This window comes from Barbus barbus, assembly GCF_936440315.1.
Source record: "Barbus barbus genome assembly, chromosome: 3".
Classification (NCBI taxonomy): Eukaryota; Metazoa; Chordata; class Actinopteri; order Cypriniformes; family Cyprinidae; genus Barbus; species Barbus barbus.
Window position 1 is genome coordinate 26,232,061 of NC_136731.1, and position 115,289 is coordinate 26,347,349.

The 115,289-nt window shown below is 37.2% G+C and overlaps 13 protein-coding genes across 21 annotated transcripts; 6 read left to right on the top strand and 7 right to left on the bottom strand.

The window, feature by feature from the left end:
- Window positions 1-404: 404 nt before the first annotated feature.
- LOC306852027 (developmentally-regulated GTP-binding protein 2-like) lies at window positions 405-9,541 on the bottom strand. 2 transcript variants are annotated; one of them, XM_079388612.1, is made up of 13 exons: window positions 9,467-9,541; window positions 9,134-9,229; window positions 8,864-9,024; window positions 8,046-8,135; window positions 7,845-7,905; window positions 7,662-7,752; window positions 7,517-7,589; window positions 7,152-7,242; window positions 6,968-7,065; window positions 6,700-6,865; window positions 5,568-5,626; window positions 1,406-1,459; window positions 405-1,319 (listed from the first exon to the last, which is right to left on the bottom strand). In XM_079388612.1, the coding sequence occupies exons 2-13, from the start codon at window positions 9,195-9,197 to the stop codon at window positions 1,233-1,235; spliced, it is 1,095 nt and encodes a 364-aa protein (XP_079244738.1). In that variant the 5' UTR covers window positions 9,198-9,229; window positions 9,467-9,541; the 3' UTR covers window positions 405-1,232. The 2 variants fall into 2 exon arrangements, with proteins under 2 accessions (XP_079244738.1, XP_079244739.1); XM_079388613.1 differs by having other exon boundaries at window positions 9,443-9,522.
- Window positions 9,542-10,308: 767 nt separating this feature from the next.
- Window positions 10,309-13,306, top strand: LOC306852040 (FAD-linked sulfhydryl oxidase ALR-like). The gene is made up of 3 exons (XM_079388633.1): window positions 10,309-10,435; window positions 12,680-12,891; window positions 13,002-13,306. Exons 1-3 carry the CDS (start codon window positions 10,325-10,327, stop codon window positions 13,162-13,164), a joined length of 486 nt encoding a protein of 161 aa, XP_079244759.1. The 5' UTR covers window positions 10,309-10,324; the 3' UTR covers window positions 13,165-13,306.
- A 3,383-nt stretch (window positions 13,307-16,689) lies between these two features.
- LOC306851162 (synaptogyrin-3-like) lies at window positions 16,690-20,951 on the top strand. The gene is made up of 4 exons (XM_079387292.1): window positions 16,690-16,802; window positions 17,980-18,214; window positions 18,454-18,599; window positions 18,967-20,951. Exons 1-4 carry the CDS (start codon window positions 16,701-16,703, stop codon window positions 19,168-19,170), a joined length of 687 nt encoding a protein of 228 aa, XP_079243418.1. The 5' UTR covers window positions 16,690-16,700; the 3' UTR covers window positions 19,171-20,951.
- An 831-nt stretch (window positions 20,952-21,782) lies between these two features.
- Window positions 21,783-31,186, bottom strand: LOC306851154 (E3 ubiquitin-protein ligase ZNF598-like). Its single transcript, XM_079387280.1, has 12 exons — window positions 30,904-31,186; window positions 29,553-29,665; window positions 28,849-28,978; window positions 28,556-28,767; window positions 28,068-28,285; window positions 27,864-27,981; window positions 27,633-27,790; window positions 27,368-27,452; window positions 25,484-26,319; window positions 25,256-25,409; window positions 23,934-24,078; window positions 21,783-23,593 (listed from the first exon to the last, which is right to left on the bottom strand). The coding sequence occupies exons 1-12, from the start codon at window positions 31,180-31,182 to the stop codon at window positions 23,234-23,236; spliced, it is 2,808 nt and encodes a 935-aa protein (XP_079243406.1). The 5' UTR covers window positions 31,183-31,186; the 3' UTR covers window positions 21,783-23,233.
- A 3,478-nt stretch (window positions 31,187-34,664) lies between these two features.
- LOC306851071 (protein flightless-1 homolog) lies at window positions 34,665-48,073 on the bottom strand. The gene is made up of 30 exons (XM_079387132.1): window positions 47,660-48,073; window positions 46,573-46,683; window positions 46,402-46,473; window positions 45,593-45,673; window positions 45,303-45,388; window positions 44,515-44,676; window positions 44,273-44,376; window positions 43,998-44,173; window positions 43,637-43,794; window positions 43,457-43,541; window positions 42,134-42,281; window positions 41,821-41,954; window positions 41,520-41,732; window positions 41,205-41,384; window positions 41,036-41,118; window positions 40,870-40,944; window positions 40,691-40,774; window positions 40,444-40,615; window positions 40,256-40,360; window positions 39,982-40,173; window positions 39,663-39,851; window positions 39,426-39,565; window positions 37,939-38,137; window positions 37,635-37,789; window positions 37,488-37,548; window positions 37,236-37,364; window positions 37,027-37,133; window positions 36,322-36,427; window positions 36,175-36,240; window positions 34,665-36,061 (listed from the first exon to the last, which is right to left on the bottom strand). The coding sequence occupies exons 1-30, from the start codon at window positions 47,720-47,722 to the stop codon at window positions 35,927-35,929; spliced, it is 3,771 nt and encodes a 1,256-aa protein (XP_079243258.1). The 5' UTR covers window positions 47,723-48,073; the 3' UTR covers window positions 34,665-35,926.
- A 258-nt stretch (window positions 48,074-48,331) lies between these two features.
- Window positions 48,332-56,912, bottom strand: LOC306859699 (DNA topoisomerase 3-alpha-like). Of its 3 annotated transcripts, none has more exons than XM_079400892.1 (19): window positions 56,597-56,912; window positions 55,782-55,841; window positions 55,629-55,702; window positions 55,470-55,545; window positions 55,274-55,382; window positions 55,039-55,182; window positions 54,782-54,952; window positions 54,556-54,659; window positions 54,375-54,449; window positions 53,792-53,874; window positions 53,494-53,701; window positions 53,225-53,410; window positions 52,200-52,329; window positions 52,001-52,114; window positions 51,745-51,910; window positions 51,472-51,618; window positions 51,243-51,365; window positions 49,243-49,943; window positions 48,332-48,607 (listed from the first exon to the last, which is right to left on the bottom strand). In XM_079400892.1, exons 3-19 carry the CDS (start codon window positions 55,685-55,687, stop codon window positions 48,453-48,455), a joined length of 2,751 nt encoding a protein of 916 aa, XP_079257018.1. In that variant the 5' UTR covers window positions 55,688-55,702; window positions 55,782-55,841; window positions 56,597-56,912; the 3' UTR covers window positions 48,332-48,452. The 3 variants fall into 3 exon arrangements, with proteins under 3 accessions (XP_079257018.1, XP_079257017.1, XP_079257016.1); XM_079400891.1 differs by lacking the exon at window positions 56,597-56,912 and adding an exon at window positions 55,985-56,375; XM_079400890.1 differs by lacking the exon at window positions 56,597-56,912 and adding an exon at window positions 55,985-56,258 and having other exon boundaries at window positions 51,745-52,114.
- On the top strand, window positions 56,893-60,898 carry LOC306859715 (guanine nucleotide exchange protein smcr8a). The gene is made up of 2 exons (XM_079400922.1): window positions 56,893-59,198; window positions 59,358-60,898. The coding sequence occupies exons 1-2, from the start codon at window positions 57,070-57,072 to the stop codon at window positions 59,803-59,805; spliced, it is 2,577 nt and encodes an 858-aa protein (XP_079257048.1). The 5' UTR covers window positions 56,893-57,069; the 3' UTR covers window positions 59,806-60,898.
- A 614-nt stretch (window positions 60,899-61,512) lies between these two features.
- Window positions 61,513-67,443, bottom strand: LOC306859721 (serine hydroxymethyltransferase, cytosolic-like). Of its 2 annotated transcripts, none has more exons than XM_079400934.1 (12): window positions 67,290-67,439; window positions 66,527-66,625; window positions 66,137-66,282; window positions 65,862-65,977; window positions 65,593-65,753; window positions 65,034-65,115; window positions 64,412-64,624; window positions 64,216-64,332; window positions 63,371-63,493; window positions 63,142-63,258; window positions 62,272-62,382; window positions 61,513-62,191 (listed from the first exon to the last, which is right to left on the bottom strand). In XM_079400934.1, exons 2-12 carry the CDS (start codon window positions 66,611-66,613, stop codon window positions 62,019-62,021), a joined length of 1,446 nt encoding a protein of 481 aa, XP_079257060.1. In that variant the 5' UTR covers window positions 66,614-66,625; window positions 67,290-67,439; the 3' UTR covers window positions 61,513-62,018. The 2 variants fall into 2 exon arrangements, with proteins under 2 accessions (XP_079257060.1, XP_079257061.1); XM_079400935.1 differs by having other exon boundaries at window positions 61,522-62,191; window positions 67,360-67,443.
- A 1,269-nt stretch (window positions 67,444-68,712) lies between these two features.
- LOC306859734 (28 kDa heat- and acid-stable phosphoprotein-like) lies at window positions 68,713-73,367 on the bottom strand. The gene is made up of 6 exons (XM_079400957.1): window positions 73,068-73,367; window positions 72,782-72,873; window positions 72,039-72,134; window positions 69,787-69,905; window positions 69,475-69,626; window positions 68,713-69,377 (listed from the first exon to the last, which is right to left on the bottom strand). The coding sequence occupies exons 1-6, from the start codon at window positions 73,078-73,080 to the stop codon at window positions 69,313-69,315; spliced, it is 537 nt and encodes a 178-aa protein (XP_079257083.1). The 5' UTR covers window positions 73,081-73,367; the 3' UTR covers window positions 68,713-69,312.
- LOC306859742 (protein BUD31 homolog) lies at window positions 73,364-74,795 on the top strand. The gene is made up of 4 exons (XM_079400969.1): window positions 73,364-73,763; window positions 73,969-74,091; window positions 74,167-74,333; window positions 74,455-74,795. The coding sequence occupies exons 1-4, from the start codon at window positions 73,670-73,672 to the stop codon at window positions 74,503-74,505; spliced, it is 435 nt and encodes a 144-aa protein (XP_079257095.1). The 5' UTR covers window positions 73,364-73,669; the 3' UTR covers window positions 74,506-74,795.
- Window positions 74,796-76,033: 1,238 nt separating this feature from the next.
- On the top strand, window positions 76,034-78,857 carry LOC306854226 (cleavage and polyadenylation specificity factor subunit 4-like). Of its 4 annotated transcripts, none has more exons than XR_013782808.1 (9): window positions 76,034-76,454; window positions 76,606-76,656; window positions 76,734-76,886; window positions 76,968-77,063; window positions 77,221-77,314; window positions 77,424-77,496; window positions 77,575-77,754; window positions 77,867-78,116; window positions 78,404-78,857. XR_013782808.1 is itself a non-coding variant. In XM_079392062.1 (8 exons), exons 1-8 carry the CDS (start codon window positions 76,352-76,354, stop codon window positions 77,933-77,935), a joined length of 819 nt encoding a protein of 272 aa, XP_079248188.1. In that variant the 5' UTR covers window positions 76,034-76,351; the 3' UTR covers window positions 77,936-78,857. The 4 variants fall into 4 exon arrangements, 2 of the variants coding, with proteins under 2 accessions (XP_079248188.1, XP_079248189.1); XR_013782809.1 differs by having other exon boundaries at window positions 76,038-76,454; window positions 77,587-77,754; window positions 78,404-78,854; XM_079392062.1 differs by having other exon boundaries at window positions 77,867-78,857.
- On the bottom strand, window positions 78,764-80,631 carry LOC306854244 (ATP synthase subunit f, mitochondrial-like). The gene is made up of 4 exons (XM_079392091.1): window positions 80,550-80,631; window positions 79,672-79,779; window positions 79,443-79,559; window positions 78,764-79,337 (listed from the first exon to the last, which is right to left on the bottom strand). The coding sequence occupies exons 1-4, from the start codon at window positions 80,563-80,565 to the stop codon at window positions 79,309-79,311; spliced, it is 270 nt and encodes an 89-aa protein (XP_079248217.1). The 5' UTR covers window positions 80,566-80,631; the 3' UTR covers window positions 78,764-79,308.
- An 11,896-nt stretch (window positions 80,632-92,527) lies between these two features.
- Window positions 92,528-103,644, top strand: LOC306848689 (equilibrative nucleoside transporter 4-like). 2 transcript variants are annotated; one of them, XM_079383391.1, is made up of 11 exons: window positions 92,528-92,734; window positions 94,871-95,094; window positions 95,732-95,863; window positions 96,944-97,057; window positions 98,751-98,879; window positions 99,017-99,091; window positions 99,196-99,452; window positions 101,138-101,261; window positions 102,242-102,429; window positions 102,527-102,767; window positions 102,933-103,644. In XM_079383391.1, the coding sequence occupies exons 2-11, from the start codon at window positions 94,932-94,934 to the stop codon at window positions 103,064-103,066; spliced, it is 1,557 nt and encodes a 518-aa protein (XP_079239517.1). In that variant the 5' UTR covers window positions 92,528-92,734; window positions 94,871-94,931; the 3' UTR covers window positions 103,067-103,644. The 2 variants fall into 2 exon arrangements, with proteins under 2 accessions (XP_079239517.1, XP_079239516.1); XM_079383390.1 differs by having other exon boundaries at window positions 92,547-92,734; window positions 99,196-99,461.
- The last annotated feature ends 11,645 nt before the right edge of the window (window positions 103,645-115,289 follow it).

The window sequence follows — 115,289 nt, forward strand, 5'->3', positions numbered from 1 at the left end:
TGCTCCACCACAGCAAGTGAGAGCAGAGAGAGAAGAAAAGCATGTAAACATCCGAAATGGGTCTTTATTATGCAGCACCAGGTATGCAATACAATTTTAAAATGTGTTTTATAAACGGATATTGCATATAATTATATAAAAATATAGTGCGTATTTTCCTATAACTAGGAGATTTAAATATTCAAATAATGAATAGGATTATACATAATAATAAATGCTTGGAATAATAAGAATACAATTTACTTAAGTATTTTTAAATACATTTTCCACAATAATAAGAATAAATTTGTAAATAATAAAATTAATTTTATTTACAGCAATCATATGATGATCCGCGTTCTTCCTAGGATCACAGAGCTCGCTCCTCCACTGTGAATAAATCACTGTCCGAATCCATGAGTTTTATCACTGAGGTGATATGTACATTTATTTTTACAGACGTCCATATGAGAAACAATTACCGTCCGAATTGGGCTTATAACACCATAAAAGAAGAAAAATAAAATAACTAACATACCTAGTGAGAAGTGTTTAAATTCAACAAGCTGCAGCTCCTTAGAGGAACATGATGTATCTTCTTGAACTATCCTCAACTGGTATAGATCAACTGGACAAGAGCTCTTGTCTAAGTGCTTCAAGTAAGAGTGAACTCTGATCATTTCAGTCTATGACATGTTGGTTTTAAAGACTTGTAAAATACGGCAAACCCAGGATTGGTGGAACCTATCTGCAAATGCTCAGTTTTGATCTTTATGATGGTCATTTTATATACATTCGCTGTTTCTAATGTATCTTAATCTATCTAATTATGCTTCATCTGAACGTCTGCACAAGAGTTCACAAATTTGGTTAGCACCCTATAAAATAGCAGAATATTAAATATCTAAAATATAATGTTTAAGATTTTTGAGACAAATCCTCACTTTCAGTTTATTAAACTACAATTAAAATTTTAATTTAGTCTCAAACACTGTACATGACCAATTCAGTTTATTAAGAAAGAACAGTTTTTCGTATTACAAAAGACACAAATAAAACAAATATCTGAATATTATTTATTAGAATGAATTTTGCCAGGTAGATGATTTTCATAAAGAAAATAATCACTTGTTAATTGTTGATCACAGGTTTTTCCATGAAGTTCTATGAAACTGCAGCTGTAAACAAAAAATATTCGGTTATGCATGTATGAAATGTTCTGTTGATACTGTAGTGGTTCTGAAGTCTGGATTTTATTTCTTCACAATCTGAATGACATCCTCATGTTCCATGATGTGTGTCAGTCCTACTCTCTGAGGACTGTACTTTGTGCTTGTTCCCTGTAATCCAAAAAGACAGCAGTAGTACTCAAAAACATGGAACAAAAGCAAGAGTATATTTCTCTTCAGGTGAAGGGGGATCTTACCCAGACAAGTGCGTACTTGAACTGGCTAGCTAATGTCCTGTGGATTCTGTGACACTGGAAGAAATAAGAAGCACAATCATATCTGATTGGTACACTAAAAAATATATATGATTTAGTTAGATAGCACATAAAATAGAAATACACGTTCAGGTATACATATATTTTTAGATAACAGTTCAGCATTTACTGTTTAGCTTTCTAAATAAATATATATATATATATATATGAATATACAGTATCTCACAGAAGTGAGTACACCCCTCACATTTTTGTACTTTTTTTTATATCTTTTCATGCGACAACACTGAAGGAATGATACTTTGCTACAATGTAAAGTAGTGAGTGTACAGCTTGTATAACAGTGTAAATTTGCTGTTGGACTCGTAATCCAAAGGTTGCGGGTTCGAGTCTCGGGCCGGCAGGAATTGTAGATGGGGGGAGTGAATGGACAGCGCTCTCTCCACCCTCAATACCACAACTGAGGTGCCCTTGAGCAAGGCACCGAACCCCCAACCGCCAACTGCGCCGCAGCATAAATGGCTGCCCACTGCTCCGGGTGTGTTCACAGTGTGTGTTTGTTCACTGCTGTGTGTGTGCACGTTAGATGGGTTAAATGCGTTGGATGGGTTAAATGAGTTAAATGTCATTTCACTTCACTTAATGTCTAAACCGCTGGCCACAAAAGTAAGTACTAAGTGAAAATGTCCAAATTGGGCCCAACGTGTCAATATTTTGTGTGGCCACCATTATTTTCCAGCACTCTTGGGCATGGAGTTCACCAGAGCTTCACAGGTTGCCACTGGAGTCCTCTTCCACTCCTCCATGACGACATCACGGAGCTGGTGGATGTTAGAGACTTTGCGCTCCTCCACCTTCCGTTTGAGGATGCCCCACAGATGCTCAATAGGGTTTAGATCTGGAGACATGCTTGGCCAGTCCATCAGCTTCTTTAGCAAGGCAGTGGTCGTCTTAGAGGTGTGTTTGGGGTCGTTATGTTGGAATACTGCCCTGCGGCCCAGTCTCTGCTTCAGTAGGTCAAAGTACATGTTGGCATTCATGGTTCCCTCAATGAACTGTAGCTCCCCAGTGCCGGCAGCACACATGCAGCCCCAGACCATGACACTCCCACCACCATGCTTGACTGTATGCAAGACACACTTGTCTTTGTACTCCTCACCTTGTTGCACTACATGCTTGACACCATCTGCATATGCATACATGCTTGACACCCTCTGAACCAAATAAGTTAATCTTGGTCTCATCAGACCACAGGACATGGTTCCACTAATCCATGTCCTTAGTCTGCTTGCCTTCAGCAAACTGTTTACGGGCTTTCTTGTGCATCATCTTTAGAAGAGGCTTCCTTCTGGGACGACAGCCATGCAGATCAATTTGATGCAGTGTGCTGCGTATGGTCTGAGCACCGACAGGCTGACCCTCCACCCCTTCAACCTCTGCAGCAATGCTGGCAGCACTCATATGTCTATTTCCCAAACACAACCTCTGGATATGACGCTGAGCACGTGCACTCAACTTCTTTGGTCGACCATGGCGAGGCCTGTTCTGTGTGGAACCTGTCCTGTTAAACCGCTGTATGGTCTTGGCCACCGTGCTGCAGCTCAGTTTCAGGGTCTTGGCAATCTTTTTATAGCCTACGCCATCTTTATGTAGAGCAACAATTCTTTTTTTCAGATCCTCAGAGAGTTCTTTGCCATGAGGTGCCATGTTGAACTTCCAGTGACCAGTATGAGAGAGTGAGAGCGATAACACCAAATTTAACACACCTGCTCCCCATTCACACCTGAGACCTTGTAACACTAACGAGTCGCATGACACCGGGGAGAGAAATGGCTAATTTTCTAACAACTAAAAATCAAGTCAGAAATCTTGGGGTGATTCTGGAGACAGATCTTAGTTTCAGTAGTCATGTCAAAGCAGTAACTAAATCAGCATACTATCACCTCAAAAACATTGCAAGAATTAGATGTTTTGTTTCCAGTCAAGACTTGGAGAAACTTGTTCATGCCTTTATCACCAGCAGGGTGGATTACTGTAATGGTCTCCTCACCGGCCTTCCCAAGAAGACCATTAGACAACTGCAGCTCATCCAGAACGCTGCTGCCAGGATTCTGACTAGAACCAGAAAATCTGAGCATATCCCACCAGTCCTCAGGTCCTTACACTGGCTTCCAGTTACATTTAGGATTGACTTTAAAGTACTTTTACTTGTTTATAAGTCACTCAATGGCCCAGGACCTAAATATATTGCTGATATGCTCACTGAATATAAACCGAACAGACCACTCAGATCATTAGGATCGAGTCAGTTAGAAATACCAAGGGTTCACACAAAACAAGGGGAGTCTGCATTTAGCTATTATGCGGCTCGCAGTTGGAACCAGCTTCCAGAAGAGATCAGATGTGCTAAAACATTAGCCACATTTAAATCAAGACTCAAAACTCATCTGTTTAACTGTGCATTTGTTGAATGAGCACTGTGCTATATGTCCGAACTGACTGCAATAAATTTTATGTATAATAATTTTCTTTAAATTTATTTTAAATCAATTTCTATATCATTTTAAAATTCCTTGTTTTTATTATTTTTATTCCCATGTTTTTATTGATTTTTAATGTCTATTTCATTTTCTTTTATGTAAAGCACTTTGAATTACCGCTGTGTATGAAACGTGCTATATAAATAAACTTGCCTTGCCTAATTGGGCCCAATTTGGACATTTTTAATTAGGGGTGTACTCACTTTTGTGGCCAGCGGTTTAGACATTAATGGCTGTGTGTTGAGTTATTTTGAGGGGACAGCAAATTTACACTGTTATACAAGCTGTACACTCACTAATTTACATTGTAGCAAAGTAGGGGTGTGCGATATATATTGTCTGCGATAATATCGTAATTGTTGTTTTAACGATGTGCAATTTGACAATATCAAGTATTTTGCAAAAACCAAACAAAACACCTACGGAGTGCATGCATACATTAGCCTACGTGGTGATGAAGCGGGTTAAACAGTATGTGCGCATTTAGAGTGTGTTCTTTCACTGCATGATTCAGTCTATTAAAATTCATAATGAATGATCACAAAATTCAAGATATGGGGGCAGAAAATTTCATATAGTTAAAATCACACGAAGAGTGCCGTTTTTTCTTCAAGAATAAGCATGATTACAAATGTGATATTGATACAACAGTTCAATAAACAATAAGTTAATATTAAGAGACTTACATTTTAGACACATATTGCCTGTTTTTGCACCATTTCGCAGACACAAAATTATTCCAAACAGCTACAGCACTGTTTTGAGTCTCTGAGCAACATGACAATGATTCGTTCCTGAATGAATCAAAACGTTTAAATGATTCGGTGCAGTCGCAATGACTCACTTACTACCAGTGACTTTCTGCTACCTACTGGCGGTTTTAATTTCACATTTAAAGTATATTTTAATTTTTTAAATAATTCTAAATATCAGTATTCAATGTTGTATTTTTAAAATGTTAAAAGATTATGCATTTGTAAATGGTTAAAGCACTCCATGTCCCTCTGAGCTGCATTAAATAGTGTGTAAATACATCTAAATGCCACTTCAGATGCAACTTCTGCAAAGATTAATTTTGATGATACTGGTTTCATTTGTTTGGTAACAGCCTAAATGTGTATTATCTTAATTGACTGATTAAATGTAACAATTTGACTCAAAAGATGTACACTTTTAGAAAAAAAATTGCTTTAAATGTAAAAATCAATTTAAACTTAAATGAAAAGATTAATCACTGATGTGAACTGACCACACAGAATATGAAGAATATCAAAAACTGCAGCTCTCCACAGTAGTCAGATATCAGCACAGTAACACATTCTACAAAATATCGTCTTTATCGTTATTGAAAAAAAAAAAAAAATATTGAGATATCGTTTTTTTTTTAATATCGCACACCCCTATAGCAAAGTGTAATTTCTTCAGTGTTGTCGCATGTAAAGATATAATAAAATATTTACAAAAATGTGAGCAGTGTACTCATTTCTGTGAGATACTGTATATCCGGAGTATGTTTTACCACAGGCTGACCACTGCATAATACATATACAAAGTACACATAAACAAAGCTGCTGGTATCACAGGACAACAAAACAGAGACATACCACATGTTCAACTGATGCTCCTCGTCTCATGATTATAGGGTCACCGAAATCTGGGCGTTCTTAATAAAAATAATAATAAATAAATAAATAAAAAGAGTAAGAACGGGGGAATAAAAACACTAATTACAACAATTCAATGCAGGTTTTTTATTATTTATTTATTTTTCCAGTTTTTAAGACAATCGCTGAAAGGAAATTCCACAAATTAAATTATGATTTAAATTTAAAATGGATTAAAATGTGAACCTTATGCCAGACCCCCTTTTCAAGAAGATGAAAACTAAAATGAACCAACATCTGTTTGACGCCAAACAGACATGGTTTATACTAAAAGTTCTAATAAATAATTAAATTCAAATACTCTCTCAATTAAAATGATTTTTAAAAAAAAAACATGATTAATTAATTGAATGGGTTCATACAAAACAAGCAGCTTTGTCATAAAGCAGAAATCTCGTAAATATATTAAAGGTTCACCAAGCGATTTTTGAAAAAAGCTTTTGACCACAGCGTCAGACCGTGTCCCAAAACACACTTGTAGCCAATCAGCAGTAAGGGGGCGTGTCTTGTAATGACAAGGAGAAAACAGTGCTCAATTTGAATGCACAGGATGGATATTATAGATAGAGAGATGGCAGATAAAAAAAAGATGAAAATATCAGAGAAACAAAACATTAAAAAGAAGGGTTACGATCAGGCAAGAGGTAGAACCCGCGCAAATATCGGAGCAGCTTTCCAGCGGTGGAGAGAACTCAAGGAGCAGGAAACTAGGGCATGTCGCGGACGCCGAGGTTGCGTTGTTTCTTTTTGATAGGTGAGTAACATTGATTTTGCTTCATTTCACACAACTTATCCGTGTTGGCTTTTGTTTGAATATGCTTGTGTGTCATCTTCACTTGTTTCCGTGATCGCCGTTGTCATGGTTGTGTACGTACGTGTGGGGTGGAGATTGGGGTATGGGCGTGTTTGTTTTGGTGCTTTCAAATATCAACATCGTATGGCAAAAATCGCTTAGTGATCACCTTTAACCTATATTGTGTTGGACAACAGGAGGCCAAAAAGGTTGAGAACCAGTGTTTTAGGGTGAAAGGACCTTAAATTACTATAAATTGAGGACCAAAAAAAAGCTTACCTCCTCTTTTCTTGGTGTATATGCAGATCAGAGCCAGGTACTCCCATAACTGCTCAAGGAGATAATCTAGATTCAGCTTCATGCCGCAGCTGATCACTACACTGTTAGGTCTATGAGCAAGACGATCCACTTCCTCTATAGAAATCTGATCCACTTTGTTGTACACCTGTAATAAGACATTCATTACATCATTTTAAATTTACTGACATATCCTTAAAACTGAGAAGATTTGCATCAGGCTGATGCTTGAAGTTAAATATATACTCACATATAAGCAAGGCATGTACACTCTGTTTCCCACGATGACATCAATGAATTCATCAGGAGTGCAGTCCTCTCTGAACAAAACCTCAGCATTGAAGATTTCTGCAGCCAAGTTAAGGCTGACGTATTGCTCAGTATTGGAGAAAAAGAAACTACGCTTAATGTGAATAAACAACGCTAAAGGATACTGTACTCATGAAGAATGAGCTGAACAAGTCTCTCAGAGCAGTGTGTGAGGGGAACCGTTGAATTGTACGATAGGCCACCACCTTTTTTAGGCTGAAAAACAGATATTTTACAAGTAAGGTACAAAAAAAAAAAAAAAACTTATTACCTTTAAATTTTGGAACAGTGGCGCACATTTTTTTAAATCAAATTTTTTTTTTTTGTCATTTGCATATTATTGTCAACTAAACTGTTATTTTTATTGACAAAAATGTTATTTTGATGAGAGTAAAATGACTCAAATTAATGAATGACACTTAAAATATAAACTTAAAAGGCATTTTAGTCAATAGGCAAACTATGACAATGAAAAAACTGAAACACTGACTTTAAAATAGATGTTTGGTTTGGGGCAGTTGAGTCTGATGCCAACAGATTCAAGTTCTTTTTCCAGAAGTTCCCTAAAAAATAAAACAACAATTGTCAAACAAACAGTGCAAACGGTGCAAACATTCTCCGCTGCTCCAACTCACCTTTGAACATCTCCTTTAGTCGCATCCAGCATCATGATGACCACATCTGCAGTTCTGGCCACAGCAATGACCTGTCTACCTCTGCCCTTACCTTTAAAACAAACACACAGAAAAAGGACACATTTAATATGCCAAAATGCACTTTCAAATGTACATTACTCTTTAAAACGCAAATGAGCATACCTTGTGCAGCCCCCTCAATGATACCAGGCAAATCCAGCAGCTGTATGTTGGCACCTTTGTACTAGAATTGAATTTTTTTAAATTAAACCAATATCATGTTGGTTATTATAATTATTATAATAACAACATCAATGACATAAATAGAAATAAGATATACACAAAAACAGAGAGAAAAGAAAAAGATTTTGGAATAAATAATACCTCAATGACACCAGGAATGCAGGTCAAGGTGGTGAATTCATATGAAGCTGCTTCACTTTCTGTTGATGTCATTAAACTGAGAAATGTAGACTACAAAAACACCAGAAATTAGAGCATGTCTCTTTTTTAGTGCAAAAAATACAGTACTGACATATTAATAATAGAAAATGTTTGTGTATATTACACAAAATTGAACAACAATACACCAATTGTCAACAGAATACAGACGAAAAAAAAGAGTTAATAATTTGCTTAAGATAGAAAAAGACAAATAGGAGGAGAAAGAAAAAACATGAACGCAAGACATTTATTTATACATTAAGTATACAAATTTAAAGGCATTCAAGTCATGCTATTTGCTTTCTTATTTACTGAAGATGTAATGGTGTTAAAAATCCTTTTTAAATTCTTTCCAAAAAAACAAACAAAACAAGACAATTTGGTTTGCTGCTGATGAACTTGTATCTGTGGATATAACATTAGTAAAGAAGGTAGATTTATAACAGCTATCATTGTCTTTAGTGAAGTCATGTGCATAGTGTCCTAAAATAATGTTAATAGTAAACGACTTGCAGGATATTATCATTTGTGACAATACTTTTCCAATGTTGTTCAGTACAGTGACAGGCCCAAAATAAATGAAAGACAGTTTCTGTGTGAATTCAGCTGTATATTTCTTCATGATATGTTTGACAGGGTAAAATACATTAGTTTGAAAGGTACGTTACTCATGAAAAAATATGTCTGTATCAAAGACCAAATCTTTTGCCATTTCAATTCTAGATAAGAGCATGTTGTGCAGATGTTGTAGCTTTTACCTTGCCAACTGAAGGGAATCCGATCAGAGCCACTCGAGCATCCCCAGATTTCATAACATCAAAGCCTTCACCTTTGGCTCCAGATGACTTTGAGGGCTCCAGAAGCTGGGCTCTGTACTTGGCTAGCTTGGCTTTCAATAAACCCAGATGGTACTCAGTTGCTGCAAAACAAGTTTGTAAGTACTCAGGATTTAATTGATTCGGAGTAAACGGATAGAAAGCAACAAAAAGGCCCATGATGGGACATTTAAAGAAGAAATCTTGGCTTACCTTTATTCTTCTGTGTTCGAGAGATTTCTCTCTCTATCTCTGCTATCTTCTCCAGAATCCCCATTTTCACAGTGTGATGTACTGCTTCTGTGAAGCCTGTGAACAGTACAGCAGTGCGAAATAAAGCATGTCAGTCATATTGCACAGACCATCGTTGTCAATAGTTAGTAAGCTAAGCTAGCAGGCACTTCTATTAAACTTATCAAACACCAACGCAGATTGATCTGTCATTCACATATTACGCCATACAGCTACTTATGTAAATGTAACTCTACAGAAAGTGTTGGATCTTGTCATTCGTGTATTTACAGAGATGAATGTTTTGATCATTACAGTTTTAAGCAGCATGGACCGCTGCTGATGTCTCCTCCTCTGGCTGACAGTGCTGCGGAGAAAGTGCTCCGATGTGAAACCAATTCTTTAATATTTGATTCCTGAACATATATTTTAATATAGTGCTTAAATTTATTGTGAAGTGCTTAAATTTATTGTGAAATGCCAGTTATAATATGTTTACCCGTTGTTGGCATACTGTGGATAATTGACATAAGGTCAACACATGATCTACAGCAAACGTTCCTGAGATGCATAACAGTGGTTGGATTTCAGTTCTGACTCATTTATACAAACCGATTCAATCGAACAGTCGTTTCAAAGAATCATTTAAATGATTCTTTTAACTTTTCATTCATTCATTCATTCATTCATAACGATTCATTCACCTCGGAAATACACAGGGTTGCCAAGTCCGTGGTTTAACGGCATAATATGGTATCTTAAACTTGCTGGAATTAAAATATTTAACTCTCTACAATTCACATGACTGGCAAGGAGACTGTGTGCAGAAATATATGACAAAGATCAAGCAGCAGAGCGGCATCAGAAAAAAGATCTTAAAACCTCAAATAGTTATACATACAAATAGCTATTTTCAAGTAGTTAAAAAATAACAGATTGCCACCCCACCAAATAATTTTATTCATCAGCTATTAATATTAAGGTTTAACAGACTTTGTAAAATTGTTCGTTGTACATTGTAAAATGTGTTCAATATATTTTATTTTAGGTATGGGAGTGGCATGTTTTAAGTTTTGATATTAGGACTAGTTTTTAAGCTTGTATAGATCGTGCTGGATTTTTGCGGAAATCTGGCAACCCATGTAGTCGATAACACGCCGTGCGATTTTAAACATGGCAGCTCCTGCAGGGTACGGAGAGCCGAAAAAGAAACCGTGCCGAGCGTGTACGGACTTTAAATCATGGATGAAGTTGCAGAAACAGACGTCCTCTGCTTCAGTGCAGGTGAACAGACTCTGATCTGACCGTCTCTCCGTGGCCCCTGAGACATCAAATATCTGTGAAAACTAAATAGATTGAACGAAATGAAACCTGTCTTTGCTTTTACTTGTTTTGAAAAAAGTATCTGCAAAGGTTTAGATTTTGTAGTTTACTGTGGTACGGTAGTAACTATGGAATATATATATATATATATATATATATATATATATAGGGGGGACCAGGGACAGTTGTAACACTTTGAATTACACTAATCAGAAACAACCTACAGTGATGTCACTCACTGTGCTCATGCTCCGTTAGTTTCCCTCCATTTTTGCTAAAAGGGAGCCACATCTGAAACTTCTGGACGGAGTTATATAAAAAAGGTTGATTTGAGGTAAAAAAAATAAAATACTTTTTTTTCTGATGTACTTTTTTGGATGCTGTTATAGGATCAAATGTCTATGAATTCAAACAAGTATTATTAGAATCACTGTTTTGTAAGCTACAAATAGAAATGGCTAACAAGTGTCAAACTAGCAGTCAAGCTAGCTCACATGAAAACATGGTTGGTGATACTGCGACGGTTGTAACGCCCCGTTACAACCGTCCCAGTATCACCAACCAAGTTTCATTTATATTGTAAAAACTAATCAAGCTAAAAAAAAATTATGCATTGCAATTAATGTGCAAATTAAAAGTAAAATGTGCACTGTGCATTTTAACACTGTGCAAATTAAATGTAAAATGTAATTATCTTTTTTTATATAAAGATAGTCAGTGGAAACGTGATTGCTTACAGCATGCCAAAAATCAGGAAGAGGAAGACAGACAGGGGAGTCCCATTTCCTGTGCTGGAAAGGGCTTCTGATGAAATAAGACAGGGAAAGTCAGTCAGGGGAGTGGCCAAAACATATGGCATTTGCCATGTGACCCTGCACCGATTCTACAAGAAGAGGAGCCAGGGATCAAAGACACTTCCCAGAGTTGGATACTGGACTCCGAAAAGGGTTTTCACACTAGAGCAGGAGCTCCTCTTAAAAGACTACCTAATGCAGGCAGCTGATTTATATTATGGGTTGAGTCCTCTCTCTGTTGTTGAGAATGTTTGAGTTCATGTTTAAACTTTTTTGAGGTGTTCTATCCAATTTCTTGTATTATAATTTGAGGGTTTCACCTCTTTTTTGTCATGTAGTATGAAAAAAAGGTAATCATTCCTTAAAAACATTAAATTAATAGTCACAATAACATGATTGATAAATAATATTTTCCATTTTGAGTATATGATTGATTAATTATGTATATTTTAGACATGTTACAACCGTCCCTGACATGTGTTACAACCGTCCCTGTACACTGGGACGGTTGTAACAGTGGAGAGACTGTATTAAAATCAATTTTGCAACCTGTACATAGCTCATAAAACCACTTAAATACATTGTTTCAGAAGTTGACAGATTGAAGTTTATAATATAACAAATTGGTTATTCCAGTATAAATGGTTTTTGATGTATTGCTAAAATGGCAAAAAGTGTTACAACTGTCCCTGGTCTCCCCTATATATATATATATATATATATATATATATTTTTTTTTTTTTTTTTTCTTTTCATAAAATCAAATTTTCAATTAAATTTATACTAAATAATCTATTTAGGTGAGTAAGGGAATCTATGTTTATTACAATTATGAGGGTTGTAGTTATAGGTCCTACTCTTTAAATATCATGGCTACTATAGTAAAATGCCATACTTGCAAGGGGGCCTCAGGATTCCTTTAAAGTAATCACCTTAATACATTATTAATATAATAAATGATTGCTATTATTATTATTATTAATATACATATGTATAATGTAATAAAATATTATATAATAATAAAATAATTAAGCTCTAACATACATTAAAATGCTAAACAAACACAATCAAGATGAAAACTGAAACCATATTTTTTTATTGTTTTTATTTAAATTAGGGATGTACACATCACAAAATTAATTGTGGTTAATTAATATCAATCAATACTCCTAGTTTCTGGTAAGAAAAATAGTTTGCAGATTATTATGTTTAAAACAGAGATGCCAATGATGGTTATGGTTACTTTTCAAGAGCTGTAGCTCAGCTGCCAGAGCATTGCATCAACCCAGAGTCACAGGTTTGATTCTTAGGAAACACATAGTCTGATTTAAATGTTATGTATAAATGTAAATGTCTCTTACACAATAATGGTGTGCTTTGACAATAAACAGGCATGTGATATTTTGAACAGGAGAGCAGGGCGGTGGTGGAGGAGGCTAAAACTGTTGAATGCCCTCTGGACAGAGAGGAGCTGGGCAGGAGCTCATGGTCTTTTCTTCACACTATAGCTGCATATTATCCAGATGCACCGACCACAGAACAACAGAGGGAGATGACACAGTTCATCAACCTCTTCTCAAAGGTTTTCCCATGTGATGAATGTGCAGAGGACCTGAGATCAAGGTTGTCGTCATTTACTGTTGTGGTTTTTATGTTTGTCCTTTAGCATTTCAGCAGAAGCATTGCAGTGTTAACATTTGTGTTTGGTTGCATATGATCTTGTCTCTTATCAGATTGAAAACAAATCAACCAGACACTAGCAATCGGCACAACCTCTCACAGTGGATGTGTCACCTCCATAATGATATCAATATCCGATTAGGCAAGCCAGAGTTTGACTGCAGCAAGGTGGATGAGCGATGGCGAGATGGCTGGAAAGATGGATCTTGTGACTGAAAACCTCCAACACAATCATGAACATGAGCAATATGCAGCCACACACTGATTCTGTGGACCTGTCCTTTTTGTTGCAAGTGCCATTCAGGAGTCATGCATAAACATGATACATGTTGACTTTGCACTAATTAATAGAGTGATTTATTCCTATATAGTTTTCTGTATTGTGCTTTTAATCAAGAGCATTGCTGTCTACAAGAGTATGGCTTTATGGCCCATAATGTTTTGTAATTATTGAGCTCTCAATGGATGTGAATAGCCCAGAGACAATTGGATGAACTTTGTAAAAATCTGTATGACAGCCAGAAACAAAAATGCTTTGTTTAGGGCAGTGGTTCTCAGTATTTTTAACTTCGAGATCCCTCATTGTAAAACAATAACTGAATATTCCCCAAGATATTTCGGATATTTCTGCTAGAATGACAAAGCTGCTCATTTTAAAATATTTTATTGATTAAAATGTGGAGTGGCAATTAAAGTAATAGTTTAAAAATTAAAATTAGCTTAAAATGTATGTACCATTATCCTATTCTAAAATGTAGATGAGTTTGCTTCTTCATTAGAAAAGATTTGGAGAAATTCTGAATTACATCACTTGCTCACCATGGATCCTCTACAGTGAATGGGTGCCGTCAGAATGAGAGCCCAAGCAGCTGTTAAATACAGTGCTGCTGGAAAGTTTGTGAACCCTTTAGAATTTTCTATATTTCTGCATAAATATGACCCAAAACATAATCAGATTTTCACACAAGTCCTGAAAGTAGACAAAGAGGACCCAATCAAACAAATCAGACAAAAATATTTTCTTTGTTATTTATTTATTCAGGAAAATGATCCAATATGGCATATATGTGAGTGGCAAAAGTATGTGAATCTCTTGAATAAGCAGTTAATTTAAAGGAGAAATTAGAGTCCATCTGTGCAGAGGTGTTTTCAGTCAGTGCAATGACTATCAAATATCAGTACATGACCTGTTTTATTCAAAGAACAGGAATCTATCAAAGTCTGATCATGTTTGTGGAAGTGAATCATGTCACGAACAAAGGAGATTACTGAGGACCTCGGAATAAGAGTTAATGTTGCTCATCAGGCTAGAAAAGGTTACAAAACCATCTCTAAAGAGTTTGGACTCCACAAATCCACAGTCAGACAGATTGTGGACAAATGGAGGAAATTCAAGACCACTGTTGCCTTCTCAAGAAGTGGTCTACCAACAAAGATCACTTCAAAGCAGAACGTGTTTGCGAGGTTGCAAAAGTTCCCAGGGTAACTTCTAAGCAACTAAAGGCCTTTCTCACATTGGCTAATGTTAATGTTCATGAGCCCACCATCAGGAGAACACTGAGCAACCCATCATGGTGTGCAAGACAGAGTTACAAGAAGAAAGCCACTGTTCTCCTAAAAGAAAATTGCTTGCTAAAGATCATGTGGACAAGCCAGAGGACTATTGGAGAAAGGTTTAATGGATGGATGAAACCAAAATAGAACTTAATGGTTTAAATGAGAAGCTATTATGTTGGGAGAAAAGAACACACTGCATTCCAGCTTAAGAATCTTATCCCATCTGTGAAACGTGGTGGTAGTATCATGGCGTGGGGCTGTTTTGCTGCATCTTGGCCAGGACAGCCTGCCATCATTGATGGAACAATGAATTTTGAATTATACCAGCGATTTCTAAAGGAAAACATCAGGACATCTGTTTAAGAACAGAGTCTCAAGAGAACGTGGGTCATGCAGCAAGACAACAACCCCAAGCACACAAGTCATTTTACCAAAAAATGGTTAAAGAAGAACAAAGTTAATGTTTTGCAATGGCTGAGTCAAAGTCCAGACCTTAATCCAATTAAAATGTTGTGGAAGGACCTAAGCAAGCAGTTCATAGGAGGAAACCCACCAACATCACAGAGTTTAAGTGTCTCTGCACTAAGGTATGGGCTAAAACTCCTACATGTTATTGTGCAGGACTGATCAGCATTTATAAGAAACTTTACCTTCAGTTACTGCAGCAAAAGGGGTCACACCAGATACTGAAAGCAAAGTTTCACATACTTTTGCAATGCACAGTAACACTGGATCATTTTTCTCAATAAATAAATGGCAAAGAAAATATTTTTCTCTCACTTGTTTGATTCGGTTCTCTTTGTCTACTTTCAGGACTTGTATGAAAATCTGATGATGTTTTGGGTTATATTTATGCAGAAATATAGACAATTCTAAAGGGTTCGCAAACTTCAAGCAGCACTGTATATCACAATAATCCACAAGTAATCCACATGTCTCCAGACTTTCAATAAATGTCTTGTGAAGTAAAAAGAGGTGTGTTTGCAATAAACAAATTCATCAAGAAATCCTTAATCCCGGATAAATAGTTCTCTATCCAGTGAAAAGTCATGTTGTTTGTGTTATTTTAAATAATTTTAAGCCATCTTGCGGTCTCCATGGAAGTGTGCTGTGGTTTCCTAGTTGAATACCAATGGTTTAGAGGTCTCAATAAATTATTCATATACAAGAAGGGGTAAAGACAATGAATTGTTGGTCACGTCCAATTGCATCAAGATTAGCCTTTTAAAATAAATCTCAATTTTGCAATTTTGCATGCTTATTTGCTATTTACAAATGTGGCATGGATAGGTTAAAGTATTAAATCCCCTAAATGCTGTAGTCTTCCCACATTGCTTTCCTTATCATGAAAAAGTCATTTTTTATTTATGCATTATTATTAATGCAGTAATGTATGAAATCTTAGAATTACACCCATTCATATGAAGTAGACATGTTGTGATAGTCAAAACAATGGTGCTCCAAATGTTGTTCTTCATCATTTTCTTTTGTGTCCCTATTGACTTTATATGCCATTTTTAAATATATTTTAAAATATACTTTATATATATAATATAAATTATACTGAAGAAAGAAAGTCATATAGATTTTTATGTGATACTGTTTTGGTTATGCAACCATTATCTTCAAATAGTACAATTTCCTTGACAAAATACTCTTCATACTTTCAAGTGTTTCATTTGTTGGTGAACTTGAAGCCCTGCTCTATGAAGTTGTCTCCCAGCTGAGGAAGAGATGTCGTCGGTAGATGTTGCTGTTGAGACAATGTTATGCACAGAATCACAGAGATTGCACACGCCTCTGACAGTGTGTGTGTGTGTGTGTGTGTGCATGTTTATGTGGTTTATGAGGACACAAATTTGTATAATGACATGGGTATGCCAGAGGTATTACAATATGAAGGTGGTTTATGAGGACACTGCCTATGTCCCCGTAATTCAAAAGGCTTAAAAAACATACTAAATTGTGTTTTTTTGAAAATCTAAAAATGCACAAAGTCTCTTGTGAGGGCTAAGTTTAGATGTAGGGTTGGTGTAGGGCAATAGCACACAGTTTGTTCAGTATAAAAACCATTACGCCTATGGAGAGTCCCCATAAACCACAAAAACCAACATATATGTGTGTGTGTGTGTGTGTGTGTGTGTGTGTGCCTACCTCGACCCACAGCCGAGAGCCTGAATAACAGTAGGAGGAAAATGGACGGAGTGGGTTCATTTGGCGCTGGGAGAGCCGGGGCTGCGTTCGACCCTATTGCCTTTATCCAACAGCCGCAGACCATCCTTAGAATATTATCATGGGTAAGACATTTATTTGCCTAAAAATAATCGTATCTGCCTAGAAGAGACAAATGTGGTCTGTGACAATAACCCAGAACATAACATTTTCACCGCGCGCTCATTTAATAATTAAATAAGGTCACTGGGAAATATGACGTTCATATAGATATATGTGTTAATTGTACAATCAAAGATTATTTTTTGTTTATATTGAAAATATTAATGTCACGAAGCGTATTTGCCTCTCATGTGATTCCTTTTAGAAGCATGCATATAAAAAACGCGCTCATTCTTGAATCTTTTTGTTGTTTGGTTTATTATGGTAGGGTGAATTCGTTTGTAATATCATTATATTATTATGTAGCCTATTATTTTTATCCGTTGGTCTATCACTAGGCGTGAATTCAGAACAAGAAATACAATTTTAAACATGGGGCTATTTAGCTACCTATTAATGCAAAACGAGTTAATATAATGTCATGGATGAACGTTTCTCTATTATGCAATAGGTTTTTCAGTAAGAACATCATTATAGCGTCTCAAAGCATAGTCAGTTGCCTCATTTTGAGCATCGCTTATGTTTGAGGATCATTCTGTATGTTGCTCAGAAATGCTCTCTACTTAGGCAGCTCACTAGGTTTTGAGCCGCAGCCACAGTCTGCCTCTATATGACCGGTGCCTCGATTCTGATTGGTTGATGCATTACTATACACGCATCTACTGTTACTTCCATTTGATGTTATTTGCGTCAGACAAACACATCACGTGGAGCATAGCTTTGTGCAATGCAATTATTTCAGTCGAAGGCTTTTGTTTCTTGTCCCCATGCATGTGACAGCTTGTACCCTTTTTCTGAAAGTGTACAGAACAATATTTGGCCTTACAAGTGGAAAATGTTGATTTAGAAGAGTTATTGTCTATTTATAATACATTATGTTTATTGAATAGCATTGTTTTGGTCATACAGCGGATCTTATCGGATCTGTGTAAGTTCATATTTCTCTTTCATTTTGTAATTGAAATATTTATTTCTTACAATCAGCACCAAAAGATCGTCACTTCATGTCAGCTGCCTGAACATAGAATAATATTATTTATTGTAATGGTATTTAATTATTTAATATCATTTATAATGGCTTTAACAGTGTTAACAGGAAAAAAAGAACGTCAATAAAACAGGTGTCTTTTTCCCCTGCAGATCTTCTCAATGGTAGTGTTTGGATCCATAATAAATGAAGGCTATGTCAACCATGGCAGTGAGAGGCTTTATTGTGTTTTCAACAAGAACAACAATGCCTGCAACTACGGAACCACCATCGGGCTCATAGCATTTCTAGCATGCATTTTCTTCATTATCCTTGACATGAAGTTCCAACAAATCAGCAGTATTAAAGACAGGAAGAAGGCAGTGATGTTGGACATTGGATTTTCAGGTAAACAATAAGAGCATGCCAAAACAGACTGAGACTCTCTCTGTGACTGCTATTTTTAAGCTGTGAATTGTTCAAGGGTTCTGGCAGTGAATCATGATCTCCACAGAACTGAACAGTAGCCTACTGTATTGCCTTTGGATGCTTTGTGTATTTATGTAAACATGGGGGCAGTATAATAAACTATATTGAATTTATGGCTATAATATATTCTTATTGTTGTGTTTTGTGCATGATTACAGGTTTCTGGGCATTTTTGTGGTTTGTTTGTTTCTGCTTCTTGGCCAACCAATGGCAGCGCACCACCCCAGATGAGCTGCCCTTAAATCAGGGAGCGGATGCTGCCAGAGCTGCCATTGCCTTCTCCTTCTTCTCCATCTTCACCTGGGTAAATGAGCATAACTATCTCTACACAGAAATGAAAACACATTTTATTGTCAATTTGTGTGACCGCCATTCCTTTTCAAATCTAAAAGTGAAATGGCAGGATATGCAGAACACAGTCCATTTCAGTTGTTATATCATGACCTATCTCATTGACATTAGCCTGCTCTACATACTGGTTTCAGCCCTCAGGGGATGTGGGAACATATAATAGAATTACTTCCTTTTCCCTTGCCGTCGTGAATGAGGATGAGAATAGTGTTTGGTGGCGTGGCCTGATGTGAAAGAAACCGAGGCTATTACTAGTTATTTTTAATGAGAGTTCGATACTAATGCGTGTGACTGTCATTTGCTTCCTCTCTGTATTTCAGGCTGGTTTGACTGTAAGGGCGGTGCAGAAGTACATGCTAGGGACCGACATGAGCCTCTTCACCAAAGAGCACGTGGACGGCAACCCTCCTGTCGAGCCCTACCCCACCGGCACGAGCACTGAGCCCAATGACACATACCAGAGCCCACCCTTCACTGAAAACCTGAACTCCAACGCCTCAACCTACCAGGTGCCAATTTACTGAAACGGTGCCTAGCAAAAGTCCACATGCGATGTCATTGGTGTATCAGAGTCAGTGTGGATGGCTGGCACTGGTCTTCAAACTGAAGTGGTGTGATAATGTTCATAGGTAGTTCCGTTCTGTGAACTTCTGTACAAGAATATGTTGATTGTGATGTCACTTTCGTTTGGAATATTACGTGTTAATTTATCAGCTGGAATGAAACCGTTAGAGGGTTATCAGTGTTGTTTAAAAATGAAAAAGGTTATGTTGCATGTGTTATATTTAGAGAGCTATGAAGTGCCATGCATCACAAACAATACCTTATATATTAAATTTCCATAATGCTGTTGGGTACTGTATATAAAGTGCAATATCTGAAACATGGAATCACCAAAACATTTATGACACATTTAAATGTTCTCCAACTGAAAGCTTACGAGAGGTGGTCTTCCTAAAAGAGGGTAAAGTTTCGCTGTAGATAAGGGTGTCTTATATATCAAAAGTGTGTAGAAAGGTGTTGATTCAGTGAAGCCACTAAACGTGTTAAGACATGAAGCCAGATTTTATTTTGGAAGGATTTTTGTAGTTTACAATGCGTGAATACTTCTGACTGTATCAAAATATAGAGGTTAAATGAAACCCACTAAAAAGACTTCAAACTAATAATGGTTTTTGTTATTATACATTTTTTTTATTAGAGACATTTGGCATTTTAAAATTGAGGAATACAAACATATAAACTGGCATTTAAAATGAATGCTTTATGAATATATTTACAAACTCGGACAATGACACCACTTGGTATGTTTTCAACATTAGAAATGGCTAGTAATAAGTCAAATGTGTCATTCTTAAAAGAAATTAATTCAGCAAGGAGACATTAAATTGATCAAAAGTGACAGTAAAGACATTTGTAATGTTACAAAAGATTTCCATTTCAAATCAGTGCTGTTCTTCAGAACTTTATATTCATCAGAGAATCCTGAAAAAAAATTCAGCAGCACAACTGTTTTCAACATTGATAATAATGAATGTTTCTAACAGGAATAAATCGCATTTTAAAATACTTTTAAAATAGAAAAGTTATTTTAAATTGTAATATTTCACAATATTACTATTTTTAGTGTATTTTTGATCAAATAAATGCAGCCTTGGTGAGCAGAAGAGACTTAAAAAACCTTACCAACCTCAAGCTTTTGAATGGCAGTGCATATGCCAGTGGTTTGCAAAGTCATTTGTTTGGGAAACCCTTCAGATATTCATCAGTTGGCTGTTGTTTTAAAAAAAACGCTGTTTGGTGACCATCATCAGTGCTTTGTCTGATATGTGGTAGATTTTGGTAATGTTTCTGTGTTCAGAGATAGGGCAACATACACAAATGATAGTGATTGTACTTCAATACTTGTAAATGGAGTATGTTTGTGAAAGTGGTCAGGGTCTTGTATTTCCTGTACTTAACTCTGCACTCCTGTTAAAATGCTTCATGGACCAATATTATGGGACAGTTTTGGAGTGATTCACTGAGGTATGTTTTGCTGGATCCAAATTTGCACCTCTAAAAAGTATTATAGATGATGAAGATGTGAAAATATAAGCCTTTAGTTTTTGTATTCGTACCCCATTGAAAGACGAAGTGCAAAATTTGCATCAGTAAAAATGCCTTGAGCTTGTCCATGACTCTTTTTAATATATATCCCATCTTGTGATTGAAAGATATCAAAAGATTTGTCGTTGTCAGTCGGAATGTCTTCAGACTGCAGTTGTCAGACATTATGAAAATAAAGACATGTTTTTCATGAGTGGATCACCTGTATTGTGCTCTTTTAATGACTTACATACTATTATGAGCTCATTCTGTTCTGAAAGCCAGACCCTGTAATATTTTGAACTTTCTACATTAGAAATAATTCACACAAAAACATTTGCTGAAAATTTACTCAACCTCCAACCAACCAAAAGAGTTTGTTTCTTCATCTGAACAGATTTGGAGAAATTTAGCATTCCATCACTTACCAATGGTTCCTCTGCAGTGAATGGGTGCCGTCAGAATAAGAGTCCAAACGGCTGATAAAAACATCACAATCCACAAGTAATTTACACTACTCGACTCATAAATTAATGACTCGTGAATCAAAAACTGTGTTTAAAGATGTTTTTAACTTAAAACACAAATCCATATCCATTATACTGCATTTCTTGAGTCTTCTCAATCTTACATGCACAAACAGTCCAAACCAGTTCTAAACAAACACGTTGGTGACTGATATGAGAGGACGAAGATAGACTAAACAGAGATAGACTTTTTCACAGGAAGAAGTGTTATTACGGATTATGTACTCATTATTTTGGCCAGAAACAATGGTTTAAAGTTAAAACACCTTAATGATGGATCTGCTTATTAAAAACACTGCTTTTCACTTTACAAGATGTTAATTGATGGACTGGAGTTATTGTGATGTTTTTATCAGCTGCTTGGGCTCTCATTCTGACGGCACCCATTCACTGCAGAGGATCCATTTGTGAGCAAGTGATATAATGCTAAATTTCTCCAAATCTGTTCTGATGAAGAAAGAAACATCTACATCTTGGATGGGCTGGGGGGAAAAGTAAATTTTCAGCATATTTTTATTTTTGGGAGACCTATTCCTTTAATTGCTTCAAATAGTTCACTGTACAGATATATCCCAATGTTTACGAAGTTTTAAAAATTTTAAAAAGAAAACGAGTTTGTGAAAAGTAATATACCTTAAGACCCAATCTAATAATCAAATTCGAAACGTGTCAAATACGACCGCCGTAGCTCACTCCAAATTGACCCTCATGTTGTTCAAACCTGTATGAATTTCTTTCTCCTGTGGAACAAAAGGAGATGTTTGACAGAAAGTCTCTTTCACTTTTGCTGAATGGAAAGATGAAAGTGAATGTTCAATAACGTCCTCAGCCCCTAACAGCCTAATATCTTCTTTTGAATCTCATGTAATAAAAGGTTTCTTAAAATTACAGATTTTTTTTCATTTTTCAATCATTTTTGTGTGAACACTTCCTTCAGGTATCTCTGTAGTTAACATTTTCGAGTATGTTGCACAAAACAAACAGATGAAATACACAAACTGGAGCTTGAATAACAATCTAAATGTTGATAATGTTTGACCAGCATTTATTCTGCAGATATGTCCTGACACATCGCAAACTGTTGACCACAAGGCCGTGGCACAAATAGCAGTTCCTGAAAGAGATATGAGGAAAGGTGGCCGCACTCAAGTCTGAACAGTCAATTCTGTGGGGGTGTGAAGAAATATTTAAGAGGCACAAGCACAATGGTATTTAACAAATCTAACAATTTTTTTTTTAAAGAATTATCCATCTGTACTAATGTGGTATTTTATACAAAACATTCTGTATTATGATCCCATCTGACAACCTTTTAAAAATGTCCCTCTGGTTTTTCCTGTATATTTTAAGGCAGGTGAAACTTCCTCACAATCACACGTGGCCTAAAGAGTGCCGAGCCGTGCATTTCGTTCCCTGGCTTGATTGTTTAATTGCAAATAATTTACACAATCATTCAGAAATGTCAATTTGTCAAAAGTCAGTAGACAGATCACTGTAGCTTACTGTAAGAAATGCTATATATTAACCATTTTATTTTTCTGTACTGTAGAAGTTTGTAAACAAATGAGAAATTAATCAATTTCAAATCAAACGGCAGGAGCATTCTGAAATAAATAGGTTATTTTTCAAAGGCAGCCAAAAAAACAAATGGCCATGCTAACAGCACTGGAAAACCTGATGAAAAAGATGAACTGGAGGAGTAATAAATGAATCAACATTACAACTCAAGCTTTCAAGTAGATTAAACCTGTTTCTCTTCCCAACAGTTATAGTTCCACTAGCACTTTTTAGGGTTGATCTTTCCCCTTTGAAAAAGGTGTCATCAAAACTTTCAGAATCTGAAAGTAAACATCCGAGTAAACATTACCACTGCAGCTCAGAAACCCCTCATCCTTTCAAGCATCTCACCATTATCCTGGTGCAGCACCAGGTCCTGCGTCATAGAGAGCCGTGGATGTGCGTCTGCTGACAGCTAGCTGATGATCTTGCTTATGGCCTGTAAAGAGGGGAAGTCATCATCGCCGATGTGTAGGGTTTTATGGGTGTTGAAGTCTTTTAGAGCCAGCACCTGCTTACAGGTGGGACACACTTGGCAGTCCAGCTCCAGGCTGTTGCTGGTGGTGCCTGTCTGCCAGGCTTTCTTTTTGTTTTTTTTGGGCTTGGAGCCTTGCTGCTGTTTCTCGAGAGCCTTAAAGTCTCCGTGGGCAGTGAGAAGCTCCTGTTGCTTGCGAGTGTCTGGAAGGAGAACCAGCAGCTCATTGAAGACCCTGTTGAAATTCTCTCCCAGCAGCTCCTGGCAGCTTTTGTAGTACTCGACAGCAGGTATTATACCCTGCTCAAGATGAAAATTAGAGATCAATGAAAATATTAATGGGTAAGACAATGTATGTGTGAGGCAGTGTGTATCATAGGTTCTATAATGGGTCACCAGTTTCCACTATTTTTAAACATTTTTCTTCACTAGTTCATTTTAAAGGGTCCTGCAAGATGCGACAAGTGTATGTTGGAAATAATATATTTAAAAATACTCCATGTTGTCTCAATTAACAAGCTCACAGAACTACATAATTATAAAGGAATTAGTACAGTTTGCTTAAACTAGCAGACCTAATATATAATAATATGTGAGACTAATATTAACTGAATTTAAATGGTCTTGGTTTGATAGTTACCTGTCTAAATTGGCCTGAATAGTTTTTGAACTCATTGAACTTGGTTTCATCATTTTGAAGATAATTCTTAATAGACTGAATAAGGTCCATGTTTCTTTGCTGGAAATTGTCAGGTATGAGGTAGGATCCAACAGCAGGTGTCACTCTGAAAGAAAACACAATACCTAATGAGATAAAACACTTATATCGCTTTTCTATTTTAACATTAATTAATGATAAATTATTAAATTAGAATTTGTGAATTTTTAACCCATTATCTGTTGTCAAATCTGAATACATTTTAAAATGGGATTCATTTATGTGGTGGAAAGTAGAATTTTCAGCATCATTACTCCAGTCTTCAGTGTCACATGATCTTTCAGAAATCATTCTGATATGCAGATATTTCTGATTATCATCTTGTAATATCTTGTATTATTATTCTTATTTAATGGAAGTGTAAGGTAAAATAAAATGTACATCAAACGTTTAATTTCAAACACAAAAAGTGTAATTAAAGAAAAGAATAAGAGTAATTAACAGTATTTGGACATCATCTGGTTGTCAAAGAAAGTTCCTAATAAGATGAACCTCATAAGTCCCTGATAAGGTGAACTGTAACTGTGGCTACACTGATATGACACTTCAGGAAAAACGCAAAAAACAAAAACAAAAAGCTCAGAAAAGTTCATTTTGTCCAGTGGACAAAAAAAAAAAAAAACACCACTTTTTTCCATCAATTTTAACACATTGTCAAAAAAAGTATTAAGGAATATTAAGGCATTATATCAACATTCTCTCAGATACTGGCTTTATAACATTAGCCCTCAGTTTCAAAGCCAAGCCATGCTTGGTCCTGGAGGGCCTGCAGAGTTTAGCTCCAACTTGCCTCAACACACCTGCCTTGAAGTTTCAAGGACACAAAGCAAGACCTTGATTAGCTGGTTCAGGTGTGTTTGATTAGGGTTGGAGCTAAACTCAGCAGGACACCGGCCCTCCAGGAACAAGTCTGGTGTCTCAGACTAAAATGCATGTCTGAGCTGGTTTAACTGAAAGAAACTTGCACTGACTGATCTTCAAATATGTCAGTTTCATTGTTTTGTCTTAAGATGCACACCAGTAGTGTTTTTTATCAAAGGCACGTATATAACCTTAAATGTCCTAATTGAACTATGGCCTAATCCTGACTTAACCTAAGCCTTGACTGTAATACCAGGCCTAAGACTAATTAAAAACATTGCTTGCAATCAATAAATGGTCAACTTTCATGTACTCAAAATACAACAGTGACTCAAAGCGGAATATAACAGCACAGTATAACAGCACAAATCACAGTCTCTAACCTGTTAACAGCCGGCATTGACGATTCCACCACATTACTGTTGAGCGGGATGCCGGTGAATCCTGGAGGAGGTTTGCTGACAACAGGCCCAAGGCCAGGAGGAGGAGGTGGCAGCACACTCTGAGTGCTCTTCAACGGAAATGCACTTTTAAAGCCTGAAAACACAAGTACACACTTAGAAACAATGTCATTTTGGGCACTGCCTCTTTAAGGAAAGGAACAGGATTACCAGGTGGAGGTTTTCTGGACATAAGTGCTGGAAATTCCTCTTCTTTGGGTGGAGGAGGTTGGTCGGTTACCGGCTGCTTTAAAGGGGAAGGAATATTTTCAGGAAATGATGTAGGGGACAATGCTTCTGCCGGTTTCTCTGAGAGTCCATTTATAAAAGAGTTTGTTCTGGAGGGGAGACTGTTGTCTGGTGGCTTCGTCTCGGGAACGTTCTCTTTGTGAGCCATTTTGGACACGGACTCAGGAGTGTGTGAGGGGGAATCCAGAGATGAAGTTATGGCTTGCTTCTTTTTCTTGTTGGTTTTAGGGTTGGGCTGAGATGAGCCACCTTTTACCGTCAGCAAAGTGGAAATATCAAGCATAGTCGGTACAGTGCGGATCTCCTGAGCCGTTCTGCCGGTTTGGGGGTCCTCGTCATCCGATGAGGACGGACATTTGACTTTAGGTGGAGCTTTGTGGGTTTCAGCAGAGGTGAGCTTCTTTTTGCGGCGAGATGAGGAGGCAGTGAGAGGCTGAGGCACACTTCCACTGGGCGGCGGGTCACTGGCGGACAGTATGGATGAAGAGACTGTAGGGGCTGTTTTGATGGGCAGAACCACAGGTTTATTGGAAACCACCACAGGTTTGCTTCCAGCTTGAGACCAGGCTGATGTTGTGTTTGATTGGGGCTTCAGTGGTTTGATCTTGGAGACCAGTGCAGGAAAGTCCTCCTCCTGGAAGGATGAATGTTTCTTGGGTTGATTTGTGTATGCAGGCGTCATTGGAGCAGAAACTACTGAGCCAGACAAGCTTGGAAAATCATCTTCCTTCAGAGAGACAGAAGTTTGTTTGATCTTGCTGAAATGATAGGAAGACAGACATTGTCAAATACTGATCGGATTAAATTAAACTCAATGTTTAAGAGCACATTTTCAAGTGGTGCTTGCCCAAAATGCTAGCACTTTTCTTGCTGTTACTGTTGCATATACCCACAACTATGAGCCCACTCAAACTCTCAAATTGATAATCTGACCTGCAGAAATGGCTTGGGTCCTCTCTGACATCATTTCCTGTTTTGCTCTGCATATTTGTTGGTTGCACCATATGATTATGATTTGGTGGACATAAAAGATTACACCAAAGTACTTAAGGGTTCCTTTTCAAGAATTCAGAGGCCCCTTTCTTTTATTATGATTTCAGGACGGCTGTATCAGCCTGACATTTTTTAATTTATGCCCATTTAAAAAAAATTAAATCAAAACAAAACAAGAGACATTAAAAAAAAGAAAGCGGTGTATGTTTTGCATGTCGGTTGCACCACGTGACTATGGAGGACTAAAGTCATTTTTATTAAATAATGATTTCAGGTAGAGTGTTAATTTAGCATTAATTATATACTATTATAAAATGTATTAATTTTTGAATTGGCACTTATTTTTATATTTGTAGTTTTCATTTTACTTTAGACTTTAGTCATTTTGTTATGTGATTGTCATTTTACTAGGTTTTGTGTTTTTTTTATACTTTTATTTAGCTATAATTTAATTAACTTAAACTTGTTTTGTTTCAGTTTTCTGCCAAGGCAACATTTCTAATTTTAATTTAGGCTTAAGTGTTTCCAATATTTCCATTTTATTTCAGCTTCATTTAAATTAACGATTGCAGGACAGTTATATCAGCCTGATGTTTTTGACTTTATGTCCCCCAAAAATCTGAATTTCAATACAGACATGAAAAAGATCACAAAAAGGGGTATATTTATGTCATTGAACAAATTTGAATTCATTAATATATATGAACAAAATAATCAAAAAAGCAAGCCCCTCTAAAAAAGAAATGATCTTCGTATTCCTACATGGGAAAAATACATAAGTGACCCATCTTACTAAAAACAGAACAAGCATACCTTTGAATTGGGGCTGGAGGTGCAGCAGCCCCTAAAACTGGGAAGTCCTGACCAGCCAAAGGAGCACTGTTCTTCACTGATCGAGCTGAAATATATTCATACATGCAATTTTATCAACTTCCAAATTAAAGATAGATAGATAGATAGATAGATAGATAGATAGATAGATAGATAGATAGATAGATAGATAGATAGATAGATAGATAGATAGATAGATAGATAGATAGATAGATAGATAGATAGATAGATAGATAGATTGCCATACCTTGCATTTCGTTCGTCTGTTTGGCAGTGCCTCTGATGTTTCTCATGTCATCAGGCTCCACCTTTTCTTCTTTGCGTGGCTTCTGACTGCTTCTCTCTTGCAGGTGGCTGGCCATCGAAGCTCGCAAAGCAGCAGCGATCTCTTTGTCCTCTTCCTCTCTGAGGACAACAACTCTCTCAGTCTTCCATAAGTGCTGTTACATGACAGAATGCAGCGCTGATGAAGACCTACCGATTATATCTCCAGCTCCTGACATTCTGCTGTCCTCCTGGGGCTCGTCCTCTTCCTGATCTTCCCTGTCTGTTGAAGCGATCCAATTCCTCATAGTCATCGCCACCAACTGTCAGACCTAAAACAAACAATCAGATGAGCTTGATTAAGGCATGCGACCCCAAAGTTATATCCAACTCACAGAAAGTGCAAATTCAGCTTTACCGTCATTTCTTCGTTGCTGTCTGGGTGCATAGTTGAACTGAATGTCGATTTGGCGATTCTGCCGTGCCTCAGCCCGGTTTTTGCTGTGGGCAGCAGCTTTGTGAGCCTTATAGTCAATCTCTGTGCGGAAAGCGTGAGTGAACTGCTCTGTACTGCAGCGGCCCTCCTCGCAGAGATAATGGCTCTCTCTGAAGTGCTCGCTGAGGTACTGGTAGTCACTATAGGACAAAAATAATACTTCAGTTAAGCGAATTATCTTTTAAATTCTGTGAAAATTTTATTTTAGACTGAAATTTTATTCAAAATTATATCAATTAGATCGATTGAGGGTTTATATGAAAGGTTTTTCAGTTCAACTGAGGCATCATTTGGGTGCATGTAAACATAGCTACAGTGATTTGCATCTGGAAATAAACCAATTTAACATAACCATATTTACAAGTTAAAAAAAAGAAAAAAAAAAAAGTGAACCAGAACTGGTCTTTTACCTGTAATACTCCTGAGCTCCATCTGCATCACAGAAATGGCAGAAGTAATGATCTCGCCGCAGGTGCTTCAACAGTTCATCGTTGTCCAGGTATCGATCATCACAGAATTTACAAAGCGGATGCCCACGATGTGAGGTATCATCCGGGTCCCCCTGCGTTCGATGTCGAGCCAGGTCTTTCCGATTGTACCACTTCCGCTCGTATGAGAATACCTAAACACAGGGCAAACTATTCATTGAAGGAATAAGGTGTGTGCAAAAAAATATATAATTAATTAAAATGCAATACTCTACCTTCAGGTGCTTTGCACATAACTTGCAGCAGAAGAGTTCATGTTGTTTCCGCATATGCTGTTCTAATTCTTCAAATTTGGAGAACACTTTTGGTTCTGGGCATTGTGGACATTCATTTAACAAAATCTTCCTGCATTTGTTATAAAAGATAAAAAGAGCTAGTAAGGAACCAATTTCAAATATTGTTGATTTTAAGCTGAAAAATGGGACTGGCAATGATGTGATATGGTCAAGACTTAAATGCACTTTTTATTTGGCAAGTAAACTGCCAAAAGGGACGCCAGAGTTGTTTACATTGTCCATTTCAAAACTAGTTAAACTCATGTCACGCCAAATTCAAAAATATCAAAGTCTGCCACTTTTTTTATAGATTTAAGTATTCGCACAACAATTTTAATTAAATATTGCAGTTTATTATTGTGCGTTGTTACATTACTGTTTTAATACAATATGTTTTGGTACAAACAAGCATAGTTTTTAAATACATTTTCCTTTGTGGTTCTTCAGAAAAAAAAATGTAGGAATCCTGCATTGATTATTTTCAACAGAATGCATCTCAACCATTTTATTCTTACATTAAAACTTTCCAATCATATATTGAATGAATGTGTAGTTGAAACAATTACTGAGCAAATACATACACGTATAGAATATTGTCAAAAGGATAGCTTTTCTCATCCCTGCTGAAAAAAAAAGGTTCATACCTGAACTGAGCATATATCTTTCCATCTGCAAAATATATGTCATATTTCTTCTCACACTGATATTGATGAATGTTCAGAGCGGCAAAGGGTTCAAGTTTCTTTAAGAAGACCACCTGGAAAATCAGAAAAATAATAAAGAAATATATTTTTTTAATTACAGAAGAGAAAAAACATCAAGTATTTTTTTTTTTTAAAGAATGAAACGCTTCTTCTAAAGCACGAACAACGTTGTCAATTAAACAAAAAGGACTGAACACTAAATGTTTTCAATTTCAGACTTGCTGATTACGCTGTACCTCGCGTACTGTATACTTTGGTCTTAATGTAACTTGTGCTTAACAGGCAAATTAAGAGAGGCGTTCTTGAGTGATTGTCACGCGAGTCACGCAGAGTCAACATGACGTCGCACGTTGACAGGCTGTCAGAGAAAGCACATGTTGTCTAGTACAGAGGTCTTCAACGCTGTTCCTGGGGACCCACTATCCCACTAGTTATCTGAAGCCGATTACACAACAGCAACATCCAGCAGAGCTGTCTGTCTAATTATATATAAAAAAAAAAAAAACTTTTTGAACTTTGTTCATGATATATCCTTGCCTCTCATATTTGTGACCCTGGAGCACAAAACCAGTCTTAAGTCGCTGGGGTATATTTGTAGCAATAGCCAAAAATATATTGTATGGGTCAAAATTATCCATTTTTCTTTTATGCCAAAACTCATGAATATTAAGTAAAGATCATGTTCCATGAAGATATTTTGACAATTTCCTACCGTAAACATCAAACAATAATTTGATTAGTAATATGCATTGCTAAAGACTTGACTTTTTATTTGACTTTCTCAGTATTTTCTTTTTTTTTTTGCAGATTCCAGGTTTTCAAATAGCTGTATCTCGGCCAAATATTGTCCAATCCTAACAAACCATACATCAATTGAAAGCTTATTTATTTATGACAGGTTTTGTGGTTCAGGGTCACATCTGTTAACCCACATGAAGTGAACTACTACACCGTGAAGGACTCTAGCGAGCTGCTGGTTGTCGCGGGAAGCAATAAATCACCGCTGCTAAGATAAAACGGCTCACTTCTAAACTAAAAACACGTTTCCACATGCATCTACAAATCAAAAACAGAAATCATAACAACAATTAGTCAAACAACTGCCCTCAATTTCACTTGTGAGAGATGACAACTGAGCTAAACTTTCTTTTTCCTGACAACTCCTCGCTGCTAACGACGCGACAAACACGGCCGCTCCCATCATGTCGTGTGCTGTCTGTCTGTCTGTGTGTGTGTGTCTGTGTGTGTCGGCCGAGGCCTGCGCTCGCTGCTGGAGGAGAGGCGGCGGCACCTTGTCGAGCTGCTCCCGGCAGACGGCGCAGTACTTCTGGTCGCACAGCAGCCGCATCTTGGTGGAGCAGCGGTAACACACCGGGTGATCGCACTTCCCCACCGCGAACATGTCGATGTCCTGGCAGCACAGCACGCAGCTGATCTCCGCGTCTCTCTTAACGGTGGACTCCATTCTCGCTATAATCCGCTTGGATTCGGACGGCTTGTAAACGACGGTACGGGCAGTGAGGCCGGGTGAAGCGCGCTCCTGTGTGCGTAATCGTTCGGCGCAATGCATTGTGGGGAGCGGGCTAGCCGTAGACAGGAAGAGCTTTTATTATGACACACCGGACCTCTATACCGCACACCTTTGCGTGAATTACATGCAGTGCATCCCAATGTGCATACTATCCACCCTATAAGTCAATGCGTGTTACTAATCAAAAAATCAGTTTTGATTTTATTTACGGTAGAAAATTTACAAAATATCTTCATGGAACCAGATTTTTACTAAACCCTTTAAGACCTAAGGGTAAAATCATTTTCATATAATTTGTTTATTTGACTTTAAAATTCCAACAGAATGTGCTATTTCCATGTGCATGGTGTCATTTCTTTCAGAAAAGAAATGGCTTTAAAAAAAAGTACAGTTTTTAACATTAATGGTGAGTTTGTAAACAGAATTTAAACAGAAGTTTTTAAATTTTGATCCATACAATGTATTGTTGACTATTGCTACAAATACACCCGTGCTATTTATGACTGGTGCAGTGGTCCAGGGTCATATATTATACAGAATGATATAATTATATAAATACAATTTAATTAGATGAAATAATATAATAAACAAACAATATGATGCATTATTAATATATGTTTAATAATAATAGCAATAACAATATGTTCACTATACTAATCTTAAAATATGATAATTTTATTAATATACATTTATTAATATTTATTTAAATTATTTAATCAACAAAAACTATTTATCAAACAATATTATTTATTATACATATTACTTATAACACAATAATATAAGTTGGCTTTTGGCCCATTTCATCTGATAAAACAATGTAGAATTTTATTAAAATAATTTATTGACTTGTTATTTATTAAGTAGTAAAATTATTTATAATATAATTTATAATAATTACTAAAATAATATTTCATTGTAATATTCAGAGAAGCAAACAGGTAAGGGGGGAAAGTGTACAGACTGGGGACATGCTCCACACAGAATGTTTTTAAAGATTACTTTAAGGTATGATTTAAAATATTTTTTATTACCTATGGCCTGGTTTCACAGACGGGGTTTAGACTAAGTCGGGATTAGATCATAGTTCAATTAGGACATTTAAGACATTTTTATAAACATGCCTTAGAAAAAAACATTACTGGTGTGCATCTTGAGACAGAACAGAGGCACTGATATATGTTAAGACCAGTCAGTGCAAGTTTCTTTCAGTTGAAACAACTCAGAATTACATTTTAGTCTAGGACTAGGCTTAAGCCTTGTCTGTGAAACTGGGGGTAAATGTCCAAAACTGTAATTTTTCTTAAAAAAAAAAAAAAACCTTGTTGCAACATTTTACAGAAATCAAGATTGAACATATTTGGTCAAAATCCTATGTTATATAAAAGATGAAGTGATTAGATGGTAATGCTGACCTAAAATGCAAAATGTTTGCCCTCTCTCTCTTCACCGTTTCCACATCTCAGACCTCAAATACATACAATATTACTGTTTTTAGACATAGTTTTTTTTAAGTAAAGAGTGAAGAAAATACTATATAATACTTATAGAACAACCAGGGGCCAGTTGCGTAACCTTAGCCACCATGTTAAGACTGTGTCTTAAGAACTAGTTTGTTGCCAAGGGGTAAGCAGTCTTCCAATGCAAATAAGATCAATCTACCTTTTCATAACTTAATAAAAAAAAGTTATGGTCTTGAAGAAAAAAAAATTAGATGACTTTTTAAGACTAGTCTAAACAGTTTATGCAACCTGCCCCAGTTCTTTATTTACCCTTGTAAGATCACAAGTACCCTTGCAAGATCCAAGATCCTTGCATTTTTACACAAAAATGTATTATTGACTGCAGTCATCTGGCCCAACCACTTATTATTGAAATAAATCTTTGTTTTATCAATAACGACCCAAATGAATGTGCCCATACTTACAGGTACATCTAAAAAAATTTGAAAATCTTTTTTTTTTTGTAACTAATTTCAAAAAGTGAAACTTTCATATATTTTAGATTCATTGCATGTAAAGTAAAACATTTCAAAAGTTTTTTTGTTTAAATTTTGATGATTAGAGCTTACAGCTCATGAAAGTCAAAACCCAGTATCTCAAAATATTAGAATATTTACATTTGAGTTTCAGTTAATGACCATCCCTACAGTATAAAATTCCGGGTATCTCTTATTCTTTGAAACCCCAATAATGGGGAAGACTGCTGACTTGGCAATGATCCAGAAGACGAACATTGACGCCCTCCACAAAGAGGGTAAGTCACAGAGGGTCATTACTGAAAGGTGTGGCTGTTTACAGAGTGCTGTATCAAAGCATATTAAATGCAAAGTTGACTGGAAGGAAGAATTTGGGTAGGAAAAGGTGCACAAGAAGCAGGGATGACCGCAAGCTTGAGAATACTGTCAAGCAAAGCTGATTCAAACACTTGTGAGAGCTTCACAAGGAGTGGACTGAAGCTGGAGTCAGTGCATCAAGAGTCTCCACGCTCAGACGTCTTCAGGAAAAGGGCTACCAAGCCACTTCTGAACCAGAGACAACGTCAGAAGCGTCTTACCTGGGCTGTGGAGAAAAAGAACTGGACTGTTAATCAGTGGTCCAAAGTCCTCTTTTCAGATGAAAGTAAATTTTGCATTTCATTTGGAAATCAAGGTCCCAGAGTCTGGAGGAAGAGTGGAGAGGCAGAGAATCCATGTTGCTTGAAGTCCAGTGTGAAGTTTCCACAGTCTGTGATGATTTGGGCTGCCATGTCATCTGCTGGTGTTGGCCCACTGTGTTTTCTTAAGTCCACAGTCAACGCAGCCATCTACACTTCATGCTTCCCTCTGCTGACAAGCTTTATGGAGATGCTGATTTAATTTTCCAGCAGGACTTGGCACCTGCCCACACTGCCAAAGGTACCAAAAGCTGGTTCAATGACCATGGCGTTACTGTGCTTGATTGGCCAGCAAACTCGCCTGACCTGAACCCCATAGAGAATCTATGGGGTATTGTCAAGAGGAAGATGAGAGACACCAGACCCAACAATGCAGATGACCTGAAGGCCGCTATCAAAGCAACCTGGGCTTCCATTACACCTGAGCAGTGCCACAGACTGATTGTCTCCATGCCGCGCCGCATTGATGCAGTAATTCATTCATGCAAAAGAAGGCCCAACCAAGTCTTGAGTGCATAGAAATGAATATACTTTTCAGAAGTCAAACATTTCTGTTTAAAATATCCTTTTTTTTAATTGATCTTCTGTAATATTCTGATTTTCTGAGGCACTGAATTTTGGGTTTTCATTATCTGTAAGCCATAATCATAAAAATTTCAAGAAATAAAAGCATGAAATATTTCACTCTGTGTAATGAATCTATATATGGGTTTCACTTTCTGAAATGAGTGACAAAAAAAAATACTGACCTTTTTCATATTCTAATTTTTTGAGATGTACCTGCATATACACAGTACACGACACCACTAATAGTTTTCTAACACCATAAATGCATGCATACAACGGCAAATACTCCACAAGAGTAATACAGATGTGCAATGCAACTTTATTCAATACAAAATACATAAATAGAGCATCTGCAGGTGAAATCAGTGACAGAAAATATTTGTACACATAGAAATACATTTATATATGCAGACAAAAAAGCTGAGGTGACAAAAAGAAACAAAATAGGGCAACTCACCTTCAACTGCAAAAACTATTTTACCTCTACCAATCCCTTTTATGACAGCCATAAAAAATTTGATTAGCATAATTAAAATAAGAATATTTATTTCCTTGGCTAAACAAATTTCCCTGTCCAAGTTCAACAAATATTCAAAAAAAAACTATCAAGTAGTCCATACACAGGACCATAACTTTTTTTCTCTCTCTCTCTTTTCTTTTTTAAAAAAGCACAATCTGTTATTAATGAAACTGTCAGCTAAATAGCTCAAACAGCCTCCATATGTGAAGACCAAATCATGGTAACAGCTGTACTACTACCACTGGATTGCCAGTTACAGATTGCGTTTTTAATTAAAAATCACTGGGTTCCACTCAGTTAACTGCTGCATTGGTATAGATGTACGGGGCAGTTTAAGGGCATAAATTGTCATTCGAACATGTAAATAACTGAAAATACATCCCACAAAAACTGTGCAATTCGTTATTCCATCAGCATTGGCATCAGAGTCAACATCCCAAAAGTGAAGCAGTAAAACAGAGCAAGCTAAATGGAAAGAAACATTCAAAGGCAAAAAAAATAATCAGGTGTGAGTGGCACCAAATCAGCATATTGTTTAGGTGATATATGAAACAGACAGGTGTTGTGCTTTCAATAACTGAAAGTTTTGGCAGTGTGAGATATGAATCTACAGAATAAAACATGAAAAGTGTGACCAAGACAAATGATATAAGGAGTCGTCTTTAAAATAACTGCTGCAAAATTTAGAAAATGTAAGGAGGTGTGACAATTCACAACACTTGTGCAGCAAGATGGTTAAAAATATGAAGACTCTCCCTCAACTGATGTGTTCTTCTTAAAACATCCCTTAAGGAATACAGCATTTGATCCCTTGAGGTAACGATTACCCAAGTGCTGTATCATTTAGACTCTTCCTTTGATTTTACATCTATATAGAAATATAAAATTCAATAATATTGCTTCAGTTAGCAAATGTGAGTTTTTTTTTTAAAGAGAGTGGTGAAGTGCATATTAATAATGTATGGTCTGTATTGAGAGGTGTTGTTTTCTGAACCCTAATGCTCAAACTGTATTCAGACAGACTGTGTGAGGTGTGAGGCTGCTTTATGCAGGTGTGGTCTTGAAGGCGCTCCATGCATGGAAACAGCGGGTGAAACAGTGAGGCTCGTTGCCCTTGCGCACCAGGCGCAGTTTTCTGGGGTGTTCTGCATCCTTGGACCTCATGTGCTGAATATAGACCTGATTGAAGGGTGACACGAATGTTAAGCAGGCACAGGAAAGCCCTGAGGGCAAGCGTGTATGTGTGCAAAGTTAAAAACTAAGTGCCGGTGTACAATAAAACTACCACTGACCTGACAAGCCTTCAAGCTCAGTTTAATCTCCACCTGGCTTGTCTGTGTGCCAACCCACATGTAAACCTGCGAAACAAGCAAACAAACAGTTCAGCAATAGAAACCACTGCCAAGAGAATCTGTTTGACTGCAAACATGAAGCTCTACCTCTTTCCCATTGTCCAAAAGCATGATGTCGTCATCGGCCAGGTCATCTTGACAGAAGTCTGAGCACTTCTCTGATACAGCAAAGTAACCCTTCTCATTGGAGCACCTGAGACAAAAGGACAAATCTATTAATACCTCAGAAATAGGACGACTGTAATAGATATGACAAAATATAAAAACCAGTAAAATTACACTACTGTCTTAAAGCTTGAGTTTGGTAAGAATTTTATGCTAAGTTTCTTATGCTCACAATGGCTACATTTGATCAAAAATAAAGTAAAAGCCATAATGTTGCTAAAAATCATTACAATTAAAAAAAAAAAAAAAAAAAAAATTATATATGAATTTCTATTTTAAAAGTGTAATTTAGTCCAGTAATGTCAAAGCTGAAATGTCAGCATCATTACTCTAGTGTCACATTAATATGCCGATTTGCTGCTTAAGAAACATTTCTAATTATAATCAATGCTGAAATCAGATGTGCGGCTTAATATTTGTAGAAACCATGATACCTTTTATATTCTTTGATGAAAAGTTCAAAAGAACAGCATTTATTTGACAGATCTTTTGTAACATTATAAATGTCTTTGCAGTCACTTTTGATCAAATTCAATGCATCCTTGCTGAATAAAAAGGCATTCATTTCTGACTCCAAACTTCTGAACAGTAGTGCATTTAAATAAATTAAACAAATGAAATACTCACCTAAACAGTCTAGCGTATTTCATGTACTCTGCATCTTCATCGTATGGCTTCTGTGAGCCGATGCCAACCCAGAAGAAATTTTCTGGCTCTTCTCCTTCATTTATCACCTGGAGAAAAAGGGAAAAAGTAAATTGTACAATTTGTAAAATAAAGAAAAAAAGGTTGAGATGTAATGTGAATGTTTTGATTTTCATAAACACGGTATGAACCTGCTTGCTGTAGGTGTCATCAAACATGGTGTTCATGATGTCCTCTGCCAGTTTAGCTTCATCTGGGTCTGCTGCTCGGCCCACCCACGTGTAAACTATTCCCTGGTTGTCTGTACTTTCAAATGGCACCTACACAAATAATGTTTGAGTTATTAATTGTTTATAAACCACTGCAAATTATCTTTATTCCTTTATGATTATTTGATGATTTATAATACATTAACAATTTGTATAAAGTACATTAATGTTTACCTTCAGTATGAAGCAGAATTCAGAATTGAGGTTACTGGAATCTGTGGCTATTTGAATAGTCCTAAAAACACAACAGAAACGCCACATATGTAAATTATTTTATTTTAGACATAGCAGATGAAAATATGCTAGCTGGACGCAAGTTACCTGGTGCATAGCGCACTTCCATTTGTTCTGATGTGGTATAAGCTTGGCTGCACACCGTCCACTTTTAGCTTCCTCTTGCCTTTGTGGATGATGAACTTCCTCTTGAAATGTGACAAAAACTTAAGATTCTCCTGCTGCTGGGTCATCCTCACAACCTGAAATATACACAAGATGATTACGTCTTCTTAAAATAAAAGTCATAACATTTATGATACGTATGAGGATTACATAGTCAAGGCAACAGGATGAACACAATTAAGTCACATTTCATAACATGTACATTAATCATGCAAACATGTGGTACCTCCAGTTTGCCTGGGAACAAGCTCTCAAACTTCTTCTGCAGGCTGAAGGTGAAGGTCAGCCAGCCCATGTTGGAGGCCTCACGGCCCTGCCAAAAGTAAACCACACACTGGAAGTCTTCTTCAGGCTGTTTGTCCTCATCTGCCTCCTTCTCTTTGTCTTTCTCCTGATCATCCTCATACTCCACTGGCACCCAGTACCTAAAACACACACAAATATCCCATTATGTTAATGAAACATGAACGTTTTAAGTATTTAAACAGTGGTCTCAAACTCCAAAATCCCTCAAAATTCCTGGAGGGCCACAGCTCTGCAGAGTTTAGCTCCAACCAGCTTCTAATCACACCTGCTTGGAAGTTTCTAGTAATCTTGAAGACCTTGATTATCAGCATCATGTGTGTTTGATAAGGATTGGAGCTAAACTGTGCAGAGCTGTGGCCCTCCAGGAATTGCGTTTGAGACCAATGATCTAAGGCCCCTCCACACGGAAACGTGTTTAGCTGTATTTTGTATCGTATTGGTGTTTTGGGAACATGAATCTGCTATTTTTTTTTAAACCAGGTCCCATAGTGGATAAATCTGAAAATGACACCTTTGCGTTTTCGTATGTACAGCCAATCCGTATATTTTGTGAATCATCCCACAATGTCGCCCCTAGTTAGACACCGCTATGTCACGTAACAGCAACAACAACAACAACAACAACAACAAACACTGACCAACTGTCTTTTTATTAACGAACATTAACACATATTAATAAATGTATTGTTCCATGTTCGTTTGTATACAGGTTTAAGCCCATAGTCCAAGTTTTCGTCGCCGTTTTTAGTGTATCTCTGTGACAGAATTACAGCACCACATACTGGTCTGGCATGCATTCTACATTGTTTTGAGTCGGTTTCGTGTACGCAGATATTTCTTCAAACGAGGGAAAAAGACTATTGACTCGCACGCTACGACACACATTACTACAGAAGAATAAACATCATCAGCATGCGCTAGTGGTAAACAAAAAGAGCATGATAAATCACTTCAGCAGTTGTAACGTGTGTGCTGAGCTTGAGGTAAGCAGGTTTGTTTTAGCGCCATGTCGTGTTGATTTCATGTCACATTTTAATTGGCTGGTCAGTAAACGTGGATCGCACCAGCATTCATCATAGTGTGTATCATAGCATCTTTGGTCGCAAGACCGTGACACGGCCGTCTTTGAACCTTTCACTGTACGACACAAGACCACCAATTAGGAGCCACGATCACAGAAATCACCACGATTGTTTTATGATGCCCTTCTTTCGTCTGGGACAGCCGAAAATCATGCAGTGTGTTTAGGGCTTAACATGCATAAATTGATGCCAGCACACTGAGGAGGAGATTTAATGGAAGGGGTATGCTATGTCTTTTTTTAGCATTTCATCTACAATCATTATTCTGTCCATCTCAGAATTGATGGATTTTTGCAGCTAATTTTAGTGAAACCCCCTGACCAACCTGCAGAGAAATACGTAGCAATCCTGAGTATGAAAGTGACCAAACTCCTCCTCTGGTAAACGGGCAAACTTCTTCCCCTCCAGAACGAATCCCTCCATGCCATCCAAATCCTCGTTCCACTCCTCCATCATCTGTTCTGCCTGTCAGAGTTACAACAAACCCAAAAAGACAATGAATTTAACTGTAGCAGAAAATGAAAGGCTGGGCTGTTTAATAAGCTGTTAATTCAGGTCTCACCTCTGTGAGAGGCATTGCTGGCTGTCTAGGAAGGAACAGAGCTGTTAGGTCGGCTTTCATCTGATCCTTCTGCTCTGCATCCTTCTTCACCTTTCCACTCAAGCCCTCACTTTGCTTTACACTCTCTGCGTTCCTGGTATAATCCACCTTCAACACGTCATCCCAATTCTTGAATTTGGATTTGAAGACCTTTTGAGAGTAACATGGTAATATAACAGGAATTAGAACACTCTTTAAAAATGCGGTTTTGTTTCAAAGAATGACTGCAAACAAAAAAGGTCAAAGAGTTTTTTTGATTCTTTTATTTTGTAAATTTTACCTGGCACTCAGTGCCCTCCAGATTACGGATGACCACAGCATGTTTTGGCCGATGGAGCATACTGCACACCTCTTGGCCCAGCTTCAATGCAGCTGCCCTCACAAGTCGTGGGGACTTACGGCCAATCCAAATGAAGACATCGGACCAGCAATCTAAGATGTAGACACCTTTAGTGTCTAAAAGGCCTTGTACCTAAAACAAGATATTCCACCAATTAAGTGCTTTCAGGGCCAATTTAAAAAGACAAATCAAAGCAGTCTAAACTCTGCATTACCAGTCTTTGCTCTGGAACCACATCTAGCTTGAGCTTGTCCTTGTGCTCCACAGAGAGTTTGTAGTTGATCTGGGGAAGTTCAAGGTATCCCAAGCCCAAACCAACCTAACAGACCAAAAAAAGTACAATTATTTTAAAATAGTGGTTTTGGAAAGGAATATACAACAAATAATAGACCATTCCCTGACCTTATAAAGCTTGGGTCGAACAGGAGTGAAGTCATCTGGGACATGTTTCTTGATTTCCTCAGGCTGTCCCCCAAGAATTTCCCAGAATTCTGGAGGTTCGTGATTCTGCATCAGAGTTGTAATCTCTGCTTTGCTTTTTCGTTCATTTTTGTTGATCTTCTCAGCAAATAACCTATAAATAACATGGGCACTATTACAAATCTGAACCACAAGAGGGGGAGAAACTGCTTATTTGTTTGCATCTTACCTTGCTTTTGTAGTCCCACCAAGTGTTGCATTGCCTCCTCTCCAAACAAATATTTCAAGACCAGTTTCCAACAAAAAGACAAACCTTGAAATCAGAGAGAGAGAGAAAAAAAAAAAGATCATCAAGCTAAATCACTCCCATCAAAATACATAATACAGCAAACAGCACATTAAGCTCACCGGGGGTCGAGTGAGGATGCTTTCAGAGGCACAGATTCTAATCTGATGTTCTTTTTCCCATAAATCCTGTACAACCTGCCCAAAACACAAAACAAACAGGATTAGAGCGAGTCAGATCAGGGATGTACTGGATAGGTTGTCCCGGGAGCTGTTTTTGGTGGGGCACCTGGTTGGGTATTGAGTGTCCTCTACTGTGTAAAATCCGCTGGAAGTTCCACCCTCAATATAAGAAATCTCATTGTTGAACACCTAAAATGACACAGTACAGAACAAATATATGCTGAGAATGCAGAAATACATAATTTTGTGTAGAGAAGTGTGCTTGTTTTACTCACTGCAGTGAATTCTTCACTCTCGTCTCCCATTTCCTCTCTGATAGTCCTGCATTCAGCACCCAAATAATTACGGAGATTGACAGCATGGATGGCAGAGCCGGCTTTCTTATCAAGGGTAGCTACCTGCCCAATCCAGTAATATATCTCCCAGTTCAGGGCTCCATTGTCATCTAAGAACGTCTGTAAAAGTGCATTACAAAGCATTCATTGAAAGAAGGGTTGTAGATTGGATGCAGATCTCATAAAAAAAAAAAAAAACAATGTAAATTACAGTACATTTAAAATAATAATAAGAAAGAAAAATACAGGCCTGACCTTGAGAATAATGTAACAGTCTGCCTCATAGAACTTCCCATGGAAGGCCTCGTCCACCTGGATGGGTATAAAGTTTTCAATCTGCCAAACCACAACACCAGGGATCTGGCCCACATCCTCCATGAAGAACTCAGAGTAATCCAGCTGCGGTTTCTCCAGGTTCTTGTCCCATCGTTTGGTTTTCAGATCAGAGTATTTCAAGTCTCCATTCTCCTAAAAGATTGTAAGACACATGAAGACCAGGAATGTTTGGACATGCACCATTATAAAGGTTCCCCAATGAGCTCTTCTGTTCCCTTACCTCAATGGATTTGTTCTTCTCCTGAGCCACATCTGACATTCCCTTCAGCACCTGCTTAGCCTGATCATCCTGGGCTGAGTCCTTGCGTCTCCTTAGCCTCATTTTTCTGGCCATATGGTCTCTTGGGCTATTTCCTGCATAACACACAATGATTATGTTGCAATTTGGGTTGCATTACAGAGATATATTTTATGTTTTGTTACTTCAAATTCAGCAAATTGATCCGATAAGCGTTAGGTAGGTGCTCACCACCACCACAACAACAACAACAACAACAACTCTTAGAGGGCAGAAAAAAAAAGAAACATTGTACCTCCACCAGCTGCTGCCACAGTGGCTGGAGATGCACCAGCCAATCGCAGTTGGTTCTGCAATGAGAAGTCTATGTTGTACCACTCAGCTGTCCTGTCCACTGGTTTAGGGGGCATTACTAGATTTGGATTCTCACGGACATCCAAAACCTAAAAAAAAAAAAATCAGCATCACAATAACTTCAATCAGCATTTATTAACAGTTTTAACATAGGCATGAATGTTTGTTGCTTTACTCTTATAAAAAGGTGCAAAAAATCATTTATGCCCGCCAAGGCTTAATTTATTTAATCACAAAAACATTAAAAACAGTAATATTGTGAAATATTACTTTAATTTAAAAGTACGGTTTTCTATGTTCTTTGAAATCATTCTAATACGCTGATTTGGTGCTCAAGAAACATTTCTTCTTATTATCAATGTTGAAAACTTATTTAATTATTTCTATTTAATATTTTTGTGGAAACTGTGATCATTTAGGATTCTTTAGCCCTATTTGCACGGGATTAGTATTATCTGGGGACCATGTGTGATTTTGAAATTACTCCCCCCACATCTGAATTTCGTGTGGTGCATTCGCACGGGATAAGCGAAGCCTGTGATTTTACTTGAAATTACTGACTTATCTCCCGGATGTCAAGGCTTTAAAGTCCCGTTCTATGGTCCAATTAGATGGATTTAAAAAAAAAGAAAGAACTAATATACTAATATAGTTTTGTGCCCCGTGTCATTTACATTTCACCAGGTTAAAATAATATCTCAAGCTTTATGCTTGATTTATTTGTAACGCATTAAACCTTTTCAGCTTTCTCTTTCTGAAAATTGTATGGTGTAGTGATATGACAGCACCCAAAATACTATCAAACACTCCAATGCAGCTCCATTCTTTGTGAAAGATGGATAAAAAGGCGCACAGGAAACAAAAACCTTGAAAAATTATATACGACCCACCAAATGCTGGCCAAAACACAGAGATGCCGATTCGCACGGGACTAATATTATCAAAGGACCTCGGTGTTCGGCGAAATATGGTAGGTCATTTGCAGGAGAATTTTTACTTTACAAATTACAGAGTTGGCCGAGTCGCACAGGATTAAGATCATAGACAACCTCCACAATTATTACAAATGACTGGAGGTCACCAGGTAATACTAATCCCGTGCGAATAGGGCTTTTGATGAACAGAGTTCAAAAGAACTGTATAAAAAGGAATAATAAAATTATAAAACGAAAATAAATAAATAATCGAACTGGCTCCAAATGGTAGGTAATAATACGAAGAAGAAAATTATATATTTTTTTCTTTTACAATAAAGAGTTCTTACTTCCAGGTCAGTGAGGAAATGAATGGCCTCTGGTAATGTCACAAGCCGGTTCTTGTTCAAAACAAGCTTTTTCAATTTTCCACACCTGCGCAAATCAAAAAGCCACATAATATTATCAATATGATATACACTGGTTTTATAAATTATGTCTAACTACCAATAAACTGTGTCAGTTCTCACCTGCAAAGCCCCTCTGGAACAAGCTCCAAATTATTATTTGCAGCCATGAACTCAACCAGGTTAGACAATTTTCCCACACCAGATGGAAGCCCATCAAAATCAATTTTGTTTGAGTTCACATACAACTTCTTCAGCTTAGACATCTTGCAAATGGCAGACTGCATATCACATCAAACGGGGGAAAAAAAGAGACAGGATTAGCAACAAGTCATCAAATATATCAATGTAAGCTGAATGACCATACTATTAATGTGATGAAGCGTTATCTCCTGCACATGCACAAAAGCACTTTCAAGGCCAAACAACATCTGATAAGTGCTACGTTCCTCTGTTTTGCTTTATACGGCAATGAGGGACTTACGGGCAGGGATGTGAGCTGATTCCTAGAAAGGTTGAGTGTCTCGAGTTTGGTCCACTGATCTATGCACAGTGACAGTTCAGATATCTGATTGCTGCTCAGATTTAGCCGTTTGAGATTAGCCAGTGAATACAAGCATTCTGGTACCCGAGTCAGATCATTACAGGACAGGTCCACATCTATACAGAAACACACAAGATTCTTTATACGTGGAGCAACAGGAATTACTGATACAGATGATTGTTTTACAGAGCACAGTAACACCCCTGGATCTCTACCTGCTAGGTTGGTGAGGCCCTCCAGACTTGTGGGCATATTACTTTGAGTACGCTGAGTGTTCCTTAAATTAAGGGTTTGAAGGGCTACCATAGCAGGTAACTGCCTGTAACAACAAAGGCGCACAAGCGAAGAGTTTATCAGAGGCAATGCTGATAACACAATGAGGTCATCTGAAATGAATGTAGCCTTTCTCCTATATGTACATAGATGGAAATAAAACAAATCATAAAAACTGTCTTACCTCAGCTGTGCATGCATAAGCGGATTATTATTGAGTATGAGGGTTTGCAAATGGACCAAGCGTCTCATCTGAGGAGGCAGACTGTCTAAATTATTGTTGCTTAGGTCCAGGTACAGCAGATCAGTGAGGTTAATGAACAGCTGATTTGGTATGTTATCAATGCTGAGAGAAAAAGCAAACATCAGAGATGAGTATCAGATTACATTTGTGTTCACAGAAATCCACAGTTGAAATCATTATCAAGACAACCCCCCCCCCCACCCACACCCCACACATTTTGTCAAGTCAAGCTCTAATTTTTTTAATCAGGTAGAAATTGTGAGTAAAATATTTTCAAAAATAACTATCATTGATTCTGATCCAGTAAATCACAAACACTTAAGAAATGTCATGGGGCCTTCAAATACAGTTGTGGACAATGTTAGGGCTTTGGAGGTAAAAAGGTTGAGAACCACTGATATAGATGGATGCTCCATTGGTTCTTTGGGTTTTCAGCATCTTGTGCCATGTGCATAGCATTTCGAAGATGGTGTGTGAAGTTAAAAATAGTTAAACTTTTAAAAACATGTCTCAAGATCCCTGCATTATTTTCCTTTCCTTCAGTAGCACTCAGGCTAGCTATTACTGGGCACAAAAATGCATCCTTTGAGTAGGCCCCCCAAATCATCCACCTAAACTATCATGCAAAATACCTTGATATATATATATATATATATATGTGTGTGTTTCCATGAATGATCATTATTCCTCACTTCCAAAAACTTGGAAACAAAACAGACAGACCATACCTATTGTGACTGAGATTTAAGACCAACATGTTTCTGGAGTTCTCTAAATCCCGAGGGATTTCTGTTAGTTGGTTGTAGCTCAGATCCTGAACAGAAGAGGGAAGAACACATCTAAACGCACATATCTTTTACCATAATACAGCACATAATCCATGATAAATTCACATAGTTTCACTAATCAAGACAGACTTGTTTACATAAAATTAAATAATGCCTGTAATTTTGCACTTAACTGAGATATATACTTCATCCACCCAACAGAGAAATAAACAAAGTAATTATCTACATACCAGCACAGAAAGATCATCCAGCTGAAAAAGATCATCAGGAACACCAGAGTTCTTCAGGTTATTTGCTCTGGCCACAACCGCCTACAGCAAAACAACAAGGGCAGATTAATGCTGGTCTGAGCATTGAAAATAACAGTAAAATTGTTGAAAATAATACTATATTAATTCAAAATACAGTTCAAAAATTGGGGTCAGTAAGATTTTGTACCAATTTTGAAAGACATCTTATGCTCACCAAGGCTACATTTATTTGACCAGAAATTATTTAAATTTCACATTAGATGAAACATTTGATAAAATAAAAGATGTTTAATTTGTCATTCATTCCTGTGATTGCAAAATTGAATTGCTCCATTATTCCTGTCTTTAGAGTCATATGGTCCTTCAGAAATCATTCCAATATGTTGGTTTAGTGCTCAAGAACATTTTATTATTATCAGTAGTAACACTTAACCATGATATACTTTTCATGATACTTTAATGAATAGAAAGTCCAAAATAACAGCTTTTATTTGAAATATAATACTTTTAAACATTAAACAAATCATTCAGAGAAATATTTTGCAATTATAAATGCCCTTACTGGCACTTTTAATGCATCCTTGCTGAATAAAATTATTAACTTCTTTCAAAAAACAACAACAAAAACTTCTGACCCCAAACGTTTGAACTGTATTTTATCTCACACACATACACATATATACACATATATATACATACATATACACATACATATATATACACACACACACATATGTGCAAAAGTAGGCAGAGGAACATGTGATCGATTACGAAATATTTCACATTACCCTCAAGTTGGGAAGACTTGACAACTCTCCATGCAGCGTCGTCAGGCTGTTGTGACTCACGGACAAATGTTCCTGATTTCGCACAAGAGAGCAAAATAGACCCAAGAATGAGCATTGACAGTCTAATTGAAAAATATAAGACTGTGACTCAGCTTTGCAATTGACAATCACCAGTTTCTGTAGGGAGGCCAGTTCCTCTGGAAGATAGCAGAGCCCCGTTCTGTTGAGCTTCAGCCATCTCAAGCTGATCATAGACTTGACATGCTCAGGAAAATAACCCCCCTGCGTTCAACAGAAGAGAAACAAGCATTACAGTCTCAAATCTGACCATCATGGGTCATTGGAGTTTCTGTGTCAGTGATTTGGCAGTTTTTGATGGATCTGTTACACCAGGGATCCTCGAATCTGGCCTATTCCTGCAGAGTTTAGCTCTAACCCTAATCAAACACACCATGCTAATCAGAGTCTTCAAGATCATTAGAAAATCACAGGTAGGTGAGTTTGATCAGGGTTGGAGCTAAACTCTGCAGATTGGACCTCCAGGGTAAGATTTGAGGAACCCTGTGCTACACTGATGTCATTTTCCAAACAGTCCTCCTTGCTTCAGTCTGAAGCCTAAATTCAGTCTAAAACAAGCTAATGATGGTGCAATTATGTAATTTCAAAAACTCCAAGAGATTATGGGGTGTGTTTGCTATAGCAACAACATGAGACTGAGCTAGAAAACTTGCATGCTGTTCACAGTCATCTCAAGACGAGCAGATCTCACTGAAGTGGCATTATATAAGACAGAGACTCAGAACTGACACACTTGAGAGCTTGTCTAATACTGCTCAAGGAACTCATGTATTCTGTATTTAACATACTTAAAAAAATCTTGTTTTTCATATACACACTGATACCATATGTTGGACTCTCTAGTCTAAAAGAAGCTTCAACGTGTTTTGAAAGCCCATTTCAGCAGCGCAGTTCATTTATCGAGGCCAGACGCATTACAAAGCGCCAACCAACACATCTGACTCGCTAACAAACTTCTAGTTATTTTCTTTGTTGTCTCACAGTTTGACTGACCGCGACATATTTTGACAAGTCGCGAGCTAACGCCCAGTGTTCTTCAAAGCTAGCTGAGTTAGCACTGCTAGCTCACCATCTCAACCTGTTTTGACACGCTAACTAACCCACATCACTTTCCCCGCTTGAGCGAATGATTTATTTACAATACCCAGTACATATAGACTTACCAAAGCAGAACTCTTACCTTAAAGTCATTCCCACTTAGGTCTACTCCCCTGATAAAGGGGAGAACTCCGGTCGCGGCCATGTCTAATTCAGGAAATGGCAGCAGTCGCAGACTATTTCTGTTTGGCAGCGGCTGCTCCTAGTGGAGCAAACACACTCCCCTGCTCACATAGTACAGCCCACTAACTGCTCAGCGTTACCAGCCACTCACAAAAAAAGTTATTTCTGTTTCGGTAAAATAGGAACTGTCAGTTAAACCCGCCCGTGCTAAGCTACACCCTGCTGCAGTTGACTCAGAACGGATTCATTAATTAATCATTTGCAGTGCCACAAACACATTGACAGGGCCTGGGACAAAAATATGATGGGTTGGCTGCCTGCCTCTCCTGGCATAATGGACCCCCCTCGTGCCAGGGGTCATCATAACATTCCCAGTTGTGCAACATATTGTGCAATACATATTGTTCATTAGTTTTACTCACTGTAAAGTACTTACTGTAATGATACAATAATGTAAAAAGTGACCAATTATGGTATTTAGAATGCATTCTTAACTTTTTCTGATAAACCTTTTAGTTCAACATTTTACATGTAGTATACAGTAAATGTCAGACTGTGTAACACTACTGTAGGTCAGGCAATATGTGAACAATTTACTCATCATGAGAATAAATGATGACAGTCATGTTTTACTTAAAATAACTTTATTTTACACAATACAATTTGTTATACACATAAAAATAATTAAACATAAGATTAATTTCATTTACACATTTTTTATTTTACAACAACTGCAGGAACCATTTTTTTTTTCATCTGCCCTGTGGACAGGTGACCCGTGTGTGACCCGGCTCGTGACATATTCCACAGGTTCTCGCCCTTTTGGCAGTGGGAGGTTTGTCTGAGGAAGTGCTGGCCTTTTTGTTCCCAGGAGGTCTGGCACTATTTCCTCCTGAGAAAACTGTGGCTGAAAAGTAACAGAAAATGGAAATTATTAGCAAAAAATTAAATATTGAATAAATTGTTGGCAACTGAAATATTTACATTTCTTTGAAACCATATAAAACAATGCATAACTGTTGTTTTCTTCCTACACAAAATGTAGCACAATCACAGCCATTTGGAACATACTTAATGTTTAATATGTGGTCTAGACCTTGCAGCACAAACTGACAAACAGAAAACAAGCGACTGACAAACTGTCTCACAAAAATGTTGCACTTGATTTAAATTTATTTTAAAATGTAATTTATTCTTGTGATGGCAAACTGAATTATCAGCATAATTCAGTGTCACATGCTCCTTCAGAAATCATTCTAATATGCTAATTTGATGCTCAAGATCAATTTTCTTAAAAACACCATATATTTGAAACAGAAATCTTTTGTAACATTATGAATGTCTTTACTGTCAACCCTTTGGATCAATAAAATCCATGAATAATGATAAAATGGATGAATAAAAGTATTAATTTATTTATTTTAAAATAATCTCCAAACATTGAATTTGAGCTGTGTATGAATGATCCTATTCAACATATTCTGATCATATTTTGCCCATGTATATAACATTTTCAGTGCAAAACATCGACAGGCATTATACCTGGAGCCACATTTTCATTCGCCCACTGGAAGAACCCACACTGCTGATCACGTGGTTTCCCGCAGGTGTGGAACATTCGCCCCTTGTTTGGCCCATCTTTCATGACGGTCCTGGTCACTGCAGGCTCATTACAGTTACACATAGTCTCACCATCATCACCTCCAGATCCTCTGTTGTTTTGCCTCTGCTGAGGTACGTTCCCAAAGCCAATTGAGGGCCTGGGAGGTTGTGAATTCTGACTCATGGGTCCCCTACCCCCTCCGGGCGCTGCCTGCTCAGCCGGCTGATCAGCCCACAGGAAGAACTTACAGTCTCCTGTGTTACACTTGTAAAACTGACGGCCTTGATTGGGACCCTCTTTGCGAACAGTGAGAAGAATGGCATCCTGACCACAGTTACACACAATGGCACCGCCCTGGGCTGAAGCTGGTGGTTGTGCTGCCCGTGGAGGTGGCAGGCTGGCATTGGCTCTGGGTGCTGGAGGTGTAACCCTGGATGGAGGTACTGAGTTGCTTCTAGGTACATGATGCTGATTTGATCCAGAGCCGTTATGTGCCCGATAGCCAGAATCTGCTTCTACTCCTCGGATATATTTCAAGTTTAAGACCTCTCTGAGAGTCTCATCACATCCTCCAATGCATCCGACAAATTCAAGGGGAATCATAGGTGGCAAACTTCCCCTCTTGAATTTAAGCTTCAGCCTGTCAAGGATTTTATGAATAAAACCAAAACATTATTTAAAATGACCATATTTCCTTTGTTAATTCACTTATGGTCCAAGATTTTTTAGTGTCAGTTTGTTAACATTAGTTAATACAGTAGAAATCATGAACTAACAAATGTGACCTTGGACCACAAAACCAGTCATAAGGGTCAAATTTTTGAAATTTAGATTTATATATCATCTAAAAGCTGAATAAGTAAGCCGAATATTTGGCCGAAATACAACTATTTGAATATCTTGAATCTGAGGGTGCAAAAAAATTTAAATATTAAGAAAATCATTTAAAGTTGTCCAAATGAAGTTCTTGGCAATACATATTACTAATCAAAAATGAAGTTTTGATATTTACGGTAGGAAATTAACAAAATATCTTCATGGAACATGATCCTTACTTAATATCCTAATGATTTTTGGCATAAGAAAAAAATCAATAATTTTGACCCATACAATGTATTTTTGGCTATTGCTACAAATATACCCCAGCGACTTAAGACTGGTTTTGTGCTCCAGGGTCACAAATGAACAATATTTATTAATCTAGGCTAATGTTAATTTACAAATATATTGATGTATGTTGATAATTCATGTCCGTTCATAGTAACAAAAAAATTATTTAACAATTTAAGTTAATTTACACAATACAGATATAAATAAATAAATACTAAATGCCATAAAAGTATTATTCAATGTTTTTTTTCATATTAGCTACTGCATAAACTAATGCTAACATGTAAAAATGTTACCAAAAAAATTATACTGTTCAAAGTTTGGAGTCAGCATGATTTCTTTTGTTTTGAAAGAAGTCTCTCATGCACATCAAGGCTGTTTTTTTTATTGAAAATACAGTAAAAACAGTAATATTGTGAAATAATATTACTATTTAAAAGAACTGGTTTCTATTTTAATATATAATTAATTTATGTGATGACAAAGCAGATTTCAAATCAGCAAGACTTTCAGAAATTATTTTAATATACTGATTTGATGCTCAAGAAACATTTCTTATTATTAATTTTGAAAACAGTTTTTACTAGATACGATTTTTGTGGAAACAGTAAAACATCAGGATTCTCTGATAAATAAAAAGTTCAAAAGAACAGCATTTATTTAAAAAAAAAGATTACCAGATGTTTTTTGTAACATTGTGAATGTTTTTACTGTCACTTTTGATCAATTTAATGAATAAACCTTACTGGGTCCAAACTTTTGAACAGTACTGTAAATGCTTCACAATATTAAAATGACTACAAAGTAACGTGAGAAGCACAATCCTTACATATGCACTGGATGTGGACGGCAAGTTGGACAGATGTTCTCGTCTCTGCTGGCCTCCAGAACTGTGTCTGGAAACCACACGGCTGCTTTACAGGCTGGATATCCCATACATGAAAGAAACATTCTGCACAGAGTGACAAAAAAAGGTTGATCAGAAGAGGAGGCACAAAAAATGAATAGACTACAATCCATTTCCATTTCAGTTATATTAACACATGGTGTTGTCTCACTTTGTGCTGTCTTTCTTCTTCTTCAGTACCATGTCACGGTTACACTGGGGACACTTTCGCACTGGTAATGGTATCTCCATTTCTCCTTGCTCCTGTTCAGTAATCTCCTGAGCAGGGCCCAGATAATTTGACAAAGCCTCATCCAATCTGCAGAAAATATGAAAAGTTTCAAATTTGAATGTTAAATGTAATTGGCAACTGCACAGCGTACAGTTGGAACAAAAGTAGAGCTGTAGATCTCGTTGACCTTTGCAGTGCTACATTCAGACTCACTTCTTTGCCTTCCTCACGGACTCGATAAAAACAGCCTTGTATTTGGCCACATGATAACTGAGGACAGAAGCTTTGTCCTTTCGGCCCTCTGACACAAGTTTAAGGTCAGCCTCCAGCTCCGCTCTCAGGTCCGGTTTAGACATCTCATACCCCATTGAGTTATACCCTGAAACAATGTTACACTCAATTTCACACAAATCAGATATTAAACCATTCTTTAAAGACTTCAATACTAGCGATATGATGATCTTGCTACCTTCAACGAGACCCATGCCAAGTTCTCCAGGAAGGAACCTCTGGTCAGCCGTCAGCCCCACATACATGCGACTCTTTATGGTCTCAATGTGCTCAGCATGTGTTGCATCGGTACCTGCAGCAACAACTCAAATTGAGTGTCACATAACTCATGTTGTAAAATACTCAAGGTACAAAACTGGACTGACTGATTTCAGTACCAATGCCATGTTTCTCCATAAGCGATATCAAATCGGCCTCTGTCAGAAGCTGTGGTGGACTGGTCTGTCCTTCCACCATCTCAATCGCTGTGGGCTGGAATGTGGTGTTAGCCATATATAATGGAATAACCTGTGGAAAAAATACTTAAAGGGTTAGTTCACCCAAAAATTAAAATTCTCTCTTTACGTTCTTGGGTACTCTCCAAAATGGCAGAATATTGTAACTCGGAGAGAAGAATTGCTGAATAAATGATGTTATTATTGTTTTCTTTGTGCACAAAAAGTATTCTCGTAGCTTCGTAGAATTACAGTTGAACCACTGATGACATTATTTTCTCGATGTCCTTGCTACGTTTCTGGACCTGGGAACATTTCAGTTGCGTTGCTGTCTATGCAGGGTCAGAGAGATCTCAGATTTGATCAAAAATATCTTAATTTGTGTTCCAAAGATGAGCAAAGGTCTTACGGGTTTGGAACGACATGAGGGCGAGTAATTAATGACAGAATTTTCATTTTTGGGAGAACTAACCCTTTAAAGGGGTCATATGATGCATTATTTTGTGTATTTGGTGTAACCGAACATGCTGACATACTTTAATGTTCAAAAAACACATTATTTTTCAAATACTGTACATTATTGTAGTTCCTCGATGCAGCTTGTAACACTCCAAAGAGAAAGGAAAACTTGAAATTGCATCATATGACCCCTTTAAAGTGAAATCAAAGAACAAACTGATGTGACATAATTTGAAACAAAATGAGGCAAAAAAGAGTTTGTTTCAATAGTTTAAAACAGCTTTCCAAAGTGCATCAGTCAATTGTGGTCAGATGAATTCACCAGAGCTGCTTCATAGTAGAAATTGAAGTTGTAATTCTAAGAAACATTGCTGACACTTTTTACATGTTGAATGAAGTAAAGCTGCTTGCTTTACAATATAAGTGCAATATAAATATGATCAGATGGGTTATAACTAAGCAACAATATGCTTAGTTATAAAATGTGTTATGTTTTGAGCAGTATTCACCTTATTGTACCACTTGTCGTAAGGGTACACTTCCAGATAATTGCGAGCAATGATCGTCAATCCACTCGCTGAGAATCTCTCTTCAGCTATTTCAATTTCAACCGTCACCTCTTGTCCCTGAGCATCTTTGGAGCAACAAGCCAGGAAGTGACGTACAATGAACTCATATAGCCGCTTTTCATTTCCCTTTAAAAAAATAAAAATATTTAAACACTGTCGTTGTGCAAGTTGGTACCAGTTACGATGGTCCAAACAGGGAGGTTGCTTACCTGTAAACTGTTGGTGTATTTGGTGGGGTGAATGGGGGGATGGGCCTGATCAGATTTGTTTCCATTTCGAGGTGTGGGCCCACCGCTTTCCAAAATGCGCTGAGCAAAATTTCCCCATTCGTTGTCTTGTGTCTGTTGCTCAACCAGCATGGTTAGGTTCAGGTTCTGTGGAAACATGTTGGTCTCAGTACGAGGATAACTGATGAAGCTGGAAGGAAACAGACAGGCTGATCTGTGAAGGGACACAACAGACATGCTGCAGACCACAGACATGTGGATGAAATAACCTTTAACATACCCCTGAGTGTACAGCTTTTCTGCGATTTTCATGGTTTCTTTGGCACTTATCCTCAGTTTTCTTGAAGCCAGTTTTTCAAGTTCCTGGAGAAAGAAATTGAAACGTATTAACAAATATATTACATTATTTCTCACCGATTCAGTTGTTGATCACACTAAACTCATTCAGCAGCACTAGTACTAATTTTGGGGTCTTAATGGGTATAAGTCCCTCATAAATTTACAAGCTATTCTAACTTTAGCAGCTACTGACCCTTGTGTACACAAAACTGTCACATTTGTCCATATTCATCAGTTTGCGTGTAGTAGTATAACAAACTATATGACCAAAAGTACACTACCGTTCAAAAGTTTGGGGTCAGTAAGAATAAATTATGTATACTTTATTAATATAGTAATATTTAACAATAATCCTGTTTTTACTGTATTTTTGGCCAAATAAATGCATCCTGTACAAGCATAAGAGATTTCCTTCAAAAACATTCAAAAGATCTTACTAAACTCAAATTTTTGAATGGTAGTATATGTGTGTGATGTGTTACATTTTATAATGTATAAAATCTGTCAAGCTCTAAATTACTTACCACAGTGTCGAGGGGTAAAGGTCGCCATTTGCTTTTTGGTTTACTTGTTACAGATATCACTTTTGCCATCGGATCCTAAAAAAAGATGAAAACCAAACACGGAAAACTTATGATGACATAACAACGACAAAACTCATATGTTTTTAAAAAAGTTTTTAACAAGGTAAGTAGAAGCACACACCTCCATGCACATCTGATACAGTACAAGGCATGCCGTGTGATTGAAAAGACGATGTCTTTTCCAGCTGAATTCAACTGATTCCTCTTCATTAGGCTCATGGACAACTATCGAACAGAAATTTCACACAAAGAACATAAAGCACATGTGACGACACTGCAAAGCACATCTTGTATTTGGTTCAAAAATATTAAATTTGAAAGCATGTAAATTCAAATAAACAGAGTACCTTTGATTTTAAAGAAAGTTTCAGGGACGAAGGCTTGAATGGCTTTAAACCGCTCTACTACAAAGCCAAGGGTCGGGAACTGACAACTGCCGTAACTGATGAGCTGATCAGAGAGAGATTCTGGGAATATCTTCTGCAAGCGCAATGTCTGGAACCTGGTGAATGATGCCCCTGAAGGAACACAATGTACATACGCTAAACATTGCCTAAAATGCAGTAGTTTGTGTTTATGTTCTCTTTTATTTTGAACTGCCTACCGATGCGGAGGTCCAGCTCCTGTCTCACATCCACCGCATCACTGACGTTGATATCTGGCTCAATAAGGGTCTCACAGGCTCTCCTTATGGAGTTGGGGGTGATCTCAGAGAACCGTGCACGGAAGACCTGAACATTTGGCTTCACTTAATTAAAAGATATCCCATGTTAGAAGGGTGTTAGAAATATACAGCACAAGTAGAGTGAACAACTAGCACCATGATGCACTAAACTTACCTGCTTTGCAAACATCAATGATCTCAAAGCCGATATTTTCTCCTTCGCGGTCACAATCAGTCCAAATGACCAGAGCTTGACACTGTCTCACCTCTCTCTCCAAAGTCCTCTGGATAATGTAAAAATATATATTAAAATATGCAATACAAGCTCATATTCTAAAAACAAATCTAAGTGAATGAATGAAAATTAATACTTTGATGGGTATAAAGTTCTCAGGGCAGTACTTTTCCACTTCAGCATCAAACAACAGGACTGGATTACAACTATGCCTGTGAAACAGACCACATGACAAAGTTTAACTGAATATTTCAACTGTATTATCAAAGAGATATGAAGAAATATAACTTTTTACCATTTCTGAAAGGGAGCTTTGAATTCAAGACTCAAGAGATGTCCTGACACAGATGTCATGCTTACACTGACATTCTGTAAACAAATACACACTATGAACAAATAAAGACTGTATATACCACTTACAGGTAGTAATGAATAAAAAATCACTTACTTGGCCAAACAGGTGGTATTCGTACTCATATATTTTGTTGTAAACAGAGTAGCCTTCTCTCTGTCAAGAAAAAAAAAAAAAGATTCATTACCAGTGATGCTCATTATTACATACAAATAAAAACAACATTTTATAGACATAACATTAACAACTCATTTAATAACTATAAGGTCTGGCATTATGGATCAAAGTCACAAACTCACTCTTCTCGATCTCCCATTAGACATGATCTCTGCTATGCCCTTAGCTGCATCGTTTTTCTCAGCTACACAAAGCACTTTCTTAATCTGTGTGCGCCTTATCATGCTTACAGATATTTGTCTATAAAATCGGCTGTCAATTGTCACTCTTAGTGATCTAAACAAAACGTTCATAACTGTGATCTAGCAGCGCATGATCACACATTACACCAAAATAACCGCGCTTGATGAATAACATAAAACCCTGACAACCTATAAGTTAACTGAGGTAAAACATAACAGCGTAAACGAGTAAAAAAACTCTCTGTGAAAGTTTTTAATTAAGTGTGAACACAGCAGACGAACCAACTCTCTGTAACAACTTCCAATTCCGGCGCCTGACGAGAATTGTCGTAAAAATACCGTAAAGCAATGTGATAGAATATGAATAGAACGCTGTGTTGTGCATTCTCTCAACGAGATGTAATTAACTAAAACCAAATAATAATAATAAGTTACAACTGTGAATTTGCATATATGTGTAATAACGAGTCTTGTCATACATTGCGAATAATATAATTTCTCCCCTTGAACAACTAGACAACGCATCATAACAAATGCAACAGACCTACCTACCTAGGTAGCATGTTAAGAGCTTTCCGTCTAGCTTTGTCTAGCTAGTAGGCTCTTTAGGTTTTGAAACACAGCTACTTCCTCATCAGGATAGTCACATGGAAAGGCTACGATCGTTTAAATATGGCTGCTGTAAGAGGATGTCAGCTGGAGTACATTGTACCAGCGGTGTCTTCGTGTAGATGCCGGATTATAAATAGGTTTATGTAAGCGGCGACGATTGGTAGATGTATGAGATTTATGGCAGGAGACGTCAAAGGTCTGTCAGGCTGGAGAGCATCGTCTTCAAGCTCATCTATATCAGATCGTGATCTGGCTCAGTGGACTAAACCAGTCGTGCTGCAAAGACACAGAGTCCTCAGTGCACAGCCTATTTATGATTTGTGTTGTTAAAATGTGAAATATGTTATTTTCATCGATTTAGATACTGAGCACGGAAGGCTATTTCTGCTGATGTCTCTATATACTCAGAGAACATGATTGGCTCACCAGATGTGGTGGCTTTTACCAAAGAAGATGACTTTGGGGACCCTTTCACAGATCCATGCTCACTTCCAGAGGAGTTTTCTGTGCCTTTGTTTGCTCATGCTGCCAATGCAAATCCCTGGACGAAGACATCCTATGCGAAATTCTCAAAGGATTTCATACTCGTCTCTGAATTTTCAGAACAGGTCGGTCCACAGCCTTTACTCACCATTCCCAATGATCCCAAAGTGTGTGGGACATTTGACCTTAACTACTTCTCCCTTCGCATCATGTCTGTGGACTACCAGGCGTCCTTTGTTGGACATCCTCCTGGCAGTAACTACCCAAAGCTTAATTTTGTTGAGGACTCAAAAGTTGTCCTGGGTGATTCCAAGGAAGGGGCGTTCGCTTACGTCCATCATCTCACGCTGTATGACTTGGAGGCTCGTGGATTTGTGCGCCCCTTTTGCATGGCCTACATTACCGCAGACGAAAGGAAGATCATGCATCAGTTTCAAGAAATGTCATCAGAGTTTTCCAAGGCTTCCGAGTTTTTAAAATCAGGCAACAGGAAAGCTTTTGCAAATGAGCTGGAAAAGAAACTGAAAGACCTGGAGTACACCAGATCGGTGCTGCACAAAGAAACTGAGCTTCAGAAAATGAACAATGGCTGTTATTCCACACAAGCTATTGAGAAGGCGAATGAATTGGCCAGTGTGGAGAAGTCCATCTATGAACACAAAGATCTGCTGAGGCAAGTAACCTCTTATCCTTCCAGGAAAAAGAAAGATGTAGATTTTGTACAACACGAGACGGAGAAACCGGCTGACACAAGTGTAATAGACGATACACTAAATAGTAATCATTCTGATGTTGCAGATAAGACTATGGAAACCGAAAGTGAGAGTAGAAAGTCCTCTTACACACCTCAGCTCATAAAGGCCAAATCTGCAAAATGCTTTGATAAACGCTTGAAAACGATGGAAGAGCTCTGCGATGCCAGCTTTTTCCACCAAACTCTAGAGCAACTAAACATAATTGAGAAGTCATTCCGAGGAGATGTATGCCTTATTTACACTAGCCAGATCGACAGGGCTCTTCTGAGCAAACAGAGAGTTACTAGTTTCCTCTTCGAAGCTGAACGCGACTGGGAGTACGGAGGAACCTCAAAGAACTTCAGTATTTCTTCCAACAATCCAACTGTCCCCATTCTGAACTTATCTGGCGAGCCGCTGAGTCTCGACTCGTACACCACCTGCATAGATGTAGATCACATTAAGCCAGGTGTGGAGTCTATGGAAGGGCCTCCCGAGTCCAGTACATCTGACATTACGCAGGAGACCCCAGAGGCTGCCGACACGGAGACCAAAGGGAGTTTTAGTAGCGATAAGAGCATTGAGGCTTTTGGAGGTGTTAGTCCTTCCAGTTTACAGGCAAATTACTTTGATGGTCTTGAACGAAAGCGCAAGGTATCCATTGCATCACCATCTGAAATCGCATCCAGCTCTGTTGCTGTCCCACAAAAGACATCTGACGGGAATATAGTCCCGATGGATGCAGGCTGCTGTATTGGACAGGACGGTTTCATTTTTGAGGAACCTTTACCTGAGCTTGCTCAGGAGTGCTGTGGTGACACAGTGGTGAACCAAGAACCTATATCTCTTCTTCAGGGAGACCCTGCCTTACAGGTGGACTACATTTTGGAAGAGTCGGGCCTCGCAGAAAGCCCAAACATGGGACTGACTTTTTCTGATCTAAACACTGAGGAGGTGGCAAAAATTAATATCGAAGATGTCTCCGATAGTACGAGCTTCATGAGCGCCTCCACCAGTTCTGACCGAGCGATATCTCCGTTCACCTACGGCAGTGCGTTGACGCGAAAGCAGAAGAAGAAAGCTGGTCACAGCGCTCTTCGATTCATCAGGCAATATCCGTTTGCTCCGCAAGCCATTTTCTGCCTTCTGAGTGGCCGAACGCTCGTTATTTTAGGGGTGGACGAGGGCACGGTGAGGAAGCTAGTCAATGCTTTGTTCATTTTCGTTCCCGATCTCGGCAAGTACGGTGAAACCGTCCAACCGTGGCTTTCATCGCCATTTCAGCTTACCGACCTGCAGAGATGGAAACTTATTGGATTGCAGAGGTATGTTGTTGACCTGTAGTCAATAACTCAGTATCATAGTTTCAAAAGCGGCAAGTTGTTTTTCTTGCAATGCTTTAAATCAGTGACCAAAAGTGCAGTGTTTCATTATTTTTGGTATTTCCTCTTTTTTTTTTTTTTTTCCTCTCTCTCTTCTTCCAGAGCTGTCTCCCCGGCTGGATCCAGCATTCTCCACTCTTTGAATCGATACAGCCGTTACATAAGCATTTTGGACTGTGACAACAAGACCCTCCGGTGTCCGCCATACAAAGGAACACTAGTAAGCCATTTGGCAGACCACAGGACTCAGATCAAACATGGCAGTACCTACTTCCTCCATGTTCAGGGTATGTTGACTCAGCTTACAGCCAAGGCCTTCCTTTATACATTCTGCCATCACATTCACCTTCCCATGGACATCAATGACCAGGGCTCAGTAACGTTGCGCAGGACTAATTTCTTGTTGCAGCTCGGCTACACTGTGGAAGAGAGTAAAATCGTCCAGTACCTGAGTGAGCTCATCAAGCAGCATTACATTCAGGGGACCTCGAAGGGGGGCAACCAGTCTTTTTGTTTTAATTACACCACCAGCTATTTGTACAAAATCTGAATGTGTCCACTATCTGTTCCACATTAACCCTGATAAAATCAGGAGACCAAATGTATTGAATGTAATGCCCTTTTTTTTGTTCATGGCATTTCAGAAAGCAGTGGGTTGAACGTTTGAGGTTACAAAATGTGGTCTTGACTATTTGTTTAGTGTAGAGGTTGCGTACTTAAATCTATTGGCAAACTGTCTTCAGTAAATGGAGAAAATGGTTCCTCTTGCGGTCTGAAGACCTGACAAAAAGCTATGAAATAAAATGAAGATTCAGCAAAAGTTCACCGTCGTTCAAGCACAAGTAGTTGTTTTGAAAGAAGCCATATGAAATGGCTTATTTAAATGTGTAGTCACATGCTTGTTTTCATTGACAGCTATACGGGAACAGCAGCAGAGTCTCTAACCACCATTTAATTAATCTGGTCCTGGTATTCCATTTAATAATTAATGCTTTTTTTGTCTTCACAAGCAAAGCAACTGTTGCTGCATGAAAATCACAAGCATAATTTAATGGAACTAACTTGCGTGGCAACAGAACAGTATTTTATAATACACATTCTCCTCGATATGCAGCCTTTGAGATGCATTAGCATTATATGCACTTCAATTAGCAGATAACTTGATGTTAATTCATGGATTGGTCAGTAATAAGCTTTTTATACTTGCTTTCTGAGCTTAAATAATTAATACACTAAACTGATTAATAATATAGGGAAAACATGCAAATTTGCATTTATCCTTTTCTCTGCCCTTTCCAGTGGACATAAAATCTTAGGAGAAAACTGCATATTTTTTTATGATACAAAAACGAACAAAGGTTAAAGGCATTGTTAAACAAAAATGGAGCCAACTGCCCTTCGTGTTTTAACGCAATTGTGTGATAAGGTGAACGAATGTACTGCATGTAAGTTGACACATTGTGAAGAACTGTTACACAACTTTTCTGCATGTTTGAAGAACACAATGTAATGACTGCAAAATATGGTGGCAATTTATAAACGCTTCCATTGTATCTCATGTGTTGTGCTATTCAGCCTTTCTAGATATATTTAAAATGGATATAAATTGTTGTCTGTTGTGTGCAAGCAGCGTCAGCATGAGTATCTGTGTGGATGAAGTGGTACTTCATTCTAATGGCTGTTGCAGTTATGTAAAATGAATGATAATGGTGGTTGTTGCCAAAATTCATTGTCTGTAATTGTTATTCCCACTACTGCATGATAGCAGTTGTAGTCCAAAATTACAGATCTTGACTGCCACTGCGGTTTCATCGCAAGTGTGTCTTAATATCAAGTTGTTTTGGCTACCCAGTAATTATTGGCCTTTGTAACGATTTCTCAACATTTAATTGCAGTCTGTTGAATGTAAATTGAGAATAAGCCATACCATTATACGCACATTTACTTCTAAGGTTATTTCTTTTTGCGGTTTCTGAACAAATCTTGTTTGCTTAACTGTCTAACTCATGCATTTTTGTTGCTACTTCACACAAATCTATTTTAAGTCAGTATTGTGAGCTTGTCCAGGGTAAGGTGAGGTATATTCGTCATGCTAAAATATTTATGGATGTTAAGTCGAGTAAATTTTGAGGGTCATCTGTGTGCCGAGTTGCTGCCCACTATGAAATTTCTCTGCCTTCAATTTCATTATTTCTGATTTAGCTCTGTTTTGCATCATTATTAAATGGCAACATACCTACCCTATAACACCGTCTGCGTCTACAGAAAAAAAACACTTTCCTTTATTATATAGTAAAAGGCACATGATTTGTCTCATTCTGATTTTGTAATGACTTACACGTGTCATCTTATTAGAGTAAATAGTAACAGTTGGATGTAAATTTTACACAATCAGCAAGAAAAAGATCTAGTCATATATTCATATTCACATTTACAATATTTCAGGCTTTATTTGCAATGCATGTACAAAAATGATTGTGCCAGTTGGTTATTTTCTTCTCTGTTGATCCGTTTTCTGTATACAGTAAAACTTTTCATATATTACTTCAGCTTATTCCGCAATGGGTTTAACCACAGAAATGAGAGAAAACATGACTAGAACAGTAGAGAAACCAATTAAATGTGTAATCAAAAACAGATCATTTGATGATTTATATGAAAGGGAAGTCATCACATTGAGGTGCATGATGACTGCAGTGGTATTCAAGCCTTTGTGCCCATTAAATCAATAGAAATCTTAGCAAATGGTCAGAAAGACAGTAATTACAACTCTGGCAACCCAGGCATTGGGAACTTTCCAGCAAAGTCTTCTACTTCCTTTCGAATTTCATTTATTTTCAGTTGGTACTTCTCATTTTGGGCCAGTTCATCTTTAAACTCCTTCAAAGTTGCTTTAGGATTCATGTTTCTTTGGATCTCCAGTGTCAACTCTATGCCTAAGGGAAGATATACATACTATCAATTATCATATCAAGAACAATATCCTTTAAATGTTACATTATTGCATTTAACTCACCCTGGTGAATGAACTCGGCAACCTTATGGAAATCATCCTCCAATAGTCCTCGAGATGTAAGAGCCGGAGACCCTAAACGAAGGCCGCTGGGGCGCAAGGCACTTTTATCACCTTCATTACAAATTTTGGAAAAAGAATCAGTGGAATAAGGGCGTGTTCACACTTGGCGTCTTTTTTGACAAGAAAAAGTTGACAAGAGTGCTTTAATAAAATAAAAAGCTGGCAGCGTTTTGGTTACAAATAGCAGCCGAGGGCGTCTTTTGTTGCTATAACAACAGCTGCAACAGTAGCTTAGCGCTGTGTCCTGCAGAAATGTAGAGAAAGAGTAAAAAGTTGGCTCTTGCGTTGCCTTTTGAAGTTAACAGGGAGGAGAATGTCGGTTCACAACGATGTTTGTGGGTGCGCAACTTTATACGGGGAAGGAAACTATGGTGCTTACAACAATTTAGTCCAGGAGCTCCGGTTGGATGATGCATGGTTTACGGCATATTTTAGACTAAGTTAGATACAGTTTTGTGCTCACATTATACAACTACTTGTGCTCTGAAACTAGTACAAACTAATTTACCGAACAGCGTTTCCATTTTTCTTCTTGTTTTTGTTGTTATGGAAATGACTTGCCACTCGCTTGTCATTGGTCAGCTGTCAAAAAGGCGCTTGACGTAGGGCGTTTTTTTCAGAAAAGTTTAACTGTTTTCAACTTGAAAAGACGCTCTGAGCTGCAGAAAAAGATGCCGGCGGTGGCATTTTAAAAAGCGTTTCAAAAAAGACACCAAGTGTGAACATAGGCTAACTGGTTAGATTGTTGTAGTATAACATGCAAAAAGATGTCTAACATGATGTTATTAATTTTTGTAATTTTCAATGCACCTGGGCAGGTGTTCTTGTTGCAGGCAATGGCACAAGCCTCCAGTACTTTCTCTGCTCTTCCTCCATCAGTTCCATTTGAACGGAGATCAACCAAGATGAGATGATTATCTGAGCCACCTAGATATAAAAACAATAGATAAAGTGAATACAACTGCGACTGTCACCATCAGCCGACGGTTTCATTTACGTATAATTTATAAAATCCTTAATAAATCCTTAAAGAACTCACTTGTAACAACTTTGTAGCCCTTTTCCATTAGGGTGGCTGCTAAAGCCTTGCAATTTGCTAGAACTTGCAATTGATAGGTCTTGAACTCTGGAGTCTGAGTCTGCTTCAAAGCAACAGCAACCCCTGCACATCACATCCAACAAATAAAAGTTCAAATCAGTTTTTTAGCCGATAACAATTAATAAAATATAAATAATTTAATATAATTAATAAATATTTACTGTTTAATTTAAACAAGACATATTGGGTACAAAAAAAACTGCAATCAGTTTAAGGATGTCAACTGGCAGGAATATTAACAAATCAATTGTGATAAAATTGATTGTCATTTTTTAAAGTAAAAACACTAATAAATGTAAGTGATTTAACAAGTTAATAATACTTATCGTTTCATTTAAATAAAACACATATGGCGTGTGCTTTATACATACATAACATAACTCTAGACTAGTCATGATAAAATGACAGTGCACCTGACTGCTCTCCTGGCAAGCACTGACATGACTGTCAGGTTGATATAGGGCCAACAAACGAATGGTGGTGGTTGTTAAGCGTTTACAATGAAAGTAATCCTTACACACAGAGAAATGCTTGTGCGCTCTAACATCAGATGACTGTATAGACAGTTCTCAACATCTGATTGAATGGTTACTGAATTCAATTAAACAGCAAGCTTATTCAATTTACATGTCGATTAATAGATCATGGATTAATCATGAACATTTATAGTGTAAATGCAAAGTTGCCTAACCTTATATAACTTTATCTCAATTTATCTTCTCTCATGTCATCTCATCTCATCTCATCTCAGCTTATCTTAACACATAGAGGACATCCGCTCTTACCTGCAATGGCATGGTTGTGAGGGCCGCCCTGCAGTCCAGGAAACACTGCCTGGTTAATCAGACTCTCCAGGTTATACAGGGTCTCCTTGGCTGTCTTTGCATCAACACTACGAACTCCTGAAATTCAAGAGTGTATCATAACAGCGCTGTCAATGGCCTAGATTTACTATGACAGCTCAATTCACACTGAACTCACCCTTCCTGAAGAAAATGACTCCTGCCCTGCAGCCCCTCAAGGTCTTGTGGGTGGTGGTGGAAACAATGTCACAGTATTCAAACGGAGATGGAACGACTCCTGCTGCGACCAGACCACTGATGTGAGCCATGTCTGCCAGAAGATACGCTCCATTCTCATCTGCAATCTTCCTCAGGCGACTGTAGTCCAGGTTACGGGAATAACAGCTGGTGCCTTAACAATGGCACACAGAAACGTTAATGGTGATGTTGGTCAAGTTCTTTTTTTTTCTCCAACCAGCCCATCAGAGCAGCACTGACTCTTATTTTTGCAAAATCTCATAGGCATTAATTTGAAATAAATTTTTTCCCAAATAATTTATGAAGCACTATTAAAATAGAGCTGAACAAAGCACTGAATAAAAATGTAATTAAAGTAAAAATAAACAGAAAAACATTACACAAAAAGGATAAACAAATCTCAACTGCCCAACTGTAAAACAACAACAACAAGGAAAGAAAAAAGGGTTTTCAAGTAAGATTTAATTTGTTTAATTATTAATGATATGAATTAAATGATGAATGCTTTACACATTGCAGTTAAAAAAAAAAAATCCTCAGATTTTATTAGAATCAGCACTGACCTGCAATGATAAGTCTTGGGTGGAAAAGACGAGCATTTTCTTCAAGTCTGTCATAATCGATGTATCCAGTTTCTGGATTGACCTGAGAAAAAAAAAAAAAGGAATACAGGTTTAATATACCAGTGTTGTCTCAGCATTAGGGTTTTCTGTGCCATAGAATTTACTCTAAACATACTGCCAGGCAGGTTTATCAATTTGAAACTAGAATCGTCAATTAGAACGCACCATTCAAACTGTTGAATGGTAAAGGTGTCATTCACCCTGAAGAAGGCTCTTAGGCCGAAACGTGTCGGTATTACATTAAAGTCCCTTTTACCACAAGTAGTGCTGGAATCTTTTTCCACAAAGGCATCATTCACCAAATCAGTCGGTATGCTGCCCATTCTGCCCACTTGTCCGGTTACAGAAATTCAATTATAAATTTGCCTACAATTTGCCATTATGTAGAGAACTTAAGGTTTAACCCTCACTATGACCTTCTAGCCAAATTACAAAATGTCAATTTTTCCATTATTCAGTTTAGAGTTCACCACAATGTTGATTCTACTCGCAAGGTCACCTTATATGGCATAGACTCAAAGAAAATGGAAGTGGCTGAGATTTTCTTTTTGTCAGTCATGAAGCCGTGGGTGAGATGGCCACCATCAGGAAGATCAAGGCCCATAATGCGCCCATGAGGTTCCACTATGGCTGTATATACAGCAAAGTTTGCAGGTGACCCTGAGGAAAAAAAACAAGGATATTTCAAATAATGTGCACTTGAGTTAATGTTTCATATGTTACTTCATCTCTTACATCAACAGTCTAGTGACACAGAAACAAACCTACCAGAGTACGGCTGAACATTCACTCCCCATTTCTCCGGGTCGAGGCCGTACACCTTGAGTGCCCTTTCCTGACACAAACGCTCCAATTCATCTACATGCTCCGTGCCTCCATAATACCTAATAACATTAAACAAAGTCTGAAATTAAAAGAAGCATTTTTTAATGCATAAGCACAATGTCTAAGTGCAAAGTGTAAATTACACAATACTAATCTTATTGGCAAATGCAACAACATAAAATTGTAATATACATAAAATGTAATTGCACAATAGTCACCTCTGACCAGGATAACCTTCAGAGTACTTGTTGTTCATGCAGGAACCCAGAGCCTCCAAAACAGCCCGACTAGTGAAGTTCTCAGAGGCAATGAGCTCTAATCCATACGTCTGACGCTTCTTTTCCTTCTTTATTATGTTAAATACCTAGAGCATACAGATATATATTAATACCGTAAACAGACAATAAGCAAATGACAATGAAGTTTTGATATGAATCGTACTTCAGCTAGGCTAAATCTGCCTGTCACATGGCAGATCAGACCAGATATCATCATAACCCCCACAACTAGTCAAAACAAAAAAGGGTTTTTTTCCCCTCTTGCACAGCAGAATATCATTCATGGTTCACTGCATGGATGCAGGTTGTATAATATAATCACTGACTTACCTCAGGATCATTTGTGCTCAGAGGTTCCAGCATCATCTTGTTATGAGATTCCCATGTTTTATTGTTATGGCCGTTAATCTGTGCCATAGTTTATGATCTCTAGAGAAAAAAAAAATTTGTTATATTTAAATGTTAGAAGACCTCCATATGCAAAACATACTATATACACATACAAATAACATATATTGCATGAAAAACAAACGTTAAAGAAAGTTAACAAGTACTAAAATTACTAAAGCTAAAATAATTTGAAGGTATTTAAAATATTACTAAAACGCAAATTAAAAGTACACGAAAACTGAAAAAATAATTAAGAAAATGAATACTGTAATAGTATATAAATAACACTGGCCAGCTGTCAATCAAATGAAGCACGCGCTTACAAAACAAACTCCGAGGAGGTTTCGCTCAGTCTATCAGTGGTTTTTCCACGTCTTGTCGAGAACTTTAAAGGTACATTTAGATTCACAGCTGTAGTGACACAAAATAAACCGGAACTACAGCCTTTAGGGTTACATTTTTCCCGCGAAATAAATCCTGTAACTACTACATATCAAACGACGTAAATGCTTACTTTATAATAACGAAAACGATGTGATTCTCTTTCTCTGACATGCAGATGTTATATAGCAACGTGTACGTGCACTTTATGCACCGATTTGCACAACGGTAACAGATTGACACTCATCGGCCGAGAGAATGTGGAGCACAATGCAGACAGTCACAAGGTTTTGAAAAAAAACTCTGCTTAGCATTAACTTACCTGCGCTTTAAACAGTGTTTATCTATACAGATGTGATGATATAGAATGAAAACTACTTCTACTTGCTTACAAATGTGGTCAATGGTTCGCTCCGAATTGCTTTCTGTGAAAACTTTTTTTAGGTCTCCTCGTGTCAAAATCCGCGAAATTTGGAGACCAATCAGTGCGCTGCGGGGCGTGGCTAATCGATCTCCTGCCCCGCCCACAACGAAAGGCGTGTTACGAGGAGCAACTTTTCTCAATTTTCACCTTTTTTTGTTCTTTGTAGTCAGCTTTTTTTTTTACTTACCCTTTTTGTTAATATCTCAGATAACACATGCTACAGTCACCCTGGGCTTTTCTGGGACTTGGAGAACAAAGGTATGGAGGTATGGATTGTCCATTATGATAATACTAATACCTGTAACAATAATAATACAAAATATATATAAAAATAAAAAAAAACTTGATTAAATGTTTCTTATGCATTCTAAAAATTATCTAAAAATAAACTGCCAACTAATACATTTAACAATTTTTGAATAAAAAAAATGTTCAAGTAAAGTTACATTTATATAAAAAAATTTAGCAGACGCCTTTATCCAAAGCGACTTACAAATGAGGACAATAGACGCAATCAAAATCAACAAAAGAGCCACATGCAAGTGTTATGACAAGTCTCGGTTAGCCTAGTACACGTAGAAAGGTTTTTTTTTTTTTTTTTAAGAAAAAAAAGTAAAGTAAAGTCGTGACGTATTGTCAAGTATGGTGACCCATACTCGAAATTGGTGCTCTGCGTTTAACCCATCCAAGTGCACACACACAGCAGTGAGTAGCGAACAAATGCACACACACCGTGAACACACACCCGGAGCAGTGGGCAGCCATGCTGCAGCGCCCGGGGAGCAGTTGGGGGTTCGGTGCCTTGCTCAAGGGCACCTCAGTCGTGGTATTGAGGGTGGAGAGAGTGCTGTACATTCACTCCCCCCACCTACAATTCCTGCCGGCCCGAGACTCGAACCCGCAACCTTTCGATTACGAGTCCGACTCTCTAACCATTAGGCCACGACTTCCCCCCAAAAAAGCTAGCAGTTAGAGAATAAATATACAATTGATAGAGGGTCAAGTATGTGTGTGTGTTTTTTTTTTTTTTAAGACAGAATTAGAATAGAGAGTGCTAGAGTTAGAGGGTCAAATAAAGATGGAAGAGATGTGTTGTTAGCCGTTTCTTGAAGATGGGTAAGGATTCAGCTGCTTGGATTGAGTTGGGCAGGTCATTCCACCAGGAGGGAACAGTTAATGTAAAAGTCTGTGAAAGTGATTTTGTGCCTCTTTGGGATGGCACAATAATGCGTCGTTCACTTGCAGAACACAAGCTTCTAGAGGGAACACAGGTCTGAATAACTGAATTTAGGTAAAATGGCGCAGAGCCAGAGGTAGTTTTGTAGGCAAACATTAATGCCTTGAATTAAATCAAATAAAACACTACACATTAAAACAGTTTTTCAGGTTTACAAGAATACAAGTGCTATATACAAAGCAATTCACAATATAATACAAATAAATTTTCAAAAAACGTTCAGACATTTTATTGGTGTATGTGATTCTTTACATTAGTTGAAGGAGAATACCATCAGAACATCATTCTAAATGACACCAGGTCCTTTACAACTGAGGACATAATACGTTTTTATCCTTACAATAATCCTTTAAACTGAGACCGCAAAGCTGACTCAGTTACATGCGGCAATATGTTAATATATTAATAAATAGCTCTATATTCTTAATTTCACTGAGTGCAAGCAAGCATTAAGATTTAGCCACTTCAGTGAAGCATCAGGGCTCTCACAAAGTGTGATTGTCCAAATAAAATGCCTGCTTTCTGGGTTAATATACTCTGAAATATTCCTTTTCAATGGAACATTGTGTTATAGCATACCACATTATGTATCTATCTTTTGCTTTGTCTTCAAAAATAACATTGTCGATATCATCATATACTGTCCACAAATGCATCAAAACCTCTAAGAATCCACTATTTAGATTATTTGAGAGACAATGTATGTAGTCCTTTAGCCGCTGCTGCTGCCGCCTGCGCTGCTTCTTTTGCTACAATGACAAAGAAGAATACAATAATGAATCTCTGATTTCCAGTAAGACATTTTCAAAAGTTGCTCTACAACATTAACAAATGCTGCCAATTTACCTTTACGTTCTTCTTCTTTTTTCCGTATGGCCTCCTCACGTTGCTTTCTAATAATGGCAAGTCGAGCGAGGTCAGCTTTTGCTTGATCTGTCTTTCCTGCTAAATGCATTTTCATATACCTCTCCTTGGCCTTTTGCTTTTCAATCTCTTCTCTGAAATATGAAAATAAACTTATTGAAAGAGCTGAAAAGGAACAGGTTCACATGTCTAGATGTCTAGCAATAACAAAAAATGTGACATAAAATGAAGGTGAATAATGAGAGGGTATTAAGTAGCTCTAGGAAAAGCTTCACTCACCCCAGTGTTTCTTACCTTTCTCTTCTGGAAAGCTGTCTGGGACCCTCGAGTTCTATGTCTGTGACTTTCTTTGCTTTTTGGGCGATTCGATTGGGATTTTCAATCTCTATCAAGCCTTCAACACCCTTCCTTTTCTGCGACAAAATAGAGATCAGTGTTGTTATTGTTAACTCCAACTAAAACTTAAAGGGTCATGAACTGCCTTTTTAAAAATTTTGTACTGTTCTATGAGGGCCATTTATACTGTTATCAAAATGTTCTCATCAAAATACATTATTTAGAAGTAATAGGCTATTTTCTGTCCTGTTTTAACCCCCCTCATCAGAACACTCTGTTTGAATAGGCGTGGTGGATTGTAGACTCAGAATGAAACTGACATTACTAAGTCATTATAATCAGTAATTATGTCTCCACTGGATGTAACAAATGCCTCGTTTATAATGGGTTTTATTGTTTTTGTCTCGTCACGCCGGGACACGGCATCACAATACGGTGAGGGGTGTAACATTTCCATCTCACGCTTGAGGTATTCGGCCAATTACAACGCACTGGATAGCTGGCCAATCAGAGCACGCCTTGCTTCTCAGAACGAATTTGTAAAAATTGATGCGTTTCAGAAAGGCGGAGCATAGAGGAGCAACAATAATGTACAGTGTGTGATGCGTTTTTTGAATCTTAAACCGCATAAACACATTGTATTACACCAAATACACAAAATAATGCTCTTTTTAGCAACATCATATGATCCCTTTAATAATGAAGAGGAGCATATTGAGTTTTTGAGTCTTTATAATCTTAGTACGTTATGCCAAATTATGCCACGTTGTGTGGTATGGGAGGAAAACACTATATACATAGACATTATATTAATAAACTGTAATATTATATAAAATATTAAGTGTTCTACGGAAGGTTTAAGTGACTTCGTAATTTAGTTTTTTTTTTCTTGTCTTCACCACCGGTCTACTTGTGTAAAATTGAGAGATTAAATTTAAAAAATAATCACTAAATTAACTTCAAATGATTTGTAACGATCGCTTTGTTGCGTCCAGTGTAGACAGACTGTAGATATTGCTGTGCGACACGACACAACTGCCACGTCCGGTGTAGAAAACGATCAGTATAAATAATAACGATCAGTATACTAAACATCGCACATCCTGTGATGTGACTATTGCGGATACGCACATCGCGATATCGATGCTGAAGCGATATATCGTGCAGCCCTACAGCACAGCATCTTGTTGTATTCAGTCATCTTTATCGTTTGGTTTCTGTGAAGACCTGCGCATTCGCCTCTCTCATAAACACTACATGTGTGAATTGGTGGGCGGGGCTAAACAGGCAGCGATGTAGAAGCAGGCGTTGATCTTCTGTGGAGGCAGTGCTTATCCACACTATTACATCATAGAGTAGAACATTCCACAAGCTGTTATTTTGGCAGATTGGCTTCCATATAAGTTGTTTTTAGACTAATGAGAAGATTCTGAGTTCTAAAACCTACAGGATGTTTTTATAGTACTCTTATGTGTCAAAAGATCAAGAGAATTTTGATTTCTCAGTTTATGACCCCATTAAATATATTTTTTTAAATTGAAATAAAGCTGAAACAAAAATAACAAATATTAAACGAAAAGCCTAAACAAATGAGAAATGCTGCTTTTGCAACTAATTGAAATAAAATAAGTTTAAGCTGAAGTATTACAAGTACTAAAAACTAAAGTAAAAAAGCTAAATAGAAATATAAAAAACTAATAAATACAACAAAAACATACGCATGTACACAAATTTAAATATAAGAAGCTAATTCAAGACATTAATAAATACTATATAGACCTAAGTAAATAATAATATTGAAATTAAACTGATGGAGACAAGAGATCCGTTTGTTTTCATATAGGCATTTTGTGCATTCATACAAAAGCTCATGCTGCAACTGGACCAAAATGTCTGATACAACATCTGCTGAAGCATCGCCAGCCTACAGTATATTCATCCATTAGATGACAGTGTCTTTGACATTCCACATATATAATTCCTACATTCCAAACACAGTGACGAAGTGACTAATCAAAAAGCACCGCTCTGCTCCACCCAATAAGATTCCACATTAATTATACTGAGTAAGAGCGTGTCTGACACTTGGCTGAATGTCTAATATGTCCCGCCACAGTCGTCTCAGATGAATGAATCTGCAGGAGGATCTACAAGTAGGAGGACAGCTCTGCAGGAACATGGACTCGTCATCATTCTAAAAGAAAACTTACATCAGACTCCTCGTCGTCACTGTCCTCTGAACCTGATGCTGTCAGTTTGTCCTCGCTCTGGTTGTCATTCACTGCTGCACCTTCTTCTTCTTCCTTCTACAATGTAAAATAAACCATTACCACATGCAACAATGAATTTGTTTAGCCAATTTGACTTGCAGATGGGCACTGAATCAGAAAGTGGTTGTAGTGAGTGAAGCTCTTGAGAATCAATCACCTTCTGCTGTGCTTTAACTACTGTTACATAAAGTTGCGATGTAATGGAAGTAGCGACAGAGCTTTCTTGCCGTATTGTGATGCAATTTGAGTAAAACAAATTATTGGGGGGGAAAATAATTAGTGCCAGGACTTGGTTCTATGCATCAATTGTTAACTGGATGGAGACCGGTCTGAATGTGAGTGCAGCTGATTGTAACAAAGGGATGGGGTTTAATCAGGTGGACTAAATGATTGGAGACATCTGCCTTACGTCGCAAGAGTTACGAATAATCACTGTTATGATTATTTTGATTAAAAATGTCATTACAATTTTTAAAGAAATGAAACAAATGCATGCATTCGTTGTTGACAGTGGGATGAATAACAAATTTAAAAGAAGTGAATTTCCATTTCATCTCAACTGTATCATCTCTTTTTTAAAACGCTAACTTAAATGTTAATACTTGCTTTCAGTGTCAACCACATACTTATCCATGTTTCTTAATATTTTTCATATTTCTGTGTGAATTTGTAACACGACTTACCTTTTTCCGTTCTTTTTCTGCTTTCATTTGAGCATCTATTTCTTCAGGACTTGTGTAAGTTCTCATGCGACCTTTATGGCCACCTTTTTTCCCTAAAATAAACAAATTTAAAAAAGCAAATCTCTTTCTAACAATATCGTTCTCAATGAAAATACACTGATAACACAGAAGACTTAGTTTAAAAGTAACACATACAGACTGTATATAATGTCAATCACAAGAACAGGCTATGACAGCACGAGCTCATGAAGTGTGCTGCCACATACACAACAAAATGATCCCTTACCTCCTTTAGGCATGGTGAAGATTAAACTTTACTTGATATAAAAAAAAAGCTGTCGACTAAATCACTTCCAGTCCCAAACAAAGCGTGCTACAGTTATGATATCAGGTTGCCACACACTCTCGCGCATCCAACTCTGTAGATACTGAATGGCAGCAATTAATTATACGTGGTTTTATTTGGTTCGGGGGGTGATACAGTGAATAAAGCAAATACAAAATCCCACGATTAAGTAGGTACAGTAATCGATTAGCATATAGCCAGCTGGTCCATGTTCCTATATTTAAACTCAGGCACTCGATCAGACACCTAGCCTGATGCAATATGCTGGAAGAGAGAATAACACCACAGCTTCACCATAATAAAACCATTGCTGATATGTGAAATAGTCAGGATTTAGTGCAGTCCGTTTTAGCAATGGAAAACAAGACTGGAAATAAGTACAGTTCGTGTTTTATGTGTAAGGACAAAGACAGCTCGAGTCACACTAAAAGGACCTCTGGCGGGACGTCATCCGCTCGGCGACAGATATTTGGGAAGTCCTTCGTGCAGCAGCTCGCCGTTGATAAATAACTCAGAGGATCTTATACTATTAAAATAACATAATGCCCAAGGTGAAAAGGAGTAGGAAACCACCTCCAGATGGCTGGGAGCTCATAGAGCCGACTCTTGACGAGCTGGACCAGAAAATGCGCGAGGGTTCGTTCAGCTAGCTAAAAACTAGCCATAAAGCTAACGAGCCGATTGTTTTTTTGGGATGTTTAATCAGTCAGAATGGATGCTAGAGTAGTTGACATTAATATTCACACGTGTAATTCGTTTATTTAAAATGGAAGCATATCTATTGTCTGTAGACTCTTATGAATTTGCTAGGATGCCAATAACAGATGTTTTAATCTCACAGCTGAAACCGAGCCTCATGAGGGCAAACGTAAGGTTGAGTCTCTGTGGCCAATCTTCCGACTTCATCACCAGCGCAGCCGTTACATTTTCGACCTTTTCTACAAGAGGAAGGCCATCAGTCGAGGTATGGTGGTGGTGGGATGCGGTCTTGTACCGTTTGTTTCTATGTTGGTTGTTAAATTATGATTTTCATTCGCAGAGCTCTATGAATATTGCATCAGAGAGGGCTATGCAGACAAGAATCTGATTGCCAAATGGAAAAAACAGGGCTATGAAAACCTGTGCTGTCTGCGGTGCATTCAGACGCGCGACACAAACTTTGGAACAAATTGCATATGCAGAGTTCCCAAGGGCAAGCTTGAAGTGGTAAGTTATGCAAGTTGTATTATTTATTTGCTCGGAAGTTTTTGGGGTTTTTTTCATTAAAAAGCTGTCCCGTTACTTTAATGTATGCCCCTGTTTCTAATTTGTTCTTTTGTTTTCTTAGGGTCGTATCATTGAGTGCACTCACTGTGGATGCAGAGGATGTTCTGGATGAGTCAAGAGGGCAATTGCTTTTTGAACTTACTGAACTTTGATTTGTATTTTTAATACATTTATTGGGCTGTCATTACAATGTTGGATCTGTTGAAATTATATGATTGTATGTGTATGCTTTTGATTTTTTTTTTATTTTTATTATTTGTAATAAACTCTGTGTCTTGATTAATCTGTATTACTGTCCAATCTCGTGCTTTGATGAAGTATGTTGTATAAGCATGCTCTGGTAAAAGGAATATGGTAGAATATCTCATCCCCCTACAAATACAAATCAGAATTTGTGTATGTACTTTTTTTTTTTTGTTTTTTGGTATGCATCTTTAAATTATTTTATGTGCGTTGTTAACTGCCTATCCACTGCAGTGTGGCAACAAAGTCCTTAATATCAATGTAAAATCAGTTTTCAAATCAGTCCCTAGCAGGTTTAAGAATGATGTTTTAATGAAATTGATGATAGAAAAAGTTGGCGTTATCTTGGAAGGAATGAGGGTACATCTCCATATCCTGACCTTTTCAGAATTGCCACTTCCTTTTCGCAAACAAAGATAAAAACATGTCAGGGTCAAAGAGAAAATCGCACTGATTTTACAGCTATCTGCTATAGTTTCTTTAATAAAATGACAAATGCATGACTGAAACTCAGAATTTCACCATCTCTAGGTGGACTTCTGGGAAATAAATAATTGAAAATAGGATGAAAACTAAAAATATGTACTAGTTCAGGACAAGCTGGGCAAATCTGTGTGTATTCATTTTAAATGATCTAACACATCAGAACCAAATAACCAGAATATTAGTAAAGAAACATATTTAAAATAAATGCATTAATTCTGTTTTAATTGTTATGATTATGTTTTTAAGTATAAACAATATAATCTAGCCAGAGGTTTAAAAAAATAAGTAGAAAATACTTGTAGAAACACAAAAGGTTTTGTCATTTCACAGAAATATTCAATTTAGGTTTAATAAGTTAGTTTTATTAAGTTCTGGTATCCTGAACATGGTAGAATCGATATAGTTTTGGATTTCTTTAAGAACAACAGCTTCTGGTTGTTAGTTTACACCTATTCAATTTAAGGCTCATTCAATTTGATTATCCCTTGTTTGTTGTTTGTTTAGTACATTTTCGTAATCCCATGTCAGCTAGTCAATAGGTACGTCCCGACACATAGCCTGCGTCCCAATGTGCATACTATCCATCCTAAATTCGATGTGATATTAGTCATTTTCAATACTATTTGGGTGGATAGTATGCACATTGGGACCCAGGGCCGGTCAGCACTCGTCATAGGATCATTGTTATGAGAAACATGGCGCTGCTAGAACCTTTACAGCAGACATTTTAATCAACAACCAACACACTGATCAAGACCAGCCTGTCGGGTATTCTTTGTGTTGCCATCTAACGACAGATCATTAGAAGATCATTGACACACTTTTTTAATATTAATAGGGCGAAATTACTCATCTTAAGAAATACAATTAAAAACAGCATTCGCGCGGTCCCTGAAATTCGATGCTATTGTGATCGATTGTGTGTCCTGAAGTTCAGGGGTCACTCGTGAACAACGCTGTGGAAGTAGACGGTCCTAAAATCAACTGTTTATTTACAATATTTATATTTACCGATTTACTCATGAGCTACATTAAAAACCGTTTACCCAGTTAATAAATCTGTATTACCTTTTCGCTATTCTCTCTTTTTACGTCTAGAATTGAACCTGACCAACGGCTGATAAGTTGTTAACGTTAGCCATTAAGATTTCTTTTAGTTTTCTGATTAGGTGTTATAAAGAGAAGAGTTTCAACTGCTGGTTAAAAAATATACACAATATACTACCAAAATGCAGGAATTAATCGCGTGTGTCGATCATCTGAAGTTTGATCTAGAAATAGCTGTAGAACAACAACTAGGCGCCCAGCCTTTGCCATTTCCAGGAATGGATAGTAAGGGCGCATTGATTCATGTTTGTTTTAAATGTTCGATTACTGTTGTGTTTCTGATTTATTATTTTCAGCATCTAAGATCAATTTCTAGATAAGTATTATTTAGGACAGAAGGCCTTTAATAATGATACAAAATGTTCTTATTTTTCAGAATCTGGGGCGGCGGTATGCGAGATCTTCATGAGAGCTGCCTGTATGAAAGGCATGTGTTATAAAAACTTGTTTAAGGATTTCAGATGTATTGCTTTGATCAGACTGTACAGCTTTCTCTTTTGACAGGTGGAATGTGTCCTTTCAGACACATCAGTGGAGAAAAGTCTGTGGTGTGCAAGCACTGGCTTAGAGGTTTATGCAAGAAAGGAGACCAATGTGAATTTTTACATGAGTATGATATGACAAAGATGCCTGAATGCTATTTCTACTCTAAATTTGGTTAGTATTTCAAAATCTATCGATCTATCTATCGCTCTGTATGTGTGTAGTTAGTCTTAATCATTTCGTTTTGTTTTACAGGGGAGTGCAGTAATAAAGAGTGTCCATTTTTGCACATTGACCCAGAATCTAAGATTAAAGATTGCCCGTGGTATGATAGGGGGTTTTGTAAGCATGGTAAGTCTTTTGCAGTGTTTTTCAGATATTTGCATTTAAAAGTAGTTGTATGAATCAGCATTATTTTACATGGAATTTTGTTAAGTTACATTATTTTACAGATATTTGATTGTAATAGGAAGAAAACAAACACTTTTCCCCTTCACCTTCCCTTTAGGTCCGGATTGCAGGCACAGACACACAAGAAGAGTCATCTGTGTAAATTACCTTGTTGGCTTCTGCCCGGAGGGCAAGTCATGCAAATTTATGCAGTGAGTATCTATGATTGCAATTTATGCATATACATATTCATATGTTTGATTTAAATAAACATTTCTGCATTAATTCTAAGCATATGGATTTTTATTTTGTAATTCCTAGTCCAAGATTTGAACTCCCTATGGGTGCTACTGAACAGCCACCATTACAACAACAGGCACAGTCTCAGCAAAAGGTTTGTGAATTTTTTTATCTTTCTTTTTTTTCCAAAACATGTTTATTGTTTACCTTGATACTAATGTTTCATCTCAAGTTCAATCTCCAGCAGCAAAACATGCAGCCCATAAACCGGTCATCACAGTCACTCATCCAGTTAACCAACACCCATGTCAACAACAACCAGAGAATGCCAAATGCTGTTGGGATAATGCACTCTAACAACATGGGTGGACCTCGCGGTCCTCGTCCACTGGATCAAGTTACATGCTACAAGGTGGGACGTCATTTAATTTTATGCATAAATTATAATTTATGAATTTTTTTCACATACTACTATGATCCCCTCAAATGTACAATCCTATTCATTATCTCTTTGCTTTTTCCAGTGCGGTGAGAAGGGCCATTACGCAAACAAATGCTCAAAAGGACACCTGGCATTTTTGAGTGGACAGTAAAGTTTTCTACAAAAAGGATCTTCAATAAATGTGACTATAACTAGCAAAGTGACATTTCATTCCCAGTACATTAAAGAAAGAGTTCACCCCAAAATTAAAATTTGCTGAAAACTGACTCACCTTCAAGCCATCCAGGATGTACGAGTTTGTTTCTTCGTCAGAACAGATTTAGAGAAATTTAGCATTATATCACTTACTCACCAATGGATCCTATGCAGTGAATGGGTGCCGTCAGAATGAGAGTCAAAACAGCTGATAAAACATCACAATAATCCACGTGACTCCAATTTTCATATTGTGAGGTGAAAAACTGCATTTAAAAAAAAAAAAAAAATCTGTCATTAACATTAAATGCAGTTTTTCACCTCACAATATGAAAATTGGAGTCACGTGGATTGTGATGTTTTATCAGCTGTTTTGACTCTCATTCTGACGGCACCCATTCACTGCAGAGGATCCATTGGTGAGCAAGTGATGTTAAAACTTATACAAATCTGTTCCAATGAAGACACAAACTTATCTACATCTTGGATGGCCTGAGGGTGAGTACATTTAAATTTTTTGGTGAACCATTTCTTTAACTTTTCACTGGAAAAGCTATAGTTGAGGGACATAAACGTGGCTCTACCTCACTGTCCATGTGCCAAGTGCATCTCAGTTAGCACACAATGAAAACGTAGAATGATCAGTGACCAGTTTTCATAGATTTTTGTTTTACTCTCACATGAAACCTTATAGTCTTTTGTATTGGAGCAACAAGTATATGTTTTTAGAGAAAATGTTGTCAATTAACAACCAAAATTGGAGAGGCAGAAAGGACATCACTTTGTAGTCCATCAAGACACTTGTTTATATTAAATGAAACTGATTGTTGGGTTGTTTACTTATTACAATAAAGATTTACTGGATTTATGAAACCATTATCTTGGACATGTTTGTCTATATTTATAAACATTACAAGTAGCACATATCTATTCATGTGGTTTTAGCTTTTAAATGGCCTAAATAATGCCTAAATAAAGACTTCCCCTATTTCCCTTAGTAATCTGGGCTGCAGTGTTACGGACCACCTTGTTTGTCGTCTACTGAATCCGTTTTAAAACAAGTGAAACCATCCTAATGCTTGAGTACCGACATACAACAACTGTATTAAACCTGTATTAAATTGATTAGGGTTTAATTCATCACAAGAAATGTGAATAAAATTAATCAAGCTCTTATACATACAGCCAACATTTTGTATACTTTGAATAAAAGAGTCCAAATTAAATACATTTCATTTTATTCTTGGTCACAAACAGAGAAAGCTGAGAGGTGTGATGATCACACTGCTGCAGACAAAAGATTTGAGTGGCCTGATCGTCCAGTGGGTTTCAGTGGTACTTCCTCCACCTGTCGTGCTCTGGACAAGAGAAAACACTTCCTCAGTGACACTAAATTTAGACAACAGTACAACAGTGAAGGACACGCTACTACTGATTCTTTAATACACTGAGTTTGAACTTACTGATGTGATCGTATTCCCAGAGGTAGCTCAGGGCGATGTAACCAGCAAGGAACATGGCAACTCCACCAATACCACCTCTCTTCACATTGATGTATTTGTTGTAATACCTCTCATATCCTAAAAGAAGTTTTGATTGGGGAAAAGATTATACAACAGCTTAAATAAAAACAGAAATTACTACAATACTGATCGAAGATGCTTTTCTAATAGTAAACACACTGGTCGTTACCTCCACGAACACTACCAAGAAGTCCATTTGGGGTGAAGTCTCTTGTTCCCAGCCACGATGGCAGCTGTCCGAGCTTGACATCCATAAGCTTCTTCTGGGCCAGGGCCACTAGGGGAAAAATGCATTAAATAAACACACTTACAGATAAAAGACATTTCACTGGGTTTTATTTGAAAATCAGTAAGCCCGTTCTCCTGTGCATTCAAACTAAACTGAGAACTAACAAGTTTGTAAAAAACCCGAAATAATAGCTCAATGGTTAGAAAGGTAAAGAATGTCAAGCTTATGCAAAATGCACTTGTTTCAAATCAGTCCAAAAAGACACAAAATGCACCGTGGTATTATGTTCGTTTGCAGAATAATTTTCAGCACTACGACAGTATTATTTAATAATTATCGAGTAGCATGGTGTATACATACAGAAGAACTATTATTTTTGGAAGAACACTTCCACGGCATGTTTTTAAGGTTTACTATTTTTACGATGTAAGTTAGTTACTAAAATTACTCGGTCATATCCTGGGGGCTTACAGCTACAATATTGTTAAAAGAGTCGTGAATAAAAGCTATCAGGCAGGAGTTCACTACAGAGTGTAGTTTTGTGTCAACTAACCATCACGCTTCACTTAACGAACATCCCACAAAACACTACAGAGGATTTCGCATGTCCTGAATATTATATCCAGTCATGAATGTAGCCGGAAAGCCATGTTACTAAAAGTCCTTGACGTGACTCTCGTCTGGAGGCCTCGAGCGGCGCTGCGCACAAACCCCCACTGCATGCATGCCTCCAGATACATACAAGAGTGAGACTCATGCAACGCTTTCCTATCCGACAGTCACATATACTCAACTATGCATGTCCCATCCAACCATACCTGGTTTATCCGCCATCTTGCCTTGAACTTCAAGATGATGGGTGCAGCGGTGCACGCTGGGAGTGAAATGGAGTGACTTCAACGAGCAACGCGTGGGGCGGGGCTTATAGATCACGTGACCGCCGGCTTGCTATCAATGTAAAGAAACAGAACAACAACTGGTTTCATCTGATTAAAGTTTCATACAGGGCTACACGCAAGCAAATGCGCTAATAAAATACTACTACGTTTTCGTGCAATTGGCAATGAAACGATTTAGTATAAAAACGATCACTGCATCTAAAACACAACCAGAAAGTTTGCTTTTATCATTTGTTTATATATTTTATTTCTTAATCTTTTCAATTGCATACGCTGCTGGTACCACTGGGGGGAGACATTTACTGCATATGCACAGATGATTTTCTGGTAAAACAGGCATGCGGAAAATGCATGAGAAAACACTTACCCTGCGTCCCAATGTGCATCCTATCCATCCTAAAGTCTATGTGATAGTAGTCATTTTCAATACTATTTATAGCAAATAGGGTGGATAGTATGCACACTGGGACGGTCAATCTTTATGGTGGTGGTAAAGCATGTTCTCTGTGGCAAGTAATCAAAATAAAGACATTTTTTATAATGTGAACATTTGTAATTGTCTTTACATGATGCAGATCATAATGTTGTTTGTTGTTTTGTTTGCTAGAGAGAAAATGTTGATGGATTTTTATGTGGACATCACCTTCTCTGAGCAACAGACCAAAATCATTCTTTTAGTCATTGAATTGATTGTTGCAAAATTGGGTAACTGTTTTTGGGATGTCTATAGGCCAGTGCCTTTAGATAAAATTAATTTTGCAGCATTACAAAGTGTGATGATTCAGCTGCTGTCAGGGTTATTCTTTTTTCCAGAAGTTTTCAAAGTCATACAGCACAGACACAAGCTCTTTGCTTAATTGAAGGCCCAGAGTAAACCTTAATCCAAGTCTTTTCTACTGCCATTTGCATTTAGGTGCACATATATCTTTAATATGGCTGAAATCCAAAAGCTGTATTGGCAACTGAAAGCCTTTGAGTAGATAGGTAGATGTATTTACGGTGTATACACTATAAACTGCATATATTCCATATAACATACAGTGGTGGCCAAAATTATTAGAACAATAGTATTTTCACCAGCCAAAAATGTTTTTAAATAATTTATTTCTATCTTTTGCTGTAGTGTGTCAGTAATATCAGTTTACATTTCCAAACATTCATTTTGCCATTAATTGTAATAATCCAGTGAGCTTTTTGTTTGCACAAGGAGTCTGACAGCAGCCAGTGCTCCACACAGAGAGATGTGATCTGATCATCATCCAGTCTGTCTGGAATGACGCGAAGAAACAGAACAAACTGAGACAGACTCAATCCAGAAGAACTGTGGCAACGTCTCCAAGATGATTCAAGAAACCTCCCTTACCTTACCTTACCTTACCAAATGTTGATTTAATTTAGTTAATATAAGTTAATTGATAAAGAATATCTATCTATGACATTATTTTTGACAGCATCCTCATTTTACATCATTTTTACATTAGCAAAAGATATAAATAACTGTCTAAAAAACATTTTTTAGCTGGTGAAAATACTAGTGGTCTAATAATTTTGGCCACCACTGTAAATGTAAATGTAGACTGCATAACCAAAATGACTATATGAGCATTTATTAGGGGAAATCATTATAGGCTACAACAAATGAATGGTAGGTATTTATTTTACAGTCGAAATGCTGGTGCAAATGAAACTATTCTGTAACATTAAATAAATGAGAAAGAGAAGAGGCTGTCGTGGGGATCTCATTAGAATGTATGAGAGACACACAGCTGCCTGATTTACTGTGGTAGATGCATTAGACAGGAGGTCAAAGGCATAAGTGACATTCATTACTCCGCTCTGCCATAAAAATCCCAGGCAGAATTCTAATTTTGAGATTTTAATTAAGATGGTGCAGCAGTCACATCAAAGGAGACATCAGTTCATAGTCTTTCAGGAGTTATACTATACCGTCCAACGTGCAGTTACGTTATATTGATTTTCATTATTCACATATCTGCTCTGATTTTCACTGGCCATATGTTTACTACGCAAATATTATTCTTTCATTGCTGTAGGACATATGATAGTGGGGTTATCACATTTTATAATAATATTATTTCTAAACTACGTTTTCAGAGAACCAGGTTTATTAGTTCATCCGTAATGTCTGCTAACAGATGGAAGATCGGGCCAATCTCAATTCCACACTCTAATTGAATAAATTAATAATCCTGGTGATTAGGAGAAGGCTGTAATGGAAAGAATGTTATTGTTCTCGCTCATTTATCTGCCGTGTGAAGGATAGGGAATATTTCAATTCCCTGTGTGCCAGTGGATTCCATCTTTCCTTCCTTGACTTATGCATATTTTGTTCTTTTTTAATGCAATAAAACGGTTGCTTTTTTTATTTAATTAATATGCTTGTGTTCCATATTGAATACTACCATACTACTCATAATATTTCTGCATCATATAGTATGTATACTAGTATGTTTTCTATATGAATAGGATACCCAGATGATCTGTGCATTTGCCAAAACAAGCAGTATAATAATGTTGACCTTACTGCATGAAGTACTGTATCCCACAATGCAATGCATTTAACTTGACCTGCTATTTGATGGCTAACCCACAAGTAATATCCAGCATTATTTTGTATCATGGAGATACTATATTTTATGTTTTTATTTTTAGATATTCTATTTTAATTTAACATTAGTTACAGTTGTGCTAATTTTGTTGTGTGTTTCTGTCATTTATATTAGTTTTAGATTTTTTTTTTTTAGTATATAGTAGTTAAACAAAATCAAAATGAGAAATGTTGCTTTGGTAACTAGCTTAAAATATGTTTAGCTTTATAAAAATATTTTAATTTAGTTAAAAAGTTGTATGGTTTTAGTTTTAGTTAACTGTTATAATAATCATTTTTAACAATTCTTTCTTAAGAATTATTTAGACTTCCAAATGTAAATATAAATGTAAAGATATTTCTACACAATTTGTTTCTAAATGCACAATAACCCATTTTATTTTTAAGAACTCAACTTGCTTAAATGCAAAATGACAAACATTGGGAAATAATACTGTTCAGTTCACTATTTTTAAAAAAAGAAGCAAAATACAGTGCATAGAGTGCAGCATTCAGTGTGCTAGTATTGCATTCAGAACACAGCCCTTGTTTTTAATCTTATAAGAGCAGCCAAGGAATATCAGTTTGTATTAATAAAGTTAAAGCCTTGAAGTGTGTCCAAGAAATTCTTCATCATTGAATGTCTCACAAGCAAATTGCTTTTGACAATATATAAAAAATCTATCTGCCAGAGACGAGAGGCTATTATGTTTTGCATTATGCATTCATATCTGCAGTAGCTGTCATGATGGGAATTAGCATGTGTAGCATAAAGATTTTTAATTTGCAATATCCAATCTCATTACATATACAGAAAATAATTGTTATAAAGACTTATACTACAAATATTGCATGCACAAGGCCTACGATACAATAAACACCACCTCCTGTAAACTCTTCACCCTCCCACAATCTCACAAATCATATTATAGTACACAGACTAACTCTATTAGACTCTGAAACATTTTCCCTGAGGCTGTTAGACGCCTCAACACCCTCATGCCTAATTCCAGTTCTAGGGAAATGATTTAAATTCAACCAACGTTGTAATTCCCTGCAGTGTTTATGCTGTTCTGTTGAAGTCAGCTTCCTTCAAATCCAGGACAGATTATGGTCCTGCGAAGCCCTGGGGCACAGTTCTGTTTGGAGGCCACCTCCTGATATCAGAATGAGACTTAATGTTTAGATAATGAGACATAATAAAGCAAATATGAGTATAATTTCATGATATAATGTTTCAAAGTCATGAAATAAAGTTGTAGATACAAGCAGTTCAGAATACATTGCAAGACTATAAGATACTCAGAAGGCACTATCCCAGCTGACAAAAATATGTAAGAATGTTTTGGTAATTACATTATGAAAATGTTATTTCTGAACGTTCAAAATGTCCAGTATTTTAAATGTTTTAAATACATTTTTTATGTGAATGTTCATTCCTTTTTATCTTTTTGTATCCATTACAACAATTTTACTTTCATTCTAAAAGAAGTAGTAACATTTTAAAATGTTAGTCAAACATCCAACTACAATGCTTCAGAAAAAAAGAAAAAAGGGTTCCATGAATGATGTATAAATGGTGTTTTGTGCTAACATTATTAAAGATCAGATAACTTTGAACTAAATTTGAAAGAACTTGGCTAGAATGTCAGCCAAAGTTCTGAGAATGTTCCCTGTTAGTTATGCCAAGGAACAGATAATAATTCTAATTTCTTAATTTATTTCACTTTGTGTAAACTGTTACTCACACACATTCAAGCACTGTTTATATATCAGATTTACATCTGCATTTCAGCATAATTCATCCATTAAATTTGCACTATATTTGGGGTTTGTGTTTTGGATCTTTCTGAATAATGTTTGGAATAACAACTTGACTCTTTAAAACTTACTTTGATTTATTGGAGCAGTTGCTCCACAGCATGTTATGAGAACATTTCCTCCAGTTTGTCAAGGAAGTATGTAGCTGACGATATGCTTCAAACCCCAGCAGTAGACACGATTAATGATAGGCCAGTGTTTGAGCCATATCTCATTACTCTCCAGCAGATCTGGAACTTGTTCCTGCATGATTTGGTTCATCACTCGTCTCCCGCAGCAACATATGCTGAAACAGCAGCCCTAATAGTAGCACTTAACTGAATAAAAAGAGATCAACTCAAAACTCATCTGGAAGGCTCATAGATAATCTCAGGACCTTGTCAGCTAAAGCTTTTATGGTAGTCCTGTCTTTTTATTTAAAACCTTTTAATGAGGACAAAATATTGAGTGCACTTGTACATACTTGACATTACAGATAATTATGTCAGGAATTATAAACACTATATATATCTTTATGTCAATAATGCACTGACTGAATATGAGAATGTGGATCTGAATATGAATGACTTGTTTTAATATGATTTAAAGGCTTTAAAAGATTGTTATGCCAGGGATTTGATGGGGAAAAAACCTAAAATAGACGTCTTAAATATAATATGTAAAATATACACATAACATCCATCCTGTCAAATTACGCACACACATGGTAAAGACTGCTATTACCATTTGGCTCAAAATGTACGAAATGTCTTTGGGCAAATTACTTTGAGCCATTTTGTATCCGCACAGTATAGCAAAACAGAGCAGGTGAAACAGGAGGTAATGAAACAGCCCAGTCAGCTTTCTGAATACATAAGCACAGAGGCCTTCTGGGGAAATGACATTGGGAAGGAAATTAAATTCCCACTGGGTAAATAGAACATCCAGACTAAGAATGGACTCATTTAACTCATGTAAGAAGGATTCATTTAGCCAGTTCTTTGTGCTTAGAAATGCTGCTGCGAAAATAAATATATAGACTGATGATTCATCGATTTAATGATATTGATTTGCTTCTTCATCAGTATCAGCCAAACAGAACATTGGCCATACGTTAGTTTTTATTTATTTATTTTATTTTTTAGATACAACATATCCTAAATCAATCGTTCTGAACGGAAACAAGATAGCAACCCTAAATTCTTGAATGGCAAAGCTAGAAAAAAATTGTTGTATTGAAAACCAGTAGTTTCTTATTACACTAACCGGGACAGCAAAATATAAGTGGGAAGTGATCAGTCAAAAACTATGCTAATTGATGAACAAGTGCAAATAAAAGTGGAACATCATCAAGCGATTCATTACTAACACATGCACTCTAAAAAATGCTCGGTTAAATAAAACCCAGCGCTGGGTAAAATATGCACAGACCCAGCAATTGGGTTGTTTTCAACCAACAGTTGGGTTAAATGTTTAACTTAACCTTCTGGGCAGTAACCCAACCGCTGGGTTTGTCCATATTTTACCCAGCGCTGGGTTTTATTTAACCCAGCATTTTTTTAGAGTGTAAAAACACAATTTTCCAGTTCCAGTTTTTAAATTATTGGGATGAAATATTTCTGAGCTCAGCCATGCACACCGTTTATTTTTTCCACTGGTAAATAATAATAAATAATAAAGCATCCTGATGTCTATATTTGGTGACCTTTCTTAATATTGATTGAATTTAATGCTTTAAAATAAATGCATAAAGCTGACATTTTCTTTACAGAATGAGTGTGTGAAATGCTATTTATCATAAATAGGAAACAGAAAGTCCATTTCTCCTTCACACAGAGGACCCTTTATAGGGCATTGTTGCCTTGGCAGGTCATTTGACAGATGAACACTGTGTGTTCACTTTGTTTGTTTTTTTACCTCTCTATAAGTGATGCCAGATATATAGCAGCAGCATTATGTACATTCAAAATGCAAAGGTGTCCCGTTGATTTCTCTGAAATGCAAATAAAGCAATCTATCATATGCTCCTTCCTTATTGAGAGTCGCCATTGCGCTTTAATCTTTCCCAACAATGCTGTCTGGACATCTAATACAAAATCAAGTTCAAGTCTGAATGCTGCCCAACGATATTGTGGAGTACAACGCACTGATTATCCAAAAGATGTCAAGAAGTATTAATAATAACAAAATTAACCTACTTCTACAAATGTTTGCACTGGATTCCACTTGTTCCAATTTGTAGCCAATGTATTATTTTTTTTCCAAAGGGTATTGATTGAGACTAATGTAATAGACCAAATATCAGTGGTGCATGCAGTGCTTCTGTCACAGACCTGCCAGGCTCTACCTCCACCCAATCACAAAGGTCCCTCTCCCCTGAGTACTAATCATACGCACCTGTCCCTCATCAACCTCTCATCACCGATCCCCCATAAAGACACACACCGCCCAGCACCCGATGTCTGGTCTCGTTCATTCGAAGTTGGACTGCTGAAGCCTCCACAGCCTCAGTAAAACTTGACATTCTGTATACTTACCTGTTAACCTGCTTTCCGTGCTCCTAGGATACCTGCTCCGTCTGCTCCTGGAATCCCGAGTGTCTGCTCCAAGTCTGCGGTGTGTGTCTCCTCTGGTTTCCTATGGTCCCCGCTCCTCCTGTGAACGGAAAAGTTACAAGTTCAAGTTCCGAAGAGTAACTCTGAGATCGCTACAGTTATTGCACTCACCTGCCATCTCGTTCCTTGCTCACCTGTTGGTCAATAAATCACCTCTGCCTCCAGTCCTCTTCCGTAACAGCTTCGAGTTTATTCGAGTTCGACCATGTTGCCAATCACAAATCCCTAGATTTATGGGGTCAGTAAGATAGGCTACTTTTATGTTTTTTGACAGATGCCTCTTATTCTCACCGAAGCTGCATTTATTTGAATCAAAATAAAATCCGTAATATTGTGATATATTATTAAAATTTTAAATAACAGTTTTCTATTCTAGTGTAATTTATTCCTGTGATGGCAAAGCTGAATTTTCAGCAGTCATTACTCCAGTCTTCAGTGTCCTTCAGAAATCACTCTAATATGCTTATTTGCTGCTCAAGAAACATTTCTTATTATCAATGTTGAAAACAGTAATATTTTGTAGAAACCGTGATAAAACAAAAGTAACATGTGAATAGAGATATTCGTAACAATGTAAAAGCCTTTAGGCCACTTTTGTTAAACTTTATTAGGGTCCGAGCACCGATGGTGTGAGGACCCTATTGGAATTGCTCTGTTTATTCTTCTTCTTCTCCAAAGTGAATCACATTTTTGAGGGCCTAAACATACTCCAAAACTCATGAAACTTTGCACACGCGTCAAAACTGGCGAAAAATTACATCTGATATGGGTTTCAGACGTGGGTGTGGCAAATTGGCTCGATAACGCCACCTATAAAATTTAAAAAGAGTGCGCCTCGAGCTACGTTTTACGTACATGCACGAAAATCGGTACACACGTGTAACACACCATTACCTACACCCAACAGGAAGTACGTTATTTTGAATTTCCTGTACGATTTTTGAGCAGTTTTTGCAATTTCCAGGCCTCGTACTTTGACGAACTCCTACTACAATTTTAATCGGATCATCTTCAGATTTGCTGAGTGTAATCATAAGGCCTTTGCGATGCTAAATTTTCGTCAAGGGGTGTGTCCCTGACGGCCTGACAAAGTTTGATGTTTCGCCATGAAACAGGAAGTTGCTGTAACTCAGGCAAGCAATGTCTGATCTGCCCCAAACTTCACATGTTTGATAGGAGTTCAGTCCTGAACACATATTCATGCCCATATTCAGTTATAGTCATAGCGCCACCTGCTGGCAACAGGAAGTGACATGTTTGACACTGTTATGGACTCCTAGGAGCATATTAAAAAGTGTCAACAAGTGTTAAATTGGCTGGCAACATGCTACAAACAAACTAAAACATGCTAGCAACACTTAGCTAAGTGCTAAAGCATGCTATTAATGCAGTGAAACAGGAAGTTGCTGTAACTCAGGCATGCAGTGTTCAATCTGCCCCAAATTGAACAAGTTTGATGAGAGTCCTCTCCTGAACACATCTACATACCTGTATTTGGTTATAGTCAAAGTGCCACCTCCTGGCAACAGGAAGTGACATGTTTAACACTGTTATGGCCTCCTAGGTTTATATTAAAACGTGAGCAAGTGTTAAACAGGCTGGGAACATGCTACAAACTTCCTAAAACATTTCAGTAACACTTGGCTAAGTGCTAAATCACTAATGCAGTGAAACAGGAAGTTGATGTAACTCAGACATGCAGTGTCCAATCTGCCCGAATCGTAACATGTTTGATGAGAGTCCTGTCCTGAACACACCTACATGCTCATATTCAGTTATAGTTATAGCGCCACCTACTGGCAACAGGAAGTGACATGTTTAACACTGTGATGCACTATTAGCAACACATATGACATTGTGTGCTAAACATGTTAGAAACATGCTCAAACATGCTAGCAACACTTACTAAGCGTTAAAGCATGCTATTAATACTATGAAACAGGATCGTTGTTGTAACTCATGCATGCCCAATCTGCCCCAAACTTCACACGTTTTATAAGAGTCCTGGCCTGAGCACATCTGGCCAATATTCAGTTATAATTATAGCGCCACCTCCTGGCAACAGGAAATGACCCAGACAGCAAGCGGTGTTGGCCCAGATCCGGCCCACATCTGGCCCGTGTGAAATCCATGCAGGCCAGATGGGGGCTGGATCCGGGCCAACACTGCTTGCTGTCTGGGGACTTACAGTTTTTCTCCATTGGTTTGGCTCATTTCTTGAAACAGAAATTACATTCTCAAAATAACATGGACAAACCTCCAAACCTCTTGGCAAATGTTCACAACAGAATGGCATTTCTCATTCATTTTATCAAATGGCAAATGCCTTAGTACATGTCTCAATTGTCTCAGTGCATCTTTGCAAATGATTAAGTACAAGTAGCCTACAGTTATACAGTTAGACCACATTTAGCACATTTTCCAAATGAATAGATCTTGTAGATCTAAACTGATTAGTTGATTCTCAGTCTAATGATCATTCTCTCCAAAACATGTCAGCATGATTTCATTGTATAAGTACTCGCATGCACAACTGTCTGTTCAATTGTCAAAATTGGTCAAGAACATAATACCATGAATACCATATATGAATTTCTTTGAATATTTGATAAATTGATGACATACAGTGGAACGAAATGTCGTGTCTCGCAGGACCACGGTGCTACATAAATACAGTCATACAACAATGAAGTAAAAAAACACTATAAACCTATACACTACTAACAGATTTAACTATAAGTATACTATAGGTATTTACCCTATACAAACTAAAAGAATAAAGGATAAAAAATACAACTATACGAATGCTTCACATAAATATTAGCCTATACAAACTAAAAAATAGAAGATAAAAAATACAACTATACGAATGCTTCACATAAATATTAGCCTATACAAACTAAAAAATAGAAGATAAAAAATACAAACTATACGAATGCTTCACAAATACTGTACATGTGCAAAGAGACATTTGAGTCAGCAGCTGGTTGGGGAACAGTGCAGGATGATTTGTAGTGCATGAGCATGTAAACATACATATATTGCTGAGTCTTTTGTGGGATTGTGCACACGCAGCAGTGTGTGTAAGTGTCCATGGTGCAAATAGTGTAAAGTGTAAGTGTCCATAGTGCACATAGTGTAAAGTGTAAGTGTCCATAGTGTAAAGTGTCCATAGTGCACATAGAGGAGAGTGTCCATAGTGTAAAGAAAAATAAGAATAAAATAAATAAAAAAATAATTAAAGTTCCATACAGTTTTTCTTTGGTGTGGTAAGGTTTGGGGTGGGGGGTGGTCCATGTTCAGGAGGTAGGGGTTTGCATGGGGTTTCAGAGGGGGGCGGGGTGGTTTGAGTTCAGGGCTCTCACAGCCTGGGGGAAAAAGCTGTTGAGCAGTCTGGCGGAGCGGGCTCTGATGCTCCGGTACCGTCTTCCTGATGGTAGGAGCTGGAAGAGACTGTGGGAGGGATGGGTGGAGTCCTTTACGATGCTGTTGGTTTTGCTGGAGCATTGTGTAAGGAAAATGTCCAGGATGGAGGGGAGAGGGGCACCGATGATCTTTGCAGCTGTGTTCACTGTCCGCTGGAGGGTCTTGCGGTCAGCAGCACTGCAGTTCCCGTACCAGACAGTGATGCAGCTGGTCAGCACACTCTCAATGGTGCCTCTGTAGAATGTGGTGAGGATGGGTGGAGGGAGACTTGCTCTTTTCAGCCGACGGAGAAAGTGTAGGCGCTGTTGTGCCTTTTTGGAGAGTGACATGGTGTTGGTGGTCCAGGTGAGATCCTCTGTGATGTGCACCCCCAGGAATTTAGTGCTGCTGACAACGGAGTTTCTCCTGAAGTCCTGAAGTTTTACATATGAAACTTTCTTTGCGTGTGAATAAAAAATGGTTATAATTTCCTTGGTAGTGTGAGTGCAATCTGTGATGTCAAACCTTGGAGGCTACTCTTTTCTGTTGTATATTGTTGGTCCTCTGCCATAGTGACAAAACATCTAAACATTTTGTATGGCAGTACTCACACAATGCCAAAGGGACGATGCATTTTCTATTCAGATTAGAAAGAAATGTAGTTTTGACACATGAGTGAACTGTTTTAGGAGAGATATGAGCTTTTGCAGGTGAACCATGTTGTTGTGATCAACCATCCAGGTTTATTTTGACAAAAGCACCAAGAATGATGAGAATGTCCGATCTGTGTCGAGAAAGGAGCCAAAGCTATTGAGAAGGATCTTTGCCATTTTGGAGACACTGACTGTTTAAATGAGAAAGGGATTTAGATTGAAGCCTGAGTGAACAGTTTTGGAAGAGATATGAGCTTTTGCAGGTGAGCTATAGTGTTGTGCTAAACTGTAAGAGTGTTTTGCCAAATGATCTTAGAGTTTTGAGAATGTAATTTCTGTTTCAAGAAATGAGCCAAACCAATGGAGAAAAACTGTAACAGGAAATCACACTAACTTAAACATGCAATGTCCGATCTGCCCTAGACTTCACATGTTTGGTAGGAATCCTGGCTTGAAGACATCTACATGCCGATATTCAGTTATAATCATTATATTTACCACTTCAAAAGCATATTGCCCGCTGTTCCCTGTATATGGCCACGTGATGGCGGTGAGCCCGGGTGCGAGGGCCCTTTCATCGCTGCTTGCAGCTTTAATTTGATTTAATATTCCGAAATAATGAAAGCTGAATTGACCAATCAGAATTAAGTATCACATGTATAGACCTATTTGTTTTAGGTTTTTCAAAAATATTTAATGTGTGGCACTGTAATCATTGATTAGTTTTGCATTTATTATCCATTGTAGTATGGAAATAAGTGCGGTTCATGAAGTGCACTAATGCAGGTTTCCTTTAAAGCAACAATGAAAGCCTTGGCAGACAGCTGGAGGCTTCAGACCGCTGTGTGGGAGGGAGGACGGAAGAATGACAGCGGCTCTGTGCCTCTTCACCTTGTGCAGGAGGATATTTACACCCAAACAACACCGCACCTATGATGAAAATGCTTCATATGTAAAGAAGGGTTGTGGTTACCCGGAGTAACATGCGAATAAGAGAGGAAAGACACATTTAATTGTTCGGGGGTAAGATTTAACCTGTTGTGTTTCGGATGACTGTATCGCTTTTGTCTCTTTAAAATGATGCACGAGCGCTGCTAGATGAATAACATGTTGCGATTTGATCGTATAACAAGTCCTGTGAGAGCAACAATTAAAGCAGCCTACAGATAGCAGATAACATTATGAGAGATTTTCTCGCAGGGCTGGTGTGTTTTGAAAAGAAGAAAGTGATTAAATTCCCTCTAAAAAGCGTGTTGACATACAGCTGCTTTTTGGCTTACAGCTAATTAAACATATTAGTTTTGATCGCGAAGCGCATTATTAGTTTTCGCATATCGTTTGGAATTGGAATTGAAAACTTATGTTAAACACACAACTCAACAATAATCATCGCGAGCATCAGGTCCTCTTATTGTTCCTCTTACATGCTTCATCTGCATTCATCAGCCCTTTCTTCTGTATCATTGGATCTCTGCATCATTTTTAGCAAGCCTAAAAATACATGTTATTATATTTTATAATATATTTTTAAATATATTTACTTTTTTTCTAGTGCATATTATATAGAAAATGACAGTAATAAATAAGCAGAGTAATATGAGTGACACATCTCGACAGTTCATGGTTCAGCAGGTGTGTTCCATGTCTCAGCACTGTTTACACACAGTATCTTAGTTAATCAACATCAGCCACTATGATAATATGGGCTACATGACAGCTTTGTGAATATGTTGTTGTACAGTATGTCTATGTGTTTGTCTACAGGCAAATTAACTATTCCATTTGGTTTTAATCATCACAATGCAACACAGTTGAGGCACAAAATGTGCCCAACAGCTCTCTAGTCAGTGACGTAACACTGATATCAAAGATTGCTTTTCTTTTGAACCAGTCGTGCATTGCCAGCCCCAGCCTCTTCAAAGGATGCATTGGCAGATTTCCAAGATGAGGAAAATTTCAATAGCATGTCCAACAGTGGCATCTTGGCTAAGGCTCTTTTCGCCTGATTTGCATTAAGAATATAGATTTATTTTAGATTATCTGATTGTTTTTCCTAAAATAGATCACACAGGGATGCAATATATCCCTTGACAATACAATACTAATGATGCACACATATACATATGCAAATAAAGCCAAAAAGGACATTACTTGCACAAAGGCATAGAGCATATAGCCAAAAGTGAAAGGTCACATGGCACAGCTGATTTAACAGAAAGCTCTTCACATGCTTTGATTACACTTCACTGTTCAGTCACTAGAGCCAATTTGACATCACTGGCATCTCAGTGAACTAGAATAATATGAAAAACTCAAATTTTGGCATAATGCTTATAGTGAGTGTATTGAACTTTATGAACATCCGAGATACATGCAAATTAAAACATGGAAATATCTTTAGATGTCATTTAGTTGTTTAAGAATTATTAAGACTGGCATTATCTCTTGTGATTAAGGTAATTACTGGTGTTTTTATTGACTTGAAACTATATTAAGAAATGCTAAATGTAAATAATTCTGAATATATTTTAATAATATGAAATGTAAATGATATATATTTAAAATAAAAATTATTTTGGTAACACGTTATTTTACGGTGTCCTTGTTACACGTTACATGTACTTACTATTATAATACCAATAGATTGTGCATAATTACATGCAAGTAACCCTATACGCCAAACCCTAGCCATATAGTAAGTACATGGATAATTAATATTCCTCATGACTTAAATGTATAATTACACTGTAACAAAGACACCTTAAAATAAAGTGTAAGTATTATTTTTATGTAAATAAAATAATTGTATTTAAAACAATTCTTTTCAATTTTAGTGTTTAAAATGTAATTTGTTCCTGTGATCGCAAAGCTTCAGTGTCACGTGATCCTTCAGAAGTCATTCTAATTTGCTGATTTACTTCTATCAATGTTGAAAACAGTTTTGCTTGCTAATATTTTTGTGGAATGTATTTTGACTGGTAGTGTATATATTAGAATGTTTTTCTTCTGTGATGGCAACACTTAAAAATGAAACATCTTAACTATACCTTAAAGTTTGCGGTTGATTATTATATCAAGATATTTTAAATGTAATGTGTTGCATCTAATCTGTTTTGTAAGTTGCTTACACACATATTCTTCATTTTCATCCACTTACAGATAATATTTCTGACACTGTTAAAGAAGGCCTTTGCAGATATTCCAGCCCGAAAGAAGGACTATGGGCTCAAAAGGAGTCGAGAGACGTAAACAGGCCACCCCTGGCCAGACTCCCGAGGGCAATGTGGTGATGAGCTTCAGTTTCGAGAGCTATCAGCTGGAGGAAGAGGACTGTCAGGTGAAAGACATCTCAGATAAAGGAGTGCTGGCCCTTTCTGAACCTGGTGAGTCTCTGCTGCATATAATGTGCCTCAATGTAACTACAAAATGTAATTTGAGTCACTATTTCATATGTGTTGTACTCGAACAATGTGTAATAATACAGATTTTGGTTTGGCAAAGACTCACCTTGGTTTAAAAGGTTATAATACTTGGCGTGTACTAGCTATGTGTAATCATGTTAGCTGGAGAGTCTGCTGTCCCCTCACGTTGCCCGGTTACAAAGGTCATGCTTATTAAATCAGTGGAGCAGGAGAACATAAACATTGATCTTTAGAGTTTGCTAGGCTGTTAAGCATATAGATATATATTAAACTTTTGGTCAAATGTAAGTTTTAGATTTTTAGTAATGATTTCATTTCTTCCATCTCTTAAATTAGGCATGTAGTGTTAAAGTACTAAAGTTGTATAACCATTAGGAAGCCAGCAAGAGGAACAGAAGTGCATCCATCAATCAGTTCCTCATCCAGAAAGCGAGAGAGAGCAAAATGTCAAATGTCTCATACATATGCATAAATATACTTCAAAGAGACAAATATGTAAAACGCACATATTTTGAAATGTCATACAAATAAAACACAGACAGGACTTTATAACTCTCACTCGTTTGTGAATACAAATGTGTGTGATTTCTGTGCATAGCGTTTGAAGAACCTGTTCCAGATGACCGTTACCATGGGATCTATTTTGCAATGCTCCTGGCTGGAGTGGGCTTCCTGCTGCCTTACAATAGCTTCATTACAGATGTTGACTACCTGCATCATAAATTTGAAGGTACTGCATTATATTGATGGATCTACATCTTCAGTAGCATTTACATGAAACAAATTACGGTTGAAATTTCTGTTAATGATTGTGAGTTTTAAAAATTGTTATACTTGTGTTTTCATGGCGCTTGCCAGAATTGCTCATTATAATGTTGTATTTTGATATGTGCGTGTGTGTGTGTGTGTATATATATATATATATAGAGAGAGAGAGAGAGAGAAAGAGAGAGAGAGAGACAGACAGACAGACAGATAGATAGATAGATAGATAGATAGATAGATAGATAGATAGATAGATAGATAGATAGATAGATAGATAGATAGATAGATAGATAGATAGATAGAAAGAGAGATAATTCTTTTAAAGAAGTATCTTATGCTCATCAAGGCTGCATTTATTTGATCAAAAATTCAGTGTAAAAAATAATATTATTAAATATGATTAAATATTAGTACAATTTCTGTTAATGTTCGTGAGTTTTAAAATATTCTATACTTGTGTTTTCATGGTGAATTGCTCATAATGTTATTTTTTTATATGTATTATATATGTGTGTGTGTGTGTGTGTGTGTGTGTGTGTAAATAGATAAGATTTGTAAATGTTTTTAAAGATGTCTCATGCTCATCATGGCTGCATTTTTTATCAAAATCAAATATATATTGTATATATGTATAGCAAATAGTATTTTGAAATACTTTATATTTGCAAAAATTCAGAAACCATTCTTATTGGGTGACTTTCCACTCAAGAAACTTATTATTAGTGTTGAAAACACTTCTGTTGCTTAATATTTTTGTGGAAATTTTTACTGTCAGTTTTGATCAATTCAATGCATCATTTCTGAATTTTACATATGTACTACAACAACAATTTATATATATGCGTATATATATGTATATATATATATATGCCTTTTTTAAAGCAAACCTGAACTTGACCAGCGATCATCATGCATGTACTTTCATTGTATAAAGATAAGATGTCAAAAATCAGTTTGATTGAGCATTATTATGGTTCCTGTATGACAGTAAACAAAAAAATGCAATAAACTTGGTCATTTCCTCTTTGTCTTCTGTGTCTTTCAGGAACATCCATTGTGTTTGACATGGGTTTAACATATATACTCGTGGCCTTAGTGGCTGTGATCCTAAACAATATCCTGGTGGAGATGCTGAGCCTGCACACCAGGATCACTGTGGGTGAGTGTGTTTATTTAGAGCAGACAGACAGTAAAGCACAAAGGGATGGGGGAGGAGGCTGCTGATTGGCCTGAGGGGAGAGGAGGAGGTGTGACAGTCCAGTCTGACAGCTGCATCACTCATCTCAACCTGAGGAACAACACTCACCAAATACTGCTGAATACGCACTAAGAAGATGGCTTACATGTAACCCAAACAGCAGATGAACACAGGAAAATTACACCACGACAATACCAATTGACTGATGACACACGAAAAACACACACAACCCCAAACCCTTTACTAGCAACCATCAAGGACTGTGATGTGAAAAGCAGCAAACAGGGGAAAACATGTCAATTGAATGCTTTTAAAGGGATATTTCACCCAAAAATAACAATTCTGTCATCATTTACTCACCTTCAGGCTGACCTGTGTGACTTTCCTTCGTCTGTGGAAAAGATAGTCATTGAAAATATGTTTTCTGTACAATGTTAGTCAGTGGAGTCCTGTGTTGTTTTGGACCCCATTATGGGTTATATTATATGGACAAAAACACTGAGAGATTTGATAAAATAGCCTCTTTTATATCTCATAGAAGAAAATGTCACGAGGGTGAAAGACATGAGGGAGAGTAAATGATTTTAAGGAAAACTATACCTTCCAAAACCCTCTGAAACAGACCAAATTCTATAATATAATAAAATATTATATGATATTGTTTGCAAACACAAATTTTTTTTTTTTCAAAAGTAAATACTATTTCAGGCTTTAAAATGTCCATGTTAAATTTAGTGTTACTTTTAATATCTTTCTAATCACTTGTGAAATTTACTAGTAATTTCTGAGTGAAAATTGTTTCAAAGTAAATTCTACACCAATCCTGCAGACTTTCAATGCATCATTTTTTTTTCTTAAGGCTGGAATACACTACACAATTTTTGCCCTGATTTTCCTCCAAGTGAAGTTATTAACGTAATTTTGGGAGGAGTACGCCCATCTAATCTTCCAATTAATATCCAAGTATAAAAGACAGCCTCTTACCACTTCCGTCGTTAATTAGTTCTTTTGGCATCCCTCTTCCTCCCAATCTCCTCCATTTATGCATTTTTATTTATTTATTTATTTATCTTTCTGTTTATAGGGGCTATTGGAGTTCGAGTAGAATAGTCTCTCTGAGCCCTCCATTGCAGACATCAAGCCAAATCTGTTTACCACTAATGCTAAGATTATATGGGCACACAAAGTCGTGAATTTACAGTTTGGATAAGTACACGCTAGTTGCCAAAAGTCAGTGCCAGTCTGCAGATTAGTGTTGACAGATTTCATAGAAAATCAAGTAGTGTATGATAAAGTCACAGACTTCAGACTTCGATTCCATCCAGAAATGGAGGAGATCAAACATGTTTGATATTTGCAGCCGATTTTAGAAAACATATTGTTTTCATTTGTCAGTCGTCTTCTAGCAAGGTGCACATTTCTCTGTGTGTGTGTGTGTGTGTGTTGTGATCGGAACGACTTTAAAGTTTGGTAGTGTGTGATCCTCAGTCGTTTAATGATGGCCAGTTTTCCTCTATTTACTATTTACAAAGTCTGTACGTGTATGATGCCTAGGGTTTTAAAAATCTGTTCAGATTTGAAAAGTTGTGTAGTTAATTCCAGCCTTTAGTTGTGCTATGTCAAATTTGTTTACATCCAAGTTCATCTCTTGTAGGTTACCTCTTTGCACTTGGACCTCTGCTTTTTGTCACCATTTTTGATGTGTGGCTGGAGAGGTTCACCACAAAGCAGTCATACGTCATCAATCTGATGTCTATGGGTACTGTGGCCTTTGGATGTACAGGTACTTGTTCATACATTTCTTTCCAAAGCCATCATGACTGCAGAAGCATGTTGGGAGTGACTGTCCTTTTTTCAGGCTCACATTGTGTTGTCAACCATTTCCAGCCATAACAGATTCTCATTCTATTGCGTCTCCAGTGCAGCAGTCCAGTTTCTATGGATACATGGGGATGCTTCCCAAGCGCTACACACAGGGTGTGATGACCGGAGAGAGTAAGAGGCTTTTTGCTATCAGATGTGGTCATGCAAATCCATGATGTTTCGGTAAAATGCAAAAACTAGATTCTCATTCTTTGTTTTTGTTTTTTTCTGTATAGGCACGGCAGGAGTGATCATTTCACTCAGTCGTATTTTCACCAAACTACTGATCAAAAACGAGAGGAAGAACACCATCATCTTCTTCGTCATTTCCATCTGTATGGTGCTACTGTGTTTTGTACTGCACATCCTGGTGCGAAGGACACGCTTTGTCCAATACTACATGGGTCTGGCAAGACAGGGCCTGTCCCACGCCAAAGACCACTCACAAAATGGGACCCAGTACCAGGTCCACCATGATGTCATTACAGAAGAAGTAAGATTTGTAAGTTTTGCATGCCAAATTTGAGAGGGGCATATCATTATGAACCAATTTATGGCCTTTCTCCAATAGTGATTCCATTGTTTGACAAATATGACAAATGTCATATTCTCATCATTTCAAAAATGTCAACAATCTTCTAAAATATCTTGTGTGTAAAATGTGTTCGGCAGAAGAAAGTATTTTGTGAATTTTGATGCACACAGTTAAATAACAATTTCTCTCTTTTTGCATAATTTGACAAAATTACAGCTTGATCTGTAATGATGCACAATATAAATATAATTATAAAAATATTATTGTATTTATTAAACACTACTGTTATTATTAATTATATAATATAGAAATAGATCATCCATAATTAATGTAATTTAAAACAAATATAAAAATGCAATTATAAATATATAATACACAAGTAATATGTGGATATTTTATATAAATAGTAATACATTTCAGTGAATTTTCTTTTTAAGCATGCTCTTCCATGCCATTGTCTTGTAATCAAGTACACTAATTATTCTGGACCAAAGGTAAAACATTGAAATCTATACCTGAAAAATATCCAAAATAGAAATTCAACACACGTTTCCTAAAATGAGCTGTCCAAGAGTTACCGGTCACACTAAATTTTAAGTCCAATTCTCGCTATTAACAAACCATTAACTATGACTTTTGCCTCAATAAACCCCTAATTTGCTGCTTATTAATAGTTAGTAAGGAAGTTTTTAAGTTTAGTTATTGGGCAGGATTATGGATGTAGAATATAGTCATGCAGAATATAATCATTTGTGCTGGTCAGTGCTCTCCATGACTATGCTCTCAGCGGCCCTGAAAAGGACACAGGGAGAGCGTGATTTAAGTGCTCACTCAAACACAGACAGTTTGGGTGGAGTAATAAATGAAAGCACTTCAGATAAACCTCATGTTTTTCCTGTGGCTGACAGACTAAGCACTCAGCTGTTCCTCCTCTAAAGATTTCTTCATCTTTGTCCAGAAATTCAAAGGTTACCACAGTCATAGAAATTCTTGCATGGAAGAGGGTCCATTAGGGGTATATGTTCAGATTCAAGTTATGATGAAAAAAAATCCATCAGCAATCCAGTACAATTTGCTTGAAGATTTTTGGACTAAGGACTGGAATTTAATCTAGCAAAGACAAAATACCTCAGAATGAGAAATGTATGTATCATAAAGTTTCTTACTGTTCATTGTTGCCTGTTTATTTATTATTTATTGAATGCTAGTTTATGCTGGAGCTTATGTGTGGCTTACGATACTCTGAGGGTGTATTTCCCCTGAGCAGTTCCTCGTCTGTGCTTCCGTGAGACCCGAATGCTCGTTTTATTCTCAGCAAATTAAGGAGAGTGGTTTTACTAGCTCAGCCAGACACTTAATCAAGTAATGGCCCTCCTCAAGCAGGCCCTGCAGAAATGCTAGTTCATCAAGAAAAGCGTTACAATATCTGAATGCAAAGCACGCTTCTACAAAGTCACAGTGACCTGCTTGATATAGTCACTGCTTCTGATGTGGGTTTTTTTGTTACATCACAAAATGCAAGGTTTTTGCTGTATTGAACTAAAAAAAAAAAAAAAAAAAAAAATTGATAGTCACTTCACTGTCATAAACGGATATATAATGTATGGAGTATGAATTGTTCAGATGTCCTGTCTGTTTTCAAGGGTAATGGCGTAGTGGGCTCTTCCCCAGCTGAAGACGGCTGCACAGATTTTGCTGGAGAAAACACTTACGTAAGGTTTGATGTGCCCAAACCAAAGATTAAACAGAGCTGGCCAGGCATCAAAGGTGTGATCTCATTTATAATACAGTATTTTCTATATTATTCCTTATTAACAAAGAAATTATGGTTTAGCAGTGCATCAATATTACAATTCTAACTGATACCAATAAATCAATAATCATTTTCATGAATGATTTGGTTGATATTTTCAATACTAAAAATTTTATAAAATTTTGTCTAAAGATATTCATTATGAGATCTGCTAAATTATACATTAATAATGTTTTATCATGTGTGCTTTGTGTATTTTCAGATAATAATAAGTTACCATACATTTCTAATAATCAAGTATTTGTATTCAAATGTGTAAGGTTGAAAAAATATAATAAAAATATATATTTAAAAAATATACAAAATGCAACTATATACTGTATAAATATAAAAATATATAATACACAATTATATGAAAATGAAATCACACTATGAAATTAAATAAATGTATTATTATAAAATTATTGTGCTTTGCTTATTTTCCTAAGTTACCTTGCATTCCTAATAATCAAGTATTTGTATGAACATTGCCATTCAAATTTTGAGTTTGAAAATATTATTATTATTCATTAATTATATAATATACACATATAAAATATAATACATAATGCATATTTAATAAAAATATACAAAATGCAACTATATAATATGTAAATATGAAAAATGTATAATACACGATAATATGAGAGTGAAATCACACAATGAAAGCATTACTCCAGTCTTCAGTGTCACAGGATCCTTCAGAAATCATACTGATTTGCTGCTTAAGAAATACTTCTCATTCTCATTATGTTTGTGGAACCCAAGATACATCTTTTTCTTTGATGAATAGAAATTTCAAAAGAACACATTCATGTGAAATTGACTTTTTGTAACAGTATGAAAGTCTTTAATGTTTTTTTTTTTTTATGCATCCTTCCTAAAGTAAAGTATTGATTTCTTTAAAAAAAAGTCATGTTATTGGTTAATCAAGCAGTGACCCCTTCTGTTGCAGACATGGTCCTGCATCGATATGTGGTTGCCCGTGTGATCTGGACCTACATGTTGTCTATTGCCGTCACTTACTTCATCACCCTGTGTCTTTTTCCTGGACTGGAGTCGGAGATCAGGAATGTCACACTGGGGGAATGGCTGCCCATCCTGATCATGGCCATATTCAACATATCCGACTTTGTGGGCAAAGTATGTTCACTGACATTATGACATTACGGATTATATGTCATCTTCTACATTCTTTGAAGTAATTTGACACCTAACTTTGTCTCTCCTTTGTGTCTAGATCGTGGCAGCCGTGCCGTATGAATGGAACGGGACTCGTCTTCTCTTCTGCTCGTGTGTGCGAGTAGTTTTCATCCCTCTGTTCATCCTGTGTGTGTATCCGGCTCAGAAGCCCACCTTTAGCCACCCAGCATGGCCTTGCATCTTCTCTCTCCTCATGGGCATCACTAATGGCTATTTTGGCAGTGTTCCCATGATTCATGCCGCAGGCAAGGTGGCACCTGAGCAGAGGGAACTGGCAGGTAAATCTATCACCCCATTTAGATTCATAGAGTATAAATGCACAAGTCTATGAAGATGAACAGGTGCTTGTATGTAAGCCTAAACCTTCAGAAGGATGCATTTATAATCTCTTCTCTAGAGATGCAGTCATTAACTTGAGTTCATGTGATTTTTTTCCCCCACAGGGAACATAATGACTGTGTCCTACATGTCTGGACTGATGTTGGGCTCTGTGGTCGCCTATGCTGCCTACAGTTTTACTGCTTCAGGCTCCAGCCTCCACTCAGAGACCGGCTATAACTTTACCCAGGGGTACTAGTACCCTAGTCCAAGCCAAAAAAACATGTCTGTTCCTGTCATCAATCTCATCAGGTGGCACCTTTGCCACTCTGTGTAGCAACTCTGCAGTTCCCATAAATCAGACCTCTGCTGCAGGCTTCTTTTGGCCCACCTGCAATGCTGTGTGCCTGTGAATGTAGTCAAAAGGATGAAGAAACAAGCTTTGACAATGTAAAGAGTTATATGTGTGCTTAGTTGTGTTGCCTCTTCTTGTTCTCTGAGAGTGTTTTTTCATGTTGCCAAAAGTTCTTTGGTGCGTTCGTTAAGATGCCAAACGTTAGCTGTGTGGTGATAAAGCTGGAGTGAATAAGTCTGACTCCACATTCTGTTGTGCTGTATATGGTATGACAGATGAGCATGAACGTTTATGAGTAGGCCTACATTCTGAGAGGACCGATGAACTGTACTAGATAAAGGCTCATTTATGTCTAGATGCATGTAAAAGGGATTTGCCGAAAAGAAAACCTTAATCTTTTGAGTGCAATATGGATACTGGACCTTTTTGCTAAAGCTAACTCATTGTAAACGTCTCTAAATAAAGACTCTTTTGTAAAGGTTCCTGCCTTTTTCCTTTCACATTTTCAATTAAGTTATCTTTTTAGGGTGTATGACAGCTATTAGGTCTACTTCGCCTTCACAGAAACAGAAATCTATTTTCAATTGGGATCCTTACATGAGAGATTAGTTGTGATATTTAATAAACCTGATTGTCTCTTGCAACTGTAGATGGTTTTTTACATTATGAAAATGTTATGAAGAAAGCATATTTCCACACAATTTACATGCTGTAAAATCACCTGGCATAGGAATAGTTCATAATTAAGCTTCGAGTTTAACTTTTTAGCTCACAGATTTGTTTAAAACCAATCATTCTCATTGTTTTACATCCTAACTAGTGATTTCTAGTGCTATATTCCCCATCAAACGGAAATGTACACTCAAAGTACTCCCAACATTTATTAATAGTCCCAAACATAGATATAGACTGTTATATTATTATACAAAATTGGCAAATTTTGTGCACTGTTTTTTAAAGCCTTCTCCATGGTGTTAGGGAGAAGTAACATTGTCAAAACAGCAGATGGCGCTACTGCACAACGTTTTTTACTGTCCAGTGGTCTTGACAAACACTGCTTTTTACAGTATTTTTTTATTTGGGGTGGCTAGTGGCACAACAGAGATAGCGAGTCAGTTTATCTAAAAGCAGTGTACATGTACTACCTTAATATATTTACATCTAAAACTACAGTTCATATTATGCCAAATGTTGATCACGTCCTCGGACCAATGCAGAGAGAAGAAGATTCTGGAGATGCTCTGTACTGTGGGGATATGATATGCTGCTATGAGGGGGTAACACACGAGGATGGTGGGCTAATCAGCAAACACCAAAATCCATTAAAGCACCAGAATATTTACAGCTACTTTGTAAGAATAGCAATGCAATAGGCAATCAAATTCTAGGCAGTTGATCCCTTTCTGCCTGGATAGCAGGCACGGTACAGATTTCCTCCTAATTTATCTGACCTATTCTTAAATTAATATATTCATAGAAAAACTGCTGGGTTGGTATTAGCCCTCACCCAATTATTTTTTACTGAATATAATGACAGCAGTCACATTATTAGGTTTTAATTGCATGCAGCACGAAGGACTTATTTTCATACTTTTAAAACATTTTACTCAATAGATTTGCAGTACTTTTACTATATGGACAGTCACCCTGGGGCAACCCGAGGCTGCTCAAGGCCATGATGGTGATGGGAGATTTCAGTCCCTTTCCAGTTCATGATTTGACTCTATTGGGGTTTCAAACAGCAACCCTTAAAGGTGCCATAGAATGAAAAACTGTCTTTACCCTGGCATATTTAAATAATAACAGTTCTGTACATGGAAATGACATACAGTGAGCCTCAAACACCATAGTTTCCTCCTTCATATGTAAATCTCGTGATTAAAAAAGACCACTGAAAAACAGGCGAATCAGAACATAACACCGACTGTGACGCAACAGTCGGGATCACTACGCCCCCAACATTTGTATAAACCCGCCCTTGTTCTAAGCCGGCCGAACCATCAGAAGCTCTGCAGGTATTGTAAATAAACAAGCGCGGACAACAGCGAAAATAACAAAATAAATTTTATGTTCCAGGCCGTGCAGGGGGTGTGAAGTGCAGGGATGGGTTGGTGTCTGTATTCAGAAAGGCACAGAAAGCAAATAACGCGAACCACTAAAGGGACATGGTTAGCTCCTTGCTAGCGGTAGCCTGTTACAGTACATAAGATTTCACTCTCAGTAAGGAGAGATGAGGATGATGGCGAATGACTTACAGATCCTGAGCACCACTGACAAGCATCTGATCTTGTGAAATGTGTGGTAAGTACTGTTGCTCCATAATGTAAACATAGTTTGTGTGATCCCGTCTCTTGAAAGTGAAACTATAACGCGATCGATGGATCGTTCAAAAGCAGTTTCAATGCCTCGCATATTAATAACGGCCCCCTGATGCCCGCGTTTTATATACAGTATAATTACCCGACGATATAACTGGGAGAGAAAGTATTTAAATATATATTTTCCTCCCTGTGCTTCCTTCTTGCTGATGAGCCGTACTGTGAAACAGCCAATCAGAGCAGAGCTCATTATTATTCATGACCCTGCCAAATAAGCCAATAACAGACCGTTTCATTCTAGGGAGAAATCCTAGGGTTGTAAATGGACATGTAAAATCGTTTCTGGAGTTTTTTTGCACTTACCTAAGCCACATACCTTCTGTGTAGATATCAGAGAACAATTTAAAATACTGTATCAATGCATTCTATGCAGGGCCGTTGCTAGTGGGATGAAAGGTGGGGACAATTCTAGGGGCCCCCACCGCCCAGGGGGCCCCACAAAATCCAGGAATTATACTATAAAGGCCCATGTTCTGTGAATAATTCTAATATTTTAGTAGTTGTATAACTAAGATATTATGAAAACCACAAAAAAGCATGCAATTTGGTTAAAGAAATTGTCTACCCTCCCGAAAAATGGTTTTAGTCTGATACGAAGTATTCTCAGAAGTCCCACCCCATATAGTGAACAAGTCGACCAATCAGTGTTGAGACCGGTGGGCCGCTGTACAATGTGGACCGGCCCTTTGCGTAATATATATATATAAAAAATTGGATTGTAGTAAATGTACGTATATCCTTCCATCGGTCCAGACGAATGGCCCAGGGCATTCTAATTAATTCTAATTAATTTAGCATGCTCCAGCTCAGTGCAGCGGCTCAAAAGCGCTCGCCAATAGGCTTGTTTGAGATGAGCAAAATCTGCGCAGAACCGATCACCGGTGATCAGCGCGGGATGCATGCCGGTTAGAAATGTGTCCGAGTGCGGTCCGCCTAGCTCTGATGTCATGCTGACGTATGTCAAAAATCTCTCGCTAGCGCAAGGCGCACGTGTCGGATTCTGCAGTCGAGCGCAGTTGCTCTCCACCAACTGCGCTGATCAAAAGCATCATGGGAAACGACTTGCTGACGACACAGCTTAATGCTCATTGGCTGCGAATGTCATCTGATACTTTTTCCCCTTAATCCTAAGAAGTCCATTAGCTATAGCCTAATACTATTTACTTTTTCTATAGTAATTTATTAGTAATTAGGACATGTGCTTTATTAATTTACCCTTTTATTTTTATTTTCTTGGTTTGAAGTCCTGTTTGTTGTAATTTTCTCTTTATGTATTGTATGCTGGTATTAATTTTGTACATTTACATTTTTGTACAACATTATTACATTAAATAAATTAGTCAATCCATCCTACATGCATGCATAGGCTACATCTAATGTGACGGTTTTGCAATTAGGCCTCATGTTTGTGTGTTTTTATCTGAGATCTTTATCTGGGTATGTCTTATTTCAGGAGTGCAGTAAACAAAGCCCACACATGCATGCTAATTTCTTAATTTAAAATGTGTTTTTGTTTCATATTAATTTTGAATAATAATTTGCTGTACACACTTTTCCTAATCATTAAACATGAAATTCAAATTTACATTAAGGTGTCAAACAATTGTGTAATATATTTATATGGAATATGTTTCATGTAAAAAAGGGATAGTTCACCCAAAGATTTTTTTGGGTGTAAACTGTCCCTTAAGTAGGATACACATAATTAGGTTAATCAGCTGTGCCATATCCCACTCTGAAATGTTTAACCCATAATTAGGGATAACAGTGTAAATGTAGTGCAGCATCTGTGTGCTCCTCGTTTCTCATTATGGCTTTGATTATAAAAGGCATCCACAAAGTGCGATAAAGAACGCGAACGCGATCTCTTCCATTGCTGACGTTTGCAGTCCAACTACACAACGAGATTCAGGAAGTGTCCGGCTTGCCTGCACTTTTTTCACTCCTCCCCTCACTGCAGCCGCCTACTCTCGACTAAATTACAGGCGAGGCAAGGCGCATCTCAAACAAGCCTAATGTCAAAATGTTTGAAACAGCCAATCAAAGTGTAGAAGGCGGGATTTACTGTTCACAGATGCTGAGCTGCGCGCGACTTGAATGCCAGCTGAGGTAAGATGTTAGCAGCTAAACATGACAAGACAATTCAGCAATATTTGCCAACCGTTTAGTTAAATAACAGACATTAATTTTTAGGAATGCAAACTATTACTGGCCTTTTCAAATGTCTCATATTTTAATGCCATTATTTGAATTGTCACTATGTAGGCTATAATGCAGTTTTCAGTCGACACGAGATAAGAGTTCTTACAAATCTGCTTTGTTCCGTGATTTTACGTGTCTAAGAAAATGTTTAAATATCTATAAAAATCATTCTCAATCCTACTGTAGAACACTGTAAATGTGAAGACATTTGCTTTCGAGTGCTGTGCATAGGAAAGTGATTTATATTATAGGCCTAATAAAAATATAATTTGCTTAATAATTCACACCCATTAGCATATTTTATATACACACTGGTAGTTAAAAGTTTGAAATAATTAAGGTTTTTTATTTATTTATTTAGTTATTTGAAAGAATATTGAATTTATTTGATCAACAATACAGTAAAACAATAGCCAAATATAATGAATTATTACACTTAAAATAGTGGTTTTCTATTTAGGATGTTTTAAATGTAATTTATTGCTGTGATCAAAGTTGAATTTTCAGCATCATCCAGTCTTCAGTGTCCCTTCAGAAATAATTCTAATGATGCCTAATTTGCGGTTTAGTTATCAGTTATTAATAATGGTTTTATTATTGGTATAATGGTTCTCAGTTAAAGAACCACATTTATTTGAAATATAAGTACTTTGTAATAAATGTAAATATATTTACTGTCGCTTAAATCAATTTAAATCAAAGTCCCTTTTTGTATTCTGTAATCTTTGATTTAATGCAACATTGTTGAAGAAAATTCATTTATATTTTTAATCTTACCCAAGACTGAATGGTATCACATTTTCCACAAAAATATGAAGCAGCACAATAGTTTTCAACATTGATAATAATCAGAAATGTTTCTTGAGCAGTAAATCAGCATATTATAATGATTTCTGAAGATCATGTGACACTGAAGACTGGAGCAATGATGCTGAAAATTCAGGTGCAGATCACAGCAGTCAACTATATTTTACTATGTATTTGCATAGAAGACAGCTGTTTTAAATTGTAACATTATATATTTCACAGTACTGTTTAGTGTATTTTTCATCAAAATAATTTGTATACTCTTCTCCACAATTGGAGCTCTATTACTTATAATGATAGATGTCAAGCTCCTGCAAAAGGACAAATACTGTATATGACCAATAGAAAGGCCTATTAAAACAGTCCACATTCTGCACTATTTAAGTCTTCTGGACGATACCAGAGCATTGTGTCATTGTGTCATCTGATAATATTGGTATTTAACTTTAGTGATATTAGACTGTCCCTTGTAAAAATTCTTTACTATTTGCCATATACACCAGAAAAGACAAATTATAATGTCAAGATTATGCCACTCATTTATGGTGTGGTGTGTTGTGGATGGGGTTTGGTGGGTCGCTCTGTGCCAAAAAGTCCAGGGCCACTTTTTGGCCCCAGTCCGCCCCTGTATACATCTATATGTATTGATGTGGGGGTCAACATCAATATTTTTTCAGGGGGCCCCCAATCCTCTAGCTACGGCCCTGATTCTATGGCACCTTTAATGTTTTATTGTCAGGCATAGTAGAGAAAAGACAAGACATAATATGGACCAGACAAAATGAAACGTGCTCACACATATGACACCACAGTTCACTGTCAAAATATGCATTAACCATTAAACTGTTCATTATATAAAAATGTGCACAGACATATAAAATGATTTCTGTTCATATTATGGAATACATTTTATTTAGGGCCGGGACTCGATTAAAAAAATTAATCTAATTAATTAGAGGCTTTGTAATTAATTAATCGAAATTAATCGCATTTTAATCGCATATAAATATTTGACCTGAGAACAGTGAGAAGTAAGTTTTTTTATATGGATTTTTAAATTTCCCATCCACAGGGCCAACCAAAGCGGTCTCATCAGCTTCTTTGTCCATGTTCACTGTGGTTTGTCTTTGGCTGTTTCTCAATATGCGTTCTTCAGCGATCTTGCGTCCTTGTGTTCTCGTTCTACGTCATCATTAACCGTCGAAGTTCAGTTCCAATTCTCAAGAATGCAAGTATAGAGGATGCATGAAAGTGCCCGGATATGTTCTTGAAACTGAGGATGCATCGAGTGCAGACTTAAGAGAATCGAGCCGTTAGAAATCCCAGAAAACGCTGTGGGTGGCCGGTGTACGGAAGCCTGTAAGCTTTAAAGTCGCTTTCACAAATACTTAACGGCTCTTCAAGTTGAAAGTAAACATTTATTGTTTTGTTTTGGTTAATTTTAATAAAGTTATAAGAGCCGGAGAAAGTCTGCATTTTTATTGGCATATTAAAATTAATCTTAACAGTAAAACATATAACGCTGTAAAATAAAACACAATACAATTATATGAAAGTAATATCTATAATAGTATGAAATGTTTTAATAAGTTATGACATTTTGTAATATTGATTGTTCATTGGCCGTTTCTTATGCTGAGACTATGCGGTCAGTTAAGCAGGAACGCAGTAAGTTACATCTCAGTTCTCATAAGTGTGCGTTCTGTGTTCTTCCAAGGAAGCTCTCTCTCGCGCACTCTCCCCGTGTTCGCTTGACTTTTGTCCAGCCCGGCGCCTCATAGGCAAGACCGGCCTCCACGAGAACGCAAGTCCATTCTTTGCGTCTTTTGTCTGAACGCTAGTAGGTGCTCCAGTATAATCGGTCCGCCGAAACTCATCCAGTGAGAAACGTTCCGCGGTGCAAAAATAAGTGCGATTAAAATGCGTTAAAAAAATTGAACGCGTTATTTTTGTGTAATTAATTAATCTAAATTAACGCGTTAAAGTCCCGGCCCTAATTTTATTATATATACTGTAGCCTATATTATGTATTAACCACTAGGCTATAGCTTCCAGTTATTTAAGTACCACAATCTAGACAAAATAATAATTATAATGAAAAAAAAACATCTTATACAGACACATAATATATTTCTAAATATATATATAAATGCAGTTACCTCAGACTATGTGAAATATAAAATGTCTATATGCATAGAAAATTATTACACCGTGCTATTATGCTATTACTATTGTTACAATGCTATTACATCATAGTCTAACTTTCCCTCAAGTATAAAATAAGAATTTGTCGTATGTTAGGATTTATCTGCTATCATTTTCCCACACACCCCTGTTTTCACAAAGCCACTTGAGAAGGGTACTGTGGAGCAATTATGTATAGTAGTGTTGGAACCACGCTAGCCTAATTATCTCCATAGAGAATTAAAATAGGGTGTAGTCTCGGTCACAATGAGGCTTCTAATCTTGGTTTAGACGCTGGAGGGTTTCTGGTGTCTAATAGTGCAGTTCCTGAACATTTTTCACTCTGCTCTAGTTCTGTGGCGCTGTATTTTGAGCAGCCTCCAAAACTTGAGAGGAGATGGATCAACTCTGCTAAAGTTAAACGGGCTAGGATGTGCCAACTGACACCCAATTCATCACTGGGAATCATTGTTTATCTTTTGCTATAATCCCACTTTGTTCGCGGTCCTCTAAACTGGATATACTCCAATAGAACAATGTCAGACAGGTAACTTTATGGCTCTTTGGACTGACCTTTAGTGGTTATCCGGCTGTTACAGAAGTAGGACACAGACTGAGTGACAATGTGACCGGGTTTTATTGACAGACTTGAGGTGGTGGAATGAATCAGGTAGGTATATATTATATTATATATACGATGGTGAATATTATATATCTGACTGCCACAACTGACCAATCAGAATCAAGTATTCCAAAGCAGTGAATTAACTAATTTCTAAATGAAAAACTGCCGTCTGTCTCCTTGACTTATCATTGTTGTCATAGTTCTGTTATCACTGTTTTGACCAGCTATCTAGTTTACTATGTTTCTTAGCTGAAACTCAACAATCTCTAAATGTGCTTGTTAAGAGTTCTTCCCTTGGGAAAGTATGAGATTGTTCCCATGCTGGCTGTGCTGTAATATTCTTGTTCTTTGTAGCAAGCTTCTCAGCGAGTCAAGGGCATTGCCAGGATTGCATTCATACACTTTCTCTGACACACACATACTCACGGCTGCACAGTATCTGATAGCTGTTTCATCTAGCTAGCACAAGTGTCAGCACACTCAAGCAAATACTAGATGTGTATGTGTTACATTCCACCAGGGACGGTCCAATAAAAATGTACACATTTTATACATGTGTACATTTTGTACACATTTTTATTTTGCTTGAAGTATGTCAGAGCGAGAGTCTCAGCCTTGACAGGCATACTGATTACAAGGAGGTGCACTCTCAAGGACTGGAGCAGATCGTGAACATCATACCATCGTACTACAATTTTTTCCCGTGGTGAGACCTCTAATCGAGACAGTTTTGAATGTTTAATGACATGCCAGACACTGTGGCCCCAATCTTATGACTAATGCCTTCTTAGCCAGCAAGTGTACTGACATGTCCCATTTTATATGATGGATATCTAATGATCATCATATAAGGGACTAATTCAGCAACAAATTACATATTCAAACTATTTATGTTGACTAAATTTTCAAATTACTTTTAAGAGCTTTCTTTTTTATCATTTATTTACTCTGCATTGCAATAAAACATAATTTTAGCAGCATATATATTTCTAAACTATGTACATTGCTGGTGATAAGTCTGTAATAAGACAGTACGTCAGACATACTGGGACATACTATAACATAAAACTGCAAAAAGACTGTTTCCATTTAAAGTTCACTCAAATTCTCAAGAATTCTGTCATGGTTTACTCACCCTTATGTTGTTCCAAGTCCATGTAACTTAAAAGATCCAGATCCTTTAAAGAAACACGAGTGCTTTATATGATGAATTTAATCTGATATAGAGCAACATCACCCAGCTACAAGTGTGATATTGCTCATGTGTAGCAGTACATGTATATTTGTTGCTGCTGTAAAGCAGTCCTCAGTTTTTGCAGAATTTCGTACCCCCTCACCAAACTTACATACTCCAGGAACATATGATTGGGGGGAGCATGGGAAAGAAACAGAAGCCATTTGCATCATTAGAAGACAGTCAGAATGATTTTAAAACATTTCAAGGTGTTGATATTTCAAAAATGTTAATAAATGTTAAAAAATGTTACATATAGTTGCTTTACTATGATGTAGGACACACAAATTTTAATTTTGCATGCTGGTTAGGGCAAATAGTATGCAAATTGGGATGCAGTAACGTGACTCGGCCAACAGATGGGGTGCTCATGTTGTAGGTTCTGTTCTATAGCAGCACATTCATTTCCATGTTGGCTGGTTTCAAGTTATCGTACAGTCAACGCTCTTGTAATAGCCACTTGTGGGTGTCTGAATTACCATGACCCAGTTAATGGCAGGGATACAGGGACTGTAATGATCAGACTGGGAAGGTTACATTTGACACAGCTGCTCCAGACAGTGCTAAGAGTCGGACTTGACTGTGAAGGTGCTAATGTGGCTACACTAGATGACTCAGAGAGCAGGAGAAACACTGGGAAGGACAGATGCAGCTGAAACTGAATACAAAAACACATTGTTTAAGAACTAGAAGTATCACTTAACATCATCCTGTTCTACACAAGCTTAATGTATCATGTTATCAGCCAAGTTTTCCCTGCTGAATAGACCAGCTTAGCATGAATTTCCATTCTGGTCCAGGCTAGTTTATGCTGGTTATTGCTTACGGAGTGTCTATTTACACTAAGTGCAAATAGCCCATCTTGTTGGCAAAGGCTATTTACACTAATTCCGCCCACTAACTTGTGATTGAGTTAGTCAACAATAAAAAAAGAAGTTAGTTCAACATCAGTTTCAGTGGCGTAGATGGTAAGGCATATACTTTTTGACGCGATCGACCCGAGTTCGAGCCCACCTTTTGCCAAACATTTTTTTTCTCCCTTTTCAAATCTCATATCGCATCAGAAAGGCATTTATTTTCAATAAAAATGAAGGAAATAATCAAAAAGTTGAAAATAAAGTATCCTGTAGGGTTAGGGTAGGTGTAGGGAGGGCTTTATTGTCCCAATAAGGTGGCATCCATTTAATAAATTTGAATTAAAATTATAATTTACACTCAGTATGTTATTATTGCGTACTGTTTTATAATGTACTACAATACTGAGGTGCAGATAATTGCCACTATTTGCAATAAGTAGTATAAATAGCAGAAAATCTTGCTATTTTAACATGGTGTAAATAGAATCTGTCACTAAAAAAATATGCTATTTGCACTTGGTGCAAATAGCCGCTGCCTATTGCTTATTTGAAACAAACCAGCATCTTATGCGAAAAACATAAAAAAGTCATGGTGGTTATCAGCAATACTTGGTTATTTTTAGTTCAGGATGTATTTTAAAGTGAAAGTAATACAAAGTTGTCTTGTCTGAATCAGGAAAGAAATTTATGCACAGATCAAGCAAAAACAATATATGACAGTGGATTTTGATTTTGTGAGTGGACAACGGGGAGTTTTTCACCAGAGAAAGCAATATCATGGATAAAGTACTTATTTTTATCCAGAAGCAACTTTTTGAAGTTAAAAATATCTAAATCATACACATGCAGCTTTCTGCTTCACAAGATGTTAATTGTTGGACTGGAGTGGTGTGGATTACTTGTGGATTGTTGTGATATATTTATCAGCTGTTTGGACTCTCATTCTGACGGCACCCATTCACTGCAGAGGATCCAAGTGATGTAGTGCTTAATTTCTCCAAAATCTGTTCTCATGAAGAAACAAACTCAACTACATCTGGATGGCCTGAAAGTGAGTAAATTTTAAGCAAATTTTCATTTTGGGGGAACAATTAATTTAATATGTACAAAAATAAATAAATAAACACAATAAATGTATTACCCATGATTAAAAGACGAAACTGTAAAGGCAATTTCCAAGACATAGTGATAGAAATTAATTTGTTGCTTCAGAGATATTCCAGAAACCGATAGACGCTGCGTTTTTGCTCTTTGATTTCACAGTGACAGAAGTAACCGAGGAATCACTCTAAAGACCACATGCTGCTTCTGTTTTCTTTTCTCTTTTTTGATCTTTTTTTTTCTCAAAGCGTCACATCCTGTCTGTCTACTTCTGGATTAGGAGATAAGCGCAGGCAAAAGATCCACTTTGAGCAGCAAATGCAATCAGGATTATGATTGTGTTGTATGGTCCTGAATACAAATTGAGTGTCATGATTATAATTGAGGTCCCATTCATGCATTTGCATGCTAAATCTCTTTTACAGTTAAAATCAACCTTGATTTGGGATATTACGAACTTCTTTTTTTATAACACACAAAGCATTAGCTGTAGTTTACAGGCTTTTGGTGAAAACCCAGGTTTATATGGGATTATGCATTTACTTTTATATGGCTTCAGTGGCAGGTTATGGATTGGATTATGAGTTGACAGAAAGAGACAGAGGTACAGATTAGCATGACCTCAATTTTAATTTACACATGCACTCAATATGGGATTGAATTTCAGATCAAGTGTTTTTTTTTTTAATCGGGGCAAGGGAGTGTCTAAAAGTATTGAATGAAGGCACTGGTGTTAAAC

Coding starts and splice junctions, on each gene's coding strand:
- LOC306852027 (XM_079388612.1), bottom strand. CDS start 9,197: ATGGGGATTCTGGAGAAGATAGCAGAGATAGAGAGAGAAATCTCTCGA. Junction 7,590..7,661: donor ACTAAAGGAGATGTTCAAAG/GTGAGTTGGAGC, acceptor TTTATTTTTTAG/GGAACTTCTGGAAAAAGAAC. Junction 7,243..7,516: donor AACCAAACATCTATTTTAAA/GTCAGTGTTTCA, acceptor TCTGTTTTTCAG/CCTAAAAAAGGTGGTGGCCT.
- LOC306852040 (XM_079388633.1), top strand. CDS start 10,325: ATGGCAGCTCCTGCAGGGTACGGAGAGCCGAAAAAGAAACCGTGCCGA. Junction 10,436..12,679: donor CGTCCTCTGCTTCAGTGCAG/GTGAACAGACTC, acceptor TATTTTGAACAG/GAGAGCAGGGCGGTGGTGGA. Junction 12,892..13,001: donor GCAGAGGACCTGAGATCAAG/GTTGTCGTCATT, acceptor GTCTCTTATCAG/ATTGAAAACAAATCAACCAG.
- LOC306851162 (XM_079387292.1), top strand. CDS start 16,701: ATGGACGGAGTGGGTTCATTTGGCGCTGGGAGAGCCGGGGCTGCGTTC. Junction 16,803..17,979: donor TCCTTAGAATATTATCATGG/GTAAGACATTTA, acceptor TTTCCCCTGCAG/ATCTTCTCAATGGTAGTGTT. Junction 18,215..18,453: donor GTTGGACATTGGATTTTCAG/GTAAACAATAAG, acceptor GCATGATTACAG/GTTTCTGGGCATTTTTGTGG.
- LOC306851154 (XM_079387280.1), bottom strand. CDS start 31,182: ATGCATTGCGCCGAACGATTACGCACACAGGAGCGCGCTTCACCCGGC. Junction 27,982..28,067: donor ACAGCAACGAAGAAATGACG/GTAAAGCTGAAT, acceptor TGTTTGTTTTAG/GTCTGACAGTTGGTGGCGAT. Junction 23,594..23,933: donor ATTCAGGCCAATTTAGACAG/GTAACTATCAAA, acceptor CATCTTGAGCAG/GGTATAATACCTGCTGTCGA.
- LOC306851071 (XM_079387132.1), bottom strand. CDS start 47,722: ATGGCCGCGACCGGAGTTCTCCCCTTTATCAGGGGAGTAGACCTAAGT. Junction 45,674..46,401: donor CAAGTCTTCCCAACTTGAGG/GTAATGTGAAAT, acceptor GTTTTGCTGTAG/GCGGTTGTGGCCAGAGCAAA. Junction 41,955..42,133: donor TGTGGCAGCAGCTGGTGGAG/GTACAATGTTTC, acceptor TGTGTTATGCAG/GAAATAGCCCAAGAGACCAT.
- LOC306859699 (XM_079400890.1), bottom strand. CDS start 56,155: ATGAACGTTTTGTTTAGATCACTAAGAGTGACAATTGACAGCCGATTT. Junction 52,115..52,199: donor TATGGAGAAACATGGCATTG/GTACTGAAATCA, acceptor TTGTTGCTGCAG/GTACCGATGCAACACATGCT. Junction 51,619..51,744: donor TCCGTGAGGAAGGCAAAGAA/GTGAGTCTGAAT, acceptor TATTTTCTGCAG/ATTGGATGAGGCTTTGTCAA.
- LOC306859715 (XM_079400922.1), top strand. CDS start 57,070: ATGATTGGCTCACCAGATGTGGTGGCTTTTACCAAAGAAGATGACTTT. Junction 59,199..59,357: donor AAACTTATTGGATTGCAGAG/GTATGTTGTTGA, acceptor CTCTTCTTCCAG/AGCTGTCTCCCCGGCTGGAT.
- LOC306859721 (XM_079400934.1), bottom strand. CDS start 66,613: ATGGCACAGATTAACGGCCATAACAATAAAACATGGGAATCTCATAAC. Junction 65,754..65,861: donor GAATGTTCAGCCGTACTCTG/GTAGGTTTGTTT, acceptor TTTTTTCCTCAG/GGTCACCTGCAAACTTTGCT. Junction 63,259..63,370: donor GGGCTACAAAGTTGTTACAA/GTGAGTTCTTTA, acceptor TTTTATATCTAG/GTGGCTCAGATAATCATCTC.
- LOC306859734 (XM_079400957.1), bottom strand. Junction 69,627..69,786: donor CAGCTTTCCAGAAGAGAAAG/GTAAGAAACACT, acceptor TTCATATTTCAG/AGAAGAGATTGAAAAGCAAA. Junction 69,378..69,474: donor AAAAGAAGAAGAACGTAAAG/GTAAATTGGCAG, acceptor TTGTCATTGTAG/CAAAAGAAGCAGCGCAGGCG.
- LOC306859742 (XM_079400969.1), top strand. CDS start 73,670: ATGCCCAAGGTGAAAAGGAGTAGGAAACCACCTCCAGATGGCTGGGAG. Junction 73,764..73,968: donor GGACCAGAAAATGCGCGAGG/GTTCGTTCAGCT, acceptor TTAATCTCACAG/CTGAAACCGAGCCTCATGAG. Junction 74,092..74,166: donor GAGGAAGGCCATCAGTCGAG/GTATGGTGGTGG, acceptor TTTCATTCGCAG/AGCTCTATGAATATTGCATC.
- LOC306854226 (XM_079392062.1), top strand. CDS start 76,352: ATGCAGGAATTAATCGCGTGTGTCGATCATCTGAAGTTTGATCTAGAA. Junction 76,455..76,605: donor GCCATTTCCAGGAATGGATA/GTAAGGGCGCAT, acceptor CTTATTTTTCAG/AATCTGGGGCGGCGGTATGC. Junction 77,064..77,220: donor TAGGGGGTTTTGTAAGCATG/GTAAGTCTTTTG, acceptor CCTTCCCTTTAG/GTCCGGATTGCAGGCACAGA.
- LOC306854244 (XM_079392091.1), bottom strand. Junction 79,560..79,671: donor TCTTGGTAGTGTTCGTGGAG/GTAACGACCAGT, acceptor AACTTCTTTTAG/GATATGAGAGGTATTACAAC. Junction 79,338..79,442: donor CTGGGAATACGATCACATCA/GTAAGTTCAAAC, acceptor TCTCTTGTCCAG/AGCACGACAGGTGGAGGAAG.
- LOC306848689 (XM_079383390.1), top strand. CDS start 94,932: ATGGGCTCAAAAGGAGTCGAGAGACGTAAACAGGCCACCCCTGGCCAG. Junction 99,092..99,195: donor GGGTGTGATGACCGGAGAGA/GTAAGAGGCTTT, acceptor TTTTCTGTATAG/GCACGGCAGGAGTGATCATT. Junction 102,768..102,932: donor TGAGCAGAGGGAACTGGCAG/GTAAATCTATCA, acceptor TTTCCCCCACAG/GGAACATAATGACTGTGTCC.